We start from the raw sequence: 144,179 nt of genomic DNA, 5'->3' as shown, positions 1-144,179 counted from the left end.
GGTCCAAGGGACACAGTAAACCTGAAGTGAAGCATCGGAATCTAAAACTGGACTCACAGGAGAGGTTCAAATCATAGAAAGTTAGAGTGTCAGCCCTCTCGCACTTACGTCGGCATTGTGCCTTTTGTATTAAATTCGGATGCAATTTCTGTGTTTCATCGTCAATAAGAAGGTCCGAGGTATACAGTACACCTGAAGTGAAGCATAGGTATCTAAAACTGGACTCACAGGAGAGGTTCAAATCATAGAAAGTAAGAGTGTCAGTCCTCTTGTACTTAAGTCGGCATTGTGCCTTTTGTATTAAATTCGGATGCAATTTCTGTGTTCCATCGTCAATAAGAAGGTCCAAGGTATACAGGAAAAATTAAGTGAAGCATCGGAATCTAAAACTGGACTCACAGGAGAGGTTCAAATCATAGAAAGTGAGAGTGTCAGTCCTCTTGTACATAAGTCGGCATTGTGCATTTTGTCTTATATTCGGATGCAATTTCTGTGTTTCATCGTCAATAAGAACGTCCAAGGTACACAGTAAACCTGAAGTGATGCATCGGAATCTAAAACTGGACACACAGGAGAGGTTCAAATCAAAGAAAGTTAGAGTGTCAGTCCTCTTGCACTTAAGTCGGCATTGTGCCTTTTGTATTAAATTCGGATGCAATTTCAGTGTTTGATCGTCAATAAGAAGTTCCAAGGGATACAGTAAACCTAAAGTGAAGAATCGAAATCTGAAATTGGACTCACAAGAGAGGTTCAAATCATAGAAAGTGAGAGTGTCAGTCCTCTTGTACTTAAGTCGGCATTGTGCCTTTTGTATTACATTCGGATGCAATTTCTGTGTTTCATCGTCAATAAGAAGGTCCAAGGTATACAGTAAACCTAAAGTGGAGCATCGGAAGCAAAAACTGGACTCGCAGGAGAGGTTCAAATCATAGAAAGTGAGAGAGTCAGTCCTCTTGTACTTAAGTCGGCATTGTGCCTTTTGTATTAAATTCGGATGCAATTTATGTGTTTCATCGTCAATATGAAGGTCCAAGTGATACAGTAAACCTGAAGTGAAGCATCGGAGTCTAAAACTGGACTCACAGGAGAGGTTCAAATCATAGAAAGTGAGAGTGTCAGTCCTCTTGTACTTAAGTCGGCTTTGTGCCTTTTGTATTAAATTCGGATGCAATTTCAGTGTTTCATCGTCAATAAGAAGGTACAAGGGATACAGTAAACCTGAAGTGAAGCATGGGAATCTAACACTGGACTCACAAGAGTGGTTCAAATCATAGAAAGTAAGAGTGCCAGTCCTCTTGTACTTAAGTCGGCATTGTGCATTTTGCATTAAATTCGGATGCAATTTCAGTGTTTCATCGTCAATAAGAAGTTCCAAGGGATACGGTAAACCTGAAGTGAAGCATCGTAATCGAAAACTGGACTCACAGGAGAGGTTCAAATCATACAATGTGAGAGTGTCAGTCCTCATGTACATATGTCGGCATTGTGCCTTTTGTATTAAATTCGGATGCAATTTCTGTGTTTCATCGTCAATAAGAAGGTACAAGGGATACAGTAAACCTAAAGTGAAGCATCTGAATCTAAAACTGGACTCACAGGAGAGGATCAAATCAAAGAAAGTTAGAGTGTCAGTCCTCTCGTACTTAAGTCGGCATTGTGCTTTTGTATTAAATTCGGATGCAATTTCTGTGTTTCATCGTCAATAAGAAGGTACAAGGGATACAGTAAACCTGAAGTGAAGCATCGGAATCTAATACTGGACTCACAAGAGAGGTTCAAATCATAGAAAGTGAGAGTGTCAGTTCTCTTGTACTTAAGTCGACATTGTGCCTTTTGCGTTAAATTCGGATGCAATTTCAGTGTTTCATCGTCAATATGAAGTTCCAAGGGATACAGTAAACCTGAATTGAAGCATCGGAATCGAAAACTGGAATCACAGGAGTGGTTCAAATCACAGAAAGTGAGAGTGTCAGTCCTCATGTACATAAGTCGGCATTCGGTTTTGTATTAAATTCGGATGCAATTTCTGTGTTTCATCGTCAATAGGAAGGTACAAGGGATACAGTAAACCTGAAGTGAAGCATCGGAATCTAATACTGAACTCACAAGAGAGGTTCAAATCATAGAAAGTGAGAGTGTCAGTTCTCTTGTACTTAAGTCGACATTGTGCCTTTTGCGTTAAATTCGGATGCAATTTCAGTGTTTCATCGTCAATATGAAGTTCCAAGGGATACAGTAAACCTGAATTGAAGCATCGGAATCGAAAACTGGACTCACAGGAGTGGTTCAAATCATAGAAAGTGAGAGTGTCAGTCCTCATGTACATAAGTCGGCATTGCGCTTTTGTATTAAATTCGGATGCAATTTCTGTGTTTCGTCGTCAATAAGAAGGTACAAGGGATACAGTAAACCTGAAGTGAAGCATGGGAATCTAACACTGGACTCACAAGAGTGGTTCAAATCATAGAAAGTAAGAGTGCCAGTCCTCTTGTACTTAAGTCGGCATTGTGCATTTTGCATTAAATTCGGATGCAATTTCAGTGTTTCATCGTCATTAAGAAGTTCCAAGGGATACGGTAATCCTGAAGTGAAGCATCGTAATCGAAAACTGGACTCACAGGAGAGGTTCAAATCATACAATGTGAGAGTGTCAGTCCTCATGTACATATGTCGGCATTGTGCCTTTTGTATTAAATTCGGATGCAATTTCTGTGTTTCATCGTCAATAAGAAGGTACAAGGGATACAGTAAACCTAAAGTAAAGCATCTGAATCTAAAACTGGACTCACAGGAGAGGATCAAATCAAAGAAAGTTAGAGTGTCAGTCCTCTCGTACTTAAGTCGGCATTGTGCTTTTGTATTAAATTCGGATGCAATTTCTGTGTTTCATCGTCAATAAGAAGGTACAAGGGATACAGTAAACCTGAAGTGAAGCATCGGAATCTAGTACTGGACTCACAAGAGAGGTTCAAATCATAGAAAGTGAGAGTGTCAGTTCTCTTGTACTTAAGTCGACATTGTGCCTTTTGCATTAAATTCGGATGCAATTTCAGTGTTTCATCGTCAATATGAAGTTCCAAGGGATACAGTAAACCTGAATTGAAGCATCGGAATCGAAAACTGGACTCACAGGAGTGGTTCAAATCATGGAAAGTGAGAGTGTCAGTCCTCATGTACATAAGTCGGCATTGTGCCTTTTGTATTAAATTCCGATGCAATTTCTGTGTATCATCGTCAATAAGAAGGTACAAGGGATACAGTAAACCTGAAGTGAAGAATCGGAATCGTAAACTGGACTCACAAGAGAGATTTAAATCATAGAAAGTGAGAGTGTCAGTCCTCTTGTACTTAAGTCGGCATTGTGCCATTTGTATTACATTTGGATGCATTTTCTGTGTTTCATCGTCAATATGAAGTTCCAAGGGATACAGTAAACCTGAATTGAAGCATCGGAATCGAAAACTGGACTCACAGGAGTGGTTCAAATCATAGAGAGTGTCAGTCCTCATGTACATAAGTCGGCATTGCGCTTTTGTATTAAATTCGGATGCAATTTCTGTGTTTCATCGTCAATAAGAAGGTCCAAGGGACACAGTAAACCTGAAGTGAAGCATCGGAATCTAAAACTGGACTCACAGGAGAGGTTCAAATCATAGAAAGTTAGAGTGTCAGCCCTCTCGCACTTACGTCGGCATTGTGCCTTTTGTATTAAATTCGGATGCAATTTCTGTGTTTCATCGTCAATAAGAAGGTCCGAGGTATACAGTACACCTGAAGTGAAGCATCGGTATCTAAAACTGGACTCACAGGAGAGGTTCACATCATAGAAAGTGAGAGTGTCAGTCCTCATGTACATAAGTCGGCATTGTGCCTTTTGTATTAAATTCCGATGGAATTTCTGTGTATCATCGTCAATAAGAAGTTACAAGGGATACAGTAAACCTGAAGTGAAGAATCGGAATCGTAAACTGGACTCACAAGAGAGGTTCAAATCATAGAAAGTGAGAGTGTCAGTCCTCTTGTACTTAAGTCGGCATTGTGCCATTTGTATTACATTTGGATGCATTTTCTGTGTTTCATCGACCATAAGAAGGTCCAGGGTATACAGTAAACCTGAGGTGAAGCATCGGAATCAAAAACTGGACTCACAGGAGAGGTTCAAATCATAGAAAGTGAGAGAGTCAGTCCTCTTGTACTTAAGTCGGCATTGTGCCTTTTGTATGAAATTCGGATGCAATTTCTGTGTTTCATCGTCAATAAGAACGTCCAAGGGATACAGTAAACCTGAAGTTAAACATCGGAATCTAAAACTGGACTCACATGACAGGTTCAAATCATAGAAAGTTAGAGTGTCAGTCCTCTAGTACTTGAGTCGGCATTGTGCCTTTTGAATTTAATTCCGATGCATTTTCTGTGTTTCATCGTCAATAAGAAGTTCCAAGGTATTCAGTAAACCTGAAGTGAAGCATCAGAATCTAAAACTGGATTCACAGGATAGGTTCAAATCATAGAAAGTGAGAGTGTCAGTCCTCTTATACTTAAGTCGGCATTGTGATTTTTGTATTAAATTCGGATGCAATTTCTGTTTTTCATCGTCAATAAGTAGGTCCAAGGGACACAGTAAACCTGAAGTGAAGCATCGGAATCTAAAACTGGACTCACAGGAGAGGTTCAAATCATAGAAAGTTAGAGTGTCAGTCCTCTCGCACTTACGTCGGCATTGTGCCTTTTGTATTAAATTCGGATGCAATTTCTGTGTCTCATCGTCAATAAGAAGGTCCGAGGTATGCAGTACACCTGAAGTGAAGCATCGGAATCTAAAACTGGACTCACAGGAGAGGTTCAAATCATAGAAAGTAAGAGTGTCAGTCCTCTTGTACTTAAGTCGGCATTGTGCCTTTTGTATTAAATTCGGATGCAATTTCTGTGTTCCATCGTCAATAAGAAGGTCCAAGGTATACAGGAAAAATTAAGTGAAGCATCGGAATCTAAAACTGGACTCACAGGAGAGGTTCAAATCATAGAAAGTGAGAGTGTCAGTCCTCTTGTACATAAGTCGGCATTGTGCATTTTGTCTTAAATTCGGATGCAATTTCTGTGTTTCATCGTCAATAAGAACGTCCAAGGTACACAGTAAACCTGAAGTGAAGCATCGGAATCTAAAACTGGACACACAGGAGAGGTTCAAATCAAAGAAAGTTAGAGTGTCAGTCCTCTTGCACTTAAGTCGGCATTGTGCCTTTTGTATTAAATTCGGATGCAATTTCAGTGTTTGATCGTCAATAAGAAGTTCCAAGGGATACAGTAAACCTGAAGTGAAGAATCGGAATCTAAAATTGGACTCACAAGCGAGGTTCAAATCATAGAAAGTGAGAGTGTCAGTCCTCTTGTACTTAAGTCGGCATTGTGCCTTTTGTATTACATTCGGATGCAATTTCTGTGTTTCATCGTCAATAAGAAGGTCCAAGGTATACAGTAAACCTAAAGTGAAGCATCGGAATCAAAAACTGGACTCGCAGGAGTGGTTCAAATCATAGAAAGTGAGAGAGTCAGTCCTCTTGTACTTAAGTCAGCATTGTGCCTTTTGTATTAAATTCGGATGCAATTTATGTGTTTCATCGTCAATAAGAAGGTCCAAGTGATACAGTAAACCTGAAGTGAAGCATCGGAGTCTAAAACTGGACTCACAGGAGAGGTTCAAATCATAGAAAGTGAGAGTGTCAGTCCTCATGTACTTAAGTCGGCTTTGTGCCTTTTGTATTAAATTCGGATGCAATTTCTGTGTTTCATCGTCAATAAGAAGGTCCAAGGTATACAGGAAAAATTAAGTGAAGCATCGGAATCTAAAACTGGACTCACAGGAGAGGTTCCAATCATAGAAAGTGAGAGTGACAGTCCTCCTGTACATAAGTCGGCACTGTGCCTTTTGTATTAAATTCCGATGCAATTTCTGTGTTTCATCGTCAATAAGAAGGTACAAGGGATACAGTAAACCTGAAGTGAAGCATCGTAATCGAAAACTCGACTCACAGGAGAGGTTCAAATCATACAATGTGAGAGTGTCAGTCCTCATGTACATATGTCGGCATTGTGCCTTTTGTATTAAATTCGGATGCAATTTCTGTGTTTCATCGTCAATAAGAAGGTACAAGGAATACAGTAAACCTAAAGTAAAGCATCTGAATCTAAAACTGGACTCACAGGAGAGGATCAAATCAAAGAAAGTTAGAGTGTCAGTCCTCTCGTACTTAAGTCGGCATTGTGCTTTTGTATTAAATTCGGATGCAATTTCTGTGTTTCATCGTCAATAAGAAGGTACAAGGGATACAGTAAACCTGAAGTGAAGCATCGGAGTCTAGTACTGGACTCACAAGAGAGGTTCAAATCATAGAAAGTGAGAGTGTCAGTTCTCTTGTACTTAAGTCGACATTGTGCCTTTTGCATTAAATTCGGATGCAATTTCAGTGTTTCATCGTCAATATGAAGTTCCAAGGGATACAGTAAACCTGAATTGAAGCATCGGAATCGAAAACTGGACTCACAGGAGTGGTTCAAATCATGGAAAGTGAGAGTGTCAGTCCTCATGTACATAAGTCGGCATTGTGCCTTTTGTATTAAATTCCGATGCAATTTCTGTGTATCATCGTCAATAAGAAGGTACAAGGGATACAGTAAACCTGAAGTGAAGAATCGGAATCGTAAACTGGACTCACAAGAGAGATTTAAATCATAGAAAGTGAGAGTGTCAGTCCTCTTGTACTTAAGTCGGCATTGTGCCATTTGTATTACATTTGGATGCATTTTCTGTGTTTCATCGACCATAAGAAGGTCCAAGGTATACAGTAAACCTGAGGTGAAGCATCGGAATCAAAAACTGGACTCACAGGAGAGGTTCAAATCATAGAAAGTGAGAGAGTCAGTCCTCTTGTACTTAAGTCGGCATTGTGCCTTTTGTATTAAATTCGGATGCAATTTCTGTGTTTCACCGTCAATAAGAACGTCCAAGGGATACAGTAAACCTGAAGTGAAGCATCGGAATCTAAAACTGGACTCACATGACAGGTTCAAATCATAGAAAGTTAGAGTGTCAGTCCTCTAGTACTTGAGTCGGCATTGTGCCTTTTGAATTTAATTCCGATGCAATTTCTGTGTTTCATCGTCAATAAGAAGTTCCAAGGTATACAGTAAACCTAAAGTGAAGCATCGGAATCTAAAACTGGACTCACAGGATAGGTTCAAATCATAGAAAGTGAGAGTGTCAGTCCTCTTATACTTAAGTCGGCATTGTGATTTTTGTATTAAATTCGGATGCAATTTCTGTGTTTCATCGTCAATAAGAAGGTCCAAGGGACACAGTAAACCTGAAGTGAAGCATCGGAATCTAAAACTGGACTCACAGGAGAGGTTCAAATCATAGAAAGTTAGAGTGTCAGTCCCTTGCACTTAAGTCGGCATTGTGCCTCTTGTTTTAAATTCGGATGCAATTTCTGTGTTTCGTCGTCAATAAGAAGGTCCAAGGTATACAGTAAACCTGAAGTGAAGCATTGGAATCTTAAACTTGGCTCAAAGTAGAGGTTCAAATCATAGGAAGTTAGAGTGTCAGTCACCTTGTACTTAAGTCGGCATTGTGCCTTTTGTATTAAATTCGTATTTAATTTCTGTGTTTCATCGTTAATAAGAAGGTCCAAGGTATACAGTAAACCTGAAATGAAGCATCGGAATCTAAAACTGGACTCACAGGAGAGGTTCAAATCATAGAAAGTGAGAGTGTCAGTCCTCTTGTACTTAAGTCGGCATTGTGCCTTTTGTATTATATTCGGATGCAATTTCTGTATTTCATCGTCAATAAGAAGGTACAAGGGATACAGTAAACCTGAAGTGAGTCATCGGAATCTAATACTGGACTCTCAAGAGAGGTTCAAATCATAGAAAGTGAGAGTGTCAGTCCTCTTGTACTTAAGTCGGCATCGTGCCTTTTGTATTACATTCGGATGCAATTTCTGTGTTTCATCGTCTATAAGAAGGTCCAAGGTATAGAGTAAACCTAAGGTGAAGCATCGGAATCAAAAACTGGACTCACAGGAGAGGTTCAAATCATAGAAAGTGAGAGAGTCAGTCCTCTTGTACTTAAGTCGGCATTGTGCCTTTTGTATTAAATTCGGATGCAATTTATGTGTTTCATCGTCAATAAGAAGGTCCAAGTGATACAGAAAACCTGAAGTGAAGCATCGGAGTCTAAAACTGGACTCACAGGAGAGGTTCAAATCACAGAAAGTGAGAGTGTCAGTCCTCTTGTACTTAAGTCGGCTTTGTGCCTTTTGTATTAAATTCGGATGCAATTTCTGTGTTTCATCGTCAAAAAGAAGGTCCATGGTATACAGGAAAAATTAAGTGAAGCATCGGAATCTAAAACTGGACTCACAGGAGAGGTTCAAATCATAGAAAGTGAGAGTGACAGTCCTCTTGTACATAAGACGGCATTGTGCCTTTTGTATTAAATTCGGTTGCAATTTCAGTGTTTCATCGTCAATAAGAAGGTACAAGGGATACAGTAAACCTGAAGTGAAGCATGGGAATCTAATACTGGACTCACAAGAGTGGTTCAAATCATAGAAAGTAAGAGTGCCAGTCCTCTTGTACTTAAGTCGGCATTGTGCCTTTTGCATTAAATTCAGATGCAATTTCAGTGTTTCATCGTCAATAAGAAGTTCCAAGGGATACGGTAAACCTGAAGTGAAGCATCGTAATCGAAAACAGGACTCACAGGAGAGGTTCAAATCATACAAAGTGAGAGTGTCAGTCCTCATGTACATAAGTCGGCATTGTGCCTTTTGTATTAAATTCGGATGCAATTTCTGTGTTTCATCGTCAATAAGAAGGTACAAGGGATACAGTAAACCTAAATTGAAGCATCGGAATCTAAAACTGGACTCACAGGAGAGGATCAAATCAAAGAAAGTTAGAGTGTCAGTCCTCTCGTACTTAAGTCGGCATTGTGCTTTTGTATTAAATTCGGATGCAATTTCTGTGTTTCATCGTCAATAAGAAGGTACAAGGGATACAGTAAACCTGAAGTGAAGCATCCGAATCTAGTACTGGACTCACAAGAGAGGTTCAAATCATAGAAAGTGAGAGTGTCAGTTCTCTTGTACTTAAGTCGACATTGTGCCTTTTGCATTAAATTCGGATGCAATTTCAGTGTTTCATCGTCAATATGAAGTTCCAAGGGATACAGTAAACCTGAATTAAAGCATCGGAATCGAAAACTGGACTCACAGGAGAGGTTCAAATCATAGAAAGTGAGAGTGTCAGTCCTCATGTACATAAGTCGGCATTGTGCCTTTTGTATTAAATTCCGATGCAATTTCTGTGTATCATCGTCAATAAGAAGGTACAAGAGATACAGTAAACCTGAAGTGAAGAATCGGAATCGTAAACTGGACTCACAAGAGAGGTTCAAATCATAGAAAGTGAGAGTGTCAGTCCTCTTGTACTTAAGTCGGCATTGTGCCATTTGTATTACATTTGGATGCATTTTCTGTGTTTCATCGACCATAAGAAGGTCCAAGGTATACAGTAAACCTGAGGTGAAGCATCGGAATCAAAAACTGGACTCACAGGAGAGGTTCAAATCATAGAAAGTGAGAGAGTCAGTCCTCTTGTACTTAAGTCGGCATTGTGCCTTTTGTATTAAATTCGGATGCAATTTCTGTGTTTCATCGTCAATAAGATCGTCCAAGGGATACAGTAAACCTGAAATGAAGCATCGAAATCTAAAACTGGACTCACATGACAGGTTCAAATCATAGAAAGTTAGAGTGTCAGTCCTCTAGTACTTGAGTCGGCATTGTGCCTTTTGTATTAAATTCGGATGCAATTTCTGTGTTTCATCGTCAATAAGAAGGTCCAAGGTATACAGTAAACCTGAAGTGAAGCATCGGAATCTAAAACTGGACTCACAGGATAGGTTCAAATCATAGAAAGTGAGAGTGTCAGTCCTCTTATACTTAAGTCGGCATTGTGATTTTTGTATTAAATTCGGATGCAATTTCTGTGTTTCATCGTCAATAAGAAGGTCCAAGGGACACAGTAAACCTGAAGTGAAGCATCGGAATCTAAAACTGGACTCACAGGAGAGGTTCAAATCATAGAAAGTTAGAGTGTCAGTCCTCTCGCACTTACGTCGGCATTGTGCCTTTTGTATTAAATTCGGATGCAATTTCTGTGTTTCATCGTCAATCAGAAGGTCCGAGGTATACAGTACACCTGAAGTGAAGCATCGGAATCTAAAACTGGACTCACAGGAGAGGTTCAAATCATAGATAGTAAGAGTGTCAGTCCTCTTGTACTTAAGTCGGCATAGTGCCTTTTGTATTAAATTCGGATGCAATTTCTGTGTTCCATCGTCAATAAGAAGGTCCAAGGTATACAGGAAAAATTAAGTGAAGCATCGGAATCTAAAACTGGACTCACAGGAGAGGTTCAAATCATAGAAAGTGAGAGTGTCAGTCCTCTTGTACATAAGTCGGCATTGTGCATTTTGTCTTAAATTCGGATGCAATTTCTGTGTTTCATCGTCAATAAGAACGTCCAAGGTACACAGGAAACCTGAAGTGAAGCATCGGAATCTAAAACTGGACACACAGGAGAGGTTCAAATCAAAGAAAGTTAGAGTGTCAGTCCTCTTGCACTTAAGTCGGCATTGTGCCTTTTGTATTAAATTCGGATGCAATTTCAGTGTTTGATCGTCAATAGGAAGTTCCAGGGGATACAGTAAACCTGAAGTGAAGAATCGGAATCTAAAATTGGACTCACAAGAGAGGTTCAAATCATAGAAAGTGAGAGTGTCAGTCCTCTTGTACTTAAGTCGGCATTGTGCCTTTTGTATTACATTCGGATGCAATTTCTGTGTTTCATCGTCAATAAGAAGGTCCAAGGTATACAGTAAACCTAAAGTGAAGCATCAGAATCAAAAACTGGATTCGCAGGAGAGGTTCAAATCATAGAAAGTGAGAGAGTCAGTCCTCTTGTACTTAAGTCGGCATTGTGCCTTTTGTATTAAATTCGGATGCAATTTATGTGTTTCATCGTCAATTAGAAGGTCCAAGTGATACAGTAAACCTGAAGTGAGGCATCGGAGTCTAAAACTGGACTCACAGGAGAGGTTCAAATCATAGAAAGTGATGGTGTCAGTCCTCTTGTACTTAAGTCGGCTTTGTGCCTTTTGTATTAAATTCGGATGCAATTTCTGTGTTTCATCGTCAATAAGAAGGTCCAAGGTATACAGGAAAAATTAAGTGAAGCATCGGAATCTAAAACTGGACTCACAGGAGAGGTTCAAATCATAGAAAGTGAAAGTGACAGTCCTCTTGTACATAAGTCGGCATTGTGCCTTTTGTATTAAATTCGGATGCAATTTCATTGTTTCATCGTCAATAAGAAGGTACAAGGGATACAGTAAACCTGAAGTGAAGCATGGGAATCTAATACTGGACTCACAAGAGTGGTTCAAATCATAGAAAGTAAGAGTGCCAGTCCTCTTGTACTTAAGTCGGCATTGTGCATTTTGCAATAAATTCGGATGCAATTTCAGTGTTTCATCGTCAATAAGAAGTTCCAAGGGATACGGTAAACCTGAAGTGAAGCATCGTACTCGAAAACTGGACTCACAGGAGAGGTTCAAATCATACAATGTGAGAGTGTCAGTCCTCATGTACATATGTCGGCATTGTGCCTTTTGTATTAAATTCGGTTGCAATTTCTGTGTTTCATCGTCAATAAGAAGGTACAAGGGATACAGTAAACCTAAAGTGAAGCATCTGAAGCTAAAACTGGACTCACAGGAGAGGATCAAATCAAAGAAAGTTAGAGTGTCAGTCCTCTCGTACGTAAGTCGGCATTGTGCTTTTGTATTAAATTCGGATGCAATTTCTGTGTTTCATCGTCAATAAGAAGGTACAAGGGATACAGTAAACCTGAAGTGAAGCATCCGAATCTAATACTGGACTCACAAGAGAGGTTCAAATCATAGAAAGTGAGAGTGTCAGTTCTCTTGTACTTAAGTTGACATTGTGCCTTTTGCATTAAATTCGGATGCAATTTCAGTGTTTCATCGTCAGTAAGAACGTCCAAGGTACACAGTAAACCTGAAGTGAAGCATTAGAATCTAAAACTGGACTCACAGGGAGGTTCAAATCATAGAAGGTGAGAGTGTCAGTCCTCTTGTACTTAAGTCGGCATTGTGCCTTTTGTATTACATTCGGATGCAATTTCTGTGTTTCATCGACCATAAGAAGGTCCAAGGTATACAGTAAACCTGAGGTGAAGCATCGGAATCAAAAACTGGACTCACAGGAGAGCTTCAAATCATAGAAAGTGAGAGAGTCAGTCCTCTTGTACTTAAGTCGGCATTGTGCCTTTTGTATTAAATTCGGATGCAATTTCTGTGTTTCATCGTCAATAAGATCGTCCAAGGGATACAGTAAACCTGAAGTGAAGCATCGGAATCTAAAACTGGACTCACATGACAGGTTCAAATCATAGAAAGTTAGAGTGTCAGTCCTCTAGTACTTGAGTCGGCATTGTGCCTTTTGAATTTAATTCCGATGCAATTTCTGTGTTTCATCGTCAATAAGAAGTTCCAAGGTATACAGTAAACCTGAAGTGAAGCATCGGAATCTAAAACTGGACTCACAGGATAGGTTCAAATCATAGAAAGTGAGAGTGTCAGTCCTCTTATACTTAAGTCGGCATTGTGATTTTTGTATTAAATTCGGATGCAATTTCTGTGTTTCATCGTCAATAAGAAGGTCCAAGGGACACAGTAAACCTGAAGTGAAGCATCGGAATCTAAAACTGGACTCACAGCAGAGGTTCAAATCATAGAAAGTTAGAGTGTCAGTCCTCTCGCACTTACGTCGGCATTGTGCCTTTTGTATTAAATTCGGATGCAATTTCTGTGTTTCATCGTCAATCAGAAGGTCCGAGGTATACAGTACACCTGAAGTGAAGCATCGGAATCTAAAACTGGACTCACAGGAGAGGTTCAAATCATAGATAGTAAGAGTGTCAGTCCTCTTGTACTTAAGTCGGCATTGTGCCTTTTGTATTAAATTCGGATGCAATTTCTGTGTTCCATCGTCAATAAGAAGGTCCAAGGTATACAGGAAAAATTAAGTGAAGCATCGGAATCTAAAACTGGACTCACAGGAGAGGTTCAAATCATAGAAAGTGAGAGTGTCAGTCCTCTTGTACATAAGTCGGCATTGTGCATTTTGTCTTAAATTCGGATGCAATTTCTGTGTTTCATCGTCAATAAGAACGTCCAAGGTACACAGGAAACCTGAAGTGAAGCATCGGAATCTAAAACTGGACACACAGGAGAGGTTCAAATCAAAGAAAGTTAGAGTGTCAGTCCTCTTGCACTTAAGTCGGCATTGTGCCTTTTGTATTAAATTCGGATGCAATTTCAGTGTTTGATCGTCAATAGGAAGTTCCAAGGGATACAGTAAACCTGAAGTGAAGAATCGGAATCTAAAATTGGACTCACAAGAGAGGTTCAAATCATAGAAAGTGAGAATGTCAGTCCTCTTGTACTTAAGTCGGCATTGTGCCTTTTGTATTACATTCGGATGCAATTTCTGTGTTTCATCGTCAATAAGAAGGTCCAAGGTATACAGTAAACCTAAAGTGAAGCATCGGAATCAAAAACTGGATTCGCAGGAGAGGTTCAAATCATAGAAAGTGAGAGAGTCAGTCCTCTTGTACTTAAGTCCGCATTGTGCCTTTTGTATTAAATTCGGATGCAATTTATGTGTTTCATCGTCAATAAGAAGGTCCAAGTGATACAGTAAACCTGAAGTGAGGCATCGGAGTCGAGAACTGGACTCACAGGAGAGGTTCAAATCATAGAAAGTGATGGTGTCAGTCCTCTTGTACTTAAGTCGGCTTTGTGCCTTTTGTATTAAATTCGGATGCAATTTCTGTGCTTCATCGTCAATAAGAAGGTCCAAGGTATACAGGAAAAATTAAGTGAAGCATCGGAATCTAAAACTGGACTCACAGGAGAGGTTCAAATCATAGAAAGTGAGAGTGACAGTCCTCTTGTACATAAGTCGGCATTGTGCCTTTTGTATTAAATTCGGATGCAATTTCAGTGTTTCATCGTCAATAAGAAGGTACAAGGGATACAGTAAACCTGAAGTGAAGCATGGGAATCTAATACTGGACTCACAAGAGTGGTTCAAATCATAGAAAGTAAGAGTGCCAGTCCTCTTGTACTTAAGTCGGCATTGTGCATTTTGCATTAAATTCGGATGCAATTTCAGTGTTTCATCCTCAATAAGAAGTTCCAAGGGATACGGTAAACCTGAAGTGAAGCATCGTACCCGAAAACTGGACTCACAGGAGAGGTTCAAATCATACAATGTGAGAGTGTCAGTCCTCATGTACATATGTCGGCATTGTGCCTTTTGTATTAAATTCGGATGCAATTTCTGTGTTTCATCGTCAATAAGAAGGTACAAGGGATACAGTAAACCTAAAGTGAAGCATCTGAAGCTAAAACTGGACTCACGGGAGAGGATCAAATCAAAGAAAGTTAGAGTGTCAGTCCTCTCGTACTTAAGTCGGCATTGTGCTTTTGTATTAAATTCGGATGCAATTTCTGTGTTTCATCGTCAATAAGAAGGTACAAGGGATACAGTAAACCTGAAGTGAAGCATCGGAATCTAATACTGGACTCACAAGAGTGGTTCAAATCATAGAAAGTGAGAGTGTCAGTTCTCTTGTACTTAAGTCGACATTGTGCCTTTTGCATTAAATTCGGATGCAATTTCAGTGTTTCATCGTCAATATGAAGTTCCAAGGGATACAGTAAACCTGAATTAAAGCATCGGAATCGAAAACTGGACTCACAGGAGAGGTTCAAATCATAGAAAGTGAGAGTGTCAGTCCTCATGTACATAAGTCGGCATTGCGCTTTTATATTAAATTCGGATGTAATTTCTGTGTTTCATCGTCAATAAGAAGGTACAAGGGATACAGTAAACCTGAAGTGAAGCATCCGAATCTAATACTGGACTCACAAGAGAGGTTCAAATCATAGAAAGTGAGAGTGTCAGTTCTCTTGTACTTAAGTTGACATTGTGCCTTTTGCATTAAATTCGGATGCAATTTCAGTGTTTCATAGTCAATATGAAGTTCCAAGGGATACAGTAAACCTGAATTGAAGCTTCGGAATCGAAAACTGGACTCACAGGAGAGGTTCAAATCATAGAAAGTGAGAGTGTCAGTCCTCATGTACATAATTCGGCATTGCGCCTTTTGTATTAAATTCCGATGCAATTTCTGTGTATCATCGTCAATAAGAAGGTACAAGGGATACAGTAAACCTGAAGTGAAGAATCGGAATCGTAAACTGGACTCACAAGAGAGGTTCAAATCATAGAAAGTGAGAGTGTCAGTCCTCTTGTACTTAAGTCGGCATTGTGCCATTTGTATTACATTTGGATGCATTTTCTGTGTTTCATCGTCAATAAGAACGTCCAAGGGATACAGTAAACCTGAAGTGAAGCATCGGAATCTAAAACTGGATTCACAGGATAGGTTCAAATCATAGAAAGTGAGAGTCTCAGTCCTCTTATACTTAAGTCGGCATTGTGATTTTTGTATTAAATTCGGATGCAATTTCTGTGTTTCATCGTCAATAAGAACGTCCAAGGTACACAGTAAACCTGAAGTGAAGCATCGGAATCTAAAACTGGACACACAGGAGAGGTTCAAATCAAAGAAAGTTAGAGTGTCAGTCCTCTTGCACTTAAGTCGGCATTGTTCCTTTTGTATTAAATTCGCATGCAATTTCAGTGTTTGATCGTCAATAAGAAGTTCCAAGGGATACAGTAAACCTGAAGTGAAGAATCGGAATCTAAAATTGGACTAACAAGAGAGGTTCAAATCATAGAAAGTGAGAGTGTCAGTCCTCTTGTACTTAAGTCGGCATTGTGCCTTTTGTATTACATTCGGATGCAATTTCTGTGTTTCATCGTCAATAAGAAGGTCCAAGGTATACAGTAAACCTAAAGTGAAGCATCGGAATCAAAAACTGGACTCGCAGGAGAGGTTCAAATCATAGAAAGTGAGAGAGTCAGTCCTCTTGTACTTAAGTCGGCATTGTGCCTTTTGTATTAAATTCGGATGCAATTTATGTGTTTCATCGTCAATAAGAAGGTCCAAGTGATACAGTAAACCTGAAGTGAAGCATCGGAGTCTAAAACTGGACTCACAGGAGAGGTTCAAATCATAGGAAGTGAGAGTGTCAGTCCTCTTGTACTTAAGTCGGCTTTGTGCCTTTTGTATTAAATTCGGATGCAATTTCTGTGCTTCATCGTCAATAAGAAGGTCCAAGGTATACAGGAAAAATTAAGTGAAAAATCGGAATCTAAAACTGGACTCACAGGAGAGGTTCAAATCATAGAAAGTGAGAGTGACAGTCCTCTTGTACATAAGTCGGCATTGTGCCTTTTGTATTAAATTCGGATGCAATTTCAGTGTTTCATCGTCAATAAGAAGGTACAAGGGATACAGTAAACCTGAAGTGAAGCATGGGAATCTAATACTGGACTCACAAGAGTGGTTCAAATCATAGAAAGTAAGAGTGCCAGTCCTCTTGTACTTAAGTCGGCATTGTGCATTTTGCATTAAATTCGGATGCAATTTCAGTGTTTCATCGTCAATAAGAAGTTCCAAGGGATACGGTAAACCTGAAGTGAAGCATCGTACCCGAAAACTGGACTCACAGGAGAGGTTCAAATCATACAATGTGAGAGTGTCAGTCCTCATGTACATATGTCGGCATTGTGCCTTTTGTATTAAATTCGGATGCAATTTCTGTGTTTCATCGTCAATAAGAAGGTACAAGGGATACAGTAAACCTAAAGTGAAGCATCTGAAGCTAAAACTGGACTCACGGGAGAGGATCAAATCAAAGAAAGTTAGAGTGTCAGTCCTCTCGTACTTAAGTCGGCATTGTGCTTTTGTATTAAATTCGGATGCAATTTCTGTGTTTCATCGTCAATAAGAAGGTACAAGGGATACAGTAAACCTGAAGTGAAGCATCGGAATCTAATACTGGACTCACAAGAGTGGTTCAAATCATAGAAAGTGAGAGTGTCAGTTCTCTTGTACTTAAGTCGACATTGTGCCTTTTGCATTAAATTCGGATGCAATTTCAGTGTTTCATCGTCAATATGAAGTTCCAAGGGATACAGTAAACCTGAATTGAAGCATCGGAATCGAAAACTGGACTCACAGGAGAGGTTCAAATCATAGAAAGTGAGAGTGTCAGTCCTCATGTACATAAGTCGGCATTCCGCTTTTATATTAAATTCGGATGTAATTTCTGTGTTTCATCGTCAATAAGAAGGTACAAGGGATACAGTAAACCTGAAGTGAAGCATCCGAATCTAATACTGGACTCACAAGAGAGGTTCAAATCATAGAAAGTGAGAGTGTCAGTTCTCTTGTACTTAAGTTGACATTGTGCCTTTTGCATTAAATTCGGATGCAATTTCAGTGTTTCATAGTCAATATGAAGTTCCAAGGGATACAGTAAACCTGAATTGAAGCTTCGGAATCGAAAACTGGACTCACAGGAGAGGTTCAAATCATAGAAAGTGAGAGTGTCAGTCCTCATGTACATAATTCGGCATTGCGCCTTTTGTATTAAATTCCGATGCAATTTCTGTGTATCATCGTCAATAAGAAGGTACAAGGGATACAGTAAACCTGAAGTGAAGAATCGGAATCGTAAACTGGACTCACAAGAGAGGTTCAAATCATAGAAAATGAGGGTGTCAGTCCTCTTGTACTTAAGTCGGCATTGTGCCATTTGTATTACATTTGGATGCATTTTCTGTGTTTCATCCTCAATAAGAACGTCCAAGGGATACAGTAAACCTGAAGTGAAGCATCGGAATCTAAAACTGGATTCACAGGATAGGTTCAAATCATAGAAAGTGAGAGTCTCAGTCCTCTTATACTTAAGTCGGCATTGTGATTTTTGCATTAAATTCGGATGCAATTTCTGTGTTTCATCGTCAATAAGAACGTCCAAGGTACACAGAAAACCTGAAGTGAAGCATCGGAATCTAAAACTGGACACACAGGAGAGGTTCAAATCAAAGAAAGTTAGAGTGTCAGTCCTCTTGCACTTAAGTCGGCATTGTTCCTTTTGTATTAAATTCGCATGCAATTTCAGTGTTTGATCGTCAATAAGAAGTTCCAAGGGATACAGTAAACCTGAAGTGAAGAATCGGAATCTAAAATTGGACTAACAAGAGAGGTTCAAATCATAGAAAGTGAGAGTGTCAGTCCTCTTGTACTTAAGTCGGCATTGTGCCTTTTGTATTACATTCGGATGCAATTTCTGTGTTTCATCGTCAATAAGAAGGTCCAAGGTATACAGGAAAAATTAAGTGAAGCATCGGAATCTAAAACTGGACTCACAGGAGAGGTTCCAATCATAGAAAGTGAGAGTGACAGTCCTCCTGTACATAAGTCGGCATTGTGCCTTGTGTATTAAATTCGGATGCAATTTCAGTGTTTAATCGTCAATAAGAAGGTACAAGGGATACAGTAAACCTGAAGTGAAGCATGGGAATCTAATACTGGACTCACAAGAGTGGTTCAAATCATAGAAAGTAAGAGTGCCAGTCCTCTTGTACTTAAGTCGGCATTGTGCATTTTGCATAAATTCGGATGCAATTTCAGTGTTTCATCGTCAATAAGAAGTTCCAAGGGATACGGTAAACCTGAAGTGAAGCATCGTAATCGACAACTGGACTCACAGGAGAGGTTCAAATCATACAATGTGAGAGTGTCAGTCCTCATGTACATATGTCGGCATTGTGCCTTTTGTATTAAATTCGGATGCAATTTCTGTGTTTCATCGTCAATAAGAAGGTACAAGGGATACAGTAAACCTAAAGTGAAGCATATGAATCTAAAACTGGACTCACAGGAGAGGATCAAATCAAAGAAAGTTAGAGTGTCAGTCCTCACGTACTTAAGTCGGCATTGTGCTTTTGTATTAATTTCGGATGCAATTTCTGTGTTTCATCGTCAATAAGAAGGTACAAGGGATACAGTAAACCTGAAGTGAAGCATCGGAATCTAATACTGGGCTCACAAGAGAGGTTCAAATCATAGAAAGTGAGAGTGTCAGTTCTCTTGTACTTAAGTCGACATTGTGCCTTTTGCGTTAAATTCGGATGCAATTTCAGTGTTTCATCGTCAATATGAAGCTCCAAGGGATACAGTAAACCTGAATTGAAGCATCGGAATCGAAAACTGGACTCACAGGAGAGGTTCAAATCATAGAAAGTGAGAGTGTCAGTCCTCATGTACATAAGTCGGCATTGTGCCTTTTGTATTAAATTCCGATGCAATTTCTGTGTATCAACGTCAATAAGAAGGTACAAGGGATACAGTAAACCTGAAGTGAAGAATCGGAATCGTAAACTGGACTCACAAGAGAGGTTTAAATAATAGAAAGTGAGAGTGTCAGTCCTCTTGTACTTAAGTCGGCATTGTGCCATTTGTATTACATTTGGATGCATTTTCTGTGTTTCATCGTCAATAAGAAGGTCCAAGGTATACTGTAAACCTGTGGTGAAGCATCGGAATCAAAAACTGGACTCACAGGAGAGGTTCAAATCATAGAAAGTGAGAGAGTCAGTCCTCTTGTACTTAAGTCGGCATTGTGCCTTTTGTATTAAATTCGAATGCAATTTCTGTGTTTCATAGTCAATAAGAACGTCCAAGGGATACAGTAAACCTGAAGTGAAGCATCGGAATCTAAAACTGGACTCACATGACAGGTTCAAATCATAGAAAGTGAGAGTGTCAGTCCTCTTATACTTAAGTCGGCATTGTGATTTTTGTATTAAATTCGGATGCAATTTCTGTGTTTCATCGTCAATAAGATGGTCCAAGGGACACAGTAAACCTGAAGTGAAGCATCGGAATCTAAAACTGGACTCACAGGAGAGGTTCAAATCATAGAAAGTTAGAGTGTCAGTCCCTTGCAGTTAAGTAGGCATTGTGCCTCTTGTTTTAAACTCGGATGCAATTACTGTGTTTCGTCGTCAATAAGAAGGTCCAAGGTATACAGTAAACCTGAAGTGAAGCATCGGAATCTTAAACTTGGCTCACAGTAGAGGTTCAAATCATAGGAAGTTAGAGTGTCAGTCACCTTGTACTTAAGTCGGCATTGTGCCTTTTGTATTAAATTCGTATTTAATTTCTGTGTTTCATCGTCAATAAGAAGGTCCAAGGTATACAGTAAACCTGAAGTGAAGCATCGGAATCTAAAACTGGACTCACAGGAGAGGTTCAAATCATAGAAAGTGAGAGTGTCAGTCCTCACGTACTTAAGTCGGAGTTGTGCCTTTTGTATTAAATTCGGATGCAATTTCTGTGTTTCATCGTCAATAAAAAGGTCCAAGGTATACAGGAAAAATAAAGTGAAGCATCGGAATCTAAAACTGGACTCACAGGAGAGGTTCAAATCATAGAGAGTTAGAGTGTCAGTCCTCTTGTACTTAAGTCGGCATTGTGCCTTTTGTATTATATTCGGATGCAATTTCTGTATTTCATCGTCAATAAGAAGGTACAAGGGATACAGTAAACCTGAAGTGAGGCATCGGAATCTAATGCTGGACTCACAAGAGAGGTTCAAATCATAGAAAGTGAGAGTGCCAGTCCTCTTGTACTTAAGTTGGCATTCTGCCTTTTGCATTAAATTCGGATGCAATTTCAGTGTTTCATCGTCAATAAGAAGTTCCAAGGGATACAGTAAACCTGAAGTGAAGAATCGGAATCTAAAACTGGGCTCACAAGAGAGGTTCAAATCATAGAAAGTGAGAGTGTCAGTCCTCTTGTACTTAAGTCGGCATTGTGCCTTTTGTATTAAATTCGGATGCAATATCTGTGTTTCATCGTCAATAAGAAGGTCCAAGGTATACAGTAAACGTGAAGTGAAGCATCGGAATCTAAAACTGGACTCACAGGAGTTGTTCAAATCATAGAAAGTTAGATTGTTAGTCCTCTCGTACTTAAGTCGGCATTGTGCCGTTTGTATTAAATTCTGATGCATTTTCTGTGTTTCATCGTCAATAAGAAGTTACAAGGGATACAGTAAACCAGAAGTGAAGCATCGGAATCTAATACTGGAATCCCAAGAGAGGTTCAATTCATAGACACTGAGAGTGCCAGTCCTCTTGTACTTAAGTCGGCATTGTGCATTTTGCATTAAATTCGGATGCAATTTCAGTGTTCCATCGTCAATGAGAAGTTCCAAGGGATACAGTAAACCTGAAGTGAAGCATCGGAATCGAAAACTGGACTCACAGGAGAGGTTCAAATCATAGAAAGTGAGAGTGTCAGTCCTCATGTACATAAGTCGGCATTGTGCTTTTTGTATTAAATTCCGATGCTATTTCTGTGTTTCATCGTCAATAAGAAGGTACAAGGGATACAGTAAACCTGATGTGAAGCATCGGAATCTAAAACTGGACTCACAGGAGAGGTTCAAATCATAGAAAGTTTGAGTGTCAGTCCTCTAGTACTTGAGTCGGCATTGTGCCTTTTGAATTTAATTCCGACGCAATTTCTGTGTTTCATCGTCAATAAGAAGTTCCAAGGTATACAGTAAACCTGAAGTGAAGCATCGGAATCTAAAACTGGACTCACAGGAGAGGTTCAAATCATAGATAGTTAGAGTGTCTGTCCTATTGTACTTAAGTCGGCATTGTGCCTTTTGTATTAAATTCGGATACAATTTCTGAGTTTCACCGTCAATAAGAAGGTCCAAGGGATACAGTAAACCTGAAGTGAAGCATCGGAATCTAAAACTGGACTCACAGGAGAGGTTCAAATCATAGAAAGTTAGAGTGTCGGTCCTCTTGCACTTAAGTCGGCATTGTGCCTTTTGAATTAAATTAGGATGCAATTTCTGTGTTTCATCGTCAATAAGAAGGTCCAAGGGATACAGTAAACCTGAAGTGAAGCATCGGAATCTAAAACTGGACTCACAGGATAGGTTCAAATCATAGAAAGTGAGAGTGTCAGTCCTCTTATACTTAAGTCGGCATTGTGCCTTTTGTATTACATTCGGATGCAATTTCTGTGTTTCATCGTCAATAAGAAGGTCCAAGGGACACAGTAAACCTGAAGTGAAGCATCGGAATCAAAAACTGGACTCACTGGAGAGGTTCAAATCATAGAAAGTGAGAGAGTCTGTCCTCTTGTACTTAAGTCGGCATTGTGCCTTTTGTATTAAATTCGGATGCAATTTCTGTGTTTCATCGTCAATAAGAAGGTCCAAGGTATACAGGAAAAATTAAGTGAAGCATCGGAATCTAAAACTGGACTCACAGGAGAGGTTCCAATCATAGAAAGTGAGAGTGACAGTCCTCCTGTACATAAGTCGGCATTGTGCCTTTTGTATTAAATTCGGATGCAATTTCAGTGTTTCATCGTCAATAAGAAGGCACAAGGGATACAGTAAACCTGAAGTGAAGCATGGGAATCTAATACTAGACTCACAAGAGTGGTTCAAATCATAGAAAGTAAGAGTGCCAGTCCTCTTGTACTTAAGTCGGCATTGTGCATTTTGCATTAAATTCGGATGCAATTTCAGTGTTTCATCGTCAATAAGAAGTTCCAAGGGATACGGTAAACCTGAAGTGAAGCATCGTAATCGAAAACTGGACTCACAGGAGAGGTTCAAATCATACAATGTGAGAGTGTCAGTCCTCATGTACATATGTCGGCATTGTGCCTTTTGTATTAAGTTCGGATACAATTTCTGTGTTTCATCGTCAATAAGAAGGTACAAGGGATACAGTAAACCTAAAGTGAAGCATCTGAATCTAAAACTGGACTCACAGGAGAGGATCAAATCAAAGAAAGTTAGAGTGTCAGTCCTCACGTACTTAAGTCGGCATTGTGCTTTTGTATTAAATTCGGATGCAATTTCTGTGTTTCATCGTCAGTAAGAAGGTACAAGGGATACAGTAAACCTGAAGTGAAGCATCGGAATCTAATACTGGACTCACAAGAGAGGTTCAAATCATAGAAAGTGAGAGTGTCAGTTCTCTTGTACTTAAGTCGACATTGTGCCTTTTGCGTTAAATTCGGATGCAATTTCAGTGTTTCATCGTCAATATGAAGTTCCAAGGGATACAGTAAACCTGAATTGAAGCATCGGAATCGAAAACTGGACTCACAGGAGAGGTTCAAATCATAGAAAGTGAGAGTGTCAGTCCTCATGTACATAAGTCTGCATTGTGCCTTTCGTATTACATTTGGATGCATTTTCTGTGTTTCATCGTCAATAAGAAGGTCCAAGGTATACAGTAAACCTGAGGTGAAGCATCGGAATCAAAAACTGGACTCACAGGAGAGGTTCAAATCATAGAAAGTGAGAGAGTCAGTCCTCTTGTACTTAAGTCGGCATTGTGCCTTTTGTATTAAATTCGGATGCAATTTCTGTGTTTCATCGTCAATAAGAACGTCCAAGGGATACAGTAAACCTGAAGTGAAGCATCGGAATCTAAAACTGGACTCACAGGAGAGGTTCAAATCATTGAAAGTGAGAGTGTCAGTCCTCACGTACTTCAGTCGCAATTGTGCCTTTTGTATTAAATTCGGATGCAATTTCTGTGTTTCATCGTCAATAAAAAGGTCCAAGGTATACAGGAAATATAAAGTGAAGCATCGGAATCTAAAACTGGACTCACAGGAGAGGGTCAAATCATAGAGAGTTAGAGTGTCAGTCCTCTTGTACTTAAGTCGGCATTGTGCCTTTTGTATTATATTCGGATGCAATTTCTGTATTTCATCGTCAATAAGAAGTTCCAAGGGATACAGTAAACCTGAAGTGAAGAATCGGAATCTAAAACTGGGCTCACAAGAGAGGTTCAAATCATGGAAAGTGAGAGTGTCAGTCCTCTTGTACTTAAGTCGGCATTGTGCCTTTTGTATTAAATTCGGATGCAATATCTGTGTTTCATCGTCAATAAGAAGGTCCAAGATATACAGTAAACGTGAAGTGAAGCATCGGAATCTAAAACTGGACTCACAGGAGTGGTTCAAATCATAGAAAGTTAGATTGTAAGTCCTCTCGTACTTAAGTCGGCATTGTGCCGTTTGTATTAAATTCTGATGCAATTTCTGTGTTTCAACGTCAATAAGAAGTTACAAGGGATACAGTAAACCTGAAGTGAAGCATCGGAATCTAATACTGGAATCCCAAGAGAGGTTCAAATCATAGACACTGAGAGTGCCAGTCCTCTTGTACTTAAGTCGGCATTGTGCATTTTGCATTAAATTCGGATGCAATTTCAGTGTTCCATCGTCAATAAGAAGTTCCAAGGGATACAGTAAACCTGAAGTGAAGCATCGGAATCGAAAACTGGACTCACAGGAGAGGTTCAAATCATAGAAAGTGAGAGTGTCAGTCCTCATGTACATAAGTCGGCATTGTGCTTTTTGTATTAAATTCCGATGCTATTTCTGTGTTTCATCGTCAATAAGAAGGTACAAGGGATACAGTAAACCTGATGTGAAGCATCGGAATCTAAAACTGGACTCACAGGAGAGGTTCAAATAATAGAAAGTTTGAGTGTCAGTCCTCTAGTACTTGAGTCGGCATTGTGCCTTTTGAATTTAATTCCGACGCAATTCCTGTGTTTCATCGTCAATAAGAAGTTCCAAGGTATACAGTAAACCTGAAGTGAAGCATCGGAATCTAAAACTGGACTCACAGGAGAGGTTCAAATCATAGATAGTTAGAGTGTCTGTCCTATTGTACTTAAGTCGGCATTGTGCCTTTTGTATTAAATTCGGATGCAATTTCTGAGTTTCACCGTCAATTAGAAGGTCCAAGGGATACAGTAAACCTGAAGTGAAGCATCGGAATCTAAAACTGGACTCACAGGAGAGGTTCAAATCATAGAAAGTTAGAGTGTCGGTCCTCTTGCACTTAAGTCGGCATTGTGCCTTTTGAATTAAATTAGGATGCAATTTCTGTGTTTCATCGTCAATAAGAATGTCCAAGGGATACAGTAAACCTGAAGTGAAGCATCGGAATCTAAAACTGGACTCACAGGATAGGTTCAAATCATAGAAAGTGAGAGTGTCAGTCCTCTTATGCTTAAGTCGGCATTGTGCCTTTAGTATTACATTCGGATGCAATTTCTGTGTTTCATCGTCAATAAGAAGGTCCAAGGGACACAGTAAACCTGAAGTGAAGCATCGGAATCAAAAACTGGACTCACTGGAGAGGTTCAAATCATAGAAAGTGAGAGAGTCTGTCCTCTTGTACTTAAGTCGGCATTGTGCCTTTTGTATTAAATTCGGATGCAATTTCTGTGTTTCATCGTCAATAAGAAGGTCCAAGGGATACAGTAAATCTGAAGTGAAGCATCCGAATTTAAAACTGGACTCACAGGGGAGGTTCTAATTATAGAAAGTTAAAGTGTCAGTCCTCTAGTACTTAAGCCGGCATTGTGGCTTTTGAATTTAATTCCGATGCAATTTCTGTGTTTCATCGTCAATAAGAAGTTCCAAGGTATACAGGAAACCTGAAGTGAAGCATCGAAATCTAAAACTGGACTCACAGGAGAGGTTCAAATCATAGAATGTTTGAGTGTCAGTCCTCTTGTACTTAAGTCGGCATTGTGCCTTTTGTATTAAATTCGGATGCAATTTCTGAGTTTCATCGTCATTAAGAAGGTAAAATTGATACAGTAAACCTGAAGTGAAGCATCGGAATCTAAAACTGGACTCACAGGAGATGTTCAAATCATAGAAAGTTAGTGTGGCAGTCCTCTTGTACTTAGGTCGGCATTGTGCCTTTTGTATTAAATTCGGATGCAATTTCTGTGTTTCATCGTCAATAAGATGGTCCAAGGTATACAATAAACCTGAAGTGAAGCATCGGAATCTAAAACTGGACTCACAGGAGAGGTTCAAATCATAGAATGTTTGAGTGTCAGTCCTCTTGTACTTAAGTCGGCATTGTGCCTTTTGTATTAAATTCGGATGCAATTTCTGTGTTTCATCGTCAATAAGAAGGTCCAAGGGACACAGTAAACCTGAAGTGAAGCATCGGAATCTAAAACTGGACTCACAGGATAGGTTCAAGTCATAGAAAGTGAGAGTGTCAGTCCTCTTATACTTAAGTCGGCATGTGCCTTTTGTATTAAATTCGGATGCAATTTCTGTGTTTCATCGTCAATAAGAAGTTCCAAGGTATACAGTAAGCCTGAAGTGAAGCATCGGAATCTAAAACTGGACTCTAAGGAGAGGTTCAAATCATAGAAACTCAGAGTGTCAGTCCTGTTGTACATAAGTCGGCATTGTGCATTTTGAATTTATTTCAGATGCAATTTCTGTGTTTCATCGTCAATAAGAAGTTCCAAGGTATACAGTAAACCTGAAGTGAAGCATCGGAATCTAAAACTGGACTCACAGGAGAGGTTCAAATCATAGAAAGTTAGAGTGTCAGTCCTCTTGCACTTAAGTCGGCATTGTGCCTTTTGTCTTAAATTTGGAAGCAATTTCTGTGTTTCATCGCCAATAAGAAGGTCCAAGGGATACAGTAAACCTGAAGTGAAGCATCGGAATCTAAAACTGGACTCACAGGATAGGTTCAAATCATAGAAAGTGAGAGTGTCAGTCCTCTTATACTTAAGTCGGCATTGTGCCTTTTGTATTAAATTCGGATGCAATTTCTGTGTTTCATCGTCAATAAGAAGGTCCAAGGGACACAGTAAACCTGAAGTGAAGCATCGCAATCGAAAACTGGACTCACAGGAGAGGTTCAAATCATACAAAATGAGAGTGTCAGTCCTCATGTACTTAAGTCGGCCTTGTGCCTTTTGTATTAAAAACGGATGCAATTTCTGTGTTTCCTCGTCAATAAGAAGGTCCAAGGGATACAGTAAATCTGAAGTGAAGCATCGGAATTTAAAACTGGACTCACAGGGGAGGTTGTAATCATAGAAAGTTAGACTGTCAGTCCTCTAGTACTTATGTCGGCATTGTGGCTTTTAAATTTAATTCCGATGCAACTTCTGTGTTCAATCGTCAATAAGAAATACAAGGTATACAGTAAACCTGAAGTGAAGCATCGGAATCTAAAACTGGACTCACAGGAGAGGTTCAAATCATAGAAAGTTAGAGTGTCAGTCCTCTTGTACTTAAGTCGGCATTGTGCCTTTTGTATTACATTCGGATGCAATTTCTGAGTTTCATCGTCAATAAGAAGGTCCAATTGATACAGTAGACCTGAAGTGAAGCTTCGGAATCTAAAACTGGACTCACAGGAGATGTTCATATCATAGATAGTGAGAGTGACAGTCCTCTTGTTCTTAAGTCGGCATTGTGCTTTTGTATTAAATTCGGATGTAACTTCTGTAATTCATCGTCAATAAGATGGTCCAAGGGATACTGTAAACCTGAACTGAAGCATCGGAATCTAAAACTGGACTCAAAGGAGAGGTTCAAAGCATAGAAAGTTAGAGTGTCAGTCCTCCTGTACTTAAGCTGGCATTGTGCCTTTTGTATTAAGTACGGATGCAATTTCTGTGCTTCATCGTCAATAAGATGGTCCAAGGTATACAGTAAACCTGAAGTGAAGCATCGGAATCTAAAACTGGACTCACTGGAGAGGTTCAAATCATAGAAGTTAAGAGTGTCAGTCCTATTGTACTTAAGTCGGCATTGTGAATTTTGTATTAAATTCGGATGCAATTTCTGTGTTTCATCGACAATGAGAAGGTACAAGAGATGCAGTAAACCTGAAGTGAAGCATCGGAATATAAAACTGGACTCACAAGAGAGGTTCAAATCATAGAAAGCTAGAGTGTCAGTCCTGTAGTACTTAAGTCGGCATTGTGCCTTTTGAATTTATTTCAGATGCAACTACTGTATTTCATCGTGAATAAGAAGTTCCAAGGTATACAGTTAACCTGAAGTGAAGCATTGTAATCTAAAACTGGACTCACACGAGCGGTTCAAATCGTAGAAAGTGAGAGTGTCAGTCCTCTTGTACTTAAGTCGGCATTGTGTTTTTGTTTTAAATTCGGATGAAATTTCTGTGTTTCATTGTCAATAAGAAGGTCGAAGGGAAACAGTAAACCTGAAGTGAAGCATCGGAATCTAAAACTGGATTCACAGGAGAGGTTCAAATCATAGAGTGTTAGAGTGTCAGTCCTCTTTTACTTAAGTCGGCATTGTGCCGTTTGTATTAAATTCTGATGCAATTTCTGTGTTTCATCGTCAATAAGAGGGTACAAGGATACAGTTAACCTGAAGTGAAGCACCGGAATCTAAATCTGGACACACAAGAGAGGTTCAAATCATAGAAAGTGAGAGTGTCAGTCCTCTTGTACTTAACTCGGCATTATGCATTTTTATTACATTCGGATGCAATGTCTGTGTCTCATCGTCAATAAGAAGGTCCAAGGGATACAGTAATCCTGAAGTGAAGCATCGGAATCTAAAACTGGACTCACAGGAGACGTTCAAATCATTGAAAGTGAGAGTGTCAGTCCTCTTGTACCTAAGTCGGCATTGTGCCTTTTGTATTAAATTCGGATGCAATTTCTGTGTTTCATCGTCAATAAGAAGGTCCAAGGGACACAGTAAACGTGAAGTGAAGCATCGGAATCGAAAACTGGACTCACAGGAGAGGTTCAAATCATAGAAAGTGAGAGTGTCAGTCCTCATGTACATAAGTCGGCATTGTGCCTTTTGAATTAAATTCCGATGCAATTTCTGTGTTTCATCGTCAATAAGAAGGTCCAAGGGATACAGTAAACCTGAAGTGAAGAATCGGAATCTAAAACTGGACTCACAAGAGAGATACAAATCATAGAAAGTGAGAGTGTCAGTCCTCTTGTACTTAAGTCGGCATTGTGCCTTTTGTATTAAATTCGGATGCAATTTCTGTGTTTCATCGTCAATAAGAAGGTCCAAGGGATACAGTAAATCTGAAGTGAAGCATCGGAACTTAAAACTGGACTCGCAGGGGAGATTCTAATCATAGAAAGTTAGAGTGTCAGTCCTCTAGTACATAAGTCGGCATTGTGGCTTTTAAATTTAATTCCGATGCAACTTCTGTGTTTCATCGTCAATACGAAATACAAGGTATACAGTACACCTGAAGTGAAGCATCGGAATCTAAAACTGGACACACAGGAGAGGTTCAAATCATAGAAAGTTAAAGTGTCAGTCCTCTTGTACTTAAGTCGGCATTGTGCTTTTTGTATTAAATTCCGATGCTATTTCTGTCTTTCATCGTCAATAAGAAGGTCCAAGGTATACAGTAAACCTGAGGTGAAGTATCGGAATCGAAAACTGGACTCACATGAGAGGTTCAAATCATAGAAAGTGTGAGTGTCAGTCCTCATGTACATAAGTCGGCATTGTGCTTTTTGTATTAAATTCCGATGCTATTTCTGTGTTTCATCGTCAATAAGAAGGTACAAGGGATACAGTAAACCTGATGTGAAGCATCGGAATCTAAAACTGGACTCACAGGAGAGGTTCAAATCATAGATAGTTAGAGTGTCTGTCCTGTTGTACTTAAGTCGGCATTGTGCCTTTTGTATTAAATTCGGATGCATTTTCTGAGTTTCACCGTCAATAAGAAGGTCCAAGGGATACAGTAAACCTGAAGTGAAGCATCGGAATCTAAAACTGGACTCACAGGATAGGTTCAAATCATAGAAAGTGAGAGTGTCAGACCTCTTATACTTAAGTCGGCATTGTGCCTTTTGTATTACATTTGGATGCAATTTCTGTGTTTCATCGTCAATAAGAAGGTCCAAGGGACACAGTAAACCTGAAGTGAAGCATCGGAATCAAAAACTGGACTCACTGGAGAGGTTCAACTCATAGAAAGTGAGAGAGTCTGTCCTCTTGTACTTAAGTCGGCATTGTGCCTTTTGTATTAAATTCGGATGCAATTTCTGTATTTCATCGTCAATAAGAAGGTCCAAGGGATACAGTAAATCTGAAGTGAAGCATCCGAATTTAAAACTGGACTCACAGGGGAGGTTCTAGTAATAGAAAATTAAAGTGTCAGTCCTCTAGTACTTAAGCCGGCATTGTGGCTTTTGAATTTAATTCCGATGCAATTTCTGTGTTTCATCGTCAATAAGAAGTTCCAAGGTATACACGAAACCTGAAGTGAAGCATCGGAATCTAAAACTGGACTCACAGGAGAGGTTCAAATCATAGAATGTTTGAGTGTCAGTCCTCTTGTACTTAAGTCGGCATTGTGCCTTTTGTATTAAATTCGGATGCAATTTCTGAGGTTCATCGTCAATAAGAAGGTCCAATTGGTACAGTAAACCTGAAGTGAAGCATCGGAATCTAAAACTGGACTCACAGGAGAGGTTCAAAACATAGAAAGTTAGAGTGTCAGTCCTCTTGTACTTAAGCTGGCATTGTGCCTTTTGTATTAAGTACGGATGCAATTTCTGTGTTTCATCGTCATTAAGAAGGTCCAAGGCATACAACAAACCTGAAGTGAAGCATCGGAATCTAAAACTGGACTCACAGGATAGGTTCAAATCATAGAAAGTGAGAGTGTCAGTCCTCTTATACTTAAGTCGGCATGTGCCTTTTGTATTAAATTCGGATGCAATTTCTGTGTTTCATCGTCAATAAGAAGTTCCAAGGTATACAGTAAACCTGAAGTGAAGCATCGGAGTCTAAAACAGGACTCACAGGAGATGTTCAAATCATAGAAAGTTAGTGTGTCAGTCCTCTTGTACTTAGGTCGGCATTGTGCCTTTTGTATTAAATTCGGATGCAATTTCTGTGTTTCATCGTCAATAAGATGGTCCAAGGTATACAATAAACCTGAAGTGAAGCATGGGAATCTAAAACAGGACTCACAGGAGAGGTTCAAATCATAGAAAGTTAGAGTGTCAGCCTATTGTACGTAAGTCGGCATTGTGCCTTTTGTATTAAATTCGGATGCAATTTCTGTGTTTCGTCGTCAATAAGAAGGTACAAGGAATGCAGTAATCTTGAAGTGAAGCATCGGAATCTAAAACTGGACTCACAAGAGAGGTTCAAATCATAAAAAGTGTGAGTGTTAGTCCTCTTGTACTTAAGACGGCATTGTGCCTTTTGTATTAAATTCGGATGAAATGTCTGTGTTTCATCGTCAATAAAAAGGTCCAGGGGATACAGTAAACCTGAAGTGAAACATCGGAATCTAATACTGGACTTACAGGAGAGGTTCAAATCATAGAAAGTGAGAGTGTCAGTCCACTTGTACTTAAGTCGGCATTGTGCCTTTTGTATTAAATTCGGATGCAATGTCTGTGTTTCATCGTCTATAAGAAGGTACTAGGTATACAGTAAACCTGAAGTGAAGCATCGGAATGTAAAACTGGACTCTCAGGAGAGGTTCAATTCATAGAAATTTAGAGTGTCACTCCTTTGGTACTTAAGTCGGCATAGTGCATTTTGAATTTAATTCCGATGCAATTTCTATGTTTCATCGTCAATAAGAAGTTCCACGGTATACAGTAAGCCTGAAGTGAAGCATCGGAATCTAAAACTGGACTCTAAGGAGAGGTTCAAATTATAGAAAGTCAGAGTGTCAGTCCTCTTGTACTTAAGTCGGCATTGTGCCTTTTGTATTAAATTCGGATGCAATTTCTGAGTTTCATCGTCAATAAGAAGGTCCAATTGATACAGTAAACCTGAAGTGAAGCATCGGAATATAAAACTGGACTCACAGGAGAGGTTCAAAACATAGAAAGTTAGAGTGTTAGTCCTCTTGTACTTAAGCTGGCATTGTGCCATTTTATTTAGTACGGATGCAATTTCTGTGTTTCATCGTCATTAAGAAGGTCCAAGGCATGCAACAAACCTGAAGTGAAGCATCGGAATCTAAAACTGGACTCACAGGAGAGGTTCCAATCATAGAAAGTGAAAGCGTCAGTCCTCTTATACTTAAGTCGGCATTGTGCATTTGTATTAAATTCGGATGCAATTTCTGTGTTTCATCGTCAATAAGAAGGTCCAAGGGACACAGTAAACCTGAAGTGAAGCATCGGAATCGAAAACTGGACTCACAGGAGACGTTCAAATCATAGAAAGTGAGAGTGTCAATCCTCATGTACATAAGTCGGCGTTGTGCCTTTTGAATTAAATTCCGATGCAATTTCTGTGTTTCATCGTCAATAAGAAGGTACAAGGGATACAGTAAACCTGAAGTGAAGAATCGGAATCTAAAACTGGACTCACAGGAGAAGTTCAAATCATAGATAGTTAGAGTGTCTGTCCTCTTGTACTTAAGTCGGCATTGTGCTTTTTGTATTAAATTCGGATGCAATTTCTGAGTTTCATCGTCAATAAGAAGGTCCAAGGGATACAGTAAACCTGAAGTGAAGCATCGGAATCTAAAACTGGACTCACAGGAGAGGTTCAAATCATAGAAAGTTAGAGTGTCAGTCCTCTTGCACTCAAGTCGGCATTGTGCCTTTTGAATTAAATTCGGATGCAATTTCTGTGTTTCATCGTCAATTAGAAGTTCCAAGGTATACAGTAAACCTGAAGTGAAGCATCGGAATCTAAAACTGGACTCACAGGAGATGTTCAAACCATAGAAAGTTACAGTGTCAGTCCTCTTGTACTTAGGTCGGCATTGTGCCTTTTGTATTAAATTCGGTTGCAATTTCTGTGTTTCATCGTCAATAAGATGGTCCAAGGTATACAATAAACCTGAAGTGAAGCATCGGAATCTAAAACAGGACTCACAGGAGAGGTTCAAATCATAGAAAGTTAGAGTGTCAGTCCTATTGTACGTAAGTCGGCATTGTGCCTTTTGTATTAAATTCGGATGCAATTTCTGTGTTTCATCGTCAATAAGAAGGTACAAGGAATGCAGTAAACCTGAAGTGAAGCATCGGAATCTAAAACTGGGCTCACAAGAGAGGTTCAAATCATAGAAAGTGTGAGTGTTAGTCCTCTTGTACTTAAGACGGCATTGTGCCTTTTGTATTAAATTCGGATGAAATGTCTGTGTTTCATCGTCAATAAGAAGGTCCAAGGGATACAGTAAACCTGAAGTGAAACATCGGAATCTAATACTGGACTCACAGGAGAGGTTCACATCATAGAAAGTGAGAGTGTCAGTCCACTTGTACTTAAGACGGCATTGTGCCTTTTGTATTAAATTCGGATGAAATGTCTGTGTTTCAACGTCTATAAGAAGGTACTAGGTATACAGTAAACCTGAAGTGAAGCATCGGAATCTAAAACTGGACTCACAGGAGAGGTTCAAATCATAGAAATTTAGAGTGTCAGTCCTTTGGTACTTAAGTCGGCATTGTGCATTTTGAATTTAATTCCGATGCAATTTCTGTGTTTCATCGTCAATAAGAAGTTCCGCGGTATACAGTAAGCCTGAAGTGAAGCATCGGAATCTAAAACTGGACTCTAAGGACAGGTTCAAATCATAGAAAGTCAGAGTGTCAGTCCTCTTGTACTTAAGTCGGCATTGTGCCTTTTGTATTAAATTCGGATGCAATTTCTGAGTTTCATCGTCAATAAGAAGGTCCAATTGATACAGAAAACCTGAAGTGAAGCATCGGAATCCAAAACTGGACTCACAGGAGACGTTCAAATCATAGAATGTGAGAGTGTCAATCCTCATGTACATAAGTCGGCGTTGTGCCTTTTGAATTAAATTCCGATGCAATTTCTGTGTTTCATCGTCAATAAGAAGGTACAAGGGATACAGTAAACCTGAAGTGAAGAATCGGAATCTAAAACTGGACTCACAGGAGAGGTTCAAATCATAGATAGTTAGAGTGTCTGTCCTCTTGTACTTAAGTCGGCATTGTACTTTTTGTATTGAATTCGGATGCAATTTCTGAGTTTCATCGTCAATAAGAAGGTCCGAGGATACAGTAAACCTGACGTGAAGCATCGGAATCTAAAACTGGAATCACAGGAGAAGTTCAAATCATAGAAAGTTAGAGTGTCAGTCCTCTTGCACTTAAGTCGGCATTGTGCCTTTTGAATTAAATTCGGATGCAATTTCTGTGTTTCATCGTCAATAAGAAGGTCCAAGGAATACAGTAAACCTGAAGTGAAGCATCGGAATCTAAAACTGGACGCACAGGATAGGTTCAAGTCATAGAATGTGAGAGTGTCAGTCCTCTTATACTTAAGTCGGCATTTGCCTTTTGTATTAAATTCGGATGCAATTTCTGTGTTTCATCGTCAATAAGAAGTTCCAAGGTATACAGTAAACCTGAAGTGAAGCATCGGAATCTAAAACTGGACTCACAGGAGATGTTCAAACCATAGAAAGTTACAGTGTCAGTCCTCTTGTACTTAGGTCGGCATTGTGCCTTTTGTATTAAATTCGGATGCAATTTCTGTGTTTCATCGTCAATAAGATTGTCCAAGGTATACAATAAACCTGAAGTGAAGCATCGGAATCTAAAACAGGACTCACAGGAGAGGTTCAAATCATAGTAAGTTAAAGTGTCAGTAATATTGTACGTAAGTCGGTATTGTGCCTTTTGTATTAAATTCGGATGCAATTTCTGTGTTTCATCGTCAATAAGAAGGTACAAGGAATGCAGTAAACCTGAAGTGAAGCATCGGAATCTAAAACTGGACACACAAGAGAGGTTCAAATCATAGAAAGTGTGAGTGTTAGTCCTCTTGTACTTAAGACGGCATTGTGCCTTTTGTATTAAATTCGGATGAAATGTCTGTGTTTCATCGTCAATAAGAAGGTCCAAGGGATACAGTAAACCTGAAGTGAAACATCGGAATCTAATACTGGACTCACAGGAGAGGTTCACATCATAGAAAGTGAGAGTGTCAGTCCACTTGTACTTAAGTCGGCATTGTGCCTTTTGTATTAAATTCGGATGCAATTTCTGTGTTTCATCGTATATAAGAAGGTACTAGGTATACAGTAAACCTGAAGTGAAGCATCGGAATTTAAAACTGGACTCACAGGAGAGGTTCAAATCATAGAAATTTAGAGTGTCAGTCCTTTGGTACTTAAGTCGGCATTGTGCCTTTTGAATTTAATTCCGATGCAATTTCTGTGATTCATCGTCAATAAGAAGTTCCACGGTATACAGTAAGCCTGAAGTGAAGCATCGGAATCTAAAACTGGACTCTAAGGAGAGGTTCAAATCGTAGAAAGTCAGAGTGTCAGTCCTGTTGTACTTAAGTCGGCATTGTGCATTTTGAAATTATTTCAGATGCAATTTCTGTGTTTCATCGTCAATAAGAAGTTCCAAGGTATACGGTAAACCTGAAGTGAAGCATCGGAATCTAAAACTGGACTCACAGGAGAGGTTCAAATCATAGAAAGTTAGAGTGTCAGTCCTCTTGCACTTAAGTCGGCATTGTGCCTTTTGTCTTAAATTTGGATGCAATTTCTGTGTTTCATCGCCAATAAGAAGGTCCAAGGGATACAGTAAACCTGAAGTGAAGCATCGGAATCTAAAACTGGACTCACAGGATAGGTTCAAATCATAGAAAGTGAGAGTGTCAGTCCTCTTATACTTAAGTCGGCATTGTGCCTTTTGTATTAAATTCGGATGCAATTTCTGTGTTTCATCGTCAATAAGAAGGTCCAAGGGACACAGTAAACCTGAAGTGAAGCATCGCAATCGAAAACTGGACACACAGGAGAGGTTCAAATCATAGAAAATGAGAGTGTCAGTCCTCATGTACTTAAGTCGGCCTTGCGCCTTTTGTATTAAATTCGGATGCAATTTCTGTGTTTCCTCGTCAATAAGAAGGTCCAAGGGATACAGTAAATCTGAAGTGAAGCATCGGAATTTAAAACTGGACTCACAGGGGAGGTTGTAATCATAGAAAGTTAGACTGTCAGTCCTCTAGTACTTATGTCGGCATTGTGGCTTTTAAATTTAATTCCGATGCAATTTCTGAGTTTCATCGTCAATAAGAATGTCCAATTGATACAGTAGACCTGAAGTGAAGCTTCGGAATCTAAAACTGGACTCACAGGAGAGGTTCATATCATAGATAGTGAGAGTGTCAGTCCTCTTGTTCTTAAGTCGGCATTGTGCTTTTGTATTAAATTCGGATGTAATTTCTGTAATTCATCGTCAATAAGATGGTCCAAGGGATACTGTAAACCTGAACTGAAGCATCGGAATCTAAAACTGGACTCAAAGGAGAGGTTCAAAGCATAGAAAGTTAGAGTGTCAGTCCTCTTGTACTTAAGCTGGCATTGTGCCTTTTGGATTAAGTACGGATGCAATTTCTGTGTTTCATCGTCAATAAGAATGTCCAAGGCATACAATAAACCTGAAGTGAAGCATCGGAATCTAAAACTGGACTCACAGGAGAGGTTCCAATCATAGTAAGTGAAAGTGTCAGTCCTATTGTACTTAAGTCGGCATTGTGAATTTTGTATTAAATTCGGATGCAATTTCTGTGTTTCATCGACAATGAGAAGGTACAAGAGATGCAGTAAACCTGAAGTGAAGCATCGGAATATAAAACTGGACTCACAAGAGAGGTTCAAATCATAGAAAGTTAGAGTGTCAGTCCTGTAGTACTTAAGTCGGCATTGTGCCTTTTGAATTTATTTTAGATGCAATTACTGTGTTTCATCGTCAATAAGAAGTTCCAAGGTATACAGTAAACCTGAAGTGAAGCATCGTAATCTAAAACTGGACTCACACGAGCGGTTCAAATCGTAGAAAGTGAGAGTGTCAGTCCTCTTGTACTTAAGTCGGCATTGTGTTTTTGTTTTAAATTCGGATGCAATTTCTGTGTTTCATCGTCAATAAGAAGGTCCAAGGGAAACAGTAAACCTGAAGTGAAGCATCGGAATCTAAAACTGGATTCACAGGAGAGGTTCAAATCATAGAGTGTAAGAGTGTCAGTCCTCTTGTACTTAAGTCGGCATTGTGCCGTTTGTATTAAATTCTGATGCAATTTCTGTGTTTCATCGTCAATAAGAAGGTACAAGGGATACAGTTAACCTGAAGTGAAGCACCGGAATCTAAAACTGGACACACAAGAGAGGTTCAAATCATAGAAAGTGAGAGTGTCAGTCCTCTTGTACTTAAGTCGGCATTATGCATTTTTATTAAATTCGGATGCAATGTCTGTGTCTCATCGTCAATAAGAAGGTCCAAGGGATACAGTAATCTTGAAGTGAAGCATCGGAATCTAAAACTGGACTCACAGGATACGTTCAAATCATTGAAAGTGAGAGTGTCAGTCCTCTTGTACTTAAGTCGGCATTGTGCCTTTTGTATTAAATTCGGATGCAATTTCTGTGTTTCATCGTCAATAAGAAGGTCCAAGGGATACAGTAAATCTGAAGTGAAGCATCGGAATTTAAAACTGGACTCACAGGGGAGATTCTAATCATAGAAAGTTAGAGTGTCAGTCCTCTAGTACATAAGTCGGCATTGTGGCTTTTAAATTTAATTCCCATGCAACTTCTGTGTTTCATCGTCAATACGAAATACAAGGTATACAGTAAACCTGAAGTGAAGCATCGGAATCTAAAAGTGGACTCACAGGAGAGGTTCAAATCATAGAAAGTTAGAGTGTCAGTCCTCTTGTACTTAAGTCGGCATTGTGCTTTTTGTATTAAATTCCGATGCTATTTCTGTGTTTCATCGTCAATAAGAAGGTACAAGGGATACAGTAAACCTGATGTGAAGCATCGGAATCTAAAACTGGACTCACAGGAGAGGTTCAAATCATAGAAAGTTAGAGTGTCAGTCCTCTAGTACTTGAGTCGGCATTGTGCCTTTTGAATTTAATTCCGCCGCAATTTCTGTGTTTCATCGTCAATAAGAAGGTCCAAGGGACACAGTAAACCTGAAGTGAAGCATCGGAATCAAAAACTGGACTCACTGGAGAGGTTCAAATCATAGAAAGTGAGAGAGTCTGTCCTCTTGTACTTAAGTCGGCATTGTGCCTTCTGTATTAAATTCGGATGCAATTTCTGTGTTTCATTGTCAATAAGAAGGTCCAAGGGATACAGTAAATCTGAAGTGAAGCATCCGAATTTAAAACTGGACTCACAGGGGAGGTTCTAATAATAGAAAGTTAAAGTGTCAGTCCTCTAGTACTTAAGCCGGCATTGTGGATTTTGAATTTAATTCCGATGCAATTTCTGTGTTTCATCGTCAATAAGAAGTTCCAAGGTATACAGGAAACCTGAAGTGAAGCATCGAAATCTAAAACTGGACTCACAGGAGAGGTTCAAATAATAGAATGTTTGAGTGTCAGTCCTCTTGTACTTAAGTCGGCATTGTGCCTTTTGTATTAAATTCGGATGCAATTTCTGAGTTTCATCGTCAATAAGAAGGTCCAATTGATACAGTAAACCAGAAGTGAAGCATCGGAATCTAAAACTGGACTCACAGGAGAGGTTCAAAACATAGAAAGTTAGAGTGTCAGTCCTCTTGTACTTAAGCTGGCATTGTGCCTTTTGTATTAAGTACGGATGCAATTTCTGTGTTTCATCGTCATTAAGAAGGTCCGAGGCATACAACAAACCTGAAGTGAAGCATCGGAATCTAAAACTGGACTCACAGGATAGGTTCAAATCATAGAAAGTGAGAGTGTCAGTCCTCTTATACTTAAGTCGGCATGTGCCTTTTGTATTAAATTCGTATGCAATTTCTGTGTTTCATCGTCAATAAGAAGTTCCAAGGTATACAGTAAACCTGAAGTGAAGCATCGGAATCTAAAACTGGACTCACAGGAGATGTTCAAATCATAGAAAGTTAGTGTGTCAGTCCTCTTGTACTTAGGTCGGCATTGTGCCTTTTGTATTAAATTCGGATGCAATTTCTGTGTTTCATCGTCAATAAGATGGTCCAAGGTATACAATAAACCTGAAGTGAAGCATCGGAATCTATAACAGGACTCAGAGGAGAGGTTCAAATCATAGAAAGTTAGAGTGTCAGTCCCATTGTACGCAAGTCGGCATTGTGCCTTTTGTATTAAATTCGGATGCAATTTCTGTGTTTCATCGTCAATAAGAAGGTACAAGGAATGCAGTAAACCTGAAGTGAAGCATCGGAATCTAAAACTGGACTCACAAGAGAGGTTCAAATCATAAAAAGTGTGAGTGTTAGTCCTCTTGTACTTAAGACGGTATTGTGCCTTTTGTATTAAATTCGGATGAAATGTCTGTGTTTCATCGTCAATAAGAAGGTCCAAGGGATACAGTAAACCTGAAGTGAAACATCGGAATCTAATACTGGACTCACAGGAGAGGTTCACATCATAGAAAGTGAAAGTGTCAGTCCACTTGTACTTAACTCGGCATTGTGCCTTTTGTATTAAATTCGGATGCAATGTCTGTGTTTCATCGTCTGTAAGAAGGTACTAGGTATACAGTAAACCTGAAGTGAAGCATCGGAATCTAAAACTGGACTCACAGGATAGGTTCAAGTCATAGAAAGTGAGAGTGTCAGTCCTCCTATACTTAAGTCGGCATGTGCCTTTTGTATTAAATTCGGATGCAATTTCTGTGTTTCATCGTCAATAAGAAGTTCCAAGGTATACAGTAAACCTGAAGTGAAGCATCGGAATCTAAAACTGGACTCACAGGAGATGTTCAAATCATAGAAAGTTAGAGTGTCAGTCCTCTTGTACTTAGGTCGGCATTGTGCCTTTTGTATTAAATTCGAATGCAATTTCTGTGTTTCATTGTCAATAAGAAGGTCCAAGGGATACAGTAAATCTGAAGTGAAGCATCCGAATTTAAAACTGGACTCACAGGGGAGGTTCTAATAATAGAAAGTTAAAGTGTCAGTCCTCTAGTACTTAAGCCGGCATTGTGGATTTTGAATTTAATTCCGATGCAATTTCTGTGTTTCATCGTCAATAAGAAGTTCCAAGGTATACAGGAAACCTGAAGTGAAGCATCGAAATCTAAAACTGGACTCACAGGAGAGGTTCAAATAATAGAATGTTTGAGTGTCAGTCCTCTTGTACTTAAGTCGGCATTGTGCCTTTTGTATTAAATTCGGATGCAATTTCTGAGTTTCATCGTCAATAAGAAGGTCCAATTGATACAGTAAACCAGAAGTGAAGCATCGGAATCTAAAACTGGACTCACAGGAGAGGTTCAAAACATAGAAAGTTAGAGTGTCAGTCCTCTTGTACTTAAGCTGGCATTGTGCCTTTTGTATTAAGTACGGATGCAATTTCTGTGTTTCATCGTCATTAAGAAGGTCCGAGGCATACAACAAACCTGAAGTGAAGCATCGGAATCTAAAACTGGACTCACAGGATAGGTTCAAATCATAGAAAGTGAGAGTGTCAGTCCTCTTATACTTAAGTCGGCATGTGCCTTTTGTATTAAATTCGTATGCAATTTCTGTGTTTCATCGTCAATAAGAAGTTCCAAGGTATACAGTAAACCTGAAGTGAAGCATCGGAATCTAAAACTGGACTCACAGGAGATGTTCAAATCATAGAAAGTTAGTGTGTCAGTCCTCTTGTACTTAGGTCGGCATTGTGCCTTTTGTATTAAATTCGGATGCAATTTCTGTGTTTCATCGTCAATAAGATGGTCCAAGGTATACAATAAACCTGAAGTGAAGCATCGGAATCTATAACAGGACTCAGAGGAGAGGTTCAAATCATAGAAAGTTAGAGTGTCAGTCCCATTGTACGCAAGTCGGCATTGTGCCTTTTGTATTAAATTCGGATGCAATTTCTGTGTTTCATCGTCAATAAGAAGGTACAAGGAATGCAGTAAACCTGAAGTGAAGCATCGGAATCTAAAACTGGACTCACAAGAGAGGTTCAAATCATAAAAAGTGTGAGTGTTAGTCCTCTTGTACTTAAGACGGTATTGTGCCTTTTGTATTAAATTCGGATGAAATGTCTGTGTTTCATCGTCAATAAGAAGGTCCAAGGGATACAGTAAACCTGAAGTGAAACATCGGAATCTAATACTGGACTCACAGGAGAGGTTCACATCATAGAAAGTGAAAGTGTCAGTCCACTTGTACTTAACTCGGCATTGTGCCTTTTGTATTAAATTCGGATGCAATGTCTGTGTTTCATCGTCTGTAAGAAGGTACTAGGTATACAGTAAACCTGAAGTGAAGCATCGGAATCTAAAACTGGACTCACAGGATAGGTTCAAGTCATAGAAAGTGAGAGTGTCAGTCCTCCTATACTTAAGTCGGCATGTGCCTTTTGTATTAAATTCGGATGCAATTTCTGTGTTTCATCGTCAATAAGAAGTTCCAAGGTATACAGTAAACCTGAAGTGAAGCATCGGAATCTAAAACTGGACTCACAGGAGATGTTCAAATCATAGAAAGTTAGAGTGTCAGTCCTCTTGTACTTAGGTCGGCATTGTGCCTTTTGTATTAAATTCGAATGCAATTTCTGTGTTTCATTGTCAATAAGAAGGTCCAAGGGATACAGTAAATCTGAAGTGAAGCATCCGAATTTAAAACTGGACTCACAGGGGAGGTTCTAATAATAGAAAGTTAAAGTGTCAGTCCTCTAGTACTTAAGCCGGCATTGTGGATTTTGAATTTAATTCCGATGCAATTTCTGTGTTTCATCGTCAATAAGAAGTTCCAAGGTATACAGGAAACCTGAAGTGAAGCATCGAAATCTAAAACTGGACTCACAGGAGAGGTTCAAATAATAGAATGTTTGAGTGTCAGTCCTCTTGTACTTAAGTCGGCATTGTGCCTTTTGTATTAAATTCGGATGCAATTTCTGAGTTTCATCGTCAATAAGAAGGTCCAATTGATACAGTAAACCAGAAGTGAAGCATCGGAATCTAAAACTGGACTCACAGGAGAGGTTCAAAACATAGAAAGTTAGAGTGTCAGTCCTCTTGTACTTAAGCTGGCATTGTGCCTTTTGTATTAAGTACGGATGCAATTTCTGTGTTTCATCGTCATTAAGAAGGTCCGAGGCATACAACAAACCTGAAGTGAAGCATCGGAATCTAAAACTGGACTCACAGGATAGGTTCAAATCATAGAAAGTGAGAGTGTCAGTCCTCTTATACTTAAGTCGGCATGTGCCTTTTGTATTAAATTCGTATGCAATTTCTGTGTTTCATCGTCAATAAGAAGTTCCAAGGTATACAGTAAACCTGAAGTGAAGCATCGGAATCTAAAACTGGACTCACAGGAGATGTTCAAATCATAGAAAGTTAGTGTGTCAGTCCTCTTGTACTTAGGTCGGCATTGTGCCTTTTGTATTAAATTCGGATGCAATTTCTGTGTTTCATCGTCAATAAGATGGTCCAAGGTATACAATAAACCTGAAGTGAAGCATCGGAATCTATAACAGGACTCAGAGGAGAGGTTCAAATCATAGAAAGTTAGAGTGTCAGTCCCATTGTACGCAAGTCGGCATTGTGCCTTTTGTATTAAATTCGGATGCAATTTCTGTGTTTCATCGTCAATAAGAAGGTACAAGGAATGCAGTAAACCTGAAGTGAAGCATCGGAATCTAAAACTGGACTCACAAGAGAGGTTCAAATCATAAAAAGTGTGAGTGTTAGTCCTCTTGTACTTAAGACGGTATTGTGCCTTTTGTATTAAATTCGGATGAAATGTCTGTGTTTCATCGTCAATAAGAAGGTCCAAGGGATACAGTAAACCTGAAGTGAAACATCGGAATCTAATACTGGACTCACAGGAGAGGTTCACATCATAGAAAGTGAAAGTGTCAGTCCACTTGTACTTAACTCGGCATTGTGCCTTTTGTATTAAATTCGGATGCAATGTCTGTGTTTCATCGTCTGTAAGAAGGTACTAGGTATACAGTAAACCTGAAGTGAAGCATCGGAATCTAAAACTGGACTCACAGGATAGGTTCAAGTCATAGAAAGTGAGAGTGTCAGTCCTCCTATACTTAAGTCGGCATGTGCCTTTTGTATTAAATTCGGATGCAATTTCTGTGTTTCATCGTCAATAAGAAGTTCCAAGGTATACAGTAAACCTGAAGTGAAGCATCGGAATCTAAAACTGGACTCACAGGAGATGTTCAAATCATAGAAAGTTAGAGTGTCAGTCCTCTTGTACTTAGGTCGGCATTGTGCCTTTTGTATTAAATTCGAATGCAATTTCTGTGTTTCATCGTCAATAAGATGGTCCAAGGTATACAATAAACCTGAAGTGAAGCATCGGAATCTAAAACAGGACTCACAGGAGAGGTTCAAATCATAGTAAGTTAGAGTGTCAGTCCTATTGTACGTAAGTCGGCATTGTGCCTTTTGTATTAAATTCGGATGCAATTTCTGTGTTTCATCGCCAATAAGAAGGTCCAAGGGATACAGTAAACCTGAAGTGAAGCATCGGAATCTAAAACTGGACTCACTGGATAGGTTCAAATCATAGAAAGTGAGAGTGTCAGTCCTCTTATACTTAAGTCGGCATTGTGCCTTTTGTATTAAATTCGGATGCAATTTCTGTGTTTCATCGTCAATAAGAAGGTCCAAGGGACACAGTAAACCTGAAGTGAAGCATCGCAATCGAAAACTGGACTCACAGGAGAGGTTCAAATCATAGAAAATGAGAGTGTCAGTCCTCATGTACTTAAGTCGGCCTTGCGCCTTTTGTATTAAATTCGGATGCAATTTCTGTGTTTCCTCGTCAATAAGAAGGTCCAAGGGATACAGTAAATCTGAAGTGAAGCATCGGAATTTAAAACTGGACTCACAGGGGAGGTTGTAATCATAGAAAGTTAGACTGTCAGTCCTCTAGTACTTATGTCGGCATTGTGGCTTTTAAATTTAATTCCGATGCAATTTCTGAGTTTCATCGTCAATAAGAAGGTCCAATTGATACAGTAGACCTGAAGTGAAGCTTCGGAATCTAAAACTGGACTCACAGGAGAGGTTCATATCATAGATAGTGAGAGTGTCAGTCCTCTTGTTCTTAAGTCGGCATTGTGCTTTTGTATTAAATTCGGATGTAATTTCTGTAATTCATCGTCAATAAGATGGTCCAAGGGATACTGTAAACCTGAACTGAAGCATCGGAATCTAAAACTGGACTCAAAGGAGAGGTTCAAAGCATAGAAAGTTAGAGTGTCAGTCCTCTTGTACTTAAGCTGGCATTGTGCCTTTTGGATTAAGTACGGATGCAATTTCTGTGTTTCATCGTCAATAAGAATGTCCAAGGCATACAATAAACCTGAAGTGAAGCATCGGAATCTAAAACTGGACTCACAGGGGAGGTTCCAATCATAGTAAGTGAAAGTGTCAGTCCTATTGTACTTAAGTCGGCATTGTGAATTTTGTATTAAATTCGGATGCAATTTCTGTGTTTCATCGACAATGAGAAGGTACAAGAGATGCAGTAAACCTGAAGTGAAGCATCGGAATATTAAACTGGACTCACAAGAGAGGTTTAAATCATAGAAAGTTAGAGTGTCAGTCCTGTAGTACTTAAGTCGGCATTGTGCCTTTTGAATTTATTTTAGATGCAATTACTGTGTTTCATCGTCAATAAGAAGTTCCAAGGTATACAGTAAACCTGAAGTGAAGCATCGTAATCTAAAACTGGACTCACACGAGCGGTTCAAATCGTAGAAAGTGAGAGTGTCAGTCCTCTTGTACTTAAGTCGGCATTGTGTTTTTGTTTTAAATTCGGATGCAATTTCTGTGTTTCATCGTCAATAAGAAGGTCCAAGGGAAACAGTAAACCTGAAGTGAAGCATCGGAATCTAAAACTGGATTCACAGGAGAGGTTCAAATCATAGAGTGTAAGAGTGTCAGTCCTCTTGTACTTAAGTCGGCATTGTGCCGTTTGTATTAAATTCTGATGCAATTTCTGTGTTTCATCGTCAATAAGAAGGTACAAGGGATACAGTTAACCTGAAGTGAAGCACCGGAATCTAAAACTGGACACACAAGAGAGGTTCAAATCATAGAAAGTGAGAGTGTCAGTCCTCTTGTACTTAAGTCGGCATTATGCATTTTTATTAAATTCGGGTGCAATGTCTGTGTCTCATCGTCAATAAGAAGGTCCAAGGGATACAGTAATCCTGAAGTGAAGCATCGGAATCTAAAACTGGACTCACAGGAGACGTTCAAATCATTGAAAGTGAGAGTGTCAGTCCTCTTGTACTTAAGTCGGCATTGTGCCTTTTGTATTAAATTCGGATGCAATTTCTGTGTTTCATCGTCAATAAGAAGGTCCAAGGGACACAGTAAACGTGAAGTGAAGCATCGGAATCGAAAACTGGACTCACAGGAGAGGTTCAAATCATAGAAAGTGAGAGTGTCAGTCCTCATGTACATAAGTCGGCATTGTGCCTTTTGAATTAAATTCCGATGCAATTTCTGTGTTTCATCGTCAATAAGAAGGTCCAAGGGATACAGTAAACCTGAAGTGAAGAATCGGAATCTAAAACTGGACTCACAAGAGAGATTCAAATCATAGAAAGTAAGAGTGTCAGTCCTCTTGTACTTAAGTCGGCATTGTGCCTTTTGTATTAAATTCGGATGCAATTTCTGTGTTTCATCGTCAATAAGAAGGTCCAAGGGATACAGTAAATCTGAAGTGAAGCATCGGAATTTAAAACTGGACTCACAGGGGAGATTCTAATCATAGAAAGTTAGAGTGTCAGTCCTCTAGTACATAAGTCTTCATTGTGGCTTTTAAATTTAATTCCGATGCAACTTCTGTGTTTCATCGTCAATACGAAATACAAGGTATACAGTAAACCTGAAGTGAAGCATCGGAATCTAAAAGTGGACTCACAGGAGAGGTTCAAATCATAGAAAGTTAGAGTGTCAGTCCTCTTGTACTTAAGTCGGCATTGTGCTTTTTGTATTAAATTCCGATGCTATTTCTGTGTTTCATCGTCAATAAGAAGGTCCAAGGTATACAGTAAACCTGAGGTGAAGTATCGGAATCGAAAACTGGACTCACATGAGAGGTTCAAATCATAGAAAGTGAGAGTGTCAGTCCTCATGTACATAAGTCGGCATTGTGCTTTTTGTATTAAATTCCGATGCTATTTCTGTGTTTCATCGTCAATAAGTAGGTACAAGGGATACAGTAAACCTGATGTGAAGCATCGGAATCTAAAACTGGACTCACAGGAGAGGTTCAAATCGTAGAAAGTTAGAGTGTCAGTCCTCTAGTACTTGAGTCGGCATTGTGCCTTTTGAATTTAATTCCGCCGCAATTTCTGTGTTTCATCGTCAATAAGAAGGTCCAAGAGACACAGTAAACCTGAAGTGAAGCATCGGAATCTAAAACTGGACTCACAGGAGAGGTTCAAATCATAGAAAGTGAGAGTGTCAGTCCTCCTGTACTGAAGTCGGCATTGTGCATTTTGTATTTAATTCGGATGCAATTTCTGTGTTTCCTCGTCAATAATAAGGTCCACGGGATACAGTGAACCTGAAGTGAAGCATCGGAATCTAACACTGGACTCACAGGAGAGTTTCAAATCATAGAAAGTGAGAGTGTCAGTCCTCTTGTACTTGAGTCGGCATTGTGCCTTTTGTATCGAATTCGGATGCAATTTCTGTGTTTCATCGTCAATAAGAAGTTCCAAGGTATACAGGAAACCTGAAGTGAAGCATCGAAATCTAAAACTGGACTCACAGGAGAGGTTCAAATAATAGAATGTTTGAGTGTCAGTCCTCTTGTACTTAAGTCGGCATTGTGCCTTTTGTATTAAATTCGGATGCAATTTCTGAGTTTCATCGTCAATAAGAAGGTCCAATTGATACAGTACACCTGAAGTGAAGCATCGGAATCTAAAACTGGACTCACAGGAGAGGTTCAAAACATAGAAAGTTAGAGTGTCAGTCCTCTTGTACTTAAGCTGGCATTGTGCCTTTTGTATTAGGTACGGATGCAATTTCTGTGTTTCATCGTCATTAAGAAGGTCCAAGGCATACAACAAACCTGAAGTGAAGCATCGGAATCTAAAACTGGACTCACAGGATAGGTTCAAATCATAGAAAGTGAGAGTGTCAGTCCTCTTATACTTAAGTCGGCATGTGCCTTTTGTATTAAATTCGTATGCAATTTCTGTGTTTCATCGTCAATAAGAAGTTCCAAGGTATACAGTAAACCTGAAGTGAAGCATCGGAATCTAAAACTGGACTCACAGGAGATGTTCAAATCATAGAAAGTTAGTGTGTCAGTCCTCTTGTACTTAGGTCGGCATTGTGCCTTTTGTATTAAATTCGGATGCAATTTCTGTGTTTCATCGTCAATAAGATGGTCCAAGGTATACAATAAACCTGAAGTGAAGCATCGGAATCTAAAACAGGACTCACAGGAGAGGTTCAAATCATAGAAACTTAGAGTGTCAGCCTATTGTACTTAAGTCGGCATTGTGCCTTTTGTATTAAATTCGGATGCGATTTCTGTGTTTCGTCGTCAATAAGAAGGTACAAGGAGTGCAGTAAACTTGAAGTGAAGCATCGGAATCTAAAACTGGACTCACAAGAGAGGTTCAAATCATAGAAAGTGTGAGTGTTAGTCCTCTTGTACTTAAGACGGCATTGTGCCTTTTGTATTAAATTCGGATGAAATGTCTGTGTTTCATCGCCAATAAGAAGGTCCAGGGGATACAGTAAACCTGAAGTGAAACATCGGAATCTAATACTGGACTTACAGGAGAGGTTCAAATCATAGAAAGTGAGAGTGTCAGTCCACTTGTACTTAAGTCGGCATTGTGCCTTTTGTATTAAATTCGGATGCAATGTCTGTGTTTCATCGTCTATAAGAAGGTACTAGGTATACAGTAAACCTGAAGTGAAGCATCGGAATCTAAAACTGGACTCACGGGAGAGGTTCAAATCATAGAAATTTAGAGTTTCAGTCCTTTGGTACTTAAGTCGGCATTGTGCATTTTGAATTTAATTCCGATGCAATTTGTGTGTTTCATCGTCAATAAGAAGTTCCACGGTATACAGTAAGCCTGAAGTGAAGCATCGGAATCTAAAACTGGACTCTAAGGAGAGGTTCAAATTATAGAAAGTCAGAGTGTCAGTCCTCTTGTACTTAAGTCGGCATTGTGCCTTTTGTATTAAATTCGGATGCAATTTCTGAGTTTCATCGTCAATAAGAAGGTCCAATTGATACAGTAAACCTGAAGTGAAGCATCGGAATCTAAAACTGGACTCACAGGAGAGGTTCAAAACATAGAAAGTTAGAGTGTCAGTCCTCTTGTACTTAAGCTGGCATTGTGCCTTTTGTAATAAGTACGGATGCAATTTCTGTGTTTCATCGTCATTAAGAAGGTCCAAGGCATACAACGAACCTGAAGTGAAGCATCGGAATCTAAAACTGGACTCACAGGAGAGGTTCCAATCATAGAAAGTGAAAGTGTCAGTCCTCTTATACTTAAGTCGGCATTGTGCCTTTTGTATTAAATTCGGATGCAATTTCTGTGTTTCATCGTCAATAAGAAGGTCCAAGGGACACAGTAAACCTGAAGTGAAGCATCGGAATCGAAAACTGGACTCACAGGAGCCGTTCAAATCATAGAAAGTGAGAGTTTCAATCCTCATGTACATAAGTCGGCATTGTGCCTTTTGAATTGAATTCCGATGCAATTTCTGTGTTTCATCGTCAATAAGAAGGTACAAGGAATACAGTAAACCTGAAGTGAAGAATCGGAATCTAAAACTGGACTCACAGGAGAGGTTCAAATCATAGATAGTTAGAGTGTCTGTCCTCTTGTACTTAGGTCGGCATTGTGCTTTTTGTATTAAATTCGGATGCAATTTCTGAGTTTCATCGTCAATAAGAAGGTCCAAGGGATAAAGTAAACCTGAAGTGTAGCATCGGAATCTAAAACTGAACTCACAGGAGAGGTTCAAATCATAGAAAGTTAGAGTGTCAGTCCTCTTGCACTCAAGTCGGCATTGTGCCTTTTGAATTAAATTCGGTAGCAATTTCTGTGTTTCATCGTCAATAAGAAGTTCCAAGGTATACAGTAAACCTGAAGTGAAGCATCGGAGTCTAAAACTGGACTCACAGGAGATGTTCAAATCATAGAAAGTTACAGTGTCAGTCCTCTTGTACTTAGGTCGGCATTGTGCCTTTTGTATTAAATTCGGATGCAATTTCTGTGTTTCATCGTCAATAAGATGGTCCAAGGTATACAATAAACCTGAAGTGAAGCATCGGAATCTATAACAGGACTCAGAGGAGAGGTTCAAATCATAGAAAGTTAGAGTGTCAGTCCCATTGTACGCAAGTCGGCATTGTGCCTTTTGTATTAAATTCGGATGCAATTTCTGTGTTTCATCGTCAATAAGAAGGTACAAGGAATGCAGTAAACCTGAAGTGAAGCATCGGAATCTAAAACTGGACTCACAAGAGAGGTTCAAATCATAAAAAGTGTGAGTGTTAGTCCTCTTGTACTTAAGACGGTATTGTGCCTTTTGTATTAAATTCGGATGAAATGTCTGTGTTTCATCGTCAATAAGAAGGTCCAAGGGATACAGTAAACCTGAAGTGAAACATCGGAATCTAATACTGGACTCACAGGAGAGGTTCACATCATAGAAAGTGAAAGTGTCAGTCCACTTGTACTTAACTCGGCATTGTGCCTTTTGTATTAAATTCGGATGCAATGTCTGTGTTTCATCGTCTGTAAGAAGGTACTAGGTATACAGTAAACCTGAAGTGAAGCATCGGAATCTAAAACTGGACTCACAGGATAGGTTCAAGTCATAGAAAGTGAGAGAGTCAGTCCTCCTATACTTAAGTCGGCATGTGCCTTTTGTATTAAATTCGGATGCAATTTCTGTGTTTCATCGTCAATAAGAAGTTCCAAGGTATACAGTAAACCTGAAGTGAAGCATCGGAATCTAAAACTGGACTAACAGGAGATGTTCAAATCATAGAAAGTTAGAGTGTCAGTCCTCTTGTACTTAGGTCGGCATTGTGCCTTTTGTATTAAATTCGAATGCAATTTCTGTGTTTCATCGTCAATAAGATGGTCCAAGGTATATAATAAACCTGAAGTGAAGCATCGGAATCTAAAACAGGACTCACAGGAGAGGTTCAAATCATAGTAAGTTAGAGTGTCAGTCCTATTGTACGTAAGTCGGCATTGTGCCTTTTGTATTAAATTCGGATGCAATTTCTGTGTTTCATCGTCAATAAGAAGGTACAAGGAATGCAGTAAACCTGAAGTGAAGCATCGGAATCTAAAACTGGACTCACAAGAGAGGTTCAAATCATAAAAAGTGTGAGTGTTAGTCCTCTTGTACTTAAGACGGCATTGTGCCTTTTGCATTAAATTCGGATGAAATGTCTGTGTTTCATCGTCAATAAGAAGGTCCAAGGGATACAGTAAACCTGAAGTGAAACATCGGAATCTAATACTGGACTCACAGGAGAGGTTCACATCATAGAAAGTGAGAGTGTCAGGCCACTTGTACTTAAGTCGGCATTGTGCCTTTTGTATTAAATTCGGATGCAATTTCTGTGTTTCATCGTCTATAAGAAGGTACTAGGTATACAGTAAACCTGAAGTGAAGCATCGGAATTTAAAACTGGACTCACAGGAGAGGTTCAAATCATAGAAATTTAGAGTGTCAGTCCTTTGGTACTTAAGTCGGCATTGTGCCTTTTGAATTTAATTCCGATGCAATTTCTGTGTTTCATCGTCAATAAGAAGTTCCACGGTATACAGTAAGCCTGAAGTGAAGCATCGGAATCTAAAACTGGACTCTAAGGGGAGGTTCAAATCATAGAAAGTCAGAGTGTCAGTCCTGTTGTACTTAAGTCGGCATTGTGCATTTTGAATTTATTTCAGATGCAATTTCTGTGTTTCATCGTCAATAAGAAGTTTTAAGGTATACAGTAAACCTGAAGTGAAGCATCGGAATCTAAAACTGGACTCACAGGAGAGGTTCAAATCATAGAAAGTTAGAGTATCAGTCCTCTTGCACTTAAGTCGGCATTGTGCCTTTTGTCTTAAATTTGGATGCAATTTATGTGTTTCATCGCCAATAAGAAGGTCCAAGGGATACAGTAAACCTGAAGTGAAGCATCGGAATCTAAAACTGGACTCACAGGAGAGGTTCAAATCATAGAAAGTGAGAGTGTCAGTCCTCCTGTACTGAAGTCGGCATTGTGCATTTTGTATTTAATTCGGATGCAATTTCTGTGTTTCCTCGTCAATAATAAGGTCCACGGGATACAGTGAACCTGAAGTGAAGCATCGGAATCTAACACTGGACTCACAGGAGAGTTTCAAATCATAGAAAGTGAGAGTGTCAGTCCTCTTGTACTTGAGTCGGCATTGTGCCTTTTGTATCGAATTCGGATGCAATTTCTGTGTTTCATCGTCAATAAGAAGGCCCAAGGGATACAGTAAACCTGATGTGAAGCATCGGAATCTAAAACTGGACTCACAGGAGAGGTTCAAATCATAGAAAGTGAGAGTGTCAGTCCTCTTGTACTTAAGTCGGCATTGTGCCTTTTGTTTTAAATTCGGATGCAATTTCTGTGTTTCATCGTCAATAAGAAGGTCCAAGGGATACTGTAATCATGAAGTGAAGCATCGGAATCTAAAACTGGACTCGCAGGAGAGGTTCAAATCATAGAAAGTCAGAGTGTCAGTCCTCTTGTACTTAAGTCGGCATTGTGCATTTTGAATTTAATTCCGATGCAATTTCTGTGTTTCATCGTCAATAAGGAGTTCCAAGGTATACGGTAAACCTGAAGTGAAGCATCAGATCTAAATTGGACTCACAGGAGAGGTTCAAATCATAGAAAGTAAGAGTGTCAGTCCTCTTGTACTTAAGGCGGCATTGTGCCTTTTGTATTAAATTCGGATGCAATTTCTGTGTTTCATCGTCAATAAGAAGGTACAAGGGATGCAGTAAACCTGAAGCGAAGCATCGGAATCTGAAACTGGACTCACAGGACAGGTTCAAATCATGGAAAGTTAGAGTGTCAGTCCTCTTGTACTTAAGTCGTCATTGTGGCTTTTGTATTTAATTCGGATGCAAATTCTGTGTTTCATCGTCAATAAGAAGGTCCAAGGGATACATTAAACCTGAAGTGAGGCATCGGAATCTAAAACTGGACTCACAGGAGCGGTTCAAATCATAGAAAGTGAGAGTGTCAGTCCTCTTGTACTTAAGTCAGCTTTGTGCCTTTTGTATTCAATTCGGATGCAATTTCTGTGTTTCATCGACAGTAAAAAAGTCCAAGGGATACAGTAAACCTGAAGTGAAGCATCGGAATCTAAAACTGGACTCACAGAAGGGGTTCATATCGTAGAAAGTTAGAGTGTCTGTCCTCTTGTACTTAAGCTGGCATTGTGCCTTTTGTATTAAGTTCGGATGTAAGTTCTGTGTTTCATCGTCAATAAGAAGGTCCAAGGCATACAAAAAAACCTGAAGTGAAGCATTGGAATCTAAAACTGGACTCACAGGAGAGGTTCCAATCATAGAAAGTGAAAGTGTCAGTCCTCTTGTACTTAAGTCGGCATTCTGCCTTTTGTATTAAATTCGGATGCAATTTCTGTGTTTCATCATCAATAAGAAGGTGCAAGGGATACAGTTAACCTGAAGCGAAGCATCGGAATCTGAAACTGGACTCACAGGAGAGGTTCAAATCATAGAGAGCTAGCGTGTCAGTCCTCTTGTACTTAGGTCGGCATTGTGCCATTTGTATTAAATTCGGATGCAATTTCTGTGTTTCATCGTCAATAAGAAGGTCCAAGGTATACAGTAAACCTGAAGTGAAGCATCGGAATGTAAAACTGGACTCACAGGACAGGTTCAAATCATAGAAAGTTAGAGTGTCAGTCCTCTTGTACTTAAGTCGGCATTGCGGCTTATGTATTAAATTCGGATGCAATTTCTGTGTTTCATCGTCAATAAGAAGGTCCAAGGGATACATTAAACCTGAAGTGAAGCATCGGAATCTAAAACTGGACTCACAATAGAGGTTCAAATCATAGAAAGTTGGAGTGTCAGTCCTCTTGAACTTAGGTCGGCATTGTGCCTTTTGTATTATATTTGGATGCAATTTCTGTGTTTCATCGTCAATAAGAAGGTCCAAGGTATACAGTAAACCTGAAGTGAAGCATCGGAATCTAAAACTGGACTCACAGGAGAGGTCCAAGTCATAGAAAGTTAGAGTGTCAGTCCTCTTGTACTTAAGTCGGCATTGTGCTTTTTGTATTAAATTCGGATGCAATTTCTGTGTTTCATCGTCAATAAGAGGGACCAAGGGATACAGTAAACCTGAAGTGAAGCATCGGAATTTAAAACTGGACTCACAGGAGAGGTTCAAATCATAGAGTGTTAGAGTGTCAGTCCTCTTGTACTTAAGTCGGCATTGTGCCTTTTGTATTAAATTCGGATGCAATTTCTGTGTTTCATCGTCAATAAGACGGTACAAGGGATAGAGCAAACCTGAAGTGAAGCATCGGAATCTAAAAGTGGACACACAAGAGAGGTTCAAATTATAGAAAGTGAGAATGTCAATCCTCTTGTACTTAAGTCGGCATTGTGGCTTTTGCATTAAATTCGGATGCAATTTCTGTGTTTCATCGTCAATAAGAAGGTCCAACTGATACAGTAAACCTGAAGTGAAGCATCGGAGTCTAAAACTGGACTCACAGGAGAGGTTCAACTCATTGAAAGTCAGTTTGTCAGTCCTCTTGTACTTAAGCCGGCATTGTGCCTTTTGTATTAAATTCGGATGCAATTTCTGTGTTTCATAGATAATAAGAAGGTCCAAGGGATACAGTAAACCTGAAGTGAAGCATCGGAATCTAAAACTGCACTCACAGGAGAGGTTCATATCCTAGAAAGTTAGAGTGTCAGTCCTCTTGTACTTAAGTCGGCATTGTGCCTTTTATATAAAATGTGGATGCAATTTCTGTGTTTCATCGTCAATAGGAATGCCCAAGGGATACAGTAAACCTCAAGTGAAGCATCGGAACCTAAAACTGGACTCTCAGGAGAAGTTCAAATCATAGAAAGTTTAGAGTGTCAGTCCTCTTGTACTTAGGTCGGCTTTGTGCCTTTTGTACTAAATTCGGATGCAATTTCTGTGTTTCATCGTCAATAAGAAGGTCCCATTGATACAGTAAACCTGAAGTGAAGCATCGGAATCTAAAACTTTACTCACAGGAGAGGTTCTAATCATAGAAAGTTAGAGTGTCAGTCCTCTAGTACTTAAGTCGGTATTGTGCCTTTTGAATTTAATTCCGGTGCAATTTCTGTGTTTCATCGTCAATAAGAAGTTCCAAGGTATACAGTAAACCAGAAGTGAGGCATCGAAATCTAAAACTGGACTCACAGGAGAGGTTCAAATCATAGAAAGTTAGAGTGTCAGTCCTCTTGTACTTAAGTCGGCATTGTGCCTTTTGTATTAAATTCGGATGCAATTTCTGAGTTTCATCGTCAATAAGAAGGTCCAATTAATACAGTAAACCTGAAGTGAAGCATCGGAATCTAAAACTGGACTCACAGGAGAGGTTCAAATCATAGATAGTGAGAGTGTCAGTCCTCTTGTTCTTAAGTCGGCATTGTGCTTTTGTATTATATTCGGATGCAATTTCTAAAATTCATCGTCAATTAGAAGGTCCAAGGGATACAGTAAACCTGAAATGAAGCATTGGAATCTAAGACTGGACTCACAGGAGAGGTTCAAATCATAGAAAGTTAGAGTGTCTGTCCTCTTGTACTTAAGCTGGCATTGTGCCTTTTGTATTAAGTTCGGATGTAAGTTCTGTGTTTCATCGTCAATAAGAAGGTCCAAGGCATACAATAAACCTGAAGTGAAGCATCGGAATCTAAAACTGGACTCACAGGAGAGGTTCCAATCATAGAAAGTGAAAGTGTCAGTCCTCTTGTACTTAAGTCGGCATTGTGCCTCTTGTATTAAATTCGGATGCAATTTCTGTGTTTCATTGTCAATAAGAAGGTACAAGGGATACAGTAAACCTGAAGCGAAGCATCGGAATCTGAAACTGGACTCACAGGACAGGTTCAAATCATGGAAAGTTAGAGTGTCAGCCCTCTTGTACTTAAGTCGTCATTGTGGCATTTGTATTACATTCGGATGCAAATTCTGTGTTTCATCGTCAATAAGAAGGTCCAAGGGATACATTACACCTGAAGTGAAGCATCGGAATCTAAAACTGGACCCACAGGAGCGGTTCAAATCATAGAAAGTGAGAGTGTCAGTCCTCTTGTACTTAAGTCAGCTTTGTGCTTTTTGTATTCAATTCGGATGCAATTTCTGTGTTTCATCGACAATAAAAAAGTCCAAGGGATAGAGTAAACCTGAAGTGAAGCATCGGAATCTAAAACTGGACTCACAGAAGGGGTTCATATCGTAGAAAGTTAGAGTGTCAGTCCTCTTGTACTTAAGTCGGCATTGTCCCTTTTATATAAAATTTGGATGCAATTTCTGTGTTTCATCGTCAATAGGAAGGTCCAAGGGATACAGTAAGACTCAAGTGAAGCATCGGAATCTAAAACTGGACTCACAGGAGAAGTTCAAATCATAGAAAGTTAGAGTGTCAGTCCTCTTGTACTTAGATCGGCTTTGTGCCTTTTGTATTAAATTCGGATGCAATTTCTGTGTTTCATCGTCAATAAGAAGGTCCAAGAGATACATTAAACCTGAAGTGAAGCATCGGAATCTAAAACTGGACTCACAGGAGAGGTTTAAATCCTAGAAAGTTAGAGTGTCAGTCCTCTTGTACTTTAGTCGGCTTTGTGCTTTTGTATTAAATTCGGATGCAATTTCTGTGTTTCATCGTCAATAAGATGGTACAAGGGATACAGTAAACCAGAAGTGAAGCATCGGAGTCTCAGACTCGACTCAGAGGAGAGGTTCAAATCATAGAAAGTGAGAGTGTCAGTCCACTTGTACCTAAGACGGCATTGTGCCTTTTGTATTAAATTCGGATGCAATTTCTGTGTTTCATCGTCAATAAGAAGGTCCAAGGTATACAGTAAACCTGAAGTGAAGCATCGGAATCTAAAACTGGACTCACAGGAGAGGTTCAAATCATAGAAAGATAGAGTGTCAGTCCTCTTGTACTTAAGTTGGCATTGTTCATTTTGAATATAATTCCGATGCAATTTCTTTGTTTCATCGTCAATAAGAAGTTCCAAGGTATACAGTAAACCTGAAGTGAAGCATCGGAATCTAAGACTGGACTCACAGGAGAGGTTCAAATCATAGAAAGTGAGAGTGTCAGTCCTCGTGTACTTAAGTCGGCATTGTGCCTTTTGTATTAAATTCGGATGCAATTTCTATGTTTCATCGTCAATAGGAAGGTCCAAGGTATACAGTAAACCCGAAGTGAAGCATCGGAATCTAAAACTGGACTCACATGAGAGGTTAAAATCATAGAAATTGAGAGTGTCAGTCGTCTTGTACTTAAGTCGGTATTGTGCCTTTTGTATTAATTTCGGATGCAATTTCAGTGTTTTATCGTCAATAAGAAGATCCAAGGGATACAGTAAACCTGAAGTGAAGCATCGGAATGTAAAACTGGACTCACACAAGTGGTTCAAATCATAGAAAGTTAGAGTGTCAGTCCTCTTGTACTTAAGTCATCATTGTGCCTTTTGAATTTAATTCGGATGCAATTTCTGTGTTTCATCGTCAATAAGAAGTTCCGAGGTATACAGTAAACCTGAAGTGAAGCATCGGAATTAAAAACTGGTCTCACAGGAGAGATTCAAATCAGCGTAAGTTAGAGTGTCAGTCCCCTTGTACTTAAGTCGGCATTGAGCCTTTTGTATTAATTTCGAATGCAATTTCTGTGTTTCATCGTCAATAAGAAGGTCCAAGGTATACAGTAAACCTGAAGTGTAGCATCGGAATCTAAAACTGGACTCACAGGAGAGGTTCAAGTCATTGAAAGTGAGAGTGTCAGTCCCCTTGTACTTAAGTCGGCATTGTACATTTTGTATTAAATTCGGATGCAATTTCTGTGTTTCATCGTCAAAAAGAAGGTCCAAGGGATACAGTAAACCTGAAGTGAAGCATCGGAATCTAAAACGAGACTCACAGGAGATGTTCAAATCATAGAAAGTTAGAGTGTCAGTCCTCTTGTACTTAAGTCGGCATTGTGCCTTTTGTATTAAATTCGGATGCAATTTCAGTGCTTCATCGTCAATAGAAAGGTCCAAGGGATGCAGTAAACCTGATGTGAGGCATCGGAATCTAAAACTCTACTCACAGGAGACATTCAAATCATAGAAAGTTAGAGTGTCAGTCCTCTTGTACTGAAGTCGGCATTGTGCCTTTTGTTTTAAATTCGGATGCAATTTCTGTGTTTCATCGTCAATAAGAAGTTCCAAGGTATACGGTAAACCTGAAGTGAAGCATCGGAATCTAAGTTGTACTCCCTGGAGAGGTTCATATCATAGAAAGTGAGAGTGTCAGTCCTCTTGTACTTAAGTCGGCATTGTGCCTTTTATTTTAAATTCGGATGCAATATCTGTGTTTCATCGTCAATAAGAAATTCCAAGGTATACAGTAAACCTGAAGTGAAGCATCGGAATCTAAAACTGGACTCACATGAGAGGTTCAAATCATAGATAGTTAGAGTGTCAGTCCTCTTGTACTTAAGTCGGCTTTGTGCCTTTTGAATTTAATTCCGATGAAATTTCTGTGTTTCATCGTCAATAAGAAGTTCCAAGGTATACAGTAAACCTGAAGTGAAGCATCGGAATCTAAAACTGGACTCACAGGGGAGGTTCAAATCATTGAAAGTTAGTGTGTCAGTCCTCTTGTACTTAAGTCGGCATTGTGCCTTTTGTATTACATTCGGATGCAGTTTCTGTGTTTCATCGTCAATAAGAAGGTCCAAGGTATACAGTAAACCTGAAGTGCAGCATCGGAATCTAAAACTGGACTCACAGGAGAGGTTCAAACAATTGAAAGTTAGAGTGGCAGTCCTCCTGTACCTAAGTCGGCATTGTGCCTTTTGTATTACTTTCGGATGCAATTTCTGTGTTTCATCGTCAATAAGAAGGTCCAAGGTATACAGTAAACCTGAAGTGAAGCATCGGAATCTAAAACTGGACTCACAGGAGAGGTTCAAAGCATAGAAAGTGAGTGTGTCAGTCCTCTTGTACCTAAGTCGGCATTTTTCCTTTTGTATTAAATTCGGATGCAATTTCTGTGTTTCATCGTTAATAAGAACGTCAAAGGTATACAGGAAACATGAAGTGAAGCATTGGAATCTAAAAGTTTACTCACAGGAGAGGTTCAAATCATAGAAAGTTAGAGTGTAAGTCTTCTTGTACTTAAGTCGGCATTGTGCCTTTTGTATTAAATTCGGATGCAATTTCTGTGATTCATCTGCAATAAGAAGGTCAAAGGGATACAGTAAACCTGAAGTGAAGCATCGGAATCTAAAACTGGACTCACAGGAGAGGTTCAAATCATAGAAAGTGAGAGTGTCAGTCCTCTTGTACTGAAGTCGGCATTGTGCATTTTGTATTAAATTCGGATGCAATTTCTGTGTTTCATCGTCAATAAGAAGTTCCAAGGTATACAGTAAACCAGAAGTGAAGCATCGGAATCTAAAACGGGACTCACAGGAAATGTTCAAATCATAGAGAGTGAGAGTGTCAGTCCTCTTGTACTTAAGTCTGCATCGTGCCTTTTGTATTAAATTCGGATGCAATTTCTGTGTTTCATCGTCATTAAGAAGGCCAAAGGTATAGAGTAAACCTGACGTGAAGCATCGGAATCTAAAACTGGACTCACAGGAGAGGTTCAAATCATAGAAAGTTAAAGTGTCTGTCCTCTTGTACTTAAGTCGGCATTGTGCCTCTGTATTAAATTCGGATGCAATTTCTGTGTTTCATCGTCAATAAGAAGGTCCAAGGGATACAGTAAACCTGAAGTGAAGCATCGGAATCTAAACCTTGACTCACAGGAATGGTTCAAATCATAGAAAGTTTGAGTGTCAGTCCTCTTGTACTTGAGTCGGCCTTGTGCCTTTTGTATTAATTTCGGATGCAATTTCTGTGTTTCAACGTCAATAAGAAGGTCCAAGGGATACAGTAAACCTGAAGTGAAGCATCGGAATCTAAAACTGGACTCACAGGAGAGGTTCAAATCATAGATAGTGAGAGTGTCAGTCCTCTTGTACTTAAGTCGGCATTATGCGTTTTGTATTATATTCGGATGCAATTTCTGTGTTTCATCGTCAATAAAAAGGTCCAAGGGATACAGTAAACCTTAAGCGATGCATCGGAATCTAAAACTCTACTCACAGGAGACGTTCAAATCATAGAAAGTTAGAGTGTCAGTCCTCTTGTACTTAAGTCGGCATTGTGCCTTTTGTTTTAAATTCGGATTCAATTTCTGCGTTTCATCGTCAATAAGAAGGTACAAGGTATACTGTAAACCTGAAGTGAAGCATGGGAATCTAAAACTGGAATCACAGGAGAGGTTCAAATCATAGAAAGTTAGAGTGTCAGTCCTCTTGTACTTAAGTCGGCATTGTGCCTTTTGTATTAAATTCGGATGCAATTTCTGTGTTTCATCGTCAATAAGAAGGACAAGGGACACAGTAAACCAGAAGTGAAGCATCGGAATCTAAAACTGGACTCACAGGAGAGGTTCAAATCATTGAAAGTGAGAGTGTCAGTCCTCTTGTACTTAAGTCGGCATTGTACCTTTTGTATTAAATTCGGATGCAATTTCTGTGTTTCATCGTCAATAAGAAGGCCCAAGGGATACAGTAAACCTGAAGTGAAGCATCGGAATCTAAGACTGGACGCACAGGAGATGTTCAAATCGTAGAAAGTGAGAGTGTCAGTCCTCTTGTACTTAAGTCGGCATTTGGCCTTTTGTATTAATTTCGGATGCAATTTCTGTGTTTCATCGTCAATAAGAAGGTCCAAGGTATACAGTAAACCTGAAGTGATGCATCGGAATCTAAAACTGGACTCACAGGAGAGGTTCAAATCATAGAAAGATAGAGTGTCAGTCCTCTTGTACTTAACTTGGCATTGTTCATTTTGAATTTAATTCCGATGCAATTTCTTTGTTTCATCGTCAATAAGAAGTTCCAAGGTATACAGTGAACCTGAAGTTAAGCATCGGAATCTAAGACTGGACTCACAGGAGAGGTTCAAATCATAGAAAGCGAGAGTGTCAGTCCTCGTGTACTTAAGTCGGCATTGTGCCTTTTGTATTAAATTCGGATGCAATTTCTGTGTTTCATCGTCAATAGGAAGGCCCAAGGTATACAGTAAACCCAAAGTGTAGCATCGGAATCTAAAACTGGACTCACATAAGAGGTTACAATCATAGAAATTGAGAGTGTCAGTCCTCTTGTACTTAAGTCGGTATTGTGCCTTTTGTATTAATTTCGGATGCAATTTCTGTGTTTTATCGTCAATAAGAAGGCCCAAGGGATACAGTAAACCTGAAGTGAAGCATCGGAATCTAAAACTGGACTCACACAAGTGGTTCAAATCATAGAAAGTTAGAGTGTCAGTCCTCTTGTACTTAAGTCATCATTGTGCCTTTTGAATTTAATTCGGATGCAATTTCTGTGTTTCATCGTCAATAAGAAGTTCCGAGGTATACAGTAAACCTGAAGTGAAGCATCGGAATTAAAAACTGGTCTCACAGGAGAGATTCAAATCATCGAAAGTTAGAGTGTCAGTCCCCTTGTACTTAAGTCGGCATTGAGCCTTTTGTATTAATTTCGAATGCAATTTCTGTGTTTCATCGTCAATAAGAAGGTCCAAGGTATACAGTAAACCTGAAGTGTAGCATCGGAATCTAAAACTGGACTCACAGGAGAGGTTCAAATCACAGAGAGTGAGAGTGTCTGTCCTCTTGTACTTAAGTCGTCATCGTGCCTTTTGTACTAATTTCGGATGCAATTTCTGTGTTTCATCGTCAATAAGAAGGTCCAAGGGATACAGTAAACCTGAAGTGAAGCATCGGAAACTAAAACGAGACTCACAGGAGATGTTCAAATCATAGAAAGTTAGAGTGGCAGTCCTCTTGTTCTTAGGTCGGCATTGTGCATTTTCTATTAAAATCAGATGCAATTTCTGTGTTTCATCGTCAATTAGAAGGTCCAAGGTATACAGTAAACCTGAAGTGAAGCATCGGAATCTAAAACTGGACTCACTGGAGAGGTTCAAATCGTAGAAAGTGAGAGTGTCAGTCCTCTTGTACTTAAGTCGGCATTGTGCCTTTTGTATTAAATTCGAATGCAATTTCTGTGTTTCATCGTCGATAAAAAGGTCCAAGGGATGCAGTAAACCTGATGTGAGGCATCGGAATCTAAAACTCTACTCACAGGAGACGTTCAAATCATAGAAAGTTAGAGTGTCAGTCCTCTTGTACTGAAGTCGGCATTGTGCCTTTTGTTTTAAATTCGGATGCAATTTCTGTGTTTCAACGTCAATGAGAAGGTCCAAGGGATACTGTAATCCAGAAGTGAACCATCGGAATCTTAAACTGGACTCACAGGAGAGGTTCTAATCATAGAAACTTAGAGTTTCAGTCCTCTTGTACTTAAGTCGGCATTGTGTCTTTTGTATTAAATTCGGATGCATTTTCTGTGTCTCATCGTCAATAAGAAGGTACAAGAAACACAGTAAACCTGAAGTGAAGCATCAGAATCTAAAACTGGACTCACAGGAGAGGTTCAAGTCATTGAAAGTGAGAGTGTCAGTCCCCTTGTACTTAAGTCGGCATTGTACATTTTGTATTAAATTCGGATGCAATTTCTGTGTTTCATCGTCAATAAGAAGGTCCAAGGGATACAGTAAACCTGAAGTGAAGCAGCGGAATCTAAGACTGGACGCACAGGAGAGGTTCAAATCGTAGAAAGTGAGAGTGTCAGTCCTCTTGTACTTAAGTCTTCATTTGGCCTTTTGTATTAAATTCGGATGCAATTTCTGTGTTTCATCGTCAATAAGAAGGTCCAAGGTATACAGTAAACCTGCAGTGATGCATCGGAATCTAAAACTGGACTCACAGGAGAGGTTCAAATCATAGAAAGATAGAGTGTCAGTCCTCTTGTACTTAAGTTGGCATTGTTCATTTTGAATTTAATTCCGATGCAATATCTTTGTTTCATCGTCAATAAGAAGTTCCAAGGTATACAGTAAACCTGAACTGAAGCATCGGAATCTAAGACTGGACTCACAGGAGAGGTTCAAATCATAGAAAGTGAGAGTGTCAGTCCTCGTGTACTTAAGTCGGTATTGTGCCTTTTGTATTAAATTCGGATGCAATTTCTGTGTTTCATCGTCAATAGGAAGGTCCAAGGTATACAGTAAACCCGAAGTGAAGCATCGGAATCTAAAACTGGACTCACATGAGAGGTTAAAATCATAGAAATTGAGAGTGTCAGCCTCTTGTACTTAAGTCGGTATTGTGCCTTTTGTATTAATTTCGGATGCAATTTCTGTAATTCATCGTCAATAAGAAGGTCCAAGGGATACAGTAAACCTGAAGTGAAGCATCGGAATCTAAAACTGGACTCACACAAGTGGTTCAAATCATAGAAAGTTAGAGTGTCAGTCCTCTTGTACTTAAGTCATCATTGTGCCTTTTGAATTTAATTCGGATGCAATTTCTGTCTTTCATCGTCAATAAGAAGGTCCAAGGGATACAGTAAACCTGAAGTGAAGCATCAGAAACTAAAACGAGACTCACAGGAGATGTTCAAATCACAGAAAGTTAGAGTGGCAGTCCTCTTGTACTTAGGTCGGCATTGTGCATTTTCTATTAAAATCAGATGCAATTTCTGTGTTGCATCGTCAATTAGAAGGTCCAAGGTATACAGTAAACCTGACGTGAAGCACCGGAATCTAAAACTGGACTCACAGGAGAGGTTCAAATCATAGAAAGGTAGAGTGTCAGTCCTCTTGTACTTAAGTCGGCATTGTGCCTTTTGTATTAATTTCGGATGCAATTTCTGTGTTTCATCGTCAATAAGAACGTCCAAGGTATACGGTAAACCTGAAGTGAAGCATCGGAATCTAAAACTGGACTCACAGGAGACGTTCAAATCATAGAAACTTAGAGTGTCAGTCCTCTTGTACTTAAGTCGGCATTGTGCCTTTTGTATTAAATTCGGTTGCAATTTCTGTGTTTCATCGTCAATAAGAAGATACAACAGACACAGTAAACCTGAAGTGAAGCATCAGAATCTAAAACTGGACTCACAGGAGAGGTTCAAGTCATTGAAAGTGAGAGTGTCAGTCCCATTGTACTTAAGTCGGCATTGTACATTTTGTATTAAATTCGGATGCAATTTCTGTGTTTCATCGTCAATAAGAAGGTCCAAGGGATACAGTAGACCTGTAGTGAAGCATCGGAATCTAAGACTGGACTCACATGAGAGGTTCAAATCATAGATAGTTACAGTGTCAGTCCTCTTGTACTTAAGTCGGCTTTGTGCCTTTTGAATTTAATTCCGATGCAATTTCTGTGTTTCATCGTCAATAAGAAGTTAAAAGGTATACAGTAAACCTGAAGTGAAGCATCGGAATCTAAAACTGGACTCACAGGAGAGGTTCAAATCATTGAAAGTTAGTGTGTCAGTCCTCTTGTACTTAAGTCGGCATTGTGCCTTTTGTATTACATTCGGATGCAATTTCTGTGTTTCATCGTCAATAAGAAGGTCCAAGGTATACAGTAAACCTGAAGTGAAGCATCGGAATCTAAAACTGGACTCACAGGAGAGGTTCAAAGCATAGAAAGTGAGAGTGTCAGTCCTCTTGTACCTAAGTCGGCATTTTGCCTTTTGTATTAAATTCGGATGCAATTTCTGTGTTTCATCGTTAATAAGAAGGTCAAAGGTATACAGGAAACCTGAAGTGAAGCATCTGAATCTACAACTGGACTCACAGGAGAGGTTCAAATCATAGAAAGTTAGAGTGTCAGTCCTCTTGTACTTAAGTCGGCATTGTGTCTTTTGTATTAAATTCGGATGCGATTTCTGTGTTTCATCTTCAATGAGGAGGTCAAAGGGATATAGTAAACCTGAAGTGAAGCATCGGAATCTAAAACTGGGCTCACAGGAGAGGTTCAAATCATAGAAAGTGAGAGTGTCAGTCCTCTTGTACTCAAGTCGGCATTGTGCATTTTGTATTACATTCGGATGCAATTTCTGTGTTTCATAGTCAATAAGAAGTTCCAAGTTGTACAGTAAACCTGAAGAGAAGCATCGGAATCTGAAACTGGACTCACAGGAGAGGTTCAAATCATAGAAAGTTACAGTGTCAGTCCTTTTGTACTTAAGTCGGCATTGTGCCGTTTGTATTAAATTCGGATGCAATTTCTATGTTTCATCGTCAGTAAGAAGGTCCAAGGAATAGAGTAAACCTTAATTGAAGCATCGGAATCTAAAACTGGACTCATAAGAGAGGTTCAAATTATTGAAAGTGAGAGTGTCAGTCCTCTTGTACCTAAGTCGGCATTTTGCATTTTGTATTTAATTCGGATGCAATTTCTGTGTTTCATCGTTAATAAGAAGGTCAAAGGTATACAGGAAACCTGAAGTGAAGCATCGGAATCTAAAACTGGAATCACATGAGAGGTTCAAATCATAGAAAGTTAGAGTGTAAGTCTTATTGTACTTAAGTCGGCATTGTGCCTTTTGTATTAAATTCGGATGCAATTTCTGTGATTCACCTGCTATAAGAAGGTCAAAGGGATACAGGTAACCTGAAGTGAAGCATCGGAATCTAAAACTGGACTCACAGGAGAGGTTCAAAGCATAGAAAGTGAGTGTGTCAGTCCTCTTGTACCTAAGTCGGCCTTTTTCCTTTTGTATTAAATTCGGATGCAATTTCTGTGTTTCATCGTTAATAAGAAGGTCAAAGGTATACAGGAAACCTGAAGAGAAGCATCGGAATCTAAAAAAAATGGCTCTGAGCACTATGGGACTCAACTGCTGAGGTCATTAGTCCCCTAGAACTTAGAACTAGTTAAACCTAACTAACCTAAGGACATCACAAACATCCATGCCCGAGGCAGGATTCGAACCTGCGACCGTAGCGGTCCTGCGGTTCCAGACTGCAGCGCCTTTAACCGCACGGCCACTTCGGCCGGCTCGGAATCTAAAACTGGACTCACAGGAAGGGTTCAAATCACAGAGAGTGAGAGTGTCAGTCCTCTTGTACTTAAGTCGTCATCGTGCCTTTTGTATTAATTTCGAATGCAATTTCTGTGTTTCATCGTCAATAAGAAGGTCCAAGGGATACAGTAAACCTGAAGTGAAGCATCGGAAACTAAAACGAGACTCACAGGAGATGTTCAAATCATAGAAAGTTAGAGTGGCAGTCCTCTTGTACTTAGGTCGGCATAGTGCATTTTCTATTAAAATCAGATGCAATTTCTGTGTTTCATCGTCAATTAGAAGGTCCAAGGTATACAGTAAACCTGACGTGAAGCACCGGAATCTAAAACTGGACTCACAGGAGAGGTTCAAATCATAGAAAGGTAGAGTGTCAGTCCTCTTGTACTTAAGTCGGCATTGTGCCTTTTGTATTAATTTCGGATGCAATTTCTGTGTTTCATCGTCAATAAGAACGTCCAAGGTATACAGTAAACCTGAAGTGAAGCATCGGAATCTAAAACTGGACTCACAGGAGACGTTCAAATCATAGAAACTTAAAGTTTCAGTCCTCTTGTACTTAAGTCGGCATTGTGCCTTTTGTATTAAATTCGGATGCAATTTCTGTGTTTCATCGTCAATAAGAAGGTACAACAGACACAGTAAACCTGAAGTGAAGCATCAGAATCTAAAACTGGACTCACAGGAGAGGTTCAAGTCATTGAAAGTGAGAGTGTCAGTCCCATTGTACTTAAGTCGGCATTGTACATTTTGTATTAAATTCGGATGCAATTTCTGTGTTTCATCGTCAATAAGAAGATCCAAGGGATACAGTAAACCTGTAGTGAAGCATCGGAATCTAAGACTGGACTCACAGGAGAGGATGAAATCATAGAAAGTGAGAGTGTCAGTCCTCTTGTACTTAAGTCGGCATTGTGCCTTTTGTATTAAATTCGGATGCAATTTCTGTGTTTCATCGTCAATAAGAAGGTCGAAGGTATACAGCAAACCTGAAGTGAAGCATCGGAATCTAAAACTGGACTCACAGGAGAGGTTCAAATCATAGAAAGTTAGAGTGTCAGTCCTCTTGTACTTAAGTCGGCATTGTTCATTTTGAATTTAATTCCGATGCAAATTCTGTGTTTCATCGTCAATAAGAAGTTCCAAGGTGTACGGTAAACCTGAAGTGAAGCATCGGAATCTAAGTTGTACTCACAGGAAAGGTTCAAATCTTAGAAAGTGAGAGTGTCAGTCCTCTTGTACTTAAGTCGGCATTGTGCCTTTTGTATTAAATTCGGATGCAATTTCTGTGTTTCATCGTCAATAAGAAATTCAAAGGTATACAGTAAACCTGAAGTGAAGCATCGGAATCTAAAACTGGACTCACATGAGAGGTTCAAATCATAGATAGTTACAGTGTCAGTCCTCTTGTACTTAAGTCGGCTTTGTGCCTTTTGAATTTAATTCCGTTGCTATTTCTGTGTTTCATCGTCAATAAGAAGTTAAAAGGTATACAGTAAACCTGAAGTGAAGCATCGGAATCTAAAACTGGACTCACAGGAGAGGTTCAAATCATTGAAAGTTAGTGTGTCAGTCCTCTTGTACTTAAGTCGGCATTGTGCCTTTTGTATTACATTCGGATGCAATTTCTGTGTTTCATCGTCAATAAGAAGGTCCAAGGTATACAGTAAACCTGAAGTGAAGCATCGGAATCTAAAACTGGACTCACAGGAGAGGTTCAAAGCATAGAAAGTGAGAGTGTCAGTCCTCTTGTACCTAAGTCGGCATTTTGCCTTTTGTATTAAATTCGGATGCAATTTCTGTGTTTCATCGTTAATAAGAAGGTCAAAGGTATACAGGAAACCTGAAGTGAAGCATCTGAATCTACAACTGGACTCACAGGAGAGGTTCAAATCATAGAAAATTAGAGTGTCAGTCCTCTTGTACTTAAGTCGGCATTGTGCCTTTTGTATTAAATTCGGATGCGATTTCTGTGTTTCATCTTCAATGAGAAGGTCAAAGGGATATAGTAAACCTGAAGTGAAGCATCGGAATCTAAAACTGGACTCACAGGAGAGGTTCAAATCATTGAAAGTTAGTGTGTCAGTCCTCTTGTACTTAAGTCGGCATTGTGCCTTTTGTATTACATTCGGATGCAATTTCTGTGTTTCATCGCCAATAAGAAGGTCCAAGGTATACAGTAAACCTGAAGTGAAGCATCGGAATCTAAAACTGGACTCACAGGAGAGGTTCCAAACATAGAAAGTGAGAGTGTCAGTCCTCTTGTACCTAAGTCGGCATTTTGCCTTTTGTATTAAATTCGGATGCAATTTCTGTGTTTCATCGTTAATAAGAAGGTCAAAGGTATACAGGAAACCTGAAGTGAAGCATCTGAATCTACAACTGGACTCACAGGAGAGGTTCAAATCATAGAAAGTTAGAGTGTCAGTCCTCTTGTACTTAAGTCGGCATTGTGCCTTTTGTATTAAATTCGGATGCGATTTCTGTGTTTCATCTTCAATGAGAAGGTCAAAGGGATATAGTAAACCTGAAGTGAAGCATCGGAATCTAAAACTGGGCTCACAGGAGAGGTTCAAATCATAGAAAGTGAGAGTGTCAGTCCTCTTGTACTCAAGTCGGCATTGTGCATTTTGTATTACATTCGGATGCAATTTCTGTGTTTCATCGTCAATAAGAAGTTCCAAGTTATACAGTAAACCTGAAGAGAAGCATCGGAATCTAAAACTGGACTCACAGGAGAGGTTCAAATCATAGAAAGTTAGAGTGTCAGTCCTTTTGTACTTAAGTCGGCATTGTGCCGTTTGTATTAAATTCGGATGCAATTTCTATGTTTCATCGTCAGTAAGAAGGTCCAAGGAATAGAGTAAACCTGAATTGAAGCATCGGAATCTAAAACTGGACTCATAAGAGAGGTTCAAATTATTGAAAGTGAGAGTGTCAGTCCTCTTGTACCTAAGTCGTCATTTTGCCTTTTGTATTTAATTCGGATGCAATTTCTGTGTTTCATCGTTAATAAGAAGGTCAAAGGTATACAGTAAACCTGAAGTGAAGCATCGGAATCTAAAACTGGACTCACAGGAGAGGTTCAAATCATTGAAAGTTAGTGTGTCAGTCCTCTTGTACTTAAGTCGGCATTGTGCCTTTTGTATTACATTCGGATGCAATTTCTGTGTTTCATCGTCAATAAGAAGGTCCAAGGTATACAGTAAACCTGAAGTGAAGCATCGGAATCTAAAACTGGACTCACAGGAGAGGTTCAAAGCATAGAAAGTGAGAGTGTCAGTCCTCTTGTACCTAAGTCGGCATTTTGCCTTTTGTATTAAATTCGGATGCAATTTCTGTGTTTCATCGTTAATAAGAAGGTCAAAGGTATACAGGAAACGTGAAGTGAAGCATCTGAATCTACAACTGGACTCACAGGAGAGGTTCAAATCATAGAAAGTTAGAGTGTCAGTCCTCTTGTACTTAAGTCGGCATTGTGCCTTTTGTATTAAATTCGGATGTGATTTCTGTGTTTCATCTTCAATGAGAAGGTCAAAGGGATATAGTAAACCTGAAGTGAAGCATCGGAATCTAAAACTGGACTCACAGGAGAGGTTCAAATCATTGAAAGTTAGTGTGTCAGTCCTCTTGTACTTAAGTCGGCATTGTGCCTTTTGTATTACATTCGGATGCAATTTCTGTGTTTCATCGTCAATAAGAAGGTCCAAGGTATACAGTAAACCTGAAGTGAAGCATCGGAATCTAAAACTGGACTCACAGGAGAGGTTCAAAACATAGAAAGTGAGAGTGTCAGTCCTCTTGTACCTAAGTCGGCATTTTGCCTTTTGTATTAAATTCGGATGCAATTTCTGTGTTTCATCGTTAATAAGAAGGTCAAAGGTATACAGGAAACCTGAAGTGAAGCATCTGAATCTACAACTGGACTCACAGGAGAGGTTCAAATCATAGAAAGTTAGAGTGTCAGTCCTCTTGTACTTAAGTCGGCATTGTGCCTTTTGTATTAAATTCGGATGCGATTTCTGTGTTTCATCTTCAATGAGAAGGTCAAAGGGATATAGTAAACCTGAAGTGAAGCATCGGAATCTAAAACTGGGCTCACAGGAGAGGTTCAAATCATAGAAAGTGAGAGTGTCAGTCCTCTTGTACTCAAGTCGGCATTGTGCATTTTGTATTACATTCGGATGCAATTTCTGTGTTTCATCGTCAATAAGAAGTTCCAAGTTATACAGTAAACCTGAAGAGAACCATCGGAATCTAAAACTGGACTCACAGGAGAGGTTCAAATCATAGAAAGTTAGAGTGTCAGTCCTTTTGTACTTAAGTCGGCATTGTGCCGTTTGTATTAAATTCGGATGCAATTTCTATGTTTCATCGTCAGTAAGAAGGTCCAAGGAATAGAGTAAACCTGAATTGAAGCATCGGAATCTAAAACTGGACTCATAAGAGAGGTTCAAATTATTGAAAGTGAGAGTGTCAGTCCTCTTGTACCTAAGTCGGCATTTTGCCTTTTGTATTTAATTCGGATGCAATTTCTGTGTTTCATCGTTAATAAGAAGGTCAAAGGTATACAGGAAACCTGAAGTGAAGCATCGGAATCTAAAACTGGAATCACATGAGAGGTTCAAATCATAGAAAGTTAGAGTGTAAGTCTTATTGTACTTAAGTCGGCATTGTGCCTTTTGTATTAAATTCGGATGCAATTTCTGTGATTCACCTGCTATAAGAAGGTCAAAGGGATACAGTTAACCTGAAGTGAAGCATCGGAATCTAAAACTGGACTCACAGGAGAGGTTCAAAGCATAGAAAGTGAGTGTGTCAGTCCTCTTGTACCTAAGTCGGCCTTTTTCCTTTTGTATTAAATTCGGATGCAATTTCTGTGTTTCATCGTTAATAAGAAGGTCAAAGGTATACAGGAAACCTGAAGAGAAGCATCGGAATCTAAAACTGGACTCACAGGAAGGGTTCAAATCACAGAGAGTGAGAGTGTCAGTCCTCTTGTACTTAAGTCGTCATCGTGCCTTTTGTATTAATTTCGAATGCAATTTCTGTGTTTCATCGTCAATAAGAAGGTCCAAGGGATACAGTAAACCTGAAGTGAAGCATCGGAAACTAAAACGAGACTCACAGGAGATGTTCAAATCATAGAAAGTTAGAGTGGCAGTCCTTTTGTACTTAGGTCGGCATTGTGCATTTTCTATTAAAATCAGATGCAATTTCTGTGTTTCATCGTCAATTAGAAGGTCCAAGGTATACAGTAAACCTGACGTGAAGCACCGGAATCTAAAACTGGACTCACAGGAGAGGTTCAAATCATAGAAAGGTAGAGTGTCAGTCCTCTTGTACTTAAGTCGGCATTGTGCCTTTTGTATTAGATTCGGATGCAATTTCTGTGTTTCATCGTCAATAAGAACGTCCAAGGTATACAGTAAACCTGAAGTGAAGCATCGGAATCTAAAACTGGACTCACAGGAGACGTTCAAATCATAGAAACTTAGAGTTTCAGTCCTCTTGTACTTAAGTCGGCATTGTGCCTTTTGTATTAAATTCGGATGCAATTTCTGTGTTTCATCGTCAATAAGAAGGTACAACAGACACAGTAAACCTGAAGTGAAGCATCAGAATCTAAAACTGGACTCACAGGAGAGGTTCAAGTCATTGAAAGTGAGAGTGTCAGTCCCATTGTACTTAAGTCGGCATTGTACATTTTGTATTAAATTCGGATGCAATTTCTGTATTTCATCGTCAATAAGAAGATCCAAGGGATACAGTAAACCTGTAGTGAAGCATCGGAATCTAAGACTGGACTCACAGGAGAGGATGAAATCATAGAAAGTGAGAGTGTCAGTCCTCTTGTACTTAAGTCGGCATTGTGCCTTTTGTATTAAATTCGGATGCAATTTCTGTGTTTCATCGTCAATAAGAAGGTCCAAGGTATACAGCAAACCTGAAGTGAAGCATCGGAATCTAAAACTGGACTCACAGGAGAGGTTCAAATCATAGAAAGTTAGAGTGTCAGTCCTCTTGTACTTAAGTCTGCATTGTTCATTTTGAATTTAATTCCGATGCAAATTCTGTGTTTCATCGTCAATAAGAAGTTCCAAGGTGTACGGTAAACCTGAAGTGAAGCATCGGAATCTAAGTTGTACTCACAGGAAAGGTTCAAATCTTAGAAAGTGAGAGTGTCAGTCCTCTTGTACTTAAGTCGGCATTGTGCCTTTTGTATTAAATTCGGATGCAATTTCTGTGTTTCATCGTCAATAAGAAATTCCAAGGTATACAGTAAACCTGAAGTGAAGCATCGGAATCTAAAACTGGACTCACATGAGAGGTTCAAATCATAGATAGTTACAGTGTCAGTCCTCTTGTACTTAAGTCGGCTTTGTGCCTTTTGAATTTAATTCCGATGCTATTTCTGTGTTTCATCGTCAATAAGAAGTTAAAAGGTATACAGTAAACCTGAAGTGAAGCATCGGATTCTAAAACTGGACTCACAGGAGAGGTTCAAATCATTGAAAGTTAGTGTGTCAGTCCTCTTGTACTTAAGTCGGCATTGTGCCTTTTGTATTACATTCGGATGCAATTTCTGTGTTTCATCGTCAATAAGAAGGTCCAAGGTATACAGTAAACCTGAAGTGAAGCATCGGAATCTAAAACTGGACTCACAGGAGAGGTTCAAAGCATAGAAAGTGAGAGTGTCAGTCCTCTTGTACCTAAGTCGGCATTTTGCCTTTTGTATTAAATTCGGATGCAATTTCTGTGTTTCATCGTTAATAAGAAGGTCAAAGGTATACAGGAAATCTGAAGTGAAGCATCTGAATCTACAACTGGACTCACAGGAGAGGTTCAAATCATAGAAAGTTAGAGTGTCAGTCCTCTTGTACTTAAGTCGGCATTGTGCCTTTCGTATTAAATTCGGATGCGATTTCTGTGTTTCATCTTCAATGAGAAGGTCAGAGGGATATAGTAAACCTGAAGTGAAGCATCGGAATCTAAAAGTGGACTCACAGGAGAGGTTCAAATCATAGAAAGTGAGAGTGTCAGTCCTCTTGTACTGAAGTCGGCATTGTGCATTTTGTATTACATTCGGATGCAATTTCTGTGTTTCATCGTCAATAAGAAGTTCCAAGTTATACAGTAAACCTGAAGAGAAGCATCGGAATCTAAAACTGGACTCACAGGAGAGGTTCAAATCATAGAAAGTTAGAGTGTCAGTCCTTTTGTACTTAAGTCAGCATTGTGCCGTTTGTATTAAATTCGGATGCAATTTCTATGTTTCATCGTCAATAAGAAGGACCAAGGAATAGAGTAAACCTGAATTGAAGCATCGGAATCTAAAACTGGACTCATAAGAGAGGTTCAAATTATTGAAAGTGAGAGTGTCAGTCCTCTTGTACCTAAGTCGGCATTTTGCCTTTTGTATTTAATTCGGAAGCAATTTCTGTGTTTCATCGTTAATAAGAAGGCCAAAGGTATACAGGAAACCTGAAGTGAAGCATCGGAATCTAAAACTGGACTCACAGGAGAGGTTCAAATCATAGAAAGTTAGAGTGTCAGTCCTCTTGTACATAAGTCGGCATTGTGCCTTTCGAGTTTAATTCCGTTGCAATTTCTGTGTTTCATCGTCAATAAGAAGTTCCGAGGTATACAGCAAACCTGAAGTGATGCAACGGAATCTAAAACTGGACTCACAGGAGAGGTTCAAATCATTGAAAGTTAAAGTGGCAGTCCTCCTGTACCTAAGTCGGTATTGTGCCTTTTGTATTACATTCGGATGCAATTTCTGTGTTTCATCGTCAATAAGAAGGTCCAAGGTATACAGTAAACCTGAAGTGAAGCATCGGAATCTAAAACTGGACTCACAGGAGAGGTTCAAAGCATAGAAAGTGAGTGTGTCAGTCCTCTTGTACCTAAGTCGGCATTTTGCCTTTTGTAGTAAATTCGGATGCAATTTCTGTGTTTCATCGTTAATAAGAAGGTCAAAGGTATACAGGAAACCTGAAGTGAAGCATTGGAATCTAAAAGTGGACTCACAGGAGGGGTTCAAATCGTAGAAAGTTAGAGTGTAAGTCTTATGGTACTTAAGTCGGCATTGTGCCTTTTGTATTAAATTCGGATGCAATTTCTGTGATTCACCTGCAATAAGAACGTCAAAGGGATACAGTTAACCTGAAGTGAAGCATCGGAATCTAAAACTGGACTCACAGGAGAGGTTCAAATCATAGAAAGTGCGAGTGTCAGTCCTCTTGTACTGAAGTCGGCATTGTGCAATTTGTATTAAATTCGGATGCAATTTCTGTGTTTCATCGTCAATAAGAAGTTCCAAGGTATACAGTAAACCTGAAGAGAAGCATCGGAATCTAAAACTGGACTCACAGGAGGGGTTCAAATCACAGAGAGTGAGAGTGTCAGTCCTCTTGTACTTAAGTCGTCATCGTGCCTTTTGTATTAATTTCGGATGCAATTTCTGTGTTTCATCGTCAATAAGAAGGTCCAAGGGATACAGTAAACCTGAAGTGAAGCATCGGAAACTAAAACGAGACTCACAGGAGATGTTCAAATCATAGAAAGTTAGAGTGGCAGTCCTCTTGTACTTAGGTCGGCATTGTGCACTTTCTATTAAAATCAGATGCAATTTCTGTGTTTCATCGTCAATTAGAAGGTCCAAGGTATACAGTAAACCTGACGTGAAGCACCGGAATCTAAAACTGGACTCACAGGAGAGGTTCAAATCATAGAAAGGTAGAGTGTCAGTCCTCTTGTACTTAAGTCAGCATTGTGCCTTTTGTATTAATTTCGGATGCAATTTCTGTGTTTCATCGTCAATAAGAACGTCCAAGGTATGCAGTAAACCTGAAGTGAAGCATCGGAATCTAAAACTGGACTCACAGGAGACGTTCAAATCATAAAAACTTAGAGTGTCAGTCCACTTGTACTTAAGTCGGCATTGTGCCTTTTGTATTAAATTCGGATGCAATTTCTGTGTTTCATCGTCAATAAGAAGGTACAACAGACACAGTAAACCTGAAGTGAAGCATCAGAATCTGAGACTGGACTCACAGGAGAGGTTCAAGTCATTGAAAGTGAGAGTGTCAGTCCCATTGTACTTAAGTCGGCATTGTACATTTTGTATTAAATTCGGATGCAATTTCTGTGTTTCATCGTCAATAAGAAGCTCCAAGGGATACAGTAAACCTGTAGTGAAGCATCGGAATCTAAGACTGGACTCACAGGAGAGGATGAAATCATAGAAAGTGAGAGTGTCAGTCCTCTTGTACTTAAGTCGGCATTGTGCCTTTTGTATTAAATTCGGATGCAATTTCTGTGTTTCATCGTCAATAAGAAGACCAAGGTATACAGCAAACCTGAAGTGAAGCATCGGAATCTAAAACTGGACTCACAGGAGAGGTTCAAATCATAGAAATTTAGAGTGTCAGTCCTCTTGTACGTAAGTCGGCATTGTTCATTTTGAATTTAATTCCGATGCAAATTCTGTGTTTCATCGTCAATAAGAAGTTCCAAGGTATACGGTAAACCTGAAGTGAAGCATCGGAATCTAAGTTGTACTCACAGGAAAGGTTCAAATCATAGAAAGTGAGAGTGTCAGTCCTCTTGTACTTAAGTCGGCATTGTGCCTTTTGTATTAAATTCGGATGCAATTTCTGTGTTTCATCGTCAATAAGAAATTCCAAGGTATACAGTAAACCTGAAGTGAAGCATCGGAATCTAAAACTGGACTCACATGAGAGGTTCAAATCATAGATAGTTACAGTGTCAGTCCTCTTGTACTTAAGTCGGCTTTGTGCCTTTTGAATTTAATTCCGATGCAATTTCTGTGTTTCATCGTCAATAAGAAGTTAAAAGGTATACAGTAAACCTGAAGTGAAGCATCGGAATCTAAAACTGGACTCACAGGAGAGGTTCAAATCATTGAAAATTAGTGTGTCAGTCCTCTTGTACTTAAGTCGGCATTGTGCCTTTTGTATTACATTCGGATGCAATTTCTGTGTTTCATCGTCAATAAGAAGGTCCAAGGTATACAGTAAACCTGAAGTGAAGCATCGGAATCTAAAACTGGACTCACAGGAGAGGTTCAAAGCATAGAAAGTGAGAGTGTCAGTCCTCTTGTACCTAAGTCGGCATTTTGCCTTTTGTATTAAATTCGGATGCAATTTCTGTGTTTCATCGTTAATAAGAAGGTCAAAGGTATACAGGAAACCTGAAGTGAAGCATCTGAATCTACAACTGGACTCACAGGAGAGGTTCAAATCATAGAAAGTTAGAGTGTCAGTCCTCTTGTACTTAAGTCGGCATTGGGCCTTTTGTATTAAATTCGGATGCGATTTCTGTGTTTCATCTTCAATGAGAAGGTCAAAGGGATATAGTAAACCTGAAGTGAAGCATCGGAATCTAAACGTGGACTCACAGGAGAGGTTCAAATCATAGAAAGTGAGAGTGTCAGTCCTCTTGTACTGAAGTCGGCATTGTGCATTTTGTATTACATTCGGATGCAATTTCTGTGTTTCATCGTCAATAAGAAGTTCCAAGTTATACAGTAAACCTGAAGAGAAGCATCGGAATCTAAAACTGGACTCACAGGAGAGGTTCAAATCATAGAAAGTTAGAGTGTCAGTCCTTTTGTACCTAAGTCGGCATTGTGCCGTTTGTATTAAATTCGGATGCAATTTCTATGTTTCATCGTCAATAAGAAGGTCCAAGGAATAGAGTAAACCTGAATTGAAGCATCGGAATCTAAAACTGGACTCATAAGAGAGGTTCAAATTATTGAAAGTGAGAGTGTCAGTCCTCTTGTACCTAAGTCGGCATTTTGCCTTTTGTATTTAATTCGAATGCAATTTCTGTGTTTCATCGTTAATAAGAAAGCCAAAGGTATACAGGAAACCTGAAGTGAAGCATCGGAATCTAAAACTGGACTCACAGGAGAGGTTAAAATCATAGAAAGTTAGAGTGTCAGTCCTCTTGTACTTAAGTCGGCATTGTGCCTTTCGAATTTAATTCCGATGCAATTTCTGTGTTTCATCGTCAATAAGAAGTTCCGAGGTATACAGCAAACCTGAAGTGAAGCATCGGAATCTAAAACTGGACTCACAGGAGAGGTTCAAATCATTGAAAGTTAGAGTGGCAGTCCTCCCGAACCTAAGTCGGTATTGTGCCTTTTGTATTACATTCGGATGCAATTTCTGTGTTTCATCGTCAATTAGAAGGTCCAAGGTATACAGTACACCTGAGGTGAAGCATCGGAATCTAAAACTGGACTCACAGGAGAGGTTCAAAGCATAGAAAGTGAGTGTGTCAGTCCTCTTGTACCTAAGTCGGCATTTTGCCTTTTGTATTATATTCGGATGCAATTTCTGTGTTTCATCGTTAATAAGAACGTCAAAGGTATACAGGAAACCTGAAGTGAAGCATTGGAATCTAAAAGTGGACTCACAGGAGAGGTTCAAATCATAGAAAGTTAGAGTGTAAGTCTTATTGTACTTAAGTCGGCATTGTGCCTTTTGTATTAAATTCGGATGCAATTTCTGTGATGCACCTGCAATAAGAAGGTCAAAGGGATACAGTTAACCTGAAGTGAAGCATCGGAATCTAAAACTGGACTCACAGGAGAGGTTCAAATCATAGAAAGTGAGAGTGTCAGTCCTCTTGTACTGAAGTCGGCATTGTGCAATTTGTATTAAATTCGGATGCAATTTCTGTGTTTCATCGTCAATAAGAAGTTCCAAGGTATACAGTAAACCTGAAGAGAAGCATCGGAATCTAAAACTGGACTAACAGGAGAGGTTCAAATCATAGAAAGTTATGGTGTCAGTCCTTTTGTACTTAAGTCGGCATTTTGCCGTTTGTATTAAACTCGGATGCAATTTCTATGTTTCATCGTCAATAAGAAGGTCCAAGGAATAGAGTAAACCTGAAGTGAAGCATCGGAATCTAAAACTGGACTCACAAGAGAGGTTCAAATCATAGAACGTGAGAGTGTCAGTCCTCTTGTTCTCAAGTCGGCATTGTGCCTTTTGTATTAAATTCGGATGCAATTTCTGTGTTTCATCGTCAATAAGAAGGTCCAAGGGATACAGTAAACCTTAAGTGAAGCATCGGAATCTAAAAAGGGACTCACAGGAGATGTTCAAATCATAGAAAGTTAGAGTGTCAGTCCTCTTGTACATAGGTCGGCATTGTGCATTTTGTATTAAAATCGGATGCTATTTCTGTGTTTCATCGTCAATAAGAAGGTCCAAGGTATACAGTAAACCTGACGTGAAGCATCGGAATCTAATACTGGACTCTCAGGAGAGGTTCAAATCATAGAAAGTTAGAGTGTCAGTCCTATTGTACTTAAGTCGGCATTGTGCCTTTTGTATTAATTTCGGATGCAATTTCTGTGTTTTATCGTCAATAAGAAGGTCGAAGGGATACAGTAAACCTGAAGTGAAGCATCGGATTCTAAATCTCGACTCACAGGAGAGGTTCAAAATAATGGAAAGTTAGAGTCTCAGCCCTCTTGTACTTGAGTCGGCTTTGTGCCTTTTGTATTAAATTCGGATGCAATTTCTGTGTTTCATCGTCAATAAGAAGGTACAAAAAAATCAGTAAACCTGAAGTGAAGCATCGGAATCTAAAACTGGACTCACAGGAGAGGTTCAAATCATAGAAAGTGAGAGTGTCGGTCCTCTTGTACTTAAGTCGGCATTGTGCCTTTTGTATTAAATTCGGATGCAATTTCTGTGTTTCATCGTCAATAAAAAGTCCAAGGGATACAGTAAACCTGAAGTGAAGCATCAGAATCTAAAACTGGACACAAAGGAGAGGTTCAAATCATTGAAAGTGAGAGTGTCAGTCCTCTTGTACTTAAGTCGGCATTGTACCTTTTGTATTAAATTCGGATGCAATTTCTGTGTTTCATCGTCAATAAGAAGGTCCAAGGGATACAGTAAACCTGAAGTGAAGCATCGGAATCTAAGACTGGAATCACAGGAGAGGTAGAAATCATAGAAAGTGAGAGTGTCAGTCCTCTTGTACTTAAGTCGGCATTGTGCCTTTTGTATTAAATTCGGAAGCAATTTCTGTGTTTCATCGTCACTTATGAAGGTCCAAGGGATACAGTAATCCTGAAGTGAAGCTTCGGAATCTAAAAGTGAACACACAGGAGGGGTTCAAATCATAGAAAGTTAGAGTGTCAGTCCTCTTCCACTTAAGTCGGCATTGTGCCTTTTGAATTTAATTCCAAAGCAATTTCTGTGTTTCATCGTCAATAAGAAGTTCCAAGGTATACAGTAAACCTGAAGTGAAGCACAGGAATCTAAAACTGGACTCACAGGAGAGGTTCAAATCATTGAAAGTTAGAGTGTCAGTCCTCTTGTACTTAAGTCGGCATTGTGCCTTTTGTATTACATTCGGATGCAATTTCCGTGTTTCATCGTCAATAAGAAGGCCCAAGGGATACAGTAAAGCAGAAGCGAAGCATCGGAATCAATAACTGGACTCACAGGAGAGGTTTAAATCATAGATAGTGAGAGTGTCAGTCCTCGTGTACTTAAGTCGGCATTGTGGCTTTTGTATAAAATTCGGATTCAATTTCTGTGTTTCATCGTCAATGAGAAGGTCCAAGGGATACAGTAAACCTTAAGTGAAGCATCGGAATCTATAACTGGACTCACAGGAGCGGTTCAAATCATAAAAAGTTAGAGTGTCAGTCCTCTTGTACTTAAGTCGGCATTGTGGCATCTGTATAAAATTCGGATGCAATTTCTGCGTTTCATCGTCAATAAGAAGTTCCAAGGTATACAGTAAACCTGAAGAGAAGCATTGGAATCTAAAACTTGACTCACAGGAGAGGTTCAAATCATAGAAAGTTAGAGTGTCAGTCATTTTGTACTTAAGTCGGCATTGTGCCGTTTGTATTAAATTCGGATGCAATTTCTATGTTTCATCGTCAATAAGAAGGTCCAAGGAATAGAGTTAACCTGAGGTGAAGCATCGGAATCTAAAACTGGACTCACAAGAGAGGTTCATATCATAGAAAGTGACAGTGTCAGTCCTCTTGTACTTAAGTCGGCATTGTGCCTTTTGTATTAAGTTCGGATGCTATTTCTGTGCTTCATCGTCAATAAAAAAGTCCAAGGGATACAGTAAACCTGAAGTGAACCATCGGAATCTAAAACTGGACTCACAGTAGAGGTTCAAATCATAGAAAATTAGAGTGTCAGTCCACTTGTACTTAAGTCGACATTGTGCCTTTTGAATATTCTTCCGATGCAATTTCTGTGTTTCATCGTCAATACGAAAATCCAAGGTATACATTAAACCTGAAGTGAGGCATTGGAATCTAAAACTGGACTCACGGGAGAGGTTCAATTCATAGGAAGTTAGAGTGTCAGTAATCTCGTACTTAAGTCGGCATTGTGCCTTTTGTATTAAATTCGGATGCAATTTCTGTGTTTCATCGTCAATAAGAAGATCCAAGGAATACAGTAAACCTGAAGTGAAGCATCGGAATCTAAAACTAGACTCACAGGAGAGGATCAAATCATAGAAAGTGAGAGTGTCAGTCCTCTTGTACTTAAGTCGGCATTGTGACTTTTGTATTAAATTAGGATACAATTTCTGTGTTTCATCGTCAATAAGAAGTTCCAAGTTATACAGTAAACCTGAAGAGAAGCATCGGAATCTAAAACTGGACTCACAGGAGAGGTTCAAAAAATAGAAAGTTAGAGTGTCAGTCCTTTTGTACGTAAGTCGGTATTGTGCCGTTTGTATTAAATTCGGATGCAATTTCTATGTTTCATCGTCTATAAGAAGGTCCAAGGAATACAGTAAACCTGAAGTGAAGCATCGGAATCTAAAACTGGACTCACAAGAAAGGTTCAAATCATAGAATGTGAGAGTGTCAGTCCTCTTGTACATAAGTTGGCATTGTGCCGTTTGTATTAAAGTCGGATGCAATTTCTGTAATTCGTCGTCAATAAGTAGGTCCAAGGGGTACAGTAAACCTGAAGTGAAGCATCGGAATCTAAAACTGGACTCAAAGGAGAGGTTCAAATCATAGAAAGTGAGTGTGTCTGTCCTCTTGTACTTAAATCTGCATTGAGCCTTTTGTTATAAATACGGATGCAAATTCTGTGCTTCATCATCAAAAAGAAAGTCCAAGGGATACAGTAAACCTGAAGTGAAGCATCGGAATCTAAAACTGGACTCACAGGAGAGGTTCAAATCATAGCAAGTAAGAGTGTCAGTCCTCTTGTACTTAAGTCGGCATTGTGCTTTTGAGTTAAATTCGGATGCAATTTCTGTGTTTCATGGTCAATAAGAAGGGCCCAGGGATACAGTAAACCTGAAGTGAAGCATCGGAATCTAAAACTGGACTCACAGGAGAGGTTCAAATCATAGAAAGTGAGAGTGTCAGTCCTCTTGTACTTAAGTCGGCATTGTGCCTTTTGTATTAAATTCGGATGCAATTTCTGTGTTTCATCGTCAATAAGAAGGTCCAAGGCATACAGTAAACCTGAAGTGAGGCATCGGAATCTAAAACTAAACTCACAGGAGAGGTTCAAATCATAGAAAGTGAGAGTGTCAGTCCTCTTGTACTTAAGTCGGCATTGATTACTTTGTATTGTATTCGGATGCAATTTCTGTGCTTCATCGTCAACAAGAAGTTCCAAGGTATACAGCAAACCTGAAGTGAAGCATCGGATTCTAAATCTGGACTCACAGGAGAGGTTCAAATCATAGAAAGTGAGAGTGTCAGTCCTCTTGTACTTAAGTCGGCATTGATTACTTTGTATTAAATTCGGAAGCAATTTCTGTGTTACATCGTCAATAAGAAGGGCCAAGGGATACAGTAAACCTTAAGTGAAGCATCGGAATCTAAAACTGGACTCACAGGAGAGGTTCAAATCATAGATAGTGAGAGTGTCAGTCCTCTCGTACTTAAGTCGGCATTGTGCATTTTCTTTTTAATTCGGATGCAATTTCTGTGTTTCATCGTCAATAAGAAGGTCCAAGGGATACAGTAAACCTGAAGTTAAGCATCGGAATCTAAAACTGGACTCACAGGAGAGGTTCAAATCATAGAAAGTGAGAGTGTCATTCCTCTTGTACTTATGTCGGCATTGTGCCTTTTGTATTTGATTCGGATGCAATTTCTGTGTTTCATCGTCAATAAGAAGTTCCAAGGTATACAGAAAACCTGAAGTGAAGCATCGGAATCTAAAACTAGACTCACAGGAGAGGTTCAAATCATAGAAAGTTAGAGTGTCAGTCCTTTTGTACTTAAGTCGGCATTGTGCCGTTTGTATTAAATTCGGATGCAATTTCTGTGTTTCATCGTCAATAAGAAGGTCCAAGGAATACAGTAAACCTGAAGTGAAGCATCAGAATCTAAAACTGGACTCACAAGAGAGGTTCAAATCATAGAATGTGAGAGTGTCAGTCCTCTTGTACTTAAGTCGGCATTGTGCCTTTTGTATTAAATTCGGATGCAATTTCTGTAATTCGTCGTCAATAAGTAGGTCCAAGGGATACAGTACACCTGAAGTGAAGCATTGGAATCTAATACTGGACTCACAGGAGAGGTTCAAATCATAGTAAGTTAGAGTGTCAGTCCTCTTGGACTTAAGTCGGCATTGTGCCTTTTGTATTAAATTCGGATGCAATTTCTGTGTTTCATCGTCAATAAGAAGTTCTAAGGTATACAGTAAAGCTGAAGTGAAGCATCGGAATCTGAAACTGGACTCACAGGAGAGGTTCAAATCATAGAAAGTTAGAGTGTCAGTCCTTTTGTACTTAAGTCGGCATTGTGCCGTTTGTATTAAATTCGGATGCAATTTCTGTGTTTCATCGTCAATAAGAAGGTCCAAGGAATACAGTAAACCTGAAGTGAAGCATCAGAATCTAAAACTGGACTCACAAGAGAGGTTCAAATCATAGAATGTGAGAGTGTCAGTCCTCTTGTACTTAAGTCGGCATTGTGCCTTTTGTATTAAATTCGGATGCAATTTCTGTAATTCGTCGTCAATAAGTAGGTCCAAGGGATACAGTACACCTGAAGTGAAGCATTGGAATCTAATACTGGACTCACAGGAGAGGTTCAAATCATAGTAAGTTAGAGTGTCAGTCCTCTTGGACTTAAGTCGGCATTGTGCCTTTTGTATTAAATTCGGATGCAATTTCTGTGTTTCATCGTCAATAAGAAGTTCTAAGGTATACAGTAAAGCTGAAGTGAAGCATCGGAATCTAAAACTGGACTCACAGGAGAGGTTCAAATCATAGAAAGTTAGAGTGTCCGTCCTATTGTACTTAAGTCGGCATTGAGAATTTTGTATTAAATTCGGATGCAATTTCTGTGTTTCATCGTCAAGAAGACGGTCCAGGGGATACAGTAAACCTGAAAAGAAGCATCGGAATCTAATACTGGACTCACAGGTGAAGTTCAAATCATAGAAAGTTAGAGTGTCAGTCCACTTGTACTTAAGTCGGCATTGTGCCTTTTGTATTAAATTCGGATGCAATTTCTGTGTTTCATCGTCAATAAGAAGGTACAACAGACACAGTAAACCTGAAGTGAAGCATCAGAATCTGAGACTGGACTCACAGGAGAGGTTCAAGTCATTGAAAGTGAGAGTGTCAGTCCCATTGTACTTAAGTCGGCATTGTACATTTTGTATTAAATTCGGATGCAATTTCTGTGTTTCATCGTCAATAAGAAGCTCCAAGGGATACAGTAAACCTGTAGTGAAGCATCGGAATCTAAGACTGGACTCACAGGAGAGGATGAAATCATAGAAAGTGAGAGTGTCAGTCCTCTTGTACTTAAGTCGGCATTGTGCCTTTTGTATTAAATTCGGATGCAATTTCTGTGTTTCATCGTCAATAAGAAGACCAAGGTATACAGCAAACCTGAAGTGAAGCATCGGAATCTAAAACTGGACTCACAGGAGAGGTTCAAATCATAGAAATTTAGAGTGTCAGTCCTCTTGTACGTAAGTCGGCATTGTTCATTTTGAATTTAATTCCGATGCAAATTCTGTGTTTCATCGTCAATAAGAAGTTCCAAGGTATACGGTAAACCTGAAGTGAAGCATCGGAATCTAAGTTGTACTCACAGGAAAGGTTCAAATCATAGAAAGTGAGAGTGTCAGTCCTCTTGTACTTAAGTCGGCATTGTGCCTTTTGTATTAAATTCGGATGCAATTTCTGTGTTTCATCGTCAATAAGAAATTCCAAGGTATACAGTAAACCTGAAGTGAAGCATCGGAATCTAAAACTGGACTCACATGAGAGGTTCAAATCATAGATAGTTACAGTGTCAGTCCTCTTGTACTTAAGTCGGCTTTGTGCCTTTTGAATTTAATTCCGATGCAATTTCTGTGTTTCATCGTCAATAAGAAGTTAAAAGGTATACAGTAAACCTGAAGTGAAGCATCGGAATCTAAAACTGGACTCACAGGAGAGGTTCAAATCATTGAAAATTAGTGTGTCAGTCCTCTTGTACTTAAGTCGGCATTGTGCCTTTTGTATTACATTCGGATGCAATTTCTGTGTTTCATCGTCAATAAGAAGGTCCAAGGTATACAGTAAACCTGAAGTGAAGCATCGGAATCTAAAACTGGACTCACAGGAGAGGTTCAAAGCATAGAAAGTGAGAGTGTCAGTCCTCTTGTACCTAAGTCGGCATTTTGCCTTTTGTATTAAATTCGGATGCAATTTCTGTGTTTCATCGTTAATAAGAAGGTCAAAGGTATACAGGAAACCTGAAGTGAAGCATCTGAATCTACAACTGGACTCACAGGAGAGGTTCAAATCATAGAAAGTTAGAGTGTCAGTCCTCTTGTACTTAAGTCGGCATTGGGCCTTTTGTATTAAATTCGGATGCGATTTCTGTGTTTCATCTTCAATGAGAAGGTCAAAGGGATATAGTAAACCTGAAGTGAAGCATCGGAATCTAAACGTGGACTCACAGGAGAGGTTCAAATCATAGAAAGTGAGAGTGTCAGTCCTCTTGTACTGAAGTCGGCATTGTGCATTTTGTATTACATTCGGATGCAATTTCTGTGTTTCATCGTCAATAAGAAGTTCCAAGTTATACAGTAAACCTGAAGAGAAGCATCGGAATCTAAAACTGGACTCACAGGAGAGGTTCAAATCATAGAAAGTTAGAGTGTCAGTCCTTTTGTACCTAAGTCGGCATTGTGCCGTTTGTATTAAATTCGGATGCAATTTCTATGTTTCATCGTCAATAAGAAGGTCCAAGGAATAGAGTAAACCTGAATTGAAGCATCGGAATCTAAAACTGGACTCATAAGAGAGGTTCAAATTATTGAAAGTGAGAGTGTCAGTCCTCTTGTACCTAAGTCGGCATTTTGCCTTTTGTATTTAATTCGAATGCAATTTCTGTGTTTCATCGTTAATAAGAAAGCCAAAGGTATACAGGAAACCTGACGTGAAGCATCGGAATCTAAAACTGGACTCACAGGAGAGGTTAAAATCATAGAAAGTTAGAGTGTCAGTCCTCTTGTACTTAAGTCGGCATTGTGCCTTTCGAATTTAATTCCGATGCAATTTCTGTGTTTCATCGTCAATAAGAAGTTCCGAGGTATACAGCAAACCTGAAGTGAAGCATCGGAATCTAAAACTGGACTCACAGGAGAGGTTCAAATCATTGAAAGTTAGAGTGGCAGTCCTCCCGAACCTAAGTCGGTATTGTGCCTTTTGTATTACATTCGGATGCAATTTCTGTGTTTCATCGTCAATTAGAAGGTCCAAGGTATACAGTACACCTGAGGTGAAGCATCGGAATCTAAAACTGGACTCACAGGAGAGGTTCAAAGCATAGAAAGTGAGTGTGTCAGTCCTCTTGTACCTAAGTCGGCATTATGCCTTTTGTATTATATTCGGATGCAATTTCTGTGTTTCATCGTTAATAAGAACGTCAAAGGTATACAGGAAACCTGAAGTGAAGCATTGGAATCTAAAAGTGGACTCACAGGAGAGGTTCAAATCATAGAAAGTTAGAGTGTAAGTCTTATTGTACTTAAGTCGGCATTGTGCCTTTTGTATTAAATTCGGATGCAATTTCTGTGATGCACCTGCAATAAGAAGGTCAAAGGGATACAGTTAACCTGAAGTGAAGCATCGGAATCTAAAACTGGACTCACAGGAGAGGTTCAAATCATAGAAAGTGAGAGTGTCAGTCCTCTTGTACTGAAGTCGGCATTGTGCAATTTGTATTAAATTCGGATGCAATTTCTGTGTTTCATCGTCAATAAGAAATTCCAAGGTATACAGTAAACCTGAAGTGAAGCATCGGAATCTAAAACTGGACTCACATGAGAGGTTCAAATCATAGATAGTTACAGTGTCAGTCCTCTTGTACTTAAGTCGGCTTTGTGCCTTTTGAATTTAATTCCGATGCAATTTCTGTGTTTCATCGTCAATAAGAAGTTAAAAGGTATACAGTAAACCTGAAGTGAAGCATCGGAATCTAAAACTGGACTCACAGGAGAGGTTCAAATCATTGAAAATTAGTGTGTCAGTCCTCTTGTACTTAAGTCGGCATTGTGCCTTTTGTATTACATTCGGATGCAATTTCTGTGTTTCATCGTCAATAAGAAGGTCCAAGGTATACAGTAAACCTGAAGTGAAGCATCGGAATCTAAAACTGGACTCACAGGAGAGGTTCAAAGCATAGAAAGTGAGAGTGTCAGTCCTCTTGTACCTAAGTCGGCATTTTGCCTTTTGTATTAAATTCGGATGCAATTTCTGTGTTTCATCGTTAATAAGAAGGTCAAAGGTATACAGGAAACCTGAAGTGAAGCATCTGAATCTACAACTGGACTCACAGGAGAGGTTCAAATCATAGAAAGTTAGAGTGTCAGTCCTCTTGTACTTAAGTCGGCATTGGGCCTTTTGTATTAAATTCGGATGCGATTTCTGTGTTTCATCTTCAATGAGAAGGTCAAAGGGATATAGTAAACCTGAAGTGAAGCATCGGAATCTAAACGTGGACTCACAGGAGAGGTTCAAATCATAGAAAGTGAGAGTGTCAGTCCTCTTGTACTGAAGTCGGCATTGTGCATTTTGTATTACATTCGGATGCAATTTCTGTGTTTCATCGTCAATAAGAAGTTCCAAGTTATACAGTAAACCTGAAGAGAAGCATCGGAATCTAAAACTGGACTCACAGGAGAGGTTCAAATCATAGAAAGTTAGAGTGTCAGTCCTTTTGTACCTAAGTCGGCATTGTGCCGTTTGTATTAAATTCGGATGCAATTTCTATGTTTCATCGTCAATAAGAAGGTCCAAGGAATAGAGTAAACCTGAATTGAAGCATCGGAATCTAAAACTGGACTCATAAGAGAGGTTCAAATTATTGAAAGTGAGAGTGTCAGTCCTCTTGTACCTAAGTCGGCATTTTGCCTTTTGTATTTAATTCGAATGCAATTTCTGTGTTTCATCGTTAATAAGAAAGCCAAAGGTATACAGGAAACCTGACGTGAAGCATCGGAATCTAAAACTGGACTCACAGGAGAGGTTAAAATCATAGAAAGTTAGAGTGTCAGTCCTCTTGTACTTAAGTCGGCATTGTGCCTTTCGAATTTAATTCCGATGCAATTTCTGTGTTTCATCGTCAATAAGAAGTTCCGAGGTATACAGCAAACCTGAAGTGAAGCATCGGAATCTAAAACTGGACTCACAGGAGAGGTTCAAATCATTGAAAGTTAGAGTGGCAGTCCTCCCGAACCTAAGTCGGTATTGTGCCTTTTGTATTACATTCGGATGCAATTTCTGTGTTTCATCGTCAATTAGAAGGTCCAAGGTATACAGTACACCTGAGGTGAAGCATCGGAATCTAAAACTGGACTCACAGGAGAGGTTCAAAGCATAGAAAGTGAGTGTGTCAGTCCTCTTGTACCTAAGTCGGCATTTTGCCTTTTGTATTATATTCGGATGCAATTTCTGTGTTTCATCGTTAATAAGAACGTCAAAGGTATACAGGAAACCTGAAGTGAAGCATTGGAATCTAAAAGTGGACTCACTGGAGAGGTTCAAATCATAGAAAGTTAGAGTGTAAGTCTTATTGTACTTAAGTCGGCATTGTGCCTTTTGTATTAAATTCGGATGCAATTTCTGTGATGCACCTGCAATAAGAAGGTCAAAGGGATACAGTTAACCTGAAGTGAAGCATCGGAATCTAAAACTGGACTCACAGGAGAGGTTCAAATCATAGAAAGTGAGAGTGTCAGTCCTCTTGTACTGAAGTCGGCATTGTGCAATTTGTATTAAATTCGGATGCAATTTCTGTGTTTCATCGTCAATAAGAAGTTCCAAGGTATACAGTAAACCTGAAGAGAAGCATCGGAATCTAAAACTGGACTAACAGGAGAGGTTCAAATCATAGAAAGTTATGGTGTCAGTCCTTTTGTACTTAAGTCGGCATTTTGCCGTTTGTATTAAACTCGGATGCAATTTCTATGTTTCATCGTCAATAAGAAGGTCCAAGGAATAGAGTAAACCTGAAGTGAAGCATCGGAATCTAAAACTGGACTCACAAGAGAGGTTCAAATCATAGAACGTGAGAGTGTCAGTCCTCTTGTTCTCAAGTCGGCATTGTGCCTTTTGTATTAAATTCGGATGCAATTTCTGTGTTTCATCGTCAATAAGAAGGTCCAAGGGATACAGTAAACCTTAAGTGAAGCATCGGAATCTAAAAAGGGACTCACAGGAAATGTTCAAATCATAGAAAGTTAGAGTGTCAGTCCTCTTGTACTTAGGTCGGCATTGTGCATTTTGTATTAAAATCGGATGCTATTTCTGTGTTTCATCGTCAATAAGAAGGTCCAAGGTATACAGTAAACCTGACGTGAAGCATCGGAATCTAATACTGGACTCTCAGGAGAGGTTCAAATCATAGAAAGTTAGAGTGTCAGTCCTATTGTACTTAAGTCGGCATTGTGCCTTTTGTATTAATTTCGGATGCAATTTCTGTGTTTTATCGTCAATAAGAAGGTCGAAGGGATACAGTAAACCTGAAGTGAAGCATCGGATTCTAAATCTCGACTCACAGGAGAGGTTCAAAATAATGGAAAGTTAGAGTCTCAGCCCTCTTGTACTTGAGTCGGCTTTGTGCCTTTTGTATTAAATTCGGATGCAATTTCTGTGTTTCATCGTCAATAAGAAGGTACAAAAAAATCAGTAAACCTGAAGTGAAGCATCGGAATCTAAAACTGGACTCACAGGAGAGGTTCAAATCATAGAAAGTGAGAGTGTCGGTCCTCTTGTACTTAAGTCGGCATTGTGCCTTTTGTATTAAATTCGGATGCAATTTCTGTGTTTCATCGTCAATAAAAAGTCCAAGGGATACAGTAAACCTGAAGTGAAGCATCAGAATCTAAAACTGGACACAAAGGAGAGGTTCAAATCATTGAAAGTGAGAGTGTCAGTCCTCTTGTACTTAAGTCGGCATTGTACCTTTTGTATTAAATTCGGATGCAATTTCTGTGTTTCATCGTCAATAAGAAGGTCCAAGGGATACAGTAAACCTGAAGTGAAGCATCGGAATCTAAGACTGGAATCACAGGAGAGGTTGAAATCATAGAAAGTGAGAGTGTCAGTCCTCTTGTACTTAAGTCGGCATTGTGCCTTTTGTATTAAATTCGGAAGCAATTTCTGTGTTTCATCGTCACTTATGAAGGTCCAAGGGATACAGTAATCCTGAAGTGAAGCTTCGGAATCTAAAAGTGGACACACAGGAGGGGTTCAAATCATAGAAAGTTAGAGTGTCAGTCCTCTTCCACTTAAGTCGGCATTGTGCCTTTTGAATTTAATTCCAAAGCAATTTCTGTGTTTCATCGTCAATAAGAAGTTCCAAGGTATACAGTAAACCTGAAGTGAAGCACAGGAATCTAAAACTGGACTCACAGGAGAGGTTCAAATCATTGAAAGTTAGAGTGTCAGTCCTCTTGTACTTAAGTCGGCATTGTGCCTTTTGTATTACATTCGGATGCAATTTCCGTGTTTCATCGTCAATAAGAAGGCCCAAGGGATTCAGTAAAGCAGAAGCGAAGCATCGGAATCAATAACTGGACTCACAGGAGAGGTTTAAATCATAGATAGTGAGAGTGTCAGTCCTCGTGTACTTAAGTCGGCATTGTGGCTTTTGTATAAAATTCGGATTCAATTTCTGTGTTTCATCGTCAATAAGAAGGTCCAAGGGATACAGTAAACCTTAAGTGAAGCATCGGAATCTATAACTGGACTCACAGGAGCGGTTCAAATCATAAAAAGTTAGAGTGTCAGTCCTCTTGTACTTAAGTCGGCATTGTGGCATCTGTATAAAATTCGGATGCAATTTCTGCGTTTCATCGTCAATAAGAAGTTCCAAGGTATACAGTAAACCTGAAGAGAAGCATTGGAATCTAAAACTTGACTCACAGGAGAGGTTCAAATCATAGAAAGTTAGAGTGTCAGTCATTTTGTACTTAAGTCGGCATTGTGCCGTTTGTATTAAATTCGGATGCAATTTCTATGTTTCATCGTCAATAAGAAGGTCCAAGGAATAGAGTTAACCTGAGGTGAAGCATCGGAATCTAAAACTGGACTCACAAGAGAGGTTCATATCATAGAAAGTGACAGTGTCAGTCCTCTTGTACTTAAGTCGGCATTGTGCCTTTTGTATTAAGTTCGGATGCTATTTCTGTGCTTCATCGTCAATAAAAAAGTCCAAGGGATACAGTAAACCTGAAGTGAACCATCGGAATCTAAAACTGGACTCACAGGTGAGGTACAAATCATAGAAAGTGGGAGTGTCAGTCCTCTTGTACTTAAGTCGGCATTGTGCATTTTGAATTTTCTTCCGATGCAATTTCTGTGTTTCATCGTCAATAAGAAGTTCCAAGGTATACAGTAAACCTGAAGTGAGGCATCGGAATCTAAAACTGGACTCACAGGAGAGGTTCAATTCATAGAAAGTTAGAGTGTGAGTAATCTTGTACTTAAGTCGGCTTTGTGCCTTTTGTATTAAATTCGGATACAATTTCTGTGTTTCATCGTCAATAAGAAGGTCCAAGGGATACAGTAAACCTGAAGTGAAGCATCGGAATCTAAAACTGGACTCACAGGAGAGGTTCAAATCATAGAAAGTGAGAGTGTCAGTCCTTTTGTACGTAAGTCGGTATTGTGCCGTTTGTATTAAATTCGGATGCAATTTCTATGTTTCATCGTCAATAAGAAGGTCCAAGGAATACAGTAAACCTGAAGTGAAGCATCGGAATCTAAAACTGGACTCACAGTAGAGGTTCAAATCATAGAAAATTAGAGTGTCAGTCCACTTGTACTTAAGTCGACATTGTGCCTTTTGAATATTCTTCCGATGCAATTTCTGTGTTTCATCGTCAATACGAAAATCCAAGGTATACATTAAACCTGAAGTGAGGCATTGGAATCTAAAACTGGACTCACGGGAGAGGTTCAATTCATAGGAAGTTAGAGTGTCAGTAATCTTGTACTTAAGTCGGCATTGTGCCTTTTGTATTAAATTCGGATGCAATTTCTGTGTTTCATCGTCAATAAGAAGATCCAAGGAATACAGTAAACCTGAAGTGAAGCATCGGAATCTAAAACTAGACTCACAGGAGAGGATCAAATCATAGAAAGTGAGAGTGTCAGTCCTCTTGTACTTAAGTCGGCATTGTGACTTTTGTATTAAATTAGGATACAATTTCTGTGTTTCATCGTCAATAAGAAGTTCCAAGTTATACAGTAAACCTGAAGAGAAGCATCGGAATCTAAAACTGGACTCACAGGAGAGGTTCAAAAAATAGAAAGTTAGAGTGTCAGTCCTTTTGTACGTAAGTCGGTATTGTGCCGTTTGTATTAAATTCGGATGCAATTTCTATGTTTCATCGTCTATAAGAAGGTCCAAGGAATACAGTAAACCTGAAGTGAAGCATCGGAATCTAAAACTGGACTCACAAGAAAGGTTCAAATCATAGAATGTGAGAGTGTCAGTCCTCTTGTACATAAGTCGGCATTGTGCCGTTTGTATTAAAGTCGGATGCAATTTCTGTAATTCGTCGTCAATAAGTAGGTCCAAGGGGTACAGTAAACCTGAAGTGAAGCATCGGAATCTAAAACTGGACTCAAAGGAGAGGTTCAAATCATAGAAAGTGAGTGTGTCTGTCCTCTTGTACTTAAATCTGCATTGAGCCTTTTGTTATAAATACGGATGCAAATTCTGTGCTTCATCATCAATAAGAAAGTCCAAGGGATACAGTAAACCTGAAGTGAAGCATCGGAATCTAAAACTGGACTCACAGGAGAGGTTCAAATCATAGCAAGTAAGAGTGTCAGTCCTCTTGTACTTAAGTCGGCATTGTGCTTTTGAGTTAAATTCGGATGCAATTTCTGTGTTTCATGGTCAATAAGAAGGGCCCAGGGATACAGTAAACCTGAAGTGAAGCATCGGAATCTAAAACTGGACTCACAGGAGAGGTTCAAATCATAGAAAGTGAGAGTGTCAGTCCTCTTGTACTTAAGTCGGCATTGTGCCTTTTGTATTAAATTCGGATGCAATTTCTGTGTTTCATCGTCAATAAGAAGGTCCAAGGCATACAGTAAACCTGAAGTGAGGCATCGGAATCTAAAACTAAACTCACAGGAGAGGTTCAAATCATAGAAAGTGAGAGTGTCAGTCCTCTTGTACTTAAGTCGGCATTGATTACTTTGTATTGTATTCGGATGCAATTTCTGTGCTTCATCGTCAACAAGAAGTTCCAAGGTATACAGCAAACCTGAAGTGAAGCATCGGATTCTAAATCTGGACTCACAGGAGAGGTTAAAATCATAGAAAGTGAGAGTGTCAGTCCTCTTGTACTTACGTCGGCATTGATTACTTTGTATTAAATTCGGAAGCAATTTCTGTGTTACATCGTCAATAAGAAGGGCCAAGGGATACAGTAAACCTTAAGTGAAGCATCGGAATCTAAAACTGGACTCACAGGAGAGGTTCAAATCATAGATAGTGAGAGTGTCAGTCCTCTCGTACTTAAGTCGGCATTGTGCATTTTGTTTTTAATTCGGATGCAATTTCTGTGTTTCATCGTCAATAAGAAGGTCCAAGGGATACAGTAAACCTGAAGTTAAGCATCGGAATCTAAAACTGGACTCACAGGAGAGGTTCAAATCATAGAAAGTGAGAGTGTCATTCCTCTTGTACTTATGTCGGCATTGTGCCTTTTGTATTTGATTCGGATGCAATTTCTGTGTTTCATCGTCAATAAGAAGTTCCAAGGTATACAGAAAACCTGAAGTGAAGCATCGGAATCTAAAACTAGACTCACAGGAGAGGTTCAAATCATAGAAAGTTAGAGTGTCAGTCCTTTTGTACTTAAGTCGGCATTGTGCCGTTTGTATTAAATTCGGATGCAATTTCTGTGTTTCATCGTCAATAAGAAGGTCCAAGGAATACAGTAAACCTGAAGTGAAGCATCAGAATCTAAAACTGGACTCACAAGAGAGGTTCAAATCATAGAATGTGAGAGTGTCAGTCCTCTTGTACTTAAGTCGGCATTGTGCCTTTTGTATTAAATTCGGATGCAATTTCTGTAATTCGTCGTCAATAAGTAGGCCCAAGGGATACAGTACACCTGAAGTGAAGCATTGGAATCTAATACTGGACTCACAGGAGAGGTTCAAATCATAGTAAGTTAGAGTGTCAGTCCTCTTGGACTTAAGTCGGCATTGTGCCTTTTGTATTAAATTCGGATGCAATTTCTGTGTTTCATCGTCAATAAGAAGTTCTAAGGTATACAGTAAAGCTGAAGTGAAGCATCGGAATCTAAAACTGGACTCACAGGAGAGGTTCAAATCATAGAAAGTTAGAGTGTCCGTCCTATTGTACTTAAGTCGGCATTGAGAATTTTGTATTAAATTCGGATGCAATTTCTGTGTTTCATCGTCAAGAAGACGGTCCAGGGGATACAGTAAACCTGAAAAGAAGCATCGGAATCTAATACTGGACTCACAGGTGAAGTTCAAATCATAGAAAGTGAGAGTGTCAGTCCTCTTGTACTTTAGTCAGCATTGTGCCTTTTGTATTAAAATCAGATGCAATTTCTGTGTTTCATCGTCAATAAGATGGTCCAAGGGATACAGTAGACCTGAAGTGAAGCATCGGAATCTAAAACTGGACTCACAGGAGAGGTTCAAATCATAGAAAGTTAGAGTGTCAGTCCTCTTGTACTTAAGTCGGCATTGTGCCGTTTGTATTAATTTCGGAAGCAATTTCTGTGTTTCATCGTCAATAAGAAGGTCCAAGGGATACAGTACGCCTGAATTGAAGCATTGGAATCTAAAACTGGACTCACAGGAGAGGTTCAAAACGTGGAAAGTTAGAGTGTCAGTCCTCTTGGACTTAAGTCGGCATTGTGCCTTTTGTATTAAATTCGGATGCAATTTCTGTGTTTCATCGTCAATAAGAAGGTCCAAGGGATACTGTAAACCTGAAGTGAAGCATCGGAATCTAAAACTGGATTCACAGGAGAGGTTCAAATCATAGAAAGTGAGAGCGTCAGTCCTCTTGTACTTAAGTCGGCATTGTGCCTTTTGTATTAAATTCGGATGCAATTTCTGTGTTTCATCGTCAATAAGAAGTTCTAAGGTATACAGTAAAGCTGAAGTGAAGCATCGGAATCTAAAACTGGACTCACAGGAGAGGTTCAAATCATAGAAAGTTAGAGTGTCCGTCCTACTGTACTTAAGTCGGCATTGAGAATTTTGTATTAAATTCGGATGCAATTTCTGTGTTTCATCGTCAAGAAGACGGTCCAGGGGATACAGTAAACCTGAAAAGAAGCATCGGAATCTAATACTGGACTCACAGGTGAAGTTCAAGTCATAGAAAGTGAGAGTGTCAGTCCTCTTGTACTTTAGTCAGCATTGTGCCTTTTGTATTAAAATCAGATGCAATTTCTGTGTTTCATCGTCAATAAGATGGTCCAAGGGATACAGTAGACCTGAAGTGAAGCATCGGAATCTAAAACTGGACTCACAGGAGAGGTTCAAATCATAGAAAGTTAGAGTGTCAGTCCTCTTGTACTTAAGTCGGCATTGTGCCGTTTGTATTTATTTCGGAAGCAATTTCTGTGTTTCATCGTCAATAAGAAGGTCCAAGGGATACAGTACGCCTGAATTGAAGCATTGGAATCTAAAACTGGACTCACAGGAGAGGTTCAAAACATAGAAAGTTAGAGTGTCAGTCCTCTTGGACTTAAGTCGGCATTGTGCCTTTTGTATTAAATTCGGATGCAATTTCTGTGTTTCATCGTCAATAAGAAGTTCCAAGGTATACAGTAAAGCTGAAGTGAAGCATCGGAATCTAAAACTGGACTCACAAGAGAGGTTCAAATCATAGAAAGTGAGAGTGTCAGTCCTCTAGTACTTCAGTCGGCATTATGCCTTTTGTATTGAATTCGGATGCAATTTCTTTGTTTCATCGTCATTAAGAAGGTCCAAGGGATACTGTAAACCTGAAGTGAAGCATCGGAATCTAAAACTGGATTCACAGGAGAGGTTCAAATCATAGAAAGTGAGAGCGTCAGTCCTCTTGTACTTAAGTCGGCATTGTGCCTTTTGTATTAAATTCGGATGCAATTTCTGTGTTTCATCGTCAATAAGAAGTTCTAAGGTATACAGTAAAGCTGAAGTGAAGCATCGGAATCTAAAACTGGACTCACAGGAGAGGTTCAAATCATAGAAAGTTAGAGTGTCCGTCCTATTGTACTTAAGTCGGCATTGAGAATTTTGTATTAAATTCGGATGCAATTTCTGTGTTTCATCGTCAAGAAGACGGTCCAGGGGATACAGTAAACCTGAAAAGAAGCATCGGAATCAAATACTGGACTCACAGGTGAAGTTCAAATCATAGAAAGTGAGAGTGTCAGTCCTATTGTACTTTAGTCAGCATTGTGCCTTTTGTATTAAAATCAGATGCAATTTCTGTGTTTCATCGTCAATAAGATGGTCCAAGGGATACAGTAGACCTGAAGTGAAGCATCGGAATCTAAAACTGGACTCACAGGAGAGGTTCAAATCATAGAAAGTTAGAGTGTCAGTCCTCTTGTACTTAAGTCGGCATTGTGCCGTTTGTATTAATTTCGGAAGCAATTTCTGTGTTTCATCGTCAATAAGAAGGTCCAAGGGATACAGTACGCCTGAATTGAAGCATTGGAATCTAAAACTGGACTCACAGGAGAGGTTCAAAACATAGAAAGTTAGAGTGTCAGTCCTCTTGGACTTAAGTCGGCATTGTGCCTCTTGTATTAAATTCGGATGCAATTTCTGTGTTTCATCGTCAATAAGAAGTTCCAAGGTATACAGTAAAGCTGAAGTGAAGCATCGGAATCTAAAACTGGACTCACAAGAGAGGTTCAAATCATAGAAAGTGAGAGTGTCAGTCCTCTAGTACTTCAGTCGGCATTGTGCCTTTTGTATTGAATTCGGATGCAATTTCTGTGTTTCATCGTAATTAAGAAAGTCCAAGGGATACTGTAAACCTGAAGTGAAGCATCGGAATCTAAAACTGGATTCACAGGAGAGGTTCAAATCATAGAAAGTGAGAGCGTCAGTCCTCTTGTACTTAAGTCGGCATTGTGCCTTTTGTATTAAATTCGGATGCAATTTCTGTACCTCATCGTTAATAAGAAGGTCCAAGGGATACAGTCAACCTGAAGTGAAGCATCGGAATCTAAATCTGGACTCACAGGAGAGGTTCATATCATAGAAAGTTAGAGTGTCAGTCCTCTTTTACTTAAGTCGGCATTGTGCTTTTTGAATTTAATTCCGATGCAATTTCTGTGTTTCATCGTCAATAAGAAAGTCCAAGGTATACAGTAAACCAGAAGTGAAGCAACGGAATCTAAAACTGGGCTCACAGGAGAGGTTCAAATCATAGATAGTGAGAGTGTCAGTCCTCTTGTACTTAAGTCGATATTGTGCCTTTTGTATTAAATTCGGAAGCAATTTCTGTGTTTCATTGTCAATAAGAAGGTCCAAGGGATACTGTAAACCTGAAGTGAAGCATCGGAATCTAAAACTGGATTCACAGGAGAGGTTCAAATCATAGAAAGTTAGAGTGTCAGTCCTCTTGTACTTAAGTCTGCATTGTGCCTTTTGTTATAAATTCGGATGCAATTTCTGTGCTTCGTCATCAATAAGAAAGTCCAAGCGATACAGTAAACCTGAAGTGAAGCATCGGAATCTAAAACTGGACACACAGGAGAGCTTCAAATCATCGCAAGTTAGAGTGTCAGTCCTCTTGTACTTAAGTCGGCATTGTGCTTTTGTATTAAATTCGGATGCAATTTCTGTGTTTCATCGTCAATAAGAAGGGCCAAGGGATACAGTAAACCTGAAGTGAAGCATCGGAATCTAAAACTAGACTCACAGGAGAGGTTCAAATCATAGATAGTGAGAGTGTCAGTCCTCTTGTACTTAAGTCGATATTGTGCCTTTTGTATTAAATTCGGAAGCAATTTCTGTGTTTCATTGTCAATAAGAAGGTCCAAGGGATACAGTACACCTGAAGTGAAGCATTGGAATCTAAAAGTGGACTCACAGGAGAGGTTCAAACCACAGAAAGTTAGGGTGTCAGTCCTCTTGGACTTAAGTCGGCATTGTGCCTTTTGTATTAAATTCGGATGCAATTTCTGTGTTTCTTCGTCAATAAAAAGTTCCATGGTATACAGTAAAGCTGAAGTGAAGCATCGGAATCTAAAACTGGACTCACAGGAAAGGTTCAAATCATAGAAAGTTAGAGTGACAGTTCTATTGTACTTAAGTCGGCATTGCGCCACTTGTATTAAATTCGGATGCAATTTCTGTGTTTCATCGTCAATAAGAAGGTCCAAGGGATACAGTAAACCTGAAGTGAAGCATCGGAATCTAAAACTAAACTCACAGGAGAGGTTCAAATCATAGAAAGTGAGAGTGTCAGTCCTCTTTTACTTAAGTCGGCATTGTGCCCTTTGTATTAAATTCGGAAGCAATTTCTGTGTTTCATCGTCAATAAGAAGGTCCAAGGGATACAGTAAACCTGAAGTGAAGCATCGGAATCTAAAACTGGACTCACAGGAGAGGTTCAAATCATAGAAAGTGAGAGTGTCAGTCCTCTAATACTTCAGTCGGCATTGTGCCTTTTGTATTGAATTCGGATGCAATTTCTGTGTTTTATCGTCATTAAGAAGGTCCAAGGGATACTGTAAACCTGAAGTGAAGCATCGGAATCTAAAACTTGACTCACAGGAGGTGTTCAAATCATAGAAACTGAGAGTGTCAGTCCTCTTGTACTTAAGTCGGCATTGTGCCTTTTGTATTAAGTTCGGATGCAATTTCTGTGTTTCATCGTCAATAAGAAGGTCCAAGGCATACAGTAAACCTGAAGTGAGGCATCGGAATCTAAAACTAAACTCACAGGAGAGGTTCAAATCATAGAAAGTGAGAGTGTCAGTCCTCTTGTACTTAAGTCGGCATTGATTACTTTGTATTATATTCGGATGCAATTTCTGTGCTTCATCGTCAACAAGAAGTTCCAAGGTATACAGCAAACCTGAAGTGAAGCATCGGAATCTAAATCTGGACTCACAGGAGAGGTTCAAATCATAGAAAGTTAGAGTGTCAGTCCTCTTTTACTTAAGTCGGCATTGTGCTTTTTGAATTTAATTCCGATGCAATTTCTGTGTTTCATCGTCAATAAGAAGGTCCAAGGTATACAGTAAACCTGAAGTGAAGCCACGGAATCTAAAACTGGACTCACAGGAGAGGTTCACATCAATGTAAGTTAGAGTGTCAGTCCTCTTGTACTTAAGTCGGCATTGTGCTTTTGTATTAAATTCGGAAGCAATTTCTGTGTTACATCGTCAATAAGAAGGGCCAAGGGATACAGTAAACCTGAAGTGAAGCATAGGAATCTAAAACTGGACTCACAGGAGTGATTCGAATCATAGATAGTGAGAGTGTCAGTCCTCTCGTACTTAAGTCGGCACTGTGCATTTTGTATTTAATTCGGATGCAATTTCTGTGTTTCATCGTCAATAAGAAGGTCCAAGGGATACAGTAAACCTGAAGTTAAGCATCGGAATCTAAAACTGGACTCACAGGAGAGGTTCAAATCATAGAAAGTGAGAGTGTCATTCCTCTTGTACTTATGTCGGCATTGTGCCTTTTGTATTTAATTCGGATGCAATTTCTGTGTTTCATCGTCAATAAGAAGTTCCAAGGTATACAGAAAACCTGAAGTGAAGCATCGGAATCTAAAACTGGACTCACAGGAGAGGTTCAAATCATAGAAAGTTAGAGTGTCAGTCCTTTTGTACTTAAGTCGGCATTGTGCCTTTTGTATTAAATTCGGATGCAATTTCTGTAATTCGTCGTCAATAAGTAGGTCCAAGGGATACAGTACACATGAAGTGAAGCATTGGAATCTAATACTGGACTCACAGGAGAGGTTCAAATCATAGTAAGTTAGAGTGTCAGTCCTCTTGGACTTAAGGCGGCATTGTGCCTTTTGTATTAAATTCGGATGCAATTTCTGTGTTCCATCGTCAATAAGAAGTTCTAAGGTATACAGTAAAGCTGAAGTGAAGCATCGGAATCTAAAACTGGACTCACTGGAGAGGTTCAAATCATAGAATGTTAGAGTGTCCGTCCTATTGTACTTAAGTCGGCATTGAGAATTTTGTATTAAATTCGGATGCAATTTCTGTGTTTCATCGTCAAGAAGAAGGTCCAGGGGATACAGTAAACCTGAAGTGAAGCATCGGAATCTAATACTGGACTCACAGGTGAAGTTCAAATCATAGAAAGTGAGAGTGTCAGTCCTCTTGTACTTTTGTCAGCATTGTGCCTTTTGTATTAAAATCAGATGCAATTTCTGTGTTTCATCGTCAATAAGATGGTCCAAGGGATACAGTAGACCTGAAGTGAAGCATCGGAATCTAAAACTGGACTCACAGGAGAGGTTCAATTCATAGAAAGTGAGAGTGTGAGCCCTCTTGTACTTCAGTCGGCATTGTGCCTTTTGCATTGAATTCGGAAGCAATTTCTGTGTTTCATCGTCATTAAGAAGGTCCAAGGGATACTGTAAACCTGACGTGAAGCATCGGAATCTAAAACTTGACTCACAGGAGGTGTTCAAATCATAGAAACTGAGAGTGTCAGTCCTCTTGTACTTAAGTCGGCATTGTGCCTTTTGTATTAGGTTCGGATGCAATTTCTGTGTTTCATCGTCAATAAGAAGGTTCAAGGCATACAGTAAACCTGAAGTGAGGCATCGGAATCTAAAACTAAACTCACAGGAGAGGTTCAAATCATAGAAAGTGAGAGTGTCAGTCCTCTTGTACTTAAGTCGGCATTGATTACTTTGTATTATATTCGGATGCAATTTCTGTGCTTCATCGTCAACAAGAAGTTCCAAGGTATACAGCAAACCTGAAGTGAAGCATCGGAATCTAAATCTGGACTCACAGGAGAGGTTCAAATCATAGAAAGTTAGAGTGTCAGTCCTCTTTTACTTAAGTCGGCATTGTGCTTTTTGAATTTAATTCCGATGTAATTTCTGTGTTTCATCGTCAATAAGAAGGTCCAAGGTATACAGTAAACCTGAAGTGAAGCCACGGAATCTAAAACTGGACTCACAGGAGAGGTTCACATCAAAGTAAGTTAGAGTGTCAGTCCTCTTGTACTTAAGTCGGCATTGTGCTTTTGTATTAAATTCGGAAGCAATTTCTGTGTTACATCGTCAATAAGAAGGGCCAAGGGATACAGTAAACCTGAAGTGAAGCATCGGAATCTAAAACTGGACTAACAGGAGTGGTTCAAATCATAGATAGTGAGAGTGTCAGTCCTCTCGTACTTAAGTCGGCATTGTGCATTTTGTATTTAATTCGGATGCAATTTCTGTGTTTCATCGTCAATAAGAAGGTCCAAGGGATACAGTAAACCTGAAGTTAAGCATCGGAATCTAAAACTGGACTCACAGGAGAGGTTCAAATCATAGAAAGTGAGAGTGTCATTCCTCTTGTACTTTTGTCGGCATTGTGCCTTTTGTATTTAATTCGGATGCAATTTCTGTGTTTCATCGTCAATAAGAAGTTCCAAGGTATACAGAAAACCTGAAGTGAAGCATCGGAATCTAAAACTGGACTCACAGGAGAGGTTCAAATCATAGAAAGTTAGAGTGTCAGTCCTTTTGTACTTAAGTCGGCATTGTGCCTTTTGTATTAAATTCGGATGCAATTTCTGTGTTCCATCGTCAATAAGAAGTTCTAAGGTATACAGTAAAGCTGAAGTGAAGCATCGGAATCTAAAACTGGACTCACTGGAGAGGTTCAAATCATAGAATGTTAGAGTGTCCGTCCTATTGTACTTAAGTCGGCATTGAGAATTTTGTATTAAATTCGGATGCAATTTCTGAGTTTCATCGTCAAGAAGAAGGTCCAGGGGATACAGTAAACCTGAAGTGAAGCATCGGAATCTAATACTGGACTCACAGGTGAAGTTCAAATCATAGAAAGTGAGAGTGTCAGTCCTCTTGTACTTTAGTCAGCATTGTGCCTTTTGTATTAAAATCAGATGCAATTTCTGTGTTTCATCGTCAATAAGATGGTCCAAGGGATACAGTAGACCTGAAGTGAAGCATCGGAATCTAAAACTGGACTCACAGGAGAGGTTCAAATCATAGAAAGTTAGAGTGTCAGTCCTCTTGTACTTAAGTCAGCATTGTGCCGTTTGTATTAATCTCGGAAGCAATTTCTGTGTTTCATCGTCAATAAGAAGGTCCAAGGGATACAGTACGCCTGAAGTGAAGCATTGTAATCTAAAACTGGACTCACAGGAGAGGTTCAAATCATAGAAAGTTGGAGTGTCAGTAATATTGTACTTAAGTCGGCATTGAGCCTTTTGTTTTTAATTCGGATGCAATTTCTGTGTTTCATCGTCAAGAAGAAGGTCCAGGGGATACAGTAAACCTATAGTGAAGCATCGGAATCTAATACTGGCCTCACTGGTGAGGTTCAAATCATAGTAAGTGAGAGTGTTAGTCCTCTTGTACTTTAGTCAGCATTGTGCCTTTTGTATTATAATCGGATGCAATTTCTGTGTTTCATCGTCAATAAGATGGTCCAAGGGATACAGTAGACCTGAAGTTAAGCATCGGAATCAAAAACTGGACTCACAGGAGAGGTTCAAATCATAGATTGTTAGAGTGTCAGTCCTCTTGTACTTAAGTCGGCATTGTGCCGTTTGTATTAAATTCGGATGCAATTTCTGTGTTTCATCGTCAATAAGTAGTTCCAAGGTATACAGTATACCTGAAGTGAGGCATCGGAATCTAAAACTGGACTCACAGGAGAGGTTCAAATCATAGAAAGTTAGAGTGTCAGTCCCCTTGTACTTAAGTCGGCATTGTGCCTTTTGTATTAAATTCGGATGCAATATCTGTGTGTCATCGTAATTAAGAAGGTCCAAGGTATACAGGAAACCTGAAGTGAAGCATCGGAATCTAAAACTGGACTCACAGGAGAGGTTCAAATCATAGAAAGTTAGTGTGTCAGTCCTCTTGTACTTAAGTCGGCATTGTGGCGTTTGTTTTAAATTTGGTTGCTATTTCTGTGTTTCATCGTCAATAAGAAGGTCCAAGGGATACAGTAAACCTGAAGTGAAGCATCGGAATCTAAAACTGGACACACAGGAGAGGTTCAAATCACAGAAAGTGAGAGAGTCAGTCCTCTTGTACTTAAGAAGCATTGTGCCTTTCGTATTAAATTCGGAAGCAATTTCTGTGTTTCATCGTCAATAAGAAGGTCCAAGGGATACAGTAAACCTGAAGTGAAGCATCGGAATCTAAAACTGGACTCACAGGAGAGGTTCAATTCATAGAAAGTGAGAGTGTCAGCCCTCTTGTACTTCAGTCGGCATTGTGCCTTTTGCATTGAATTCGGAAGCAATTTCTGTGTTTCATCGTCATTAAGAAGGTCCAAGGGATACTGTAAACCTGAAGTGAAGCATCGGAATCTAAAACTGGACTCACAGGGAAGGTTCAAATCATAGAAAGTGAGAGTGTCAGTCCTCTTGTACTTAAGTCGGCATTGTGCCTTTTGTATTAAATTCGGATGCAATTTCTGTGTTTCATCGTCAATAAGAAGGTACAAGGCATACAGTAAACCTGAAGTGAGGCATCGGAATCTAAAACTAAACTCACAGGAGAGGTTCAAATCATAGAAAGTGAGAGTGTCAGTCCTCTTGTACTTAAGTCGGCATTGATTACTTTGTATTATATTCGGATGCAATTTCTGTGCTTCATCGTCAACAAGAAGTTCCAAGGTATACAGAAAACCTGAAGTGAAGCATCGGAATCTAAATCTGGACTCACAGGAGAGGTTCAAATCATAGAAAGTGAGAGTGTCAGTCCTCTTGTACTTAAGTCGGCATTGATTACTTTGTATTAAATTCGGAAGCAATTTCTGTGTTACATCGTCAATAAGAAGGGCCAAGGGATACAGTAAACCTTAAGTGAAGCATCGGAATCTAAAACTGGACTCACAGGAGAGGTTCAAATCATAGATAGTGAGAGTGTCAGTCCTCTCGTACTTAAGTCGGCATTGTGCATTTTGTATTTAATTCGGATGCAATTTCTGTGTTTCATCGTCAATAAGAAGGTCCAAGGGATACAGTAAACCTGAAGTTAAGCATCGGAATCTAAAACTGGACTCACAGGAGAGGTTCAAATCATAGAAAGTGAGAGTGTCATTCCTCTTGTACTTATGTCGGCATTGTGCCTTTTGTATTTGATTCGGATGCAATTTCTGTGTTTCATCGTCAATAAGAAGTTCCAAGGTATACAGAAAACCTGAAGTGAAGCATCGGAATCTAAAACTGGACTCACAGGAGAGGTTCAAATCATAGAAAGGTAGAGAGTCAGTCCTTTTGTACTTAAGTCGGCATTGTGCCGTTTGTATTAAATTCGGATGCAATTTCTGTGTTTCATCGTCAATAAGAAGGTCCAAGGAATACAGTAAACCTGAAGTGAAGCATTGGAATCTAATACTGGACTCACAGGAGAGGTTCAAATCATAGTAAGTTAGAGTGTCAGTCCTCTTGGACTTAAGTCGGCATTGTGCCTTTTGTATTAAATTCGGATGCAATTTCTGTGTTTCATCGTCAATAAGAAGTTCTAAGGTATACAGTAAAGCTGAAGTGAAGCATCGGAATCTAAAACTGGACTCACAGGAGAGGTTCAAATCATAGAAAGTGAGAGTGTCAGCCCTCTTGTACTTCAGTCGGCATTGTGCCTTTTGCATTGAATTCGGAAGCAATTTCTGTGTTTCATCGTCATTAAGAAGGTCCAAGGGATACTGTAAACCTGAAGTGAAGCATCGGAATCTAAAACTGGACTCACAGGGAAGGTTCAAATCATAGAAAGTGAGAGTGTCAGTCCTCTTGTACTTAAGTCGGCATTGTGCCTTTTGTATTAAATTCGGATGCAATTTCTGTGTTTCATCGTCAATAAGAAGGTACAAGGCATACAGTAAACCTGAAGTGAGGCATCGGAATCTAAAACTAAACTCACAGCAGAGGTTCAAATCATAGAAAGTGAGAGTGTCAGTCCTCTTGTACTTAAGTCGGCATTGATTACTTTGTATTATATTCGGATGCAATTTCTGTGCTTCATCGTCAACAAGAAGTTCCAAGGTATACAGCAAACCTGAAGTGAAGCATCGGAATCTAAATCTGGACTCACAGGAGAGGTTCAAATCATAGAAAGTGAGAGTGTCAGTCCTCTTGTACTTAAGTCGGCATTGATTACTTTGTATTAAATTCGGAAGCAATTTCTGTGTTACATCGTCAATAAGAAGGGCCAAGGGATACAGTAAACCTTAAGTGAAGCATCGGAATCTAAAACTGGACTCACAGGAGAGGTTCAAATCATAAGATAGTGAGAGTGTAAGTCCTCTCGTACTTAAGTCGGCATTGTGCATTTTGTATTTAATTCGGATGCAATTTCTGTGTTTCATCGTCAATAAGAAGGTCCAAGGGATACAGTAAACCTGAAGTTAAGCATCGGAATCTAAAACTGGACTCACAGGAGAGGTTCAAATCATAGAAAGTGAGAGTGTCATTCCTCTTGTACTTATGTCGGCATTGTGCCTTTTGTATTTGATTCGGATGCAATTTCTGTGTTTCATCGTCAATAAGAAGTTCCAAGGTATACAGAAAACCTGAAGTGAAGCATCGGAATCTAAAACTGGACTCACAGGAGAGGTTCAAATCATAGAAAGGTAGAGAGTCAGTCCTTTTGTACTTAAGTCGGCATTGTGCCGTTTGTATTAAATTCGGATGCAATTTCTGTGTTTCATCGTCAATAAGAAGGTCCAAGGAATACAGTAAACCTGAAGTGAAGCATTGGAATCTAATACTGGACTCACAGGAGAGGTTCAAATCATAGTAAGTTAGAGTGTCAGTCCTCTTGGACTTAAGTCGGCATTGTGCCTTTTGTATTAAATTCGGATGCAATTTCTGTGTTTCATCGTCAATAAGAAGTTCTAAGGTATACAGTAAAGCTGAAGTGAAGCATCGGAATCTAAAACTGGACTCGCAGGAGAGGTTCAAATCATAGAAAGTTAGAGTGTCCGTCCTATTCTACTTAAGTCGGCATTGAGAATTTTGTATTAAATTCGGATGCAATTTCTGTGTTTCATCGTCAAGAAGAAGGTCCAGGGGATACAGTAAACCTGAAGTGAAGCATCGGAATCTAATACTGGACTCACAGGTGAAGTTCAAATCATAGAAAGTGAGAGTGTCAGTCCTCTTGTACTTTAGTCAGCATTGTGCCTTTTGTATTAAAATCAGATGCAATTTCTGTGTTTCATCGTCAATAAGATGGTCCAAGGGATACAGTAGACCTGAAGTGAAGCATCGGAATCTAAAACTGGACTCACAGGAGAGGTTCAAATCATAGAAAGTTAGAGTGTCAGTCCTCTTGTACTTAAGTCAGCATTGTGCCGTTTGTATTAATTTCGGAAGCAATTTCTGTGTTTCATCGTCAATAAGAAGGTCCAAGGGATACAGTACGCCTGAAGTGAAGCATTGGAATCTAAAACTGGACTCACAGGAGAGGTTCAAATCATAGAACGTTAGAGTGTCAGTAATATTGTACTTAAGTCGGCATTGAGCCTTTTGTTTAAAATTCGGATGCAATTTCTGTGTTTCATCGTCAAGAAGAAGGTCCAGGGGATACAGTAAACCTATAGTGAAGCATCGGAATATAATACTGGCCTCACAGGTGAGGTTCAAATTATAGTAAGTGAGAGTGTCAGTCCTCTTGTACTTTAGTCGGCATTGTGCCTTTTGTATTATAATCGGATGCAATTTCTGTGTTTCATCGTCAATAAGATGGTCCAAGGGATACAGTAGACCTGAAGTTAAGCATCGGAATCAAAAACTGGACTCACAGGAGAGGTTCAAATCATAGATTGTTAGAGTGTCAGTCCTCTTGTACTTAAGTCGGCATTGTGCCGTTTGTATTAAATTCGGATGCAATTTCTGTGTTTCATCGTCACTAAGAAGTTCCAAGGTATACAGTATACCTGAAGTGAGGCATCGGAATCTAAAACTGGACTCACAGGAGAGGTTCAAATCATAGAAAGTTAGAGTGTCAGTCCTCTTGTACTTAAGTCGGAATTGTGCCTTTTGTATTAAATTCGTACGCAATTTCTGTGTTTCATCGTCAATAAGAAGGTCCAAGGAATACAGTAATCCTGAAGTGAAGCATCGGAATCTAAAACTGGACTCACAGGAGAGGTTCAAATCATAGAAAGTGAGAGTGTCAGTCCTCTTGTACCTAAGTCGGCATTGTGCCTTTTGTATTAAATTCGGATGCAATATCTGTGTTTCATCGTCAATAAGAAGGTCCAAGGTATACAGGTAACCTGAAGTGAAGCATCGGAATCTAAAACTGGACTCACAGGAGAGGTTCAAATCATAGAATGTTAGTGTGTCAGTCCTCTTGTACTTAAGTCGGCATTGTGCCCTTTGTTTTAAATTTGGTCGCTATTTCTGTGTTTCATCGTCAATAAGAAGGTCCAAGGGATACAGTAAACCTGAAGTGAAGCATCGGAATCTAAAACTGGACACACAGGAGAGGTTCAAATCACAGAAAGTGAGAGTGTCAGTCCTCTTGTACTTAAGAAGCATTGTGCCTTTCGTATTAAATTCGGAAGCAATTTCTGTGTTTCATCGTCAATAAGAAGGTCCAAGGGATACAGTAAACCTGAAGTGAAGCATCGGAATCTAAAACTGGACTCACAGGAGAGGTTCAATTCATAGAAAGTGAGAGTGTCAGCCCTCTTGTACTTCAGTCGGCATTGTGCCTTTTGCATTGAATTCGGAAGCAATTTCTGTGTTTCATCGTCATTAAGAAGGTCCAAGGGATACTGTAAACCTGAAGTGAAGCATCGGAATCTAAAACTGGACTCACAGGGAAGGTTCAAATCATAGAAAGTGAGAGTGTCAGTCCTCTTGTACTTAAGTCGGCATTGTGCCTTTTGTATTAAATTCGGATGCAATTTCTGTGTTTCATCGTCAATAAGAAGGTCCAAGGCATACAGTAAACCTGAAGTGAGGCATCGGAATCTAAAACTAAACTCACAGGAGAGGTTCAAATCATAGAAAGTGAGAGTGTCAGTCCTCTTGTACTTCAGTCGGCATTGATTACTTTGTATTATATTCGGATGCAATTTCTGTGCTTCATCGTCAACAAGAAGTTCCAAGGTATACAGCAAACCTGAAGTGAAGCATCGGAATCTAAATCTGGACTCACAGGAGAGGTTCAAATCATAGAAAGTGAGAGTGTCAGTCCTCTTGTACTTAAGTCGGCATTGATTACTTTGTATTAAATTCGGAAGCAATTTCTGTGTTACATCGTCAATAAGAAGGGCCAAGGGATACAGTAAACCTTAAGTGAAGCATCGGAATCTAAAACTGGACTCACAGGAGAGGTTCAAATCATAGATAGTGAGAGTGTCAGTCCTCTCGTACTTAAGTCGGCATTGTGCATTTTGTATTTAATTCGGATGCAATTTCTGTGTTTCATCGTCAATAAGAAGGTCCAAGGGATACAGTAAACCTGAAGTTAAGCATCGGAATCTAAAACTGGACTCACAGGAGAGGTTCAAATCATAGAAAGTGAGAGTGTCATTCCTCTTGTACTTATGTCGGCATTGTGCCTTTTGTATTTGATTCGGATGCAATTTCTGTGTTTCATCGTCAATAAGAAGTTCCAAGGTATACAGAAAACCTGAAGTGAAGCATCGGAATCTAAAACTGGACTCACAGGAGAGGTTCAAATCATAGAAAGTTAGAGTGTCAGTCCTTTTGTACTTAAGTCGGCATTGTGCCGTTTGTATTAAATTCGGATGCAATTTCTGTGTTTCATCGTCAATAAGAAGGTCCAAGGAATACAGTAAACCTGAAGTGAAGCATCGGAATCTAAAACTGGACTCACAAGAGAGGTTCAAATCATAGAATGTGAGAGTGTCAGTCCGCTTGTACTTAAGTCGGCATTGTGCCTTTTGTATTAAATTCGGATGCAATTTCTGTAATTCGTCGTCAATAAGTAGGTCCAAGGGATACAGTACACCTGAAGTGAAGCATTGGAATCTAATACTGGACTCACAGGAGAGGTTCAAATCATAGTAAGTTAGAGTGTCAGTCCTCTTGGACTTAAGTCGGCATTGTGCCTTTTGTATTAAATTCGGATGCAATTTCTGTGTTTCATCGTCAATAAGAAGTTCTAAGGTATACAGTAAAGCTGAAGTGAAGCATCGGAATCTAAAACTGGACTCACAGGAGAGGTTCAAATCATAGAAAGTTAGAGTGTCCGTCCTATTGTACTTAAGTCGGCATTGAGAATTTTGTATTAAATTCGGATGCAATTTCTGTGTTTCATCGTCAAGAAGACGGTCCAGGGGATACAGTAAACCTGAAAAGAAGCATCGGAATCTAACACTGGACTCACAGGTGAAGTTCAAATCATAGAAAGTGAGAGTGTCAGTCCTCTTGTACTTTAGTCAGCATTGTGCCTTTTGTATTAAAATCAGATGCAATTTCTGTGTTTCATCGTCAATAAGATGGTCCAAGGGATACAGTAGACCTGAAGTGAAGCATCGGAATCTAAAACTGGACTCACAGGAGAGGTTCAAATCATAGAAAGTTAGAGTGTCAGTCCTCTTGTACTTAAGTCGGCATTGTGCCGTTTGTATTAATTTCGGAAGCAATTTCTGTGTTTCATCGTCAATAAGAAGGTCCAAGGGATACAGTACGCCTGAATTGAAGCATTGGAATCTAAAACTGGACTCACAGGAGAGGTTCAAATCATACAAAGTTAGAGTGTCAGTAATATTGTACTTAAGTCGGCACTGAGCCTTTTGTTTTAAATTCGGATGCAATTTCTGTGTTTCATCGTCAAGAAGAAGGTCCAGGGGATACAGTAAACCTATAGTGAAGCATCGGAATCTAATACTGGCCTCACAGGTGAGGTTCAAATCATAGTAAGTGTGAGTGTCAGTCCTCTTGTACTTTAGTCGGCATTGTGCCTTTTGTATTAAAATCGGATGCAATTTCTGTGTTTCATCGTCAATAAGATGGTCCAAGGGATACAGTAGACCTGAGGTGAAGCATCGGAATCAAAAACTGGACTCACAGGAGAGGTTCAAATCATAGATTGTTAGAGTGTCAGTCCTCTTGTACTTAAGTCGGCATTGTGCCGTTTGTATTAAATTCGGATGCAATTTCTGTGTTTCATCGTCAATAAGAAGGTCCAAGGAATACAGTAAACCTGAAGTGAAGCATCGGAATCTAAAACTGGACTCACAGGGGAGGTTCAAATCATAGAAAGTGAGAGTGTCAGTCCTCTTGTACCTAAGTCGGCATTGTGCCTTTTGTATTAAATTCGGATGCAATATCTGTGTTTCATCGTCAATAAGAAGGTCCAAGGTATACAGGAAACCTGAAGTGAAGCATCGGAATCTAAAACTGGACTCACAGGAGAGGTTCAAATCATAGAAAGTTAGTGTGTCAGTCCTCTTGTACTTAAGTCGGCATTGTGCCGTTTGTTTTAAATTTGGTTGCTATTTCTGCGTTTCATCGTCAATAAGAAGGTCCAAGGGATACAGTAAACCTGAAGTGAAGCATCGGAATCTAAAACTGGACACACAGGAGAGGTTCAAATCACAGAAAGTGAGAAAGTCAGTCCTCTTGTACTTAAGAAGCATTGTGCCTTTCGTATTAAATTCGGAAGCAATTTCTGTGTTTCATCGTCAATAAGAAGGTCGAAGGGATACAGTAAACCTGAAGTGAAGCATCGGAATCCTTAACTGGACTCACAGGAGAGGTTCAATTCATAGAAAGTGAGAGTGTCAGCCCTCTTGTACTTAAGTCGGCATTGTGCCTTTTGCATTGAATTCGGAAGCAATTTCTGTGTTTCATCGTCATTAAGAAGGTCCAAGGGATACTGTAAACCTGAAGTGAAGCATCGGAATCTAAAACTGGACTCACAGGAAAGGTTCAAATCATAGAAAGTGAGAGTGTCAGTCCTCTTGTACTTAAGTCGGCATTGTGCCTTTTGTATTAAATTCGGATGCAATTTCTGTACTTCATCGTCAATAAGAAGGTCCAAGGGATACAGTCAACCTGAAGTGAAGCATCGGAATCTAAAACTGAACTCACAGGAGAGGTTCAAATCATAGAAAGTGAGAGTGTCAGTCCTCTTGTACTTAAGTCGGCATTGATTACTTTGTATTATATTCGGATGCAATTTTTGTGCTTCATCGTCAACAAGAAGTTCCAAGGTATACAGCAAACCTGAAGTGAAGCATCGGAATCTAAATCTGGACTCACAGGGGAGGTTCAAATCATAGAAAGTTAGAGTGTCAGTCCTCTTTCACTTAAGTCGGCATTGTGCTTTTTGAATTTAATTCCGATGCAATTTCTGTGTTTCATCGTCAATAAGAAAGTCCAAGGTATACAGTAAACCAGAAGTGAAGGAACGGAATCTAAAACTGGGCTCATAGGAGAGGTTGAAATCATAGAAGGTTAGAGTGTCAGTCCTCTTGTACTTAAGTCGGCATTGTGCTTTTGTATTAAATTCGGAAGCAATTTCTGTGTTATATCGTCAATAAGAAGGGCCAAGGGATACAGTAAACCTGAAGTGAAGCATCGGAATCTAAAACTGGACTCACAGGAGAGGTTGAAATCATAGATAGTGAGAGTGTCATTCCTCTCGTACTTAAGTCGGCATTGTGCCTTTTGTATTTAATTCGGATGCAATTTCTATGTTTCATCGTCAATAAGCAGGTCCAAGGGATACAGTAAACCTGAAGTGAAGCATCGGAATCTAAAACTATACTCACAAGAGAGATTCAAATCATAGAATGTGAGAGTGTCAGTCCTCTTGTACTTAAGTCGGCATTGTGCCGTTTGTATTAAATTCGGATGCAATTTCTGTAATTCGTCGTCAATAAGTAGGTCCAAGGGATGCAGTAAACCTGAAGTGAAGCATCGGAATCTAAAACTGGACTCACAGGAGAGGTTCAAATCATAGAAGGTGAGAGTGTCAGTCCTCTTGTACATAAGTCTGCATTGTGCCTTTTGTTATAAATTCGGATGCAATTTCTGTGCTTGGCTCAAAAATGGCACTGAGCACTATGGGACTCAACTGCTGTGGTCACAAGTCCCCTAGAACGTAGAACTACTTAAACATAACTATCCTAAGGACAGCACACAACACCCAGCCATCACGAGGCACAGAAAATCCCTGACCCCGCCGGGAATCGAACCATGGAACCCGGGCGTGGAAAGCGAGAACGCTACCGCACGACCACGAGATGCGGGCCAATTTCTGCGCTTCATCATCAATAAGAAAGTCCAAGGGATACAGTAAACCTGAAGTGAAGCATCGGAATCTAAAACTGGACTCACAGGAGAGGTTCAAATCATCGCAAGATAGAGTGTCAGTCCTCTTGTACTTAAATCGGCATTGTGCTTTTGTATTAAATTCGGATGCAATTTCTGTGTTTCATCGTCAATAAGAAGGGCCAAGGGATACAGTAAACCTGAAGTGAGGCATCGGAATCTAAAACTGGAGTCACAGGAGAGGTTCAAATCATAGATAGTGAGTGTCAGTATTCTTGTACTTAAGTCGGTATTGTGCCATTTGTATTAAATTCAGAAGCAATTTCTGTGTTTCATCGTCAATAAGAAGGTCCAAGGTATACAATAAACCTAAAGTGAAGCATCGGAATGTAAAACTGGACTCACAGCAGAGGTTCAAATCATAGAAGTTAGAGTTTCAGTCCTTTTGTACTTAAGTCGGCATTGTGCATTTTGTATTAAATTCGGATGCACTTTCTGTGTTTCATTGACAATAGGAATGTCCAAGGTATACAGTAAACCTGAAGTGAAGCGTCGGAATCTAAAACTGGACTCACAGAAGTGGTTCAAATCATAGAAAGTTAGAGTGTCAGTTCTCTTGTACTTAAGAGGGCATTGTGCCTTTTGTATTAAATCGGATGCAACTTCTGTGTTTTATCGTCAATAAGAAGGTCCTAGGGATACAGTAAACCTGCATTGAAGCATCGGAATCTATAACTGGACTCACAGGAGGGGTTCAAATCATAGATAGTGAGAGTGTCAGTCCTCTTGTACTTAAGTCGGCATTGTGCCTTTTGTATTAAATTCGGATGCAATTTCTGTGTTTCATCGTCAATAAGAAGGTCCAAGGGATACAGTAAACCTGAAGTGATGCATCGGAATCTAAAACTGGATTCACAGGAGAGGTTCAAATCATAGAAAGTGAGAGTGTCATTCCTCTTGTACTTAAGTCGGCATTGTGCCTTTTGTATTAATTTCGAATGCATATTCTGTGTTTCATCATCGATAAGAAGTTCCAAGGTATACAGTAAACCTGAAGTGAAGCATCGGAATCTAAAACTGGACTCACAGGAGAGGTTCAAATCATAGGAAGTTAGAGTGTCAGTCATTTTGTACTTAAGTCGGCATTGTGTCGTTTGTATTAAATTCGGATGCAATTTCTATGTTTCATCGTCAATAAGAAGGTCCAAGGAATACAGTAAACCTGAAGTGAAGCATCGGAATCTAAAACTGGACTCACAAGAGAGGTTCAAATCATAGAATGTGAGAGTGTCGGTCCTCTTGTACTTAAGTCGGCATTGTGCCGTTCGTATTAAATTCGGATGCAATTTCTGTAATTCGTCGTCAATAAGTAGGTCCAAGGGATACACTAAACCTGAAGTGAAGCATCGGAATCTAAAACTGGACTCACAGGAGAGGTTCAAATCATAGAAAGTGAGAGTGTCAGTCCTCTTGTACTTAAGTCTGCATTGTGCCTTTTCTTATAAATTCGGATGCAATTTCTGTGCTTCATCATCAATAAGAGAGTCCAAGCGATACAGTAAACCTAAAGTGAAGCATCGGAATCTAAAACTGGACTCACAGGAGAGGTTCAAATCGTAGAAAGTTAGAGTGTCAGTCCTATTGTACTTAAGTCGGCATTGAGCCTTTTGTATTAAATTCGGATGCAATTTCTGTGTTTCATCGTCAAGAAGAAGGTCCAGGGGATACAGTAAACCTGAAGTGAAGCATCGGAATCTAATACTGGACTCACAAGTGAGGTTCAAATCATAGAAAGTGAGAGTGTCAGTCCTCTTGTACTTTTGTCGGCATTGTGCCTTTTGTATTGAAATCGGATGCAATTTCTGTATTTCATCGTCAATAAGATGGTCCAAGGGATACAGTAGACCTGAAGTGAAGCATCAGAATCTAAAACAGGACTCACAGGAGAGGTTCAAATCATAGAAAGTTAGAGTGTCAGTCCTCTTGTACTTAAGTCGGCATTGTGCCGTTTGTATTAAATTCGGATGCAATATCTGTGTTTCATCGTCAATAAGAAGTTCCAAGGTATACAGTAAACCTGAAGTGAGGCATCGGAATCTAAAACTGGACTCACAGGAGAGGTTCAAATCATAGAAAGTTAGAGTGTCAGTCCTCTTGTACTTAAGTCGGTACTGTGCCCTTTGTATTAAATTCGGATGCAATTTCTGTGTTTCATCGTCAATAAGAAGGTCCAAGGAATACAGTAAACCTGAAGTGAAGCATCGGAAACTAAAACTGGAGTCACAGGAGAGGTTCAAATCATAGAAAGTGAGAGTGTCAGTCCTCTTGTACCTAAGTCGGCATTGTGCCTTTTGTATTTAATTCGGATGCAATATCTGTGTTTCATCGTCAATAAGAAGGTCCAAGGTATTCAGGAAACCTGAAGTGAAGCATCGGAATCTAAAACTGGACTCACAGGAGAGGTTCAAATCATAGAAAGTTAGAGTGTCAGTCCTATTGTACTTAAGTCGGCATTGAGCCTTTTGTATTAAATTCGGATGCAATTTCTGTGTTTCATCGTCAAGAAGAAGGTCCAGGGGATACAGTAAACCTGAAGTGAAGCATCGGAATCTAATACTGGACTCACAAGTGAGGTTCAAATCATAGAAAGTGAGAGTGTCAGTCCTCTTGTACTTTTGTCGGCATTGTGATTTTTGTATTGAAATCGGATGCAATTTCTGTATTTCATCGTCAATAAGATGGTCCAAGGGATACAGTAGACCTGAAGTGAAGCATCGGAATCTAAAACTGGACTCACAGGAGAGGTTCAAATCATAGAAAGTTAGAGTGTCAGTCCTCTTGTACTTAAGTCGGCATTGTGCCGTTTGTATTAAATTCGGATGCAATATCTGTGTTTCATCGTCAATAAGAAGTTCCAAGGTATACAGTAAACCTGAAGTGAGGCATCGGAATCTAAAACTGGACTCACAGGAGAGGTTCAAATCATAGAAAGTTAGAGTGTCAGTCCTCTTGTACTTAAGTCGGTACTGTGCCTTTTGTATTAAATTCGGATGCAATTTCTGTGTCTCATCGTCAATAAGAAGGTCCAAGGAATACAGTAAACCTGAAGTGAAGCATCGGAATCTAAAACTGGAGTCACAGGAGAGGTACAAATCATAGAAAGTGAGAGTGTCAGTCCTCTTGTACCTAAGTCGGCATTGTGCCTTTTGTATTAAATTCGGATGCAATATCTGTGTTTCATCGTCAACAAGAAGGTCCAAGGTATACAGGAAACCTGAAGTGAAGCATCGGAATCTAAAACTGGACTCACAGGAGAGGTTCAAATCATAGAAAGTTAGAGTGTCAGTCCTCTTGTACTTAAGTCGGTACTGTGCCCTTTGTATCAAATTCGGATGCAATATCTGTGTTTCATCGTCAATAAGAAGTTCCAAGGTATACAGTAAACCTGAAGTGAAGCATCGGAATCTAAAACTGGACACACAGGAGAGGTTCAAATCACAGAAAGTGAGAGTGTCAGTCCTCTTGTACTTAAGAAGCATTGTGCCTTTCGTATTAAATTCGGAAGCAATTTCTGTGTTTCATCGTCAATAAGAAGGTCGAAGGGATACAGTAAACCTGAAGTGAAGCATCGGAATCCTTAACTGGACTCACAGGAGAGGTTCAATTCATAGAAAGTGAGAGTGTCAGCCCTCTTGTACTTTAGTCGGCATTGTGCCTTTTGCATTGAATTCGGAAGCAATTTCTGTGTTTCATCGTCATTAAGAAGGTCCAAGGGATACTGTAAACCTTAAGTGAAGCATCGGAATCTAAAACTGGACTCACAGGAAAGGTTCAAATCATAGAAAGTGAGAGTGTCAGTCCTCTTGTACTTAAGTCGGCATTGTGCCTTTTGTATTAAATTCGGATGCAATTTCTGTACTTCATCGTCAATAAGAAGGTCGAAGGGATACAGTCAACCTGAAGTGAAGCATCGGAATCTAAAACTGAACTCACAGGAGAGGTTCAAATCATAGAAAGTGAGAGTGTCAGTCCTCTTGTACTTAAGTCGGCATTGATTACTTTGTATTATATTCGGATGCAATTTTTGTGCTTCATCGTCAACAAGAAGTTCCAAGGTATACAGCAAACCTGAAGTGAAGCATCGGAATCTAAATCTGGACTCACAGGGGAGGTTCAAATCATAGAAAGTTAGAGTGTCAGTCCTCTTTCACTTAAGTCGGCATTGTGCTTTTTGAATTTAATTCCGATGCAATTTCTGTGTTTCATCGTCAATAAGAAAGTCCAAGGTATACAGTAAACCAGAAGTGAAGGAACGGAATCTAAAACTGGGCTCATAGGAGAGGTTGAAATCATAGAAGGTTAGAGTGTCAGTCCTCTTGTACTTAAGTCGGCATTGTGCTTTTGTATTAAATTCGGAAGCAATTTCTGTGTTATATCGTCAATAAGAAGGGCCAAGGGATACAGTAAACCTGAAGTGAAGCATCGGAATCTAAAACTGGACTCACAGGAGAGGTTGAAATCATAGATAGTGAGAGTGTCATTCCTCTCGTACTTAAGTCGGCATTGTGCCTTTTGTATTTAATTCGGATGCAATTTCTATGTTTCATCGTCAATAAGAAGGTCCAAGGGATACAGTAAACCTGAAGTGAAGCATCGGAATCTAAAACTATACTCACAAGAGAGATTCAAATCATAGAATGTGAGAGTGTCAGTCCTCTTGTACTTAAGTCGGCATTGTGCCGTTTGTATTAAATTCGGATGCAATTTCTGTAATTCGTCGTCAATAAGTAGGTCCAAGGGATGCAGTAAACCTGAAGTGAAGCATCGGAATCTAAAACTGGACTCACAGTAGAGGTTCAAATCATAGAAGGTGAGAGTGTCAGTCCTCTTGTACATAAGTCTGCATTGTGCCTTTTGTTATAAATTCGGATGCAATTTCTGTGCTTGGCTCAAAAATGGCACTGAGCACTATGGGACTCAACTGCTGTGGTCACAAGTCCCCTAGAAAGTAGAACTACTTAAACATAACTATCCTAAGGACAGCACACAACACCCAGCCATCACGAGGCACAGAAAATCCCTGACCCCGCCGGGAATCGAACCATGGAACCCGGGCGTGGGAAGCGAGAACGCTACCGCACGACCACGAGATGCGGGCCAATTTCTGCGCTTCATCATCAATAAGAAAGTCCAAGGGATACAGTAAACCTGAAGTGAAGCATCGGAATCTAAAACTGGACTCACAGGAGAGGTTCAAATCATCGCAAGTTAGAGTGTCAGTCCTCTTGTACTTAAATCGGCATTGTGCTTTTGTATTAAATTCGGATGCAATTTCTGTGTATCATCGTCAATAAGAAGGGCCAAGGGATACAGTAAACCTGAAGTGAGGCATCGGAATCTAAAACTGGAGTCACAGGAGAGGTTCAAATCATAGATAGTGAGTGTCAGTCCTCTTGTACTTAAGTCGGTATTGTGCCATTTGTATTAAATTCAGAAGCAATTTCTGTGTTTCATCGTCAATAAGAAGGTCCAAGGTATACAGTAAACCTAAAGTGAAGCATCGGAATGTAAAACTGGACTCACAGCAGAGGTTCAAATCATAGAAGTTAGAGTTTCAGTTCTTTTGTACTTAAGTCGGCATTGTGCATTTTGTATTAAATTCGGATGCACTTTCTGTGTTTCATTGACAATAGGAAGGTCCAAGGTATACAGTAAAAATGAAGTGAAGCATCGGAATCTAAAACTGGACTCACAGAAGTGGTTCAAATCATAGAAAGTTAGAGTGTCAGTTCTCTTGTACTTAAGTCGGCATTGTGCCTTTTGTATTAAATCGGATGCAACTTCTGTGTTTTATCGTCAATAAGAAGGTCCTAGGGATACATTAAACCTGAATTGAAGCATCGGAATCTATAACTGGACTCACAGGAGGGGTTCAAATCATAGATAGTGAGAGTGTCAGTCCTCTTGTACTTAAGTCGGCATTGTGCCTTTTGTATTAAATTCGGATGCAATTTCTGTGTTTCATCGTCAATAAGAAGGTCCAAGGGATACAGTAAACCTGAAGTGATGCATCGGAATCTAAAACTGGATTCACAGGAGAGGTTCAAATCATAGAAAGTGAGAGTGTCATTCCTCTTGTACTTAAGTCGGCATTGTGCCTTTTGTATTAAATTCGGATGCAATTTCTGTGTTTCATCATCAATAAGAAGTTCCAAGGTATACAGTAAACCTGAAGTGAAGCATCGGAATCTAAAACTGGACTCACAGGAGAGGTTCAAATCATAGGAAGTTAGAGTGTCAGTCATTTTGTACTTAAGTCGGCATTGTGTCGTTTGTATTAAATTCGGATGCAATTTCTATGTTTCATCGTCAATAAGAAGGTCCAAGGAATACAGTAAACCTGAAGTGAAGCATAGGAATCTAAAACTGGACTCACAAGAGAGGTTCAAATCATAGAATGTGAGAGTGTCGGTCCTCTTGTACTTAAGTCGGCATTGTGCCGTTCGTATTAAATTCGGATGCAATTTCTGTAATTCGTCGTCAATAAGTAGGTCCAAGGGATACACTAAACCTGAAGTGAAGCATCGGAATCTAAAACTGGACTCACAGGAGAGGTTCAAATCATAGAAAGTGAGAGTGTCAGTCCTCTTGTACTTAAGTCTGCATTGTGCCTTTTCTTATAAATTCGGATGCAATTTCTGTGCTTCATCATCAATAAGAAAGTCCAAGCGATACAGTAAACCTAAAGTGAAGCATCGGAATCTAAAACTGGACTCACAGGAGAGGTTCAAATCATAGAAAGTTAGAGTGTCTGTCCTATTGTACTTAAGTCGGCATTGAGCCTTTTGTATTAAATTCGGATGCAATTTCTGTGTTTCATCGTCAAGAAGAAGGTCCAGGGGATACAGTAAACCTGAAGTGAAGCATCGGAATCTAATACTGGACTCACAAGTGAGGTTCAAATCATAGAAAGTGAGAGTGTCAGTCCTCTTGTACTTTTGTCGGCATTGTGCCTTTTGTATTGAAATCGGATGCAATTTCTGTATTTCATCGTCAATAAGATGGTCCAAGGGATACAGTAGACCTGAAGTGAAGCATCAGAATCTAAAACTGGACTCACAGGAGAGGTTCAAATCATAGAAAGTTAGAGTGTCAGTCCTCTTGTACTTAAGTCGGCATTGTGCCGTTTGTATTAAATTCGGATGCAATATCTGTGTTTCATCGTCAATAAGAAGTTCCAAGGTATACAGTAAACCTGAAGTGAGGCATCGGAATCTAAAACTGGACTCACAGGAGAGGTTCAAATCATAGAAAGTTAGAGTGTCAGTCCTCTTGTACTTAAGTCGGTACTGTGCCTTTTGTATTAAATTCGGATGCAATTTCTGTGTCTCATCGTCAATAAGAAGGTCCAAGGAATACAGTAAACCTGAAGTGAAGCATCGGAATCTAAAACTGGAGTCACAGGAGAGGTTCAAATCATAGAAAGTGAGAGTGTCAGTCCTCTTGTACCTAAGTCAGCATTGTGCCTTTTGTATTTAATTCGGATGCAATATCTGTGTTTCATCGTCAATAAGAAGGTCCAAGGTATTCAGGAAACCTGAAGTGAAGCATCGGAATCTAAAACTGGACTCACAGGAGAGGTTCAAATCATAGAAAGTTAGAGTGTCAGTCCTCTTGTACTTAAGTCGGCATTGAGCCTTTTGTATAAAATTCGGATGCAATTTCTGTGTTTCATCGTCAAGAAGAAGGTCCAGGGCATACAGTAAACCTGAAGTGAAGCATCGGAATCTAATACTGGACTCACAAGTGAGGTTCAAATCATAGAAAGTGAGAGTGTCAGTCCTCTTGTACTTTTGTCGGCATTGTGCCTTTTGTATTGAAATCGGATGCAATTTCTGTATTTCATCGTCAATAAGATGGTCCAAGGGATACAGTAGACCTGAAGTGAAGCATCGGAATCTAAAACTGGACTCACAGGAGAGGTTCAAATCATAGAAAGTTAGAGTGTCAGTCCTCTTGTACTTAAGTCGGCAATGTGCCGTTTGTATTAAATTCGGATGCAATATCTGTGTTTCATCGTCAATAAGAAGTTCCAAGGTATACAGTAAACCTGAAGTGAGGCATCGGAATCTAAAACTGGACTCACAGGAGAGGTTCAAATCATAGAAAGTTAGAGTGTCAGTCCTCTTGTACTTAAGTCGGTACTGTGCCTTTTGTATTAAATTCGGATGCAATTTCTGTGTCTCATCGTCAATAAGAAGGTCCAAGGAATACAGTAAACCTGAAGTGAAGCATCGGAATCTAAAACTGGAGTCACAGGAGAGGTACAAATCATAGAAAGTGAGAGTGTCAGTCCTCTTGTACCTAAGTCGGCATTGTGCCTTTTGTATTAAATTCGGATGCAATATCTGTGTTTCATCGTCAACAAGAAGGTCCAAGGTATACAGGAAACCTGAAGTGAAGCATCGGAATCTAAAACTGGACTCACAGGAGAGGTTCAAATCATAGAAAGTTAGAGTGTCAGTCCTCTTGTACTTAAGTCGGCATTGTGCCCTTTGTATTAAATTCGGATGCAATTTCTGTGTTTCATCGTCATTAAGAAGGTCCAAGGGATACTGTAAACCTGAAGTGAAGCATCGGAATCTAAAACTGGACTCAAGGGAGAGGGTCAAATCATAGAAAGTGAGAGTGTCAGTCCTCTTGTACTTTGGTCGGCATTGTGCCTTTTGTATTGAAATCGGATGCAATTTCTGTATTTCATCGTCAATAAGATGGTCCAAGGGATACAGTAGACCTGAAGTGAAGCATCGGAATCTAAAACTGGACTCACAGGAGAGGTTCAAATCATAGAAAGTTAGAGTGTCAGTCCTCTTGTACTTAAGTCGGCATTGTGCCGTTTGTATCAAATTCGGACGCAATATCTGTGTTTCATCGTCAATAAGAAGTTCCAAGGTATACAGTAAACCTGAAGTGAGGCATCGGAATCTAAAACTGGACTCACAGGAGAGGTTAAAATCATAGAAAGTTAGAGTGTCAGTCCTCTTGTACTTAAGTCGGTACTGTGCCTTTTGTATTAAATTCGGATGCAATTTCTGTGTTTCATCGTCAATAAGAAGGTCCAAGGAATACAGTAAACCTGATGTGAAGCATCGGAATCTAAAACTGGAGTCACAGGAGAGGTTCAAATCATAGAAAGTGAGAGTGTCAGTCCTCTTGTACCTAAGTCGGCATTGTGCCTTTTGTATTTAATTCGGATGCAATATCTGTGTTTCATCGTCAATAAGAAGGTCCAAGGTATTCAGGAAACCTGAAGTGAAGCATCGGAATCTAAAACTGGACTCACAGGAGAGGTTCAAATCATAGAAAGTTAGAGTGTCAGTCCTATTGTACTTAAGTCGGCATTGAGCCTTTTGTATTAAATTCGGATACAATTTCTGTGTTTCATCGTCAAGAAGAAGGTCCAGGGGATACAGTAAACCTGAAGTGAAGCATCGGAATCTAAAACAGGACTCACAGGAGAGGTTAAAATCATAGAAAGTGAGAGTGTCAGTCCTCTTTTACCTAAGTCGGCATTGTGCCTTTTGTATTAAATTCGGATGCAATATCTGTGTTTCATCGTCAATAAGAAGGTCCAAGGTATACAGGAAACCTGAAGTGAAGCATCGGAATCTAAAACTGGACTCACAGGAGAGGTTCAAATCATAGAAAGTTAGTGTGTCAGTCCTCTTGTACTTAAGTCAGCATTGTGCTTTTTGTATTAAATTCGGAAGCAATTTCTGTGTTTCATCGTCAATAAGAAGGTCCAAGGAATACAGTAAACCTGAAGTGAAGCATCGGAATCTAAAACTGGACTCACAGGAGAGGTTCAAATCATAGAAAGTGAGAGTGTCAGTCCTCTTGTACTTCAGTAGGCATTGTGCCTTTTGTATTGAATTCGGATGCAATTTCTGTGTTTCATCGTCATTAAGAAGGTCCAAGGGATACTGTAAACCTGAAGTGAAGCATCGGAATCTAAAACTGGACTCACAGGAGAGGTTCAAATCATAGAAAGTGAGAGTGTCAGTCCTCTTGTACTTAAGTCGGCATTGTGCCTTTTGTATTAAATTCGGATGCAATTTCTGTACTTCATCATCAATAAGAAGGTCCAAGGGATACAGTCAACCTGAAGTGAAGCATCGTAATCTAAAACTGGACTCACAGGAGGAGTTAAAATCATAGAAAGTGAGAGTGTCAGTCCTCTTGTACTTAAGTCGGCATTGTGCCTTTTGTATTAAAATCGGATGCAATTTCTGTGTTTCACCGTCAATAAGAAGGTCCAAGGCATACAGTAAACCTGAAGTGAGGCATCGGAATCTAAAACTAAACTCACAGGAGAGGTTCAAATCATAGAAAGTGAGAAAGTCAGTCCTCTTGTACTTAAGTCGGCATTGATTACTTTCTATTATATTCGGATGCAATTTCTGTGCTTCATCGTCAACAAGAAGTTCCAAGGTGTACAGCAAACCTGAAGTGAAGCATCGGAATCAAAATCTGGACTCACAGGAGAGGTTCAAATCGTAGAAAATTAGAGTGTCAGTCCTCCTTTACTTAAGTCGGCATTGTGCTTTTTGAATTTAATTCCGATGCAATTTATGTGTTTCATCGTCAATTAGAAGGTCCAAGGTATACAGTAAACCTGAAGTGAAGCATCGGAATCTAAAACTGGACTCACAGGAGAGGTTCAAATCATAGAAAGTTAGAGTGTCAGTCCTCTTGGACTTAAATCGGTACTGTGCCTTTTGTATTAAATTCGGATGCAATTTCTGTGTTTCATCGTCAATAAGAAGGTCCAAGGAATACAGTAAACCTGAAGTGAAGCATCGGAATCTAAAACTGGACTCACAGAAGTGGTTCAAATCGTAGAAAGTTAGAGTGTCAGTTCTCTTGTACTTAAGTCGGCATTGTGCCTTTTGTATTAAATCGGATGCAACTTCTGTGTTTTATCGTCAATAAGAAGGTCCTAGGGATACAGTAAACCTGATTTGAAGCATCGGAATCTATAACTGGACTCACAGGAGTGGTTCAAATCATAGATAGTGAGAGTGTCAGTCCTCTTGTACTTAAGTCGGCATTGTGCCTTTTGTATTAAATTCGGATGCAGTTTCTGTGTTTCATCGTCAATAAGAAGGTCCAAGGGATACAGTAAACCTGAAGTGAAGCATCGGAATCTAAAACTGGACTCACAGGAGAGGTTCAAATCATAGAAAGTGAGAGTGTCATTCCTCTATTACTTAAGTCGGCATTGTGCCTTTTGTATTAAATTCGGATGCAATTTCTGTGTTTCATCATCAATAAGAAGTTCCAAGGTATACAGTAAACCTGAAGTGAAGCATCGGAATCTAAAACTGGACTCACAGGAGAGGTTCAAATCATAGGAAGTTAGAGTGTCAGTCATTTTGTACTTAAGTCGGCATTGTGTCGTTTGTATTAAATTCGGATGCAATTTCTATGTTTCATCGTCAATAAGAAGGTCCAAGGAATACAGTAAACCTGAAGTGAAGCATCGGAATCTAAAACTGGACTCACAAGAGAGGTTCAAATCATAGAATGTGAGAGTGTCGGTCCTCTTGTACTTAAGTCGGCATTGTGCCGTTTGTATTAAATTCGGATGCAATTTCTGTAATTCGTCGTCAATAACTAGGTCCAAGGGATACACTAAACCTGAAGTGAAGCATCGGAATCTAAAACTGGACTCACAGGAGAGGTTCAAATCATAGAAAGTGAGAGTGTCAGTCCTCTTGTACTTAAGTCTGCATTGTGCCTTTTCTTATAAATTCGGATGCAATTTCTGTGCTTCATCATCAATAAGAAAGTCCAAGCGATACAGTAAACCTGAAGTGAAGCATCGGAATCTAAAACTGGACTCACAGGAGAGGTTCAAATCATAGAAAGTTAGAGTGTCAGTCCTATTGTACTTAAGTCGGCATTGAGCCTTTTGTATTAAATTCGGATGCAATTTCTGTGTTTCATCGTCAAGAAGAAGGTCCAGGGGATACAGTAAACCTGAAGTGAAGCATCGGAATCTAATACTGGACTCACAAGTGAGGTTCAAATCATGGAAAGTGAGAGTGTCAGTCCTCTTGTACTTTGGTCGGCATTGTGGCTTTTATATTGAAATCGGATGCAAATTTCTGTATTTCATCGTCAATAAGATGGTCCAAGGGATACAGTAGACCTGAAGCGAAGCATCGGAATCTAAAACTGGACTCACAGGAGAGGTTCAAATCATAGAAAGTTAGAGTGTCAGTCCTCTTGTACTTAAGTCGGCATTGTGCCGTTTGTATTAAATTCGGATGCGATATCTGTGCTTCATCGTCAATAAGAAGTTCCAAGGTATACAGTAAACCTGAAGTGAGGCATCGGAATCTAAAACTGGACTCACAGGAGAGGTTCAAATCATAGAAAGTTAGAGTGTCAGTCCTCTTGTACTTAAGTCGGTACTGTGCCTTTTGTATTAAATTCGGATGCAATTTCTGTGTTTCATCGTCAATAAGAAGGTCCAAGGAATACAGTAAACCTGTAGTGAAGCATCGGAATCTAAAACTGGAGTCACAGGAGAGGTTCAAATCATAGAAAGTGAGAGTGTCAGTCCTCTTGTACCTAAGTCGGCATTGTGCCTTTTGTATTAAATTCGGATGCAATATCTGTGTTTCATCGTCAATAAGAAGGTCCAAGGTATTCAGGAAACCTGAAGTGAAGCATCGGAATCTAAAACTGGACTCACAGGAGAGGTTCAAATCATAGAAAGTTAGAGTGTCAGTCCTATTGTACTTAAGTCGGCATTGAGGCTTTTGTATTAAATTCGGATGCAATTTCTGTGTTTCATCGTCAAGAAGAAGGTCCAGGGGATACAGTAAACCTGAAGTGAACCATCGGAATCTAATACTGGACTCACAAGTGAGGTTCAAATCATAGAAAGTGAGAGTGTCAGTCCTCTTGTACTTAAGTCGGCATTGTGCCCTTTGTATTAAATTCGGATGCAATTTCTGTAATTCGTCGTCAATAAGTAGGTCCAAGGGATACACTAAACCTGAAGTGAAGCATCGGAATCTAAAACTGGACTCACAGGAGAGGTTCAAATCATAGAAAGTGAGAGTGCCAGTCCTCTTGTACTTAAGTCTGCATTGTGCCTTTTGTTATAAATTCGGATGCAATTTCTGTGCTTATTCATCAATAAGAAAGTCCAAGCGATACAGTAAACCTAAAGTGAAGCATCGGAGTCTAAAACTGGACTCACAGGAGAGGTTCAAATCATCGCAAGTTAGAGTGTCAGTCCTCTTGTACTTAAGTCGGTACTGTGCCTTTTGTATTAAATTCGGATGCAATTTCTGTGTTTCATCGTCAATAAGAAGGTCCAAGGAATACAGTAAACCTGAAGTGAAGCATCGGAATCTAAAACTGGAGTCACAGGAGAGGTTCAAATCATAGAAAGTGAGAGTGTCAGTCCTCTTGTACCTAAGTCGGCATTGTGCCTTTTGTATTTAATTCGGATGCAATATCTGTGTTTCATCGTCAATAAGAAGGTCCAAGGTATTCAGGAAACCTGAAGTGAAGCATCGGAATCTAAAACTGGACTCACAGGAGAGGTTCAAATCATAGAAAGTTAGAGTGTCAGTCCTATTGTACTTAAGTCGGCATTGAGCGTTTTGTATTAAATTCGGATGCAATTTCTGTGTTTCATCGTCAAGAAGAAGGTCCAGGGGATACAGTAAACCTGAAGTGAAGCATCGGAATCTAAAACAGGACTCACAGGAGAGGTTAAAATCATAGAAAGTGAGAGTGTCAGTCCTCTTGTACCTAAGTCGGCATTGTGCCTTTTGTATTAAATTCGGATGCAATATCTGTGTTTCATCGTCAATAAGAAGGTCCAAGGTATACAGGAAACCTGAAGTGAAGCATCGGAATCTAAAACTGGACTCACAGGAGAGGTTCAAATCATAGAAAGTTAGTGTGTCAGTCCTCTTGTACTTAAGTCAGCATTGTGCTTTTTGTATTAAATTCGGAAGCAATTTCTGTGTTTCATCGTCAATAAGAAGGTCCAAGGAATACAGTAAACCTGAAGTGAAGCATCGGAATCTAAAACTGGACTCACAGGAGAGGTTCAAGTCATAGAAAGTGAGAGTGTCAGTCCTCTTGTACTTCAGTAGGCATTGTGCCTTTTGTATTGAATTCGGATGCAATTTCTGTGTTTCATCGTCATTAAGAAGGTCCAAGGGATACAGTCAACCTGAAGTGAAGCATCGTAATCTAAAACTGGACTCACAGGAGGAGTTCAAATCATAGAAAGTGAGAGTGTCAGTGTTTTTGTACTTAAGTCGGCATTGTGCATATTGTATTAAAATCGGATGCAATATCTGTGTTTCACCGTCAATAAGAAGGTCCAAGGCATACAGTAAACCTGAAGTGAGGCATCGGAATCTAAAACTAAACTCACAGGAGAGGTTCAAATCACAGAAAGTGAGAGGGTCAGTCCTCTTGTACTTAAGTCGGCATTGATTACTTTCTATTATATTCGGATGCAATTTCTGTGCTTCATCGTCAACAAGAAGTTCCAAGGTATACAGCAAACCTGAAGTGAAGCATCGGAATCTAAATCTGGACTCACAGGAGAGGTTCAAATCGTAGAAAATTAGAGTGTCAGTCCTCCTTTACTTAAGTCGGCATTGTGCTTTTTGAATTTAATTCCGATGCAATTTCTGTGTTTCATCGTCAATTAGAAGGTCCAAGGTATACAGTAAACCTGAAGTGAAGCATCGGAATCTAAAACTGGACTCACAGGAGAGGTTTAAATCATAGAAAGTTAGAGTGTCAGTCCTCTTGTACTTAAGTCGGCATTGTGCCGTTTGTATTAAATTCGGATGCAATATCTGTGTTTCATCGTCAATAAGAAGTTCCAAGGTATACAGTAAACCTGACGTGAGGCATCGGAATCTAAAACTGGACTCACAGGAGAGGTTCAAATCATAGAAAGTTAGAGTGTCAGTCCTCTTGTACTTAAGTCGGTACTGTGCCTTTTGTATTAAATTCGGATGCAATTTCTGTGTTTCATCGTCAATAAGAAGGTCCAAGGAATACAGTAAACCTGAAGTGAAGCATCGGAATCTAAAACTGGAGTCACAGGAGAGGTTCAAATCATAGAAAGTGAGAGTGTCAGTCCTCTTGTACCTAAGTCGGCATTGTGCCTTTTGTATTTAATTCGGATGCAATATCTGTGTTTCATCGTCAATAAGAAGGTCCAAGGTATTCAGGAAACCTGAAGTGAAGCATCGGAATCTAAAACTGGACTCACAGGAGAGGTTCAAATCATAGAAAGTTAGAGTGTCAGTCCTATTGTACTTAAGTCGGCATTGAGCGTTTTGTATTAAATTCGGATGCAATTTCTGTGTTTCATCGTCAAGAAGAAGGTCCAGGGGATACAGTAAACCTGAAGTGAAGCATCGGAATCTAAAACAGGACTCACAGGAGAGGTTAAAATCATAGAAAGTGAGAGTGTCAGTCCTCTTGTACCTAAGTCGGCATTGTGCCTTTTGTATTAAATTCGGATGCAATATCTGTGTTTCATCGTCAATAAGAAGGTCCAAGGTATACAGGAAACCTGAAGTGAAGCATCGGAATCTAAAACTGGACTCACAGGAGAGGTTCAAATCATAGAAAGTTAGTGTGTCAGTCCTCTTGTACTTAAGTCAGCATTGTGCTTTTTGTATTAAATTCGGAAGCAATTTCTGTGTTTCATCGTCAATAAGAAGGTCCAAGGAATACAGTAAACCTGAAGTGAAGCATCGGAATCTAAAACTGGACTCACAGGAGAGGTTCAAGTCATAGAAAGTGAGAGTGTCAGTCCTCTTGTACTTCAGTAGGCATTGTGCCTTTTGTATTGAATTCGGATGCAATTTCTGTGTTTCATCGTCATTAAGAAGGTCCAAGGGATACAGTCAACCTGAAGTGAAGCATCGTAATCTAAAACTGGACTCACAGGAGGAGTTCAAATCATAGAAAGTGAGAGTGTCAGTGTTATTGTACTTAAGTCGGCATTGTGCATATTGTATTAAAATCGGATGCAATTTCTGTGTTTCACCGTCAATAAGAAGGTCCAAGGCATACAGTAAACCTGAAGTGAGGCATCGGAATCTAAAACTAAACTCACAGGAGAGGTTCAAATCATAGAAAGTGAGAGTGTCAGTCCTCTTGTACTTAAGTCGGCATTGATTACTTTCTATTATATTCGGATGCAATTTCTGTGCTTCATCGTCAACAAGAAGTTCCAAGGTATACAGCAAACCTGAAGTGAAGCATCGGAATCTAAATCTGGACTCACAGGAGACGTTCAAATCGTAGAAAATTAGAGTGTCAGTCCTCCTTTACTTAAGTCGGCATTGTGCTTTTTGAATTTAATTCCGATGCAATTTCTGTGTTTCATCGTCAATTAGAAGGTCCAAGGTATACAGTAAACCTGAAGTGAAGCATCGGAATCTAAAACTGGACTCACAGGAGAGGTTTAAATCATAGAAAGTGAGAGTGTCAGTCCTCTTGTACCTAAGTCGGCTTTGTGCCTTTTGTATTAAATTCGGATGCAATATCTGTGTTTCATCGTCAATAAGAAGGTCCAAGGTATACAGGAAACCTGAAGTGAAGCATCGGAATCTAAAACTGGACTCTCAGGAGAGGTTCAAATCATAGAAAGTTAGAGTGTCAGTCCTCTTGGACTTAAGTCGGCATTGTGCCTTTTGAATTTCATTCCGATCCAATTTCTGTGTTTCATCGTCAATATGAAGTTCCAAGGTATACAGTAAACCTGAAGTGAAGCATCGGAATCTAAAACTGGACTCACAGGAGAGGTTCAAATCATAGAAAGTTAGTGTGTCAGTCCTATTGTACTTAAGTCGGCATTGTGCTTTTGTATTAAATTCGGATGCAATTTCTGTGTTTCATCGTTAATAAGAAGGTCCAAGGTATACAGTAATCCTGAAGTGAAGCATCGGAATCTAATACTGGACTCACAGGAGAGGTTCAAATCATAGAAAGTTAGGGTGTCAGTCCTCTTGTACTTAAGTCGGCATTGTGCCTTTTGTATTAAATTCGGAAGCAATTTCTGTGTTCCATCGTCAATAAGAAGGTCCAAGGCATACAGTAACCCTGAAGTGAGGCATCGCAATCTACAACTAAACTCACAGGAGAGGTTCAAATCATAGAAAGTGAGAGTGTCCGTCCTCTTGTACTTAAGTCGGCATTGATTACTTTGTATTATATTCGGATGCAATTTCTGTGCTTCATCGTCAACAAGAAGTTCCAAGGTATACAGTAAACCTGAAGTGAAGAATCGGAATCTAAAACAGGACTCACAGGAGAGGTTCAAATCATAGAAAGTGAGAGTGTCAGTCCTCTTGTACCTAAGTCAGCATTGTGCCTTTTGTATTAAATTCGGATGCAATATCTGTGTTTCATCGTCAATAAGAAGGTCCAAGGTATACAGGAAACCTGAAGTGAAGCATCGGAATCTAAAACTGGACTCACAGGAGAGGTTCAAATCGTAGAAAGTTAGTGTGTCAGTCCTCTTGTACTTAAGTCGGCATTGTGTTTTTTGTATTAAATTCGGAAGCAATTTCTGTGTTTCATCGTCAATAAGAAGGTCCAAGGAATACAGTAAACCTGAAGTGAAGCATCGGAATCTAAAACTGGACTCACATGAGAGGTTCAAATCATAGAAAGTGAGAGTGTCAGTCCTCTTGTACTTCAGTAGGCATTGTGCCTTTTGTATTGAATTGGGATGCAATTTCTGTGTTTCATCGTCATTAAGAAGGTCCAAGGGATACTGTAAACCTGAAGTGAAGCATCGGAATCTAAAACTGGACTCACAGGAGAGGTTCAAATCATAGAAAGTGAGAGTGTCAGTCCTCTTGTACTTAAGTCGGCATTGTGCCTTTTGTATTAAATTCGGATGCAATTTCTGTACTTCATCGTCAATAAGAAGGTCCAAGGGATACAGTCAACCTGAGGTGAAGCATCGTAATCTAAAACTGGACTCACAGGAGGAGTTCAAATCATAGAAAGTGAGAGTGTCAGTCCTCTTGTACTTAAGTCGGCATTGTGCCTTTTGTATTAAAATCGGATGCAATTTCTGTGTTTCATCGTCAATAAGAAGGTCCAAGGCATACAGTAAACCTGAAGTGAGGCATCGGAATCTAAAACTAAACTCACAGGAGAGGTTCAAATCATAGAAAGTAAGAGTGTCAGTCCTCTTGTACTTAAGTCGGCATTGATTACTTTCTATTATATTCGGATGCAATTTCTGTGCTTCATCGTCAACAAGAAGTTCCAAGGTATACAGCAAACCTGAAGTGAAGCATCGGAATCTAAATCTGGACTCACAGGAGAGGTTCAAATCGTAGAAAATTAGAGTGTCAGTCCTCTTTTACTTAAGTCGGCATTGTGTTTTTGAATTTAATTCCGATGCAATTTCTGTGTTTCATCGTCAATTTGAAGGTCCAAGGTATACAGTAAACCTGAAGTGAAGCAACGGAATCTAAAACTGGACTCACAGGAGAAGTTCAAATCATAGAAAGTTAGAGTGTCAGTCCTCTTGTACTTAAGTCGGCATTGTGCTTTTGTATTCAATTCGGAAGCAATTTCTGTGTTACATAGTCAATAAGAAGGGCCAAGGGATACAGTAAACCTGAAGTGAAGCATCGGAATCTAAAACTGGACTCACAGGAGAGGTTCAAATCATAGATAGTGAGAGTGTCTGTTCTCTCGTACTTAAGTCGGCATTGTGACTTGTGTATTTAATTCGGATGCAATTTCTGTGTTTCATCGTCAATAAGAAGGCCCATGGGATACAGTAAACCTGAAGTGAAGTATCGGAATCTAAAACTGGAGTCACAGGAGAGGTTCAAATCATAGAAAGTTAGAATGTCAGTCCTCTTGGACTTAAGTCGGCATTGTGCCTTTTGAATTTAATTCCGATGCCATTTCTGTTTTTCATCGTCAATACGAAGTTCCAAGGTATATAGTAAACCTGAAGTGAAGCATCGGAATCTAAAACTGGACTCACAGGAGAGGTTCAAGTCATAGAAAGTTAGTGTGTCCTTCCTATTGTACTTCAGTCTGCATTGTGCTTTTGTATTAAATTCGGATGCAATTTCTGTGTTGCATCGTTGATAAGAAGGTCCAAGGTATACAGTAATCCTGAAGTGAAGCATCGGAATCTAAAACTGGACTCACAGGAGAAGTTCAAATCATAGAAAGTTAGGGTGTCAGTCCTCTTGTACTTAAGTCAGCATTGTGCCTTTTGTATTTAATTCGGATGCAACTTCTGTGTTTTATCGTCAATAAGAAGGTCCTAGGGATACAGTAAACCTGAATTGAAGCATCGGAATCTATAACTGGACTCACAGGAGGGGTTCAAATCATAGATAGTGAGAGTGTCAGTCCTCTTGTACTTAAGTCGGCATTGTGCCTTTTGTATTTAATTCGGATGCAACTTCTGTGTTTTATCGTCAATAAGAAGGTCCTAGGGATACAGTAAACCTGAATTGAAGCATCGGAATCTAAAACTGGACTCACAGGAGAGGTTCAAATCATAGAATGTGAGAGTGTCATTCCTCTTGTACTTAAGTCCGCTATGTGCCTTTTGTATTAAATTCGAATGCAATTTCTGAGTTTCATCGTCAATAAGAAGTTCCAAGGTATACAGTAAACTTGAAGTGAATCATCGGAATCTAAAACTGGACTCACAGGAGAGGTTCAAATCATAGGAAGTTAGAGTGTCAGTCCTTTTGTACTTAAGTCGGCATTGTGCCGTTTGTATTAAATTCGGATGCAATTTCTATGTTTCATCGTCAATAAGAAGGTCCAAGGAATACAGTAAACCTGAAGTGAAGCATCGGAATCTAAAACTGGACTCACAAGAGAGGTTCAAATCATAGAATGTGAGAGTGTCAGTCCTCTTGTACTTAAGTCGGCATTGTGCCCTTTGTATTAAATTCGGATGCAATTTCTGTAATTCGTCGTCAATAAGTAGGTCCAAGGGATACACTAAACCTGAAGTGAAGCATCGGAATCTAAAACTGGACTCACAGGAGAGGTTCAAATCATAGAAAGTGAGAGTGCCAGTCCTCTTGTACTTAAGTCTGCATTGTGCCTTTTGTTATAAATTCGGATGCAATTTCTGTGCTTATTCATCAATAAGAAAGTCCAAGCGATACAGTAAACCTAAAGTGAAGCATCGGAGTCTAAAACTGGACTCACAGGAGAGGTTCAAATCATCGCAAGTTAGAGTATCAGTCCTCTTGTACTTAAGTCGGCATTGTGCTTTTGTATTAAATTCGGATGCAGTTTCTGTGTTTCATCGTCAATAAGAAGGGCCAAGGGATACAGGAAACCTGAAGTGAAGCATCGGAATCTAAAACTGGACTCACAGGAGAGGTTCAAATCATAGATAGTGAGAGTGTCAGTCCTCTTGTACTTATGTCGGTACTGTCCTTTTTGTATTAAATTCGAAAGCAATTTCTGTGTTTCATCGTCAATAAGAGGGTCCAAGAGGTACAGTACAACTGAAGTGAAGCATTGGAATCTAAAACAGGACTCACAGGAGAGGTTCAAATCATAGAAAGTTAGAGTGTCAGTCCTCTTGGACTTAAGTAGGCATTGTGCCTTTTGTATTAAATCGGATGCAATTTCTGTGTTTCATCGTCAATAAGAAGTTCCAAGCTATACAGTAAAGCTGAAGTGAAGCATCGGAATCTAAAACTGGACTCACAGGAGAGGTTCAAATCATAGAAAGTTAGAGTGTGAGTCTTATTGTACTTAAGTTGGCATTGAGCCTTTTGTATTAAATTCGGATGCAATTTCTGTGTTTCATCGTCAAGAAGAAGGTCCAGGGGATACAGTAAACCTGAAGTGAAGCATCGGAATCTTATACTGGACTCACAAGTGAGGTTCAAATCATAGAAAGTTAGAGTGTCAGTCCTCTTGTACTTAAGTCGGTACTGTGCCTTTTGTATTAAATTCGGATGCAATTACTGTCTTTCATCGTCAATAAGAAGGTCCAAGGAATACAGTAAACCTGAAGTGAAGCATCGGAATCTAAAACTGGAGTCACAGGAGAGGTTCAAATCATAGAAAGTGAGAGTGTCAGTCCTCTTGTACTTAAGTCGGCATTGTGCCTTTTGTATTAAATTCGGATGCAATTTCCGTACTTCATCGTCAATAAGAAGGTCCAAGGGATACAGTCAACCTGAAGTGAAGCATCGGAATCTAAAACTGGACTCACAGGAGGAGTTCAAATCATAGAAAGTGAGAGTGTCAGTCCTCTTGTACTTAAGTCGGCATTGTGCCTTTTGTATTAAAATCGCATGCAATTTCTGTGTTTCATCGTCAATAAGAAGGTCCAAGGCATACAGTAAACCTCAAGTGAGGCATCGGAATCTAAAACTAAACTCACAGGAGAGGTTCAAATCATAGAAAGTGAGAGTGTCAGTCCTCTTGTACTTAAGTCGGCATTGATTACTTTGTATTATATTCGGATGCAATTTCTGTGCTTCATCGTCAACAAGAAGTTCCAAGTTATACAGCAAACCTGAAGTGAAGCATCGGAATCTAAATCTAGACTCACAGGAGAGGTTCAAATCATAGAAAGTTAGAGTGTCAGTCCTCTTTTACTTAAGTCGGCATTGTGCTTTTTGAATTTAATTCCGATGCAATTTCTGTGTTTCATCGTCAATAAGAAGGTCCAAGGTATACAGTAAAAATGAAGTGAAGCAACGGAATCTAAAACTGGACTCACAGGAGAGGTTCATATCATAGAAAGTTAGAGTGTCAGTCCTCTTGTACTTAAGTCGGCATTGTGCTTTTGTATTAAATTCGGAAGCAATTTCTGTGTTACATCATCAATAAGAAGGGCCAAGGGATACAGTAAACCTGAAGTGAAGCATCGGAATCTAAAACTGGACTCACAGGAGAGGTTCAAATCATAGATAGTGAGAGTGTCAGTCCTCTCGTACTTAAGTCAGCATTGTGCCTTTTGTATTTAATTCGGATGCAATTTCTGTGTTTCATCGTCAATAAGAAGGCCCACAGGAAACAGTAAACCTGAAGTGAAGATTCGGAATCTAAAACTGGACTCACAGGAGAGGTTCAAATCAGAGAAAGTTAGAGTGTCAGTCCTCTTGGACTTAAGTCGGCATTGTGCCTTTTGAATTTAATTCCGATGCAATATCTGTGTTTCATCGTCAATATGAAGTTCCAAGGTATACAGTAAACCTGAAGTGAAGCATCGGAATCTAAAACTGGACTCACAGGAGAGGTTCAATTCATACAAAGTTAGTGTGTCAGTCCTATTGTACTTAAGTCGGCATTGTGCTTTTGTATTAAATTCGGATGCAATTTCTGTGTTTCATCGTTAATAAGAAGGTCCAAGGTATACAGTAATCCTGAAGTGAAGCATCGGAATCTAAAACTGGACTCACAGGAGAGGTTCATATCATAGAAAGTTAGGGTGTCAGTCCTCTTGTACTTAAGTCGGCATTGTGCCTTCTGTATCAAATTCGGATGCAATTTCTGTGTTTCATCGTCAATAAGAAGGCCCAAGGCATACAGTAACCCTGAAGTGAGGCATCGCAATCTAAAACTAAACTCACAGGAGAGGTTCAAATCATAGAAAGTGAGAGTGTCAGTCCTCTTGTACTTAAGTCGGCATTGATTACTTTGTATTATATTCGGATGCAATTTCTGTGCTTCATCGTCAACAAGAAGTTCCAAGGTATACAGTAAACCTGAAGTGAAGCATCGGAATCTAAAACAGGACTCACAGGAGAGGTTCAAATCATAGAAAGTGAGAGTGTCAGTCCTTTTGTACCTAAGTCGGCATTGTGCCTTTTGTATTAAATTCGGATGCAATATCTGTGTTTCATCGTCAATAAGAAGGTCCAAGGTATACAGGAAACCTGAAGTGAAGCATCGGAATCTAAAACTGGACTCACAGGAGAGGTTCAAATCATTGAAAGTTAGTGTGTCAGTCCTCTTGTACTTAAGTCGGCATTGTGCTTTTTGTATTAAATTCGGAAGCAATTTCTGTGTTTCATCGTCAATAAGAAGGTCCAAGGGATACAGTAAACCTGAAGTGAAGCATCCGAATCTAAAACTGGACTCACAGGAGAGGTTCAAATCATAGAAAGTGAGAGTGTCAGTCCTCTTGTACTTCAGTCGGCATTGTGCCTTTTGTATTGAATTCGGATGCAATTTCTGTGTTTCATCGTCATTAAGAAGGCCCAAGGGATACTGTAAACCTGAAGTGAAGCATCGGAATCTAAAACTGGACTCACAGGAGAGGTTCAAATCATAGAAAGTGAGAGTGTCAGTCCTCTTGTACTTAAGTCGGCATTGTGCCTTTTGTATTAAATTCGGATGCCATTTCTGTACTTCATCGTCAATAAGAAGGTCCAAGGGATACAGTCAACCTGAAGTGAAGCATCGTAATCTAAAACTGGACTCACAGGAGGAGTTCAAATCATAGAAAGTGAGAGTGTCAGTCCTCTTGTACTTAAGTCGGCATTGTGCCTTTTGTATTAAAATCGGATGCAATTTCTGTGTGTCATCGTCAATAAGAAGGTCCAAGGCATACAGTAAACCTGAAGTGAGGCATCGGAATCTAAAACTAAACTCACAGGAGAGGTTCAAATCACAGAAAATGAGAGTGTCAGTCCTCTTGTACTTAAGTCGGCATTGATTACTTTCTATTATATTCGGATGCAATTTCTGTGCTTCATCGTCAACAAGAAGTTCCAAGGTATACAGCAAACCTGAAGTGAAGCATCGGAATCTAAAACTGGACTCACAGGAGAGGTTCAAATCGTAGAAAATTAGAGTGTCAGTCCTCTTTTACTTAAGTCGGCATTGTGCTTTTTGAATTTAATTCCGATGCAATTTCTGTGTTTCATCGTCAATTTGAAGGTCCAAGGTATACAGTAAACCTGAAGTGAAGCAACGGAATCTAAAACTGGACTCACAGGAGAAGTTCAAATCATAGAAAGTTAGAGTGTCACTCCTCTTGTACTTAAGTCGGCATTGTGCTTTTGTATTCAATTCGGAAGCAATTTCTGTGTTACATCGTCAATAAGAAGGGCCAAGGGATACAGTAAACCTGAAGTGAAGCATCGGAATCTAAAACTGGACTCACAGGAGAGGTTCAAATCATAGATAGTGAGAGTGTCTGTCCTCTCGTACTTAAGTCGGCATTGTGCCTTTTGTATTTAATTCGGATTCAATTTCTGTGTTTCATCGTCAATAAGAAGGCCCATGCGATACAGTAAACCTGAAGTGAAGTATCGGAATCTAAAACTGGAGTCACAGGAGAGGTTCAAATCATAGAAAGTTAGAATGTCAGTCCTCTTGGACTTAAGTCGGCATTGTGCCTTTTGAATTTAATTCCGATGCAATTTCTGTGTTTCATCGTCAATACAACGTTCCAAGGTATACAGTAAACCTGAAGTGAAGCATCGGAATCTAAAACTGGACTCACAGGAGAGGTTCAAATCATAGAAAGTTAGTGTGTCCGTCCTATTGTACTTCAGTCGGCATTGTGCTTTTGTATTAAATTCGGATGCAATTTCTGTGTTTCATCGTTGATAAGAAGGTCCAAGGTATACAGTAATCCTGAAGTGAAGCATCGGAATCTAAAACTGGACTCACAGGAGAAGTTCAAATCATAGAAAGTTAGGGTGTCAGTCCTCTTGTACTTAAGTCGGCATTGTGCCTTTTGTATTAAATTCAGATGCAATTTTTGTGTTTCATCGTCAATAAGAAGGTCCAAGGGACACAGTAAACCTGGAGTGAAGCATCGGAATCTAGAACTGGACTCACAGGAGAGGTACAAATCATAGAAAGTTAGAGTGTCAGTCCTCTTGTACTTCAGTCGGCATTGTGCCTTTTGTATTGAATTCGGATGCAATTTCTGTGTTTCATCGTCATTAAGAAGGTCCAAGGGATACTGTAAACCTGAAGTGAAGCATCGGAATCTAAAACTGGACTCACAGGAGAGGTTCAAATCATAGAAAGTGAGAGTGTCAGTCCTCTTGTACTTAAGTCGGCATTGTGCCTTTTGTATTAAATTCGGATGCAATTTCTGTACTTCATCGTCAATAAGAAGGTCCAAGGGATACAGTCAACCTGAAGTGAAGCATCGGAATCTAAAACTGGACTCACAGGAGAGGTTCAAATCATAGAAAGTGAGAGTGTCAGTCCTCTTGTACCTAAGTCGGCATTGTGCCTTTTGTATTAAATTCGGATGCAATATCTGTGTTTCATCGTCAATAAGAAGGTCCAAGGTATACAGGAAACCTGAAGTGAAGCATCGGAATCTAAAACTGGACTCACAGGAGAGGTTCAAATCATTGAAAGTTAGTGTGTCAGTCCTCTTGTACTTAAGTCGGCATTGTGCTTTTTGTATTAAATTCGGAAGCAATTTCTGTGTTACATCGTCAATAAGAAGGTCCAAGGGATACAGTAAACCTGAAGTGAAGCATCCGAATCTAAAACTGGACTCACAGGAGAGGTTCAAATCATAGAAAGTGAGAGTGTCAGTCCTCTCGTACTTAAGTCGGCATTGTGCCTTTTGTATTAAATTCGGATGCAATTTCTGTACTTCATCGTCAATAAGAAGGTCCAAGGGATACAGTCAACCTGAAGTGAAGCATCGTAATCTAAAACTGGACTCACAGGAGGAGTTCAAATCATAGAAAGTGAGAGTGTCAGTCCTCTTGTACTTAAGTCGGCATTGTGACTTTTGTATTAAAATCGGATGCAATTTCTGTGTTTCATCGTCAATAAGAAGGTCCAAGGCATACAGTAAACCTGAAGTGAGGCATCGGATTCTTAAACTAAACTCACAGGAGAGGTTCAAATCACAGAAAATGAGAGTGTCAGTCCTCTTGTACTTAAGTCGGCATTGATTACTTTCTATTATATTCGGATGCAATTTCTGTGCTTCATCGTCAACAAGAAGTTCCAAGGTATACAGCAAACCTGAAGTGAAGTATCGGAATCTAAAACTGGAATCACAGGAGAGGTTCAAATCGTAGAAAATTAGAGTGTCAGTCCTCTTTTACTTAAGTCGGCATTGTGCTTTTTGAATTTAATTCCGATGCAATTTCTGTGTTTCATCGTCAATTTGAAGGTCCAAGGTATACAGTAAACCTGAAGTGAAGCAACGGAATCTAAAACTGGACTCACAGGAGAAGTTCAAATCATAGAAAGTTAGAGTGTCAGTCCTCTTGTACTTAAGTCGGCATTGTGCTTTTGTATTCAATTCGGAAGCAATTTCTGTGTTACATCGTCAATAAGAAGGGCCAAGGGATACAGTAAACCTGAAGTGAAGCATCGGAATCTAAAACTGGACTCACAGGAGAGGTTCAAATCATAGATAGTGAGAGTGTCTGTCCTCTCGTACTTAAGTCGGCATTGTGCCTTTTGTATTTAATTCGGATTCAATCTCTGTGTTTCATCGTCAATAAGAAGGCCCATGCGATACAGTAAACCTGAAGTGAAGTATCGGAATCTAAAACTGGAGTCACAGGAGAGGTTCAAATCATAGAAAGTTAGAATGTCAGTCCTCTTGGACTTAAGTCGGCATTGTGCCTTTTGAATTTAATTCCGATGCAATTTCTGTGTTTCATCGTCAATACAACGTTCCAAGGTATACAGTAAACCTGAAGTGAAGCATCGGAATCTAAAACTGGACTCACAGGAGAGGTTCAAATCATAGAAAGTTAGTGTGTCCGTCCTATTGTACTTCAGTCGGCATTGTGCTTTTGTATTAAATTCGGATGCAATTTCTGTGTTTCATCGTTGATAAGAAGGTCCAAGGTATACAGTAATCCTGAAGTGAAGCATCGGAATCTAAAACTGGACTCACAGGACAAGTTCAAATCATAGAAAGTTAGGGTGTCAGTCCTCTTGTACTTAAGTCGGCATTGTGCCTTTTGTATTGAATTCGGATGCAATTTCTGTGTTTCATCGTCATTAAGAAGGTCCAAGGGATACTGTAAACCTGAAGTGAAGCATCGGAATCTAAAACTGGACTCACAGGAGAGGTTCAAATCATAGAAAGTGAGAGTGTCAGTCCTCTTGTACTTAAGTCGGCATTGTGCCTTTTGTATTAAATTCGGATGCAATTTCTGTACTTCATCGTCAATAAGAAGGTCCAAGGGATACAGTCAACCTGAAGTGAAGCATCGGAATCTAAAACTGGACTCACAGGAGAGGTTCAAATCATAGAAAGTGAGAGTGTCAGTCCTCTTGTACTTAAGTCGGCATTGTGCCTTTTGTATTAAATTCGGATGCAATATCTGTGTTTCATCGTCAATAAGAAGGTCCAAGGTATACAGGAAACCTGAAGTGAAGCATCGGAATCTAAAACTGGACTCACAGGAGAGGTTCAAATCATTGAAAGTTAGTGTGTCAGTCCTCTTGTACTTAAGTCGGCATTGTGCTTTTTGTATTAAATTCGGAAGCAATTTCTGTGTTTCGTCGTCAATAAGAAGGTCCAAGGGATACAGTAAACCTGAAGTGAAGCATCCGAATCTAAAACTGGACTCACAGGAGAGGTTCAAATCATAGAAAGTGAGAGTGTCAGTCCTCTTGTATTTAAGTCGGCATTGTGCCTTTTGTATTAAATTCGGATGCAATTTCTGTACTTCATCGTCAATAAGAAGGTCCAAGGGATACAGTCAACCTGAAGTGAAGCGTCGTAATCTAAAACTGGACTCACAGGAGGAGTTCAAATCATAGAAAGTGAGAGTGTCAGTCCTCTTGTACTTAAGTCGGCATTGTGCCTTTTGTATTAAAATCGGATGCAATTTCTGTGTTTCATCGTCAATAAGAAGGTCCAAGGCATACAGTAAACCTGAAGTGAGGCATCGGAATCTAAAACTAAACTCACAGGAGAGGTTCAAATCATAGAAAGTGAGAGTGTCAGTATTCTTGTACTTAAGTCGGCATTGATTACTTTCTATTATATTCGGATGCAATTTCTGTGCTTCATCGTCAACAAGAAGTTCCAAGGTATACAGCAAACCTGAAGTGAAGCATCGGAATCTAAATCTGGACTCACAGGAGAGGTTCAAATCGTAGAAAATTAGAGTGTCAGTCCTCTTTTACTTAAGTCGGCATTGTGCTTTTTGAATTTAATTCCGATGCAATTTCTGTGTTTCATCGTCAATTTGAAGGTCCAAGGTATACAGTAAACCTGAAGTGAAGCAACGGAATCTAAAACTGGACTCACAGGAGAAGTTCAAATCATAGAAAGTTAGAGTGTCAGTCCTCTTGTACTTAAGTCGGCATTGTGCTTTTGTATTCAATTCGGAAGCAATTTCTGTGTTACATCGTCAATAAGAAGGGCCAAGGGATACAGTAAACCTGAAGTGAAGCATCGGAATCTAAAACTGGACTCACAGGAGAGGTTCAAATCATAGATAAAGAGAGTGTCTGTCCTCTCGTACTTAAGTCGGCATTGTGCCTTTTGCATTTAATTCGGATGCAATTTCTGTGTTTCATCGTCAATAAGAAGGTCCAAGGGACACAGTAAACCTGGAGTGAAGCATCGGAATCTAGAACTGGACTCACAGGAGAGGTTCAAATCATAGAAAGTTAGAGTGTCAGTCCTCTTGTACTTCAGTCGGCATTGTGCCTTTTGTATTGAATTCGGATGCAATTTCTGTGTTTCATCGTCATTAAGAAGGTCCAAGGGATACTGTAAACCTGAAGTGAAGCATCGGAATCTAAAACTGGACTCACAGGAGAGGTTCAAATCATAGATAGTGAGTGTCAGTCCTCTTGTACTTAAGTCGGTATTGTGCCTTTTGTATTAAATTCGGAAGCAATTTCTGTGTTTCATCGTCAATAAGATGGTCCAAGGTATACAGTAAACCTAAAGTGAAGCATCGGAATGTAAAACTGGACTCACAGCAGAGGTTCAAATCATAGAAGTTAGAGTGTCAGTCCTTTTGTACTTAAGTCGGCATTGTGCATTTTGTATTAAATTCGGATGCACTTTCTGTATTTCATCGACAATAGGAAGGTTCAAGGTATACAGTAAACCTGAAGTGAAGCATCGGAATCTAAAACTGGACTCACAGGAGAGGTTCAAATCATAGAAAGTTAGAGTGTCAGTTCTCTTGTACTTAAGTCGTTATTGTGCCTTTTGTATTTAATTCGGATGCAACTTCTGTGTTTTATCGTCAATAAGAAGGTCCTAGGGATACAGTAAACCTGAAGTGAAGAATCGGAATCTATAACTGGACTCACAGGAGGGGTTCAAATCATAGATAGTGAGAGTGTCAGTCCTCTTGTACTTAAGTCGGCATTGTGCCTTTTGTATTAAATTCGGATGCAATTTCTGTGTTTCATCGTCAATAAGAAGGTCCAAAGGATACAGTAAACGGAAAGTGAAGCATCGGAATCTAAAACTGGACTCACAGGAGAGGTTCAAATCATAGAAAGTGAGAGTGTCAGTCCTCTTGTACTTAAGTCTGCATTGTGCCTTTTGTTATAAATTCGGATGCAATTTCTGTGCTTATTCATCAATAAGAAAGTCCAAGCGATAGAGTAAACCTGAAGTGAAGCATCGGAATCTAAAACTGGACTCACAGGAGAGGTTCAAATCATAGAAAGTTAGAGTGTCAGTCCTCTTGTACTTAAGTCGGCATTGTGCCTTTTGTATTAAATTCGGATGCAATTTCTGTGTTTCATCGTCAATAAGAAGGGCCAAGGGATACAGTAAACCTGAAGTGAAGCATCGGAATCTAAAACTGGACCCACAGGAGAGGTTCAAATCATAGATATTGAGAGTGTCAGTCCTCTTGTACTTATGTCGGTATTGTCCTTTTTGTATTAAATTCGGAAGCAATTTCTGTGTTTCATCCTCAATAAGAGGGTCCAAGAGGTACAGTACACCTGAAGTGAAGCATCGGAATCTAATACTGGACTCACAAGTGAGGTTCAAATCATAGAAAGTGAGAGTGTCAGTCCTCTTGTACTTTGGTCGGCATTGTGCCTTTTGTGTTAAAATCGGATGCAATTTCTGTGTTTCATCGTCAATAAGATGGTCCAAGGGATACAGTAGACCTGAAGTGAAGCATCAGAATCTAAAACTGGAGTCACAGGCGAGGTTCAAATCATAAAAAGTTAGAGTGTCAGTCCTCTTGTACTTAAGTCGGCATTGTGCCGTTTGTATTAAATTCGGATGCAATATCTGTGTTTCATCGTCAATAAGAAGTTCCAAGGTATACAGTAAACCTGAAGTGAGGCATCGGAATCTAAAACTGGTCTCACAGGAGAGGTTCAAATCATAGAAAGTTAGAGTGTCAGTCCTCTTTTACTTAAGTCGGTACTGTGCCTTTTGTATTCAATTCGGAAGCAATTTCTGTGTTACATCGTCAATAAGAAGGGCCAAGGGATACAGTAAACCTAAAGTGAAGCATCGGAATCTAAAACTGGAGTCGCAGGAGAGGTTCAAATCATAGAAATTTAGAATGTCAGTCCTCTTGGACTTAAGTCGGCATTGTGCCTTTTGAATTTAATTCCGATGCAATTTCTGTGTTTCATCGTCAATACGAAGTTCCAAGGTACACAGTAAACCTGAAGTGAAGCATCGGAATCTAAAACTAAACTCACAGGAGAGGTTCAAATCATTGAAAGTTAGTGTGTCCGTCCTATTGTACTTAAGTCGGCATTGTGCTTTTGTATTAAATTCTGATGCAATTTCTGTGTTTCATCGTTAATAAGAAGGTCCAAGGTATACAGTAATCCTGAAGTGAAGCATCGGAATCTAAAACTGGACTCACAGGAGAAGTTCAAATCATAGAAAGTTAGGGTGTCAGTCCTCTTGTACTTAAGTCGGCGTTGTGCCGTTTGTATTAAGTTCAGATGCAATTTTTGTAGTTCATCGTCAATAAGAAGGTCCAAGGGACACAGTAAACCTGGAGTGAAGCATCGGAATCTAGAACTGGACTCACAGGAGAGGTTCAAATCATAGAAAGTTAGAGTGTCAGACCTCTTGTACTTCAGTCGGCATTGTGCCTTTTGTATTGAATTCGGATGCAATTTCTGTGTTTCGTCGTCATTAAGAAGGTCCAAGGGATACTGTAAACCTGAAGTGAAGCATCGGAATCTAAAACTGGACTCACAGGAGAGGTTCAAATCATAGAAAGTGAGAGTGTCAGTCCCCTTGTACTTAAGTCGGCATTGTGCCTTTTGTATTTAATTCGGATGCAATTTCTGTACTTCATCGTCAATAAGAAGGTCCAAGCGATACAGTCAACCTGAAGTGAAGCATCGGAATCTAAAACTGGACTCACAGGAGGTGTTCAAATCATAGAAAATGAGAGCATCAGTCCTCTTGTACTTAAGTCGGCATTGTGCCTTTTGTATTAAATTCGGATGCAATTTCTGTGTTTCATCGTCAATAAGAAGGTCCAAGGCATACAGTAAACTTGAAGTGAGGCATCGGAATCTAAAACTAAACTCACAGGAGAGGTTCAAATCATAGAAAGTGAGAGTGTCAGTCCTCTTGTACTTAAGTCGGCATTGATTACTTTGTATTATATTCGGAGACAATTTCTGTGCTCCATCCTCAACAAGAAGTTCCAAGGTATACAGTAAACCTGAAGTGAAGCATCGGAATCTAAATCTGGACTCTCAGGAGAGGTTCAAATCATAGAAAGTTAGAGTGTCAGTCCTCTTTTACTTAAGTCGGCATTGTGCTTTTTGAATTTAATTCCTATGCAATTTCTGTGTTTCATCGTCAATAATAAGGTCCAAGGTATACAGTAAACCTGAAGTGAAGCAACGGAATGTAAATCTGGACTCACAGGAGAGGTTCAAATCATAGAAAGTTAGAGTGTCAGTCATCTTGTACTTAAGCCGGCATTGTGCCTTTTGTTTTAAATTTGGATGCTATTTCTGTGTTTCATCGTCAATAAGAAGGTCCAAGGGATACAGTAAACCTGAAGTGAAGCATCGGAATCTAAAACTGGACTCACAGGAGAGGTTCAAATCATAGAAAGTGAGAGTGTCAGTCCTCTTGTACTTAAGTCGGCATTGTGCCTTTTGTATTAAATTCGGAAGCAATTTCTGTGTTTCATCGTCAAGAAGAAGGTCCAAGGGATACAGTAAACCTGACGTGAAGCATCGGAATCTAAAACTGGACTCACAGGAGAAGTCCAAATCATAGAAAGTTAGAGAGTCAGTCCACTTGTACTTAAGTCGGCATTGTGCCTTTTGAATATACTTCCGATGCAATTTCTTTGTTTCATCGTCAATAAGAAGTTCCAAGGTATACAGTAAACCTGAAGTGAGGCATCGGAATCTAAAACTGGACTCACAGGAGAGGTTCAATTCATAGGAAGTTAGAGTGTCAGTAATCTTGTACTTAAGTCGACATTGTGCCGTTTGTATTAAATTTGGATGCAATTTCTTTGTTTCATCGTCAATAAGAAGTTCCAAGGAATACAGTAAACCTGAAGTGAAGCATCGGAATTTAAAACTGGACTCACAGGAGAGGTTCAAATCATAGAAAGTGAGAGTGTCAGTCCTCTTGTACTTAAGTCGGCAATGTGCCTTTTGTATTAAATTCGGATACAATTTCTGTGTTTCATCGTCAATAAGAGGGTCCAAGGGATATAGTAAACCTGAAGTGAATCATCGGAATCTAAAACTGGACTCGCAGGAGAGGTTCAAATCATAGAAAGTTAGAGTGTCAGTCCTCTTGTACTTAAGTCGGCATTGATTACTTTGTATTATATTCGGATGCAATTTCTGTGCTTCATGGTCAACAAGAAGTTCCAAGGTATACAGTAAACCTGAAGTGAAGCATCGGAATCTAAATCTGGACTCACAGGAGAGGTTCAAATCATAGAAGGTTAGAGTGTCAGTCCTCTTTTACTTAAGTCGGCATTGTGCTTTTTGAATTTAATTCCGATGCAATTTCTGTGTTT

The sequence above is a fragment of the Schistocerca americana genome, chromosome 2, assembly GCF_021461395.2.
Source record: "Schistocerca americana isolate TAMUIC-IGC-003095 chromosome 2, iqSchAmer2.1, whole genome shotgun sequence".
Taxonomy (NCBI): domain Eukaryota; kingdom Metazoa; phylum Arthropoda; class Insecta; order Orthoptera; family Acrididae; genus Schistocerca; species Schistocerca americana.
Note: the sequence above shows the minus strand (reverse complement) of the source record.